Below are 137,750 nucleotides of genomic sequence, written 5' to 3'. Positions count from 1 at the left end.
GTCCACCCATTTTCTCCATCTGGCCTCAAGAATGTCCATTCACCAACTCTGCCCACTCACTGGGTTTACTCTGCTCGCTAGTGGCAGATCAATGTCACCACATTGATTCAGATGTGCACCCACATCTGAATATGACCAGCAGGCAGGGACCCTCCATTAGCACAAACAGAGGAGCAGGAGATGAAAGACCTGTAGAAATTTCCAACCTTGGTTTGCCTCCCTGGGGGCTGGGAAGAAGGTCCTGACTCCCAGCACAGATCTCCTGCTCACTCAGCGTCAGCCTCAATTCTTGGCTTTTGGCACCTCAGACTTAGTCTTTTCAGTCCCTTTTCTCTGACTTTTCCCTCTTGCTTCACCTCTAAGAAGCCCCTCTTATTGTCCTCCTGCCTCCAGACCCATTGCCAGGGGTGATTGTGATGTTCGTTCTTTTGTTTTTTGGGGGGGGTTTTGGGGTTTTTTTTTTGCGGTACGCGGGCCTCTCACCGTTGTGGTCTTTCCCGTTGCGGAGCACAGGCTCCGGACGCGCAGGCTCAGCGGCCACGGCTCACGGGCCCGGCCGCTCCGCGGCATGTGGGATCTTCCCGGACCGGGGCACGAACCCGCGCCCCCTGCATCGGCAGGCGGACTCTCAACAACTGCGCCACCAGGGAAGCCCCGTTCTTTTGTTTTTCAATTGCAAGATATATCGGATGCACAAAAGAGCACCTGAAACACATATGTGCCGCTTGAAGAATATTTACAAAGCAAACACCTATGTCATAACCTCAATGATCAAGAAATAGGACATTATCAACACCCCAGGACCTGCCGTATGCTTCTCCCAGATCTCATCTTCATCCATCCCCGCAAGAGATAACCACTATCCAGACTTTTGCGATAATCATTTTCTTGCTTTTCTTTATAGTTTTACCACCTACACATCCATCAATAAAAAATATAGTTTAGGGCTTCCCTGGTGGCGCAGTGGTTGAGAGTCCACCTGCCGATGCAGGGGACGCGGGTTCGAGCCCTGGTCCGGGAAGATCCCACATGCCGCGGAGCGGCCGGGCCCGTGAGTCATGGCCGCTGAGCCTGCACGTCCGGAGCCCCTGCTCCGCGGCGGGAGAGGCCACAACAGTGAGAGGCCCACGCACCGCAAAAACAAAAACAACAACAACAAAAATATATATATATAGTTTAATGGTGTTTAAACTTTGTAGAAACGGAGTCATACTATATGAATTCAGTTGCAATTTGCTTCTTTCAATATCATGTTAGGGAGATTCATTTTCGCAGTATACTATTCCAATGTATGTCTCTATCACAATTTATCTATTCTACCATTGAGGGTATTTTGTGCACCAGATAGGACCTAGTTAGAAAAATAGAAACCACACGATGTATTTGAAATAGAGGGGATTTGGTTACACAGGAGTGGGAAGACCAAAAGAGCAAAAAGTGAAAGAGAACATGGAGACAACATGGAAGTAGTGAAACTCGTAACTAAAGAAAGTAGCAAGGGCTAAGGGAACTCAAGGGAAGAGGTGGGAGCCCACGGGTGGAGCTCAGACTCAGCCAGAGCCACCAGTGGGCTGCCACTGGTGCCATCTACAAAGAGGAGCCATCTACAAAGCTGGTTCTCAGAATGCAGAAAAGAGCTGAAGGCTGGAGCCAACTGCCAAAGACAGGGTGACCCTAAACAAAACCCCCAAAGAGAATATCGGCCCTTCTCCTTTCCCTGCCTTCCATCTCCCTCTAGTGCTTTCTGTTAGTAGAACCTAACAGAAAGCCAGTTAGTAGTGGAGTCTGGGAAACAAGTTGGTAGAGTCCTCCCGACCCCTCAGCATCGGAGAGCAGAGAGACATGAAGAATGGATTTGGAGCAGAAAAGCAAGAAATAAGTAACTGGCACAGGAAAAGTGGGGACCTTTTGCTGCTCAGCATCCACACACATCTTTTCTGTACATATCTGAACAATAACAACTTCCTGCCTTTGCCTATTAAGATGCAGTTGTCTTTGGTACAAGTGAAGGTGCTATAGCGCCCTCCCCTGCAACGTTGAGTTGCAAAGTCTCTGCTGTAACAGTATCCATCTCTGGGTGATGTTAATACCTTTCTGAGTTCAGCCACATTTCCTCTAGAGGAACCTAAAGACTAAATAATAAAGCTCACTGCCAACAACAATCCTTCTATAAGATAATAAGGCAAAGGAAGGAAGGGGGAAATAATACTATACAGAGTATATAATATAAAGCAAGCGAGCAAGCAAGCAAATACCCATAGCATCTACGATTCTTATTTTTATTTTATTTTACTTTTAAATTTATTTATTTATTTTTGGCTGTGTTGGGTCTTCATTGCTGCTCGTGGGCTTTCTCTAGTTGCAGCGAGCAGGGGCTACTCTTCATTGTGATGCGCGGGCTTCTCATTTTGGTGGCTTGTCTTATTGCAGAGCACAGGCTCTAGGCGCGCGGGCTTCAGTAGTTGTGGCATGTGGGCTCAGTAGTTGTGGCTCGTGGGCTCTAGAGCGCAGGCTCAGTAGTCATGGCGCACGGGCTTAGTTGCTCCGCGGCATGTGGGATCTTCCCGGACCAGGGCTCGAACCCGTGTCCCCCGCATTGGCAGGTGGATTCTTAACCACTGCGCCACCAGGGAAGCCCCTATGATTCTTATTTTTGTAACTGGTCAAAGTTGACATTTATAATCTCCTCTTCCAACACTCATTTCATTTTCACTTTGCCCTTAGCCAGCACCCCAGTTGGCTGTTGTTGTTTTTTAAACCACGTCAGGTGACCACTTCATTCTTGAAGAATCTAAATCCTCAGAATTGGATTGCTACCCGTTTAGTGGAACCACTGTTGTCTCTAGTGAACGGATTCCTCCCTTGGGGTAGCACATGCTGTCAGTATCCCTCCCACATTCCCTAAGCGCTTGGGTACACTGAACGAACTTCCAACCGCCAGAAAAACTGCAACTCTACCTGAAGGCTCTCTCTGGCCACTGGAGCCTGCACTACTCGAACACTGGGCCTTCCCATCCTCAGCAAACCTCAGGCAATAAGTGATGAGGAATGGTGGGAAAATACCCCAGTTCTCTCAGCCATCAGGTGGGATAGTCCTGAGGCTCACATTATCACTGGCTCCCTGAGTCCCCAGCAGGACTAAGTTCCAGTTGTCCACACTCTTAATGGGGTTGATAGCACAGCCTTTATTAGCCTCCGTCCCTTCTCTGTGTCACCTTCCCATTCACTTGCAGGTAGTTCCTAGCATCATTTTTCAGATATCGGGAATTCCCTGGCAGTCCAGTGGTTAGGACTCCAAGCTTCCATTGCAGGGGGCATGGGTTCCATCCTGGTTGGGGAACGAAGATCCCACAAGCAGCGTGGCGTGGCCAAACAAACTAACCCCCCCCCCCCCCCAAAACAAACAAAAAACCCCCTCAAATATCAAATCCTCAACTGAGGTTTTATTCCTAGGGGGACCTCCCCTCCCCACAAAAAACCCAGTTGGTATCTGGAGTGGTCCTAGGAAGCAGATCCCCCAAATGGGATTCTGGAATTGGATGACTCACCATCCAAATGGCAACAAGGATTCCATTGCTGGGGTAAGTGCGGGTGCTGATACCCAGAGCACCAGCAAGATTACTAAAACTTTTACCCTGGTGAATCCAGGGATGCACTGCCTGTGCGTATCTCTAGTATTTGTGATATGGGAGGGAAATGGGAATTATAAAGGTTGTGGAGTTGGTCAGTTGTTGGTAAATGCCTTCAAATTGCTAAAAGGAAAAACTGACAAACTCACATCAGCTATCAACTCAGGGTACAGTGTAAAACCCAGAAGTCCTTTAGGGCAGCACTCAAGGAGACTCTTACCTGCAGCCTGTGCAGGGCTGACTGGGCTGAAAATCAATCCCATAGTGCTGTAAGAATAGCAAGATTATTTATTTAAAGCCCCACCAAGTCAGGGCCCCGATAAGGAAGGAGTAGGACACTGAGACCTGGTATGAAAACATCTGTTCTGGAATCCCCATATTATCCTGAACCCATTGGGCAAGGAGAAGTGGCCTCTCCCCCTTGATAGAAGAGCGCAGTTTCTCCTTGCCTGGATAACATGCAAAGTCCTCACCTGAGGCAGATGTCTCACAAGATGATACTTGCTCTCTTCAAGATCTGACCCTGACCCCACTCCATGATTCTAGACTATGGACGAGTCTCATCCTGGAACAAGTGGGGAAGTACTATCCCAGCTATAGGAAGAAAGGGATTGTTCACCAAAAATGCTGCAGCATCTGGCTAATGTAGCAGCAGAAACTGGGAGAACATGCTTGAGAACAGATCTTGAGGGTGCCGGACTGCGGTCAGGGAGTAGAATATAAGGCTGGATAGTGGAGAGTCTATATTGATCTGGGATACTCTACCATGACTAAGGATTTAACATTTTAAAGCCTTAGCAAGGACATCTGAAACCAGTTGCAATATGCTACTGAGATAGAGCTTCAAAGTTTGGAGGAAACCGTATGTTACAGCAAATGAGGTGGAGATGCTAGAATTTCCTTGGCTGAGTGCTGGGGAAGGGTCAAAAGGCTCAGGGAGATGAGCTCACCAGAATGAAATTATCATTGTATAAGACCTATTATTGGGCTTCCCTGGTGGCGCAGTGGTTGAGAATCTGCCTGCTAATGCAGGGGACACGGGTTCGAGCCCTGGTCTGGGAAGATCCCACATGCCGCGGAGCAACTAGGCCCGTGAGCCACAACTACTGAGCCTGCGCGTCTGGAGCCTGTGCTCCGCAACAAGAGAGGCCGCGACAGTGAGAGGCCCGCGCACCGCGATGAAGAGTGGCCCCCGCTCAGCCACAACTAGAGAAAGCCGTTGTGCAGAAACGAAGACCCAACACAGACAAAAATTAAATTAAAAATTAAAAAAAAAAAGACCTATTATTATTGTATAAGACCAGAGAACGCTCCAGCTTCCTGTGTTCCTCATGAGGACCCAGAGACACTCACTGAAATAGTGATAAGAAGCGGGCTAGTTGTCGGAGAGGCACCGACATCATTTGCAGTTCGGTAGGGGTTGTCCTCTGCAGGCCGCAGTTGATGGTAGTGGACATATCTATGGGACTGGGCTTTGTAAAGTCAGTGGGTATGACACGAACCCAGAACAGAGGCCAGGTGATGCCACTTAGTCATCAGCGTTAAAGTGGACGTAATTACCACAATGGGCAGAAAGACCAAAGTGGCAAGCTGGGATCTATTGTGATAGCCAATGGTCTTCAACGTGGAAGACCATGGTCTTCCTAGGTAGGTGGACAGCCAATGAGAGTATTTCTTGACTTATATAACCAAAAACAAACAAGCAAGAGTGTGAGTAGAAGTCTGATGTCGGCCACTGCAACGGAAAATCATGATTCATCACCCAATTTCCAGACCCCAACCATTTTTCAGCTACAGAACCCACTGATTAAAGCAGAGGCCAGTGGCCTTCGGGAAGAATCTTGCAATGCCACAGTAAACTTACATCGTAATAATTACTTCACTCCTCCAAAGTCATTTCTCAGAGCAACTAAGGAAAGGGGAATACTCAGATCTTTCAAGGCTTTTGGGTACAGGATTTAAGCTGACAGATATTAAGGGATCAAAATGCCACCATGGACATGTGTTAGAGTGGGGCATACAGAGGCCAAGTGATAAGAGGAGACCTGGCCAAGTCCATCCCACAGTGGGTCCAATAGGTCCACAGACCCACCTGGTGGTTATTTCCCTGGTCTCTAAATACATAATTGAAATAGATGTACTTAGCAGATAGCAGAACTCTCACATTGGTTTCCTGAAACAAGAGCCATCGGAGTAGGAAAGACCTAGTGGGAACTGCCCCCTACCCCTGCCAAGATATTAAATCAGAAGCAATACCTCATCCCAGGTGAAATGACAGCGATTATAGTCACCCACAAAGGATGCAGGAGTGGTGGTCCCTGTTACATCTCCATTTAACACATCAATCTTGCCCTTGCAAAAACCAGGTGAATAATTGTAGGTGATGAGAACGTAAGCAAGTGGTAGCCCCAATTTAGCTCCTGCGCCAGATGATCCGACAGATTATCCTAGAGCACATCAACATAGCCCCTGTTAGTTAGTGTGTGGCTACCAATTTGGTGAAGGAAAAGGGATTAGAACCTTATAAAAGTATACTTCCATTGCCTCTCTCCCTGACTTTGAATACCGTTGTTATACATTTTATTTTAGTTGGCATTTATTTCCAGGATTGTTAATGAGTTCAAGCATTTTTTCACATGCTTATTGGTCATCTGGGTTTTCTCTACTCTGAAGCTCCTGTTCCAAGTATTTTGCTCAATTTCTCTTGGATTATTTTTTCACTGCTTTGTAGTAGTTCTTTATCACCTCTAAATATGAATCTTTGGTCACTTATATGTACTACAAATATCTTCTCATATTCTGTGCCTTGTCCTTTAGTCCTCTTTATGGTATATTTTCATGAACAAAAATTCTTAATTGTAATTTAACCAAATATATCATTTTTTCTTTATGACAGGTGTTTTTTGTCTCTTAAGAAATCTTCCCTATCTTGAGGTTATGATGTTTTTTCTTACATTACCTTACAGCAGTGTCATATGGTAATTCTATGTTTAACATTTTGAGGAGCAGCCAAACTGTTTCCACGGTGGCTGAACCATTCTACGTTCCCACCTTAACTACGAGGGTTCCAATTTCTCCACAGCCTCACCAGTACTTACTGTCTTTCCCTTTTCATAATAGGTCTCCTAGTAGTTGTGAGGTGGTATCTCATTGTGGTTCTGATTTCCTTTCCCTAATGCCTAATGACGTTGAGTATTTTTTCATATGTTTATTGGCCATTTGTATACCTTCTTTGGAGAAATGTCTATTCAAGTCCTTTGACCATTTTTTAATTGGGTTGTTTGTCTTTGTGCGATTAATTTTTAAGTTGATTCTTTTAATTTATTAAACATTTCTATAAATTGAAATAATTTACTGTAGCAATTTACTTGCTACACCATTAAATTATTTGCAAATAACAGGGTTTTTTTTCCTCACCAAGTAACAAGCATCCTTGTCCTGTTTCTGACCTCAGGAGGAAAGATTTCAATATTAGGTGTGATGTTTTCTGTAGGCTTTTTTTATAGATATCCCTTATCAGGTTATAGAAGTTCACACCTATTCTTAATTTGCTCAAAGTGTTAATCATTAATGAGTGGCAAATTTTATCAAATGCTTTTTTCGTCTCTGAGATGCATATATGGTTTTCATTCTTTTCATGTTCATGTGGAGGATTACATTTAATTGATTTTTCTAATGTTACTAAACTCGATGTCTGGGATAGCCCAGTTTGGTCATGATGTATTACCTTTTTCTTTTATTACTGGTTTCAGTTTGCTAATGTTTTGTTTATTTAGGACTTTTGAATCTATGTTCATGAGCAAGATTGACATGTTATTTTTCTTCCTTGTACTATCCATGCCAGGTTTTGGTATTAAGATAATGCTACTAAGTGAGTGAACAAGTGCCTCCTCCTTTTCTGTAATCTGGAATAATTTGTGACTGTTTGGAAGTATTTCCTTCTTGATTATGTGATTGAATTTAATGATGAAGCTCTCTGGTCATGGAACTTGCTTTGTGGGAATATTTTTGACTGCTAATTCAATTTCTTTTATGATTGTAGACTATGTAGGTATTATATTCTTTTTTTTATTCCTAGAAGGTTTTTATTTTTATTTCGTCAATTAATTTCTCCATTAAAAAAGAAAACAACATTACTGAAGTATAATTTACACACAAGAAATGCACCCATGTTAATTGTACCAGTCAATGAGTTTTGACAAACATACACACCCACAATCAAGATAGGGGATATTTCCGTCACTGGAAAAGTTCTTTCGTGCCTCTTCCCAGTCAATCCTCTGCCCCAACCCCAGGCAACCATTTATCTACTTGCTGTCACTGTGAACTCGTCTTTTTTAGAATTTCATCTAAATGGAATCATATAGGATTTACTACATTGTGTCTGGCTTCTCATACTCAGCATAACATTTTGGAAACTCATTCCTGTTGTTGCAAGTGTTGTTAATTCATTACTTATCAGTGCTGTGTAATATTCCAGTGTATAAATGTACCACAATTTATTTGTCCATTCATTTGTTGATGGCATTTAGGATTATTTCAGTTCTTTTCACTAGTATGACTAAAGCTGCTAAAAATGGTATTGTATAAATTTTTTTGTAATGAAGCGTTTTCATTCCTGGTGGGTAAATACCTACAAGTAGAATTTCTGGATCATATGAGATGTATGTGTTTACAGTTGTAAGAAACCTCCAAACTTGCAAAGTGGTTGTACCATTTTACATCCCCATCATCAATGTATGAGAGGTCTAGTTGCTTCACATACTCACCAATATTCAGCATCTTTATTCCTTTTTTAAAATTTAGCTTATTGAAGTATAGTTGATTTACAATGTTATGTTAATTTCTGCTGTACAACAAAATGATTCAGTTATACATATATACATTCTTTTTCATATTCTTTTCCATTATGGTTTATCACAGGATATTGAATATAGTTCCCTGTGCTATACAGTAGGACCTTGTTGTTGATCCATTCTATTATTCTTTTTAATTGTAGTCACTCCAGTACCTCAGTGTGGTTCTTCATTATTGAGGTGTAATTTACATACATAGAGCAAAATGTTTTGATTTTAAGCACTGCCATTCAATAATTTAATAGATACATGCACTCAGGTATCCCACACACCTATTAGGACACAGAACATTTCCATCACCCCCAGGAAGTTCTCCTCTGCCTCTTCTCAGTCAATCCCCACCACCACCAAAACAACCACTGATCTGAACCATAGATCTGTTTTCCCTATTCTAGAACTTTCTACAAATAGAATCATACAATAAATATTCGTTGGCACTGGCTTTTTTCCTTCAGTGTAATGTTTTTGAGATTCATTAATGTTGTAGCCACGTATAAGTAATTTGTTTATTTTTATTGATGAGAAATAGACCACAGATGTCTATTCATTAACCTGTTGATAGACGTTTGAGCTGTTTCCAGTTTGGGCTACTCTGAAGAAAACTTTCATGAACATTCTCATTGAAGGTTTTAGTCGACAGGTGTTTCATTTCTCTTAGATAAATCTCTAGGAGCACATGAATGAATCATAGGATAAGTGTATAACTTTTACTGCCAAACTCTTTTCCAAAGTGGTTTTACCCCTTGTACAATGTACAAAAATGTAAGATTGCCAATGCTCCGTCTCCTTTCCAACACTTGGTGTTCTCAATCTCTCTCTCTTTTTGTTTTTTTTGGCCATGCCACGAGGCTTGCGGTATCTTAGTTCCCCGACCAGGGATTGAACCTGGGCCCACAGCAATAAAAGTTCTAACCACTGCACCTCCAGGGAAACCCCAGTCTTTTTGCATTTTAGCCATTGAGTGGGTATGTAGTGGTATCTCACTGTGGACTTAATTTGCACTTCTCTGATGACTAACGATGTTAAGTTTTTTCATGAGCTTATTAGTCCATTGTGTATTTCCTTTTGCAAAGTGTCCAAGTCTTTCATCAAAATTTTAACTGAATTGTTTGTTTTCATAATTGAGTTGCAGGAATTCTTTATATATTCTAGATACAAGGCTTTTGTCAGATAAATGTATTGCAAACATTTTTGCCCAGACTGTGACTCTCTCTAAGGATCAAGGTGCTGGATTTTGTTGCTTTCCAAAATGCTGGACTTTGTTCTAAGAGGCAATTCACAAATTTATTCATGATTAACTTAATTCATTTGAAGTTTATTTTTAAGGTATTAGGGAGGGTCTAAATTTGCCTACGGCTAAAACAGCCCTCATTAACTACTAAAGCGTTACCTTTCTGGGGTCTCTACTGAATGCCCTGGTTTTTTTAACAAGCGTTCTCCACTCTGGGTGGTCAGAACTTGACTATATCCTAGGCTTCTGTAAGCTCTGGGAATTCTGTAGCTCACAGCACGTCTGATCTCTCAGGTGTGTGGCGGTTCACCCTTACATGAGTGGCTTAGTATTCAGACTCTCTCAAGTATACTCTGATGCATATTGCTGGAGCTCTCTCTCTGCACAGCTCCCTTCTCTTTAGTATTCCACTTTGTAAATTCCAAGTGTTACAGCCTCCCGAAACTCTGATCTCTCATCCCAACCCAGCACATCCACTGCTTTGGGACCCCTTCCTGGCACTGTGGTCTAGAGAGTGCCTCCAGGCAGAAGCTAGGATAATCACAGGGCTTACTTGGCTCCCTTTCTCCTAGAGATCACAGACCTGCACTGCCTATCCAATGATTAAAACAGCTGTTTCATATATTTTCTAGTTGTCTTGTTGTTTACAGCTAGACAGCAATTCCAGTCCCTATAACTCCATCATGATGAGATAGAATTCTCTTATTTCTTCCTGAGTTGCTTTTGTGGTGTCATAATTTTCTAGGACATGGCCTATGTTATTGAAAATTTTAAATTCTTTGGCATAAAATAAGTGTATCTGTAATATCCTCTCATTTTAAAAAATGTCCTTAAATTTGGTAGTGAAACTCACCTTTTCATTTCTGATATTTGCAGTATGCGATCTTTTTTTCCCAGTGATAAATCTCACTAGAGATTTTTAACTTTTATTAATCTTCTTAAAGAACTACCTTTGTCTTTATTGATTCCCTTTATTGAAGCTTTATTTTGTATTTTATGTATTTTTATTATTAGTCATTTTTCTTCTTTCTTCTTTTAAGGGACTCATTTTGTTCTTCTACTAAATTACAGAAATGGGTAACTTAGGGAATTCCCTGGTGGTCCAGTGGTTAGGACTCTGCACCCCCCCCCCCCGCATTGCCGGGGGCATAGCTTCGAACCCTGGTCAGAGAACTAAGATCCCACAAAAAAAAAAGAAAAAAAGAAAAAAAAAGAAAAAAGAAACAGCAAGAAGAAGCCTGAGGATACAAGAAAGAGTACGCTGGCGTCTGGTTCCTCCAAAGGGATAATCCCAAATAAATATCTAAAATAATTTTTTAAAAACAGAAATGGGTAACTTAGATTGTTCATTATAAACTTTTATTCCAATATACACATTTAAGGCTGTAAATTTTTCTATGAGTATTGCTTTAGCCATATCCCACAAATATTTTTTTCATTCAATTCAAAACATTTTATAACTTCCATTATGGTTTCTTCTTAAACCCATGAAAACCAATAGGACAAATATGTAGAGACATATAGGTACAGATATATAAACATCTCTCTATATATTTATAGACATACATATATAAATATAGATATTTATATGCAGATATAAATATATTTGTGTATTTCTAGATATATTTATAGATAAATATTTACAGAGAGAGAGAAATTGATTTACTGTTTTATTGCCAAAGAATTGGCTTAGTCAATTGTGAGGGTTTGGTTAGACAAATCTGAAATCTGTAGGGCAGGCGCTGACACTGCAGTTCACAGGTAGAATTTCTTCTTCCTCAGGGAACCCTTAGTTTTGCTCTTAAGGCCTTTCAACTGATTGGATGAGGACCGTCCAGAATATCCTTTACTTAAAGTCAACAGATAGTAGATATTAATCCCATGTACAAAATACCTTCACAGCGACACCTAGATTAGTGTTTGATTGAATAACTGGGTACTGTGGACTAGCCAGGTTGACACATGGAACTAACCATCACACCACTGTCTGTCTGATGCTTCTCTCATGATTAGACTCAGGTAATGAGTTTTGGGGAGGAAGATCACAGAGTCCCATCTTCATCCCATCATCTCAAATGTATGTACTATCAACATAATGTGTGATTGAAGATGTTGATCCTGCTCGTTGGCTGAGCTAGTGTCTCTTCTGCTCCATTTATTAATCTATTCAATTACTTAAACATATCACTATGGACTCACGGATATTTGTTTTATACTTTGGGTTGTAATCCAATACTTTTTTATTTTGTTGTTCAAATTGTTCTAGCTTTGGCCACTGGAAACTGCATGCTATATATATTTCCCATCTTCTTACCTTTACCTTTCAGCATGCATGTTCAACAAACATTTATTGAGCACCTACTGTGTGCCTTGCCCTGTGCTAATCATATAGGATCTGCATGTAGTTTTAGTAATATAAGAGGAGAGAATGAAGAGGAAGAATGAAACTCAAGGTTAGACAGAGCTACAGGATTTGAACATTAGCATTCTTTTAACTTTTTATTTTATATTGGAGCATAGTTGATTAACAGTGTCATGTTAGTTTCAGGTGTACAGCAAAGTGATTCAGTTATACATATACATGTATCTATTCTTTTTCAAATTATTCTCCCATTTAGGTTGTTACATAATATTGAGCAGAGTTCCCTGTGCTATACAGTAAGTCCTTGCTGGTTATCCATTTTATCTTTAAAATTTTTTATTTATTTATTGTCTTTTATTTATTTTTTTATTTATTTTCTGGCTGCCTTGGTTCTTAGTTGCGGCACGCGGGGTCTTCGCTGAAGCGTGCGGGATCTTTCGTTGCGGCACGGGCTTCTCTCTAGTTGTGGCGTGCGGGCTTTCTCTCTCTAGTTGTGGCACGTGGGGTCCAGAGCACGTGGGCTCTGTAGTTTGTGACACACAGTCTCAGTAGTTGTGGCACGCAGGTTTTAGTTGCCCCGCGGCATGTGGGATCTTAGTTCCCCAACCAGGGATCGAACCCACGTCCCCTGCATTGGAAGGCAGATCCTTTACCACTGGACCACCAGGGAAGTCCCTGGTTATCCATTTTAAATACAGCAGTGTGTACATGTCAATCCCAAACTCCCTAACTATCCCTCCCCCCCTCCCCCCCGCCAACCATAAGTTCTGAACATTAGAATTTGAACATTACCACGGAGTGACAGGCTCCAATTTGGGCTTTAGAAAGGTCATCAGTTACAGGAAAGCCAATGGATGGTTCCTTGGTGATTGGCCAGATAAGGCGGAAGTTTTGCAGTCACTTCCAGGTTTCTGGCTTGAGCATTGGGTAGACTGGGGTGTCATTGGCTGAGACAGGGCACCTTGAATGAGGGCCGAGTCACAAGAGTATGCACCGTGGAGGTAAGATAGCTCAGGAAAGATGAACTTGGGGGAGCATCAACATGGGGGTGAGGTGATAGGAGGAAGATGAGCCAGCCAAGAAGATAGAGGAGAAACCATCAAATAGATAGGAGGGGAACTGAGAGCAGATACCTCCAAGATGGGAGGGGCTGCACATGTCAAATGGTACGGAGAAATCCACCTGGGGAGCTGGGTAGTGTTCATTAGACTTGGCAACTTATAGGTTATTAGTGGAAAGGGGAGATAGAGGAGAAGCTGAGCTGTCGGGCAGAGGAGGGAATGAGAGGTGAGAGAGAGAGAGTGTTAGGCATTGTGAAGGGGAGGAGAGCAACAGGGCAACCTCTCTAGCGTCAAGAGAAGCTTGTCTGGTTATTTCAGTGGATAGACTTGAGCTCTTTAGGGCTGTGGGGAAGGAGCGAGTGGAGAGAGAGAGGGAGAGTGGGGAGAATGGAGGGAGGAAGTCCAGAGTGGCCTGTGCCTCAGGGTGGGGGTGGAGTGCTCCAGAGAGGTAGGGTGTCCCATGGAGCAACCTGAGCCCCCTAGAGGACGGGTGCTATCACTACAGACAAGTTTACCGGAGTTGCGGGAGGAGAGGTTATTTATTAAATCCTTCAGCCTTCAAGGGTCTTTACTGATGGAGAGAAATCCTCACTACTACCTGAACTTGGTTTAATGTCCAGTTTATTTATTTTTTTATTTTTGACATCTTTATTGGAGTATAATTGCTTTACAATGGTGTGTTAGTTTCTGCTTTATAATAAAGTGAATCAGCTATACATATACATATATCCCCATATCTCCTCCCTCTTGCGTCTCCCTCCCACCCTCCCTATCCCACCCCTCTAGGTGGTCACAAAGCACCGAGCTGATCTCCCTGTGCTATGCGGCTGCTTCTCACTAGCTATTTTATATTTGGTAGTGTATCTATGTCCATGCCTCTCTCTCACTTCGTCCCAGCTTACCCTTCCCCCTCCCCTCATGTCCAGTTTATTAACCTTCTGAATCTACTGAATAATTGACATTACTTTAAACAATCAAAACAATTAAATAAATAAAATAAAATAAGTAAAATAAAAAAGGAAATTCTCTGGCGGTCCAGTGGTTAGGACTTGGCACCTTGACTGCCGTGGCCCCAGGGTTAAATCCCTGGTCAGGGAACTAATGTCCCGCAAGCCAAACAGCACGACCAAATAAATAGATAAAAATAAAATAAATAATAATAAACAATCAACATCTCTCTGATAATCACACGAGCACAAGTTAACACTTAGGAATTTGACAAATTAAATGTCTCCTAACATTTTAAACATGAATGACAATAATAATTGGTAACACTTAATATTAGCCTTTACTATATGCCCCAAGCACTGTTTGAAGTGCCTTACATGTATTACTTCATTAATACTAACAACAACCCTTCAAGGAAGGTGCTATGTTTATCACCTGGTTCCCATTTTGCAGCTGAGGCGACTGAAGCCCAGAGATGTGAAGTAACTTGCCCAAGGTCACACAGCTGGTAAGTGTTACACTTGGGATTTGTACTCAGTCACCTGGGCCATGGAGACTCTACTACAATTACACACTGTAATGAAAACATGGCTGATTTTTCTGAACACTTAAACAATTGGCAACACATACACAAATATGATTATTTCCAAAAGTATTATGTCTGGTTATCAGGCAAATTGAGGTTTCTCTTTGCAATGGTCATTTCCCAGTGATCTAAACTCTGTCTTTTGTGTTTTTCTTTGACCGCGTGGTGCAGCTTTGGGATCTTAGTTCCCCGACCAGGGATGGAACCCGTGTCCCCTGCAGTGGGAGCGCAGTCTTAACCACTGGACCGCCAGGGAAGTCCTTTAAACTCTGGTATTAAAGTACAAAATGAGGAGAGGGAACTTAAAGCCAGCGGGCAGAGACATCTCTTATGCGCTTACTAATTTTTTGCCTTCATTTTCTGCCCCCTTGAGCACATGGAGGGCCACTTCTCCTGCACTGGCCTGTCCACTGTCAGAAGCATGTTTTGACCATCGGGACATCCTGTCTGCAGTGCCTTGCTGCGTTTCACACCTGGCTTATTTCAGGTTAGCCTGATTATCCTTCTCCTTCTGATGCTGGCACTGTCCCTGCCCGACAGAAGGACTCCTCAGCACGGCCCCTTGACATCCTTGAAAGTTTTCTTGCTACCCCAGGATGAGGAAGCCACTATCATCCTGGGAATTGTATTTCCTTTGGTGGAAGAACTGATTCGAGAGGTAAATACGGGAGTCAGGCCATGTTTGGTTTGAGCAATGTCCTCCAGCAGCAGAATCCGGGGTGTGAGAGGACACCCCCTGGTCAGGCAAGGTTTTGGATCTGCTGGGCAGATGAGGCAGAAGGATGAGGGTGTCTATACATTGCAGATACTGGCAGTCCGTCTTTTTTTTTTTTTTAATAAATTTATTTAATTATTTTATTTATTTATTTTTGGCTGCGTTGGGTCTTTGTTGCTGTGTGTGGGCTTACTCTTCGTTGCAGTGCACAGCCTTCTCATTGCCGTGGCTTCTCTTGTTGTGGAGCACGGGCTCTAGGCGTGCAGGCTTCAGTAGTTGTGGCACGTGGGCTCAGTAGTTGTGGCTCGCGGGCTCTAGAGCTCAGGCTCAGTAGTTGTGGCGCATGGGCTTAGTTGCTCCGTGGCATGTGGGATTGAACCCATGTCCCCTGAACTGGCAGGCGGATTCTTAACCACTGCGCCACCAGGGAAGCCCTGGCAGTCCATCTTAGCGTCTGCCTTCCAAGGCTTCCCATCTGAGATGGAGAAGAGATGGCAGATCCACCAAGCTGTTGGCTCATTCCTTCACGGACACACTTGCTACACTGCTTTGAGCGCATCTGTTTACCTCTCTGCTAAACCACAAGAGGAAATCCCTGCTCCCTCCTGGTGTTTACCGGCCAAACTGATGTGTAACTTGGTGTACAGGAGGCTCCCATTGGTTCTGGGCTGCTGCCTCTCTCTGCACAGTCCCAGGACTGCAGTGTTTACTTTCCCTCAGACTCTGAGGCTCCCGGGCCCGTCCGCCTGGGTTTCTGCATCCCCAAGCACCTAGCAGGGTGCCTGACACATTAATAGATGCAAAATAAATGTTGTGGACCTATTCTTGGGTGAATAAATGAACTAACTTCCCCATCTTCTCAAAGCTGAGGCTTAGAAAACCCCATTTCCTCCAGTTATCTGAAGGTAAACTGAGGGACAGACTGGAAACCCTTCCCCCATCCTCCCCTCCCCTCGGATATGAGACCCAGTATTTTTTTCTCCCAGACAAGATGGGTTAATGTAGTCGCCTCCCAAATCTGCCAGCTGACAGCGCTGGATCCTGAGATAGGGGCCTGGGTGCTGAGACACCGCTCTCTACTCCCCACCCTGTCCCACCCAAGTCCCTTTAGCACCACTGGTCAAGCCCCATTTGAAATTAACCAGTGTAAGGGTAGAGCTGATGCTCTGGGTCCTGACTGGCTGCTCCAGGTCTATTCAGAAAGGAACAAGGAGGGGCGGATAAACTAGGAGTTTGGGATTAACATATACACACTACTATATATAAAATAGGTAACTAATAAGGACCTACTGTATAGCACAGGGAACTCTACTCAATATTCTGTAATAACCTATATGGGAAAAGAATCTGAAAAAGAATGGATACATGTATATGTATAACTGAATCACTATGCTGTACACCTGAAATCAACACAACATCATAAATCAACGATACCCTAATATAAAATAAAAATAAAAAATAAAGGGACTTCCCTGGCAGTTCAGTGGTTAAGACTCCTCACCTCCAATGCAGGGGGCGCAGGTTCCATCCCTGGTGGGGGAGCTAAGATCCCACATGCCCTGCGGTGTGGTCAAAAATAAATTAAATTGAAATAAAATAAAAATGTGCTACTTGAAAACAAAAAGAAACAAGAAGCAATTTGGACTTTGGGGCTCCCTGCCCTCCTCCAGGCTCCTGGAGAGACAGTTATTAAGCTGAGTCTTCTGGAGCCTGGTTGGCTTCCCCCCGAGGAAGACAGAGGCTCCTGAGAGGAATAGAGGTTTCTGAGGTTTCCCTCAGGAGGTCTTCCCAGAGCTCAACCTTCCTGCTGGGAGTCGGGGTGGGCATCTCAATGTCTCCTGATAGGGACAGTTCACGAAGGAGGAGAAGCTAGGGTCAGGGGCTTTGGGACCCAGAGGCCTTGCTTTTCCCCTTCCCCATCAGCCAGGTCTTTGGGTACGTACCCTCACCTGCCAGGATCATCAGACCTCAGGGTCCAACATATGGAGGGACCCTCGGGCTGACTGGGGTTTTCTCCTAACCATGGCAAAACCTACTATTTATCAAACTTTACTACGTGCCTGCAGCTGTGCTAAGGGCTTCCTGGACAGTATCTCATTCTACCTGCACAACCTCTCTGGGAGGCTGGATGTTATGGGTGAAGAATCTGAGACTTTGAAGACATCTGGAAACTTACTCAAGGTCACACAGCTAGTAAGAGGCCAGACCCAGTTGGTTTGACTCCAAAGCCACTGGTTTAACCACAACTCCTCCCCCCAACTCCCCACCCCCACCCCCCCCACACACACATACACAGTGGGGGACACACCCATAGGCCCAGGCCCTGAGACAGACTCTGCCATCAGCTGTCAGGCAGAGGCCCCACACATCTGGCTCAGCAGATAGGGAGGACCAAGAAGGGATGGAGCTGCTCCCCGAGGGAGGGGCAGTCCCTCAAGTCAGGCTGGGCTCTTTTTTGGAGGAGCCATCTGACCCCTCCTCCAGCAGGGATGGAGAGAGAAGAGGCTCTCTTGGGCTGAGAGGCGGGGGAGGGCCAGACTCACAGAGAGACCCACCTACCCCGGGAGGGGTGGGTCAGCCATGGAGAGAGATCCCAGGGGATGCAGTGAGAGACAAGCCAGGGACAAGACAGAGGGAGGGTGGAAGGGGATTTCCCCCACCCCTCGGGTCTACCAACAGCTGTCTTGCCACACAGAACTCACTAGTGAACACTGACATGGCAGGCACAAATACCACCGCGCCCCCAGCAAAGCGGCCCCTCCACAGCTCTGAGTATTTCAAAGGGTCAGGAAGGGAGGGAGGACAGAGGCAGCTTCCCAGTGGGTTCCACGGTCAGCCCCTGCCACACCTAGTTCTGAGCTCCCTCCTGGGTGCAGGCCTGCCCTGAAAGCAGAGGGTGACACTCACAAGGGGCCCCTCAGGAAGGGGAGGAGGTCCCGGCAGGAGGACTAGTGGTCATGCGTACTGGGCAGCTAGTCAACAGAGGCGGGTGTGGCTGGACTGGAGAAGGGACAGAGCTCAATTTTAACACTTAACCAGTTCAGAGGAGAGCACGGAAGCTAGGACCAGTAGGGCAGGACCTGGGATCAAGAGCAAGTTCACAGGCAGGAAGGCCAGGCCGGCAGGTGAGCAAAAATCGGGTCAGAAGGAAGAATTTGGACTTTATCCTGGGAAGCCAGGAGCAGCTGGCAGCAGGAGTGGTTAGAAGGGCAGGAGCGGGTTAGGTGGGCAGGATCAGTGGGCCCCTGGAGCACATGCAGACTCCCTACGTGCCCTACCCGCTTTGGGAAGGAAGAGGGAACTGCTTTCCATGGGTTTTCTCCACCCACTCGGGGCTCCCCAGGCCTGGATCCCCCCCCCCCCCCCCCAAGGCCCCCCCGGGCGGGGCCTCTTCCAACACAGTCCCCTCCCCGCCCCCCCCCCGCAGGTTCTCCCCCACCCTCAGGTTCTCTGCCGCTCCCTGCAGGTCCTTCAGGTGTAGAGCTCCCCAAGCAGGCCTGCGTCCAGGCCGCCTGGGCCCTAAGTGGGCAGAGCAGGGGTCTTGAGCCTCTCCCGCATAGTGGATCCAGGACAGGAATCGAGTGACTGTCCCCCACTGGCCAGCCCGCCCTCCAGGCCTGAGTCAGTCTAGTGGGCAGTGGTTTCCGGTCTGCTGCAGCCCCGCCCCAGCGCTGCTCCCTGGGCCTGGTCGGTGTGACCTTGAACTCTCACTGACCCAGAAGAGCCATTTCCTTGAGGGTTTTCCCTCCCTGACCCCAGCCCAAGCTTTAGACCCTGGCTGTCTCTGAGCACACCCTGCTCCAGCTGGCTGACTATGAGCTGGGTGACCCCTGGGAAGCTACATCACCTCTCTGTGCCCCACTTCCTTCAAGTATTGTGAGGATTAACCGAGAACAGGCTGTGAGTAAAGACAGCTTACCTTACGGAGGGTGGCCTTTGTGCCATGTGATCAAGTCTTTTTGTCTAGATGAGGAAGCAGAGGGTCAGGGGTTGCTACTTAATGGGGAAGAGATGAGGTGGAGGGGGCCTAGATTTCAGCATCCACTGTGGGCTGAGGCTTGTTCCAAGACTATTCCTCATTTTGAAGCCCTGTGGTCTCTGGGGACTTGTGAGCCATCCTAGAGCTACTGTCTCCACCTGTGGGCTGTGTTTTCACCCCCTGAGGACAGAGGCTAGATGGTGGGATTAGTGATGGATGAGATAGTACCGGGAAAGGGTGGGAAGATGCAGGCTAGTGCAGACCAGGTTGGAAAATGGCAGGGACCTCAGGGATCAACACAGCAAGGGACAGAGATAATACTGTCAAATGTTCTACACCAGAGGATTCCCCAACGCCCCCACCCCACCGCCCCGCCTCCGGCTTTCAAGGTGCCTCCTCCTTGGGAATTCCCTGGTGGTCCAGTGGTTAAGACTCCACACTTTCAATGATGAGGGCCCAGGTTCAATCCCTGGTGGGGGAACTGAGATCCCACAAGCCGCGCAGCACAGCCCCCAAAAAAGATGCCTCCTCCCTCCTCCTTGAAGCCTTCTCTGACCACTTCATTCTCTTACTGGAGAATTCCTGGGGCCTGAGAAGCTGCAGCTTAGCCTTGGCTAACTAAGTGTTCCCTGTTACTGCATGTGATAGGGGCCCACCATTTATTCATCACCGAGTCTTTTGTAAAGAGTTTTGCCAGGACTTCCCTGGTGGCGCGCAGTGGTTAAGACTCCACGCTCCCAATGTAGGGGGCCCGCGCTCGATTCCCGGTACGGGAACCAGTTGCATGCTGCAACTAAGAGTTTGCAAACCACAACTAAGGAGCCCATAAGCCGCAACTAAGGAGCCCACCTGCTGCAAATAAGACCCAACACAACCAAATAAATAAATATTTTTTTTAAAAAAAGAGCTTTCCCATGTATTAGCTCATTTAATCCTCCTAATAGCCCTGGGAGGGAAGGATGAAATGTGCTTACTTCCAGGAGGAATTTATCTCATGGATTCCAGTAACATCCTCACCCAGTGAGTAACAGAAAGGTTACACAAACTTGTCCCAACCATTTCTGATGTTAATCCCATTAAAGCCCAATATAAGTGAGAACTTGAGAATTTCACAGGGAAATGGCATTTACAGAATCCAGGTGATTGTGTCCTGACTTCTAACTAATCTAGGGTGGAGCTGAGAGATCAGAGAAGCCAGCGTGTGAGGTGAAAGTTGAAAGAACACTGGAGCCGCCGAGAGCAAGGTTCAAATTCTGGCCCTATTGCATACTGTGTGACCTTAGGCGGGTTACTTAATCTCTCTGAGACTCATTTTCACCATCGGTAAAATGGGAATGAGAATGCATCTCTCATACAGTTATTGTGGAGAATCATTCAATCATTCATTCAGTAAAAATTCAGAGCCTACCCTGTGCCAGGCACAGTGATGGACAAGCCTACTAAAGAACGGGTCTTCGACGAACTACTATGTATAAAATAAATAGGTCACAAGGACATATTGTACAGCACAGAGGATATAGCCAATATTTTATGATAACTATAAATGGAATATAATCTTTAAAAATTATGAATCAATATGTTGTACACCTGAAACTTATATCTTATTGTAAGTCAACTATACCTCAATAAAAAAAATTTTTTTAATATAAAAATAAAAAGAACTTGTCTTCATGGAGTTTATGGTCTAGTGGAGAGAGATAACAATAAACAATAAATAAAACAGGAAATTATCAGCTGATAGGAAAAAGCAGGTGATCCTGACTGAGATTACTGGGTGTCCTCTCATTTTCATTCTCTCTCTTTTTTTTGGGGGGGGGGGCTGTAAGATCTTAGTTCCCCAACCAGGGATTGAACCTGAGCCCTTGGCAGTGAAAGTGTGGAGTCCTAACCACTGGACCACCTGGGAATTCCCCTCCTTTTCTTCTTGTGTAACTCTGGACACATGGCTTCCCAGGCTCCCTTGAAGCTCAGCGTAGCCATGTGACTAAGTCCTGACTAAAGGGATATAAGCAGAAGCCACCTCTGGGAAATGTCCTTAGAGAAAGGGGCACATCTTTCTTTACCCCTTCCTCTTTCCTACCTGCTGGAATACAGAGGTGATGGCTGAAGCTCAAGCAGCCATATTTGACCAAGAGGAGAAAGCACCCACTGAAGATGCCACAGATAGAAGGTATGTGGGGGCTTCCCTGGTGGCGCAGTGGTTAAGAATCCGCCTGCCAACACAGGGGACACGTGTTCAAGCCCTGGTCCAGGAAGATCCCACATGCTGCAGAGCAACTAAGCCCGTGCGCCACAACTACTGAGCCTGCGTGCCTAGAAGTTGTGCTCCGCAACAAGGGAAGCCACAGCAATGAGAAGCCCGCGCACCACGATGAAGAGTAGCCCCACTCGCCGCAACTAGAGAAAGCCCTTGCACAGCAACAGAGACCCAACTCAGCCAAAAATTAATTAATTAATTTTAAAAAAAAAGAAGGTATGTGGGTGGGGTCCCTGACACCATGGAGGACCAGCCTGAGACTTCCTCCAGACTTTCACATCAAAGAGAAATAAACTTCTGTCTTGCTTAAGCCAATACGATTCGGGGTTTCTCTCATACACAGCCCACCCTGATTTTCCTGGACGTGATGGTAGAGTCGATGGGGTTATCTGTAAATGGATGATCAAAGATGCAGGGGTAACATTTGATCTGAAACCTGAACGGTGAGAAAGAACCAGCCAGGGGGAGATTGGGGAGGAGCACCCAGGCAGGATGGGGAGACACAGGCAGGAATGGCACTGGGGCCTTGGCAGAGCAGAAAAAGGGGGGTGAGCAGAGGGCAGGAGTAGCCCAGAGTAGGGAATGGGTGTGGGGAAGTCATGAAGGATTTTACACAGGGGAGTAATGTCTTCTGTTTTCTGTTTCTCAAAGGTGAGTCTGAGTGCTGGGTGGCCCCTGTATTGTGAAGTCAGGAGGCCAGGTGGGAGGCTCCTGGGGTGACGGAGGAGCAGGACGGTGGGCCTGGGGAGAAACAGTAGAGAGGGAGAGAAGAGGTTGGAAAAGTGGAGGTGGAGACAATAGAATGAGCCGTGGCTGGATGTGGAGCTAGGGGAAGAGAGGAATCAAGCCAGCAATTCGACTGGGGGCATGAGGAACCAATGGGTGAAGACTGGAGGAGGCCCAGAGTTTGTTCCTTTGCTTATTTGTGTTTAGGGGGAAAGGTCAGAATTAAACAAGACTGTTAACCTGTGTCACCCGTATTGCCTTTCTCAAATAGTAATTGCCTCATGCATGCTTTCAGCAGTGGGCTAGGGAACCGATTTTTGCATTGACGGCATTCACAGTCAACAAACACGTATGAACTATCAACTATGGACAGAGCTCTGGGCCAGGTTTAAGGGACTGAACAATGGTCCCTGTCCTTGAGGTTCGTGGTCTGTGGAGGAGAAAGGGCCATGGACCATCCCAGTAGAGCACAGACGGGCGATGACACAGGTGGGCTTGGGCTGAGCCGTTTCAGTCCTCCAGGGGTGGGGGAGCATGAGGGAAGGGAGGCTTCACAGAGTTGGGGATGCAAGAGCTGAACCCTGAAGCTTCATTTCAGCAGATATAGAAAGGAAGGGTGTCTCAGGACAAGGGAACAGCATGTCTAAAAACCCAGAAGCCCAGGGAGTTCCCTGGTGGCCTAGTGGTTAGGGTTGCGGGCTTTCACTGCCATGACCCGGGTTCAATCCCTGGTCAGGGAGCTGAGATCCTGCAAGCAGGACAGCGCAGCCAAAAAACAAACAAACAAACAAACAAACCAGAAGCCCAGAGAATACAGAACCTTCAGAGGAGAGCAAGTGTCAAAACTCTGAGAGAGGGACTTCCCTGGTGGTCCAGTGGTTAAGGACTCCATGCTCCCAATGCAGGGGGCCCAGGTTCTATCCCTGATCAGGTAACTAGAGCCGCAACTAAAGATCCCACGAGCAGCAGCTAAGACCCTGCGCAGCCAAACAAATAAATATTAAAAAAAAAAAGGGCTCCCCTGGTGGCACCGTGGTTGGGAATCTGCCTGCCAATGCAGGGGACACGGGTTCGAGCCCTGGTCCGGGAAGGTCCCACGTGCCACGGAGCAACTAAGCCTGTGCGCCACAACTACTGAGCCTGCGCTCTAGAGCCCACGAGCCACAACTACTGAGCCCACCTGCCACAACTACTGAGGCCCGCACGCCTAGAGCCTGTGCTCTGCAACAAGAGAAGCCACTGCAATGAGAAGCCCGTGCACCACAACGAAAAGTGGCCCCTGCTCCCCGCAACTAGAGAAAGCCTGAGCACAGCGCACAGCAACGAAGACCCAACGCAGCCAAAAATAAATAAATAAATTAATTAATTAATTAAAAAAAACAACCCTCTGGGAGAGCTCTCAGCCTTGCCTTGAGGCCCCTTGAGCAGATCCTACCTACCAGGGCACCCCACCTCCCTGCCCTCCCTGGAGAGCCAGGCTGACCTCACAGCTCTCCAAGGCTGCCTTTTGACCTCCCTCCTCCCCTTCTGGAGAAACCCCTGGAATGCTCCTCTCCCCCTCTTCTGTGAGCACCCAGTTCTCAGGGGATCCTGCCGACTCCCGGTTTGTATCTCGGAGTGACTTATCTTTGCAAGATCTGACCTTGCTGCCCCCAGACAGGCAGAAGCCTCCTTGCTCTCGGGATGCCGCCTGGGACCAGCCAAAGGTGCGGGGATGCGAGTCAAGGGGTACAGGATTCCAGGAGAGGAGGGCTGGACGGGCTCATCCCTGAATGCCCTTCCAGTTCCAATCCCTCGCCCTGCTTCCCTGTTCTCCCACCCCTCCCCCCTCCCCCCGCCATAAAGATGACTGGTCCATTCACAATGTAGATGAATTACTGCCCCAATTCCATTCACCCCAACTCTGCTCTGTCCCCAGCCCATGCTGTACCTTACACCTCTGGTGCCTCCACCTGGGAGGCCTTGCTCCCACTTCTCCTGATGGACTTTTCTAAGACTTGGCTCAGAGGACTCCCTGGAGACATCTTCACTTCCCAGATTACTCATCCCTCGGTCTCCCCATTCTTTGTTCACACCCCTTGCCGTCATCACACTCTGGTTATTATGTGCTGACACCTGCTATCTCCATTGGACATGAATTCCTTGAGGATGGATGCTGGGTGGCCCTCGTCACCTGAGACACAGGTGACCTTCAGTCTCCATGGTCTATGTCCCCATTCACGACTCAGTCCCTTACCTGCGTCCAGAGCAGATTATATTCTCAAACTCCTTTCCATCTGTCATCCCATTTGGTGCGTACATCGGCCCAGAGAGGAAAATCAACACCGGAGAGAGGATGTGGCCAGCTCAAGATCACCTAGCGAAGGGGAGAGCCACCTGCCCCAGCAGTTCACACTGAACCTAAATGCCCCAGCTGTGGCGCACGTGCCTTTAGTGCAAAATCCCAGTGGTTTGAGTCCCCAAACCAAGAGGGCACATGAAGCCACATCTTCACAAGGGATACCCATGGGTCTCTCCAGACCTGGCCAGACCCTGTCCCGTCTGCCAGCCTCCTGGCTCCCTTCGATGGGTCATCCCGTGCTATCTGGACCTCCACTCACCTTAGCTGCCACTGCACACTATGCCCTGAGCTTGGGCCCAGACCCTCCCTTCCGTTCCCACAAGGGAACTGTCCAGCAAGGCTTTGCTAGGGGTCTGGGGAGAGCAGCAGAGGCTCACTCACTGGGCACCAAAGAGTAGGTGTGAGACTACCAGATGGGTCTACCTTCAGTGGTCACCAGCCCACCTAACACTTCACTGTCAAGCCCATTGCAAGGGGCAACTCACCATGACCCCACCCCCCTCAGCTCCCTCAGGCCAAGCGAAGGAAGGCAGCCTCTTCCCTTTCAAGGTCTACTGCCAAATCCTCACTTCTCATCGAGGACTGACCGAGTCCCAGCCTGACTGAAAATACGAACGTCTCCTCCCTTCAGAAGAACTTCACACCCTGCCCACAGGGTCTCCCTCGGGGACAACCAGTCCCAACCCATGATCTGGGCCGTGTGGTCTGGAATAATATCAGATGGGGGTGCAATCAAATCCCAGTTCAGGGTGGGCTTCCGCAGGCCCAGCTCGGGGCTCCACCCTCGGCTCACCTTGTTCCTGCCGACATTTGAACTTGGCACCCAAACTTCTACAAGCATGAACTTGGACAGGGGCATCCGTGGACCTTGGAGAGGGGACCAGGTAGGTGCCTCCCTAGTGCTCTAGGAAATGGCGGGGTCTGGATGTCAAGAGGGGCTCTAAGTGAAGAGGATGAGGGGGTGGGGGGTGGCCCTGGAGGACCAATCAGGATACCCTCTCAGGGCATCCTGGGGCCCTGCTCAGTTCCCCCAAAGCCCAGGCTTTCTGACCATCTCCATCCAGCCCAGGGGCATGGCTAGGGGGAGGCAGGCCTCTCTCGTCTGATTTCCCCAGAGCCCAGCGCAGTGCGAGGCACTGGAGCCTTCAAATAAATTGAACTGACCCAAGTCCAAATTGGAATCAAATGAGTGAAAGGAGCCATCACTTCTTCTTGGAGAATCATTAACAAGCCAAGTGCGACGTCAGGTGGATTTGGGGAAACAGCCACGCCCAGTCAAGGTGACAAGAGTGACCAAGAGCACGTGGTGTGAGTAGAAGGACCAGAGGCCAGTCCACTCTGCTGCTGCTTGGGTGACTGGTGGGCTGGTCCCCGCAGGACAGCCGAACAGCTGGGTGCATTCTCCTTCTAAGCCAGACGTTCCCATTTGTCATCCCGCCTTCTCCCCGCCTCTCACCTAGCTGGCTGCCAGTCCCTTCTGGGCCCTGGGAGAGGTGCTGTGTTGCAGTCTCCTGCACTCAGCTGCCTCTCGGCAACTGGGACAGGCAGAGGGCAAGGTGCCTGGGACCTCCGGGCTGTGGTGGGAAGGCAGGGCCTGCATCTGGTACTCGCTGCCGCGACCTGCAGAAAACAGTCCAGTCTGGACCAGGGCCTGGAACAGAGGCCACCAGCTGGGAGACTGAACACCAAGGCGGAGCAGAGGAGGCATCCCCATCCCCCCTCGCCACGGCCACTCTGCTCCTGACTGGCATGAAGGCCAAGGGTGGCAGGAGGGAGCCCAGGGCTTGGCCTCAGACAGGGCACCAGCTGAGGGGAGTCACCTACCTCTCCACCCTCAGCTTTCTCACCTGTAAGAGGGAAAGAATAGTAAACAGCACCTTCCTCAGAGGGGCTTGCAGAGCTCAGAGAGATGATGCATGTGAAGCGCTGGGCACGGCACCAGCACAGAGCCGGTGCCCATTCATTGGTTATTCTTTTTACTGGGAAGCCACTTTACCTCTCTGTCGTGTTAGTTTCCTCCTCTGTAAAATGGGGAGGCTATAAGGATTAAGTGTGACCACCAGGTGAAGCCCCCAGTGCAGAGCCTTGAACAGACCCTCTGCAAACTGGAGGATTCCAGCTCCGGGTCTGAATGGATGGATGCCCTTTCTCTCTCTGTCGGGGCTCGGCACGTGCGGGCTTGGGGTGAGCCCCAGGAAATGGTTGTGGAATTACTGGATATGCCGCTCTCAGTCCTTGTCTCTGCGTTTCTATTGTTTGAGTCTGAAGCAGGAAATCCCCAAGCTGGCAGCCGCAGGACCGACACTCTCCCTTTACAGATGAGGTCACGGAAGCGCGAAGAAGGGCAAGCACTTGCCGTGCGTCCCGCAGCCAAGCAGGGTCGGAGCTGGGCTAGGACGGTTTCCTTCCTCCACGCAGTGTCCACAAAACCCCCTTTCTGTCCGCTTTCAAACCTCTGTTCACTCGTGCCCATCTGACCTCCTCTTTCAGTCTCTGCCTCTTTAGCAACCCGAGCCCAGGAACCGGTGACCAGCCCCAGTACCCGCCAAGAGCAGAGACTGCCCTGCTGGGGAGTGGCGGTGGGAGCTGAGAATGCCAGCTGCTCAGGCCCCGGGGCCTGGGTCGGCTGCCGACAGAAGAGCCAGTGTGCCCAGGCATTGGGGCTTTGTGAGCTCAGAGCTCCGTGTGGGGACGTTGTTTTTGTTGACCTGAGATTGTTTCAGGTTGACTGAAGGGCTGCGTCTTAGCGCCCAGGCGCCAGCTCTTTGGAGCTGGCTGGGGTCTTGAGGAGAGGATGGAGGGGGTGCCCTAGTCTGGGGCAAGAAAGGGCAGTGGCTGCCTGGGTGCCCCCCCTCCATGAACACCAGTCCCTGAGGGCAAGGCTACAGAGGAAGAGTGAGTGAGTCCCGAGGGACAGCACCAAGACAGGAGGGAGGAGAAAGCAAGCGCCCGTGCATCTTGGGACCTGAGCAGAGGGGCCTGGCCAGAATGAGGAGGGACAGAGGCAGGACAGGGGCATCCAGATGTTGGGACAGACCCGCTGGGAGGCTGGGAGCTCCAGGAACCCAGCCGTCGAATGTTAGTCCACGAAGGAAGACCCAGGAGAATCGTAGGGGACAGGAGGGCTTTGGGAGGCCTTGGAGGCTGGCCATCCGGGGTTGGGTGGGGTGGGCCAGACTCACAGCTGTCCAGATGTGGGTGAGAGATAACTCTGTTTACTGGGCATCCAGCGGGAGCGGGGCAGGGGGTGGACGGGGCTCCCAGGGCCCATGGGGCGGTCAGATTAGGAGGCGGGGGCATGAGTCAGGGGTTTGGGAGCTGCCCCAGGGGCACGGGAGCGAGGACCAAGTGCGGTTAGAGCGGGTGTGAGCTCAGCTGGTCGTAGAGGCCGCCGGCGGCTGCAGGAGTTCGCCGAGGGACCTGGAGGCTTGTGAGCAGGTGAGCAGGGCGGGGAGGGGCTGGGGTGATCCTGAGGTGCCTGTCCTGAGGGTTTCTGCAGGTGCCCAACCTGAATCTGTGCCCGTGGGCATGGATGCTGGACCTGCGAGAGGGGTGCTGGTGGGTGGAATGAGAACGTTACAATATGTGTTGTTGCCCCTAAGGGCACAGGCCCATTGGCCCCTGCGGCTGGGAAGAGTGGGGCGGCAGGTATTAGGAAGAAAAGGCTGGCACATGGCAGCAGCCGTGGGTGAGCTGGCTGGGTGAGTGCGTGTGGAGGGGCAAATCTGACTCCCCTCCAGGTGTGGGTCCTTGTCAGGTTCCTATTTACCAGCCCCTGAATCGAACAGGCTTGGGTCTCACCCCGCAGCCTCCTCTTTCCCCCGCGTATGGGCACCCCCAGGCCACCCCGTCTCCCTCCTAAGAGGAGAATTGTCAGCTGACACTGCTTCTCATTTTGAAACACTTCCAGGGAATCTAACCAGGGAGACCTGGCACTGTCCCCATCCCAGGGGGTGTTTGGAAGAAAAGGAGGATTCCCCCACCACCTGAGGATCTCAAAACACTTAGGTTAATTCCATGGGAATTGAAAGAAAATCAGAGGGGGATGAAGATAGCCAGTCTGTGCTTGATCCCTAGTAGCAGTGAGAACTATAGCAAACGTTTACATAGAGCTGTTTTGTGCCAGGCATTAGTCTAAGTGCTTTATATACGTGAACTTACTTAACGCTGCAACAGGCCTATGAGGTAGATGGCATTATGATTAGCCCCATGTTACAGATGAGAAAACTGAGGCACAGAGAGGTTGAGTCACTTGCCTAAGGTCACACAGTAAGTGGCAGGGCTGGGATTTGAAGCCAGGCAGCTGGATTGCAGGGTCCATGCTCTTAGTCACTGATACTAAACTAGCTAATAGCTATTTTCTCTTCTGGGAGACAACTCAGGGCAATGGTTAGAGGTGTAGCTGGAGTCAGATAGGGCAGGGTTTAATCCTGCCTCTGCTACCTACCTGCTAGGGCACCGAAGCAGTAAACCTCTCTGAACCTCAGCTTTCTCATCTGTAAAGCGAGGCTAATGACCTTACCCGCCTCACAGAGTGGTTTGGGGAGAGATAAAATGGCACAGCCATGTATGGTGTCGGGACGATTACACAAAGTTGGTGCTATGCCACCAGGGAGCCGTCCCCGCCTTGTGGTCCACGCCACCCCCACCAGCCTCTTCCAGCTGTGCTCTACTTCCGGGGCTCCAGATGCCCTGCTCCCCCTTATCTGCCTGGCCCTGGCTGGCGGGCTGGCCAGGTGTTTGGTGCGCTTCCAGGTGTTTGGTGCCATCAGGGTCCAGGCTCTTATCAGTGTCAGCAGAGCAAGGCCTGCAGCTGGGGGGCGGCTGGGCCTGGTGGCGGCTACAATCTGGGTCATGGGTGCACCCTCTGAGGCCCCAGCAGAGCTCGAGACACCTCTGTTCTCCCCTCTCCTCTCTCACTGAAGTCTCAGAACCCCAGCAGGAAGGCGTCCCATTGTACAGACAGGGTGACTGAGCCCTAGAGAGAGGCGGGGAGCTGCCAGTCAGTGGCAGAGAGGCAGCCTGGATGTCTGGGCTCTCGGGCTCCGAAGGGACCCTCTGACCCTCTCCCCTCTCAAATGGTAAACTGAGACCACAGTTCCAGCCCATAGGGCATTGTTGTGGGGGGGGGGCGTAGCGTATGTTTAGCACCTCAGGCAACAAGGCCAGAGAAGGGAGAAAGAATAAAAATGGGAGAAGAGGAAGGCAGGGGAACCTGGGGAGAAGGGGACACGGACGGACAGGAAAGGGAGAGAAAAAAGGTACATGACCAGACTCCTCAAAGGGCAAGTCCCCTGCAGTAGGAACACCCCATCCTCAGGCTTTGGAAACCGCCCCCCCAAGGCCATCACTTGCCCTACAACCCCCCAAGGCAGGGACCCCTGCGTTTCTCAGTGTAGGTCAGGGGCTCACGCACGCCCCTCTCTCTATCCCTAAGGACCTCAGGGCCAACCATTCCTCAGAATGGCTCTTTCCGTATATACTCCCTGCCCTGTTCCCTCCCACAGCGCCCAGCCCTGTCTCGCATGGTCCTCTCTCTGCATCTTGCCCACCATTCCTGGCACCCGGGCTAGCCCTCCCCACCTCTCAGCCCTGCACATCCCACCGGTGCTTCTGGACCCAGCACCAGTGTCCCCTCCACCAGAGACACTCCGCCTGCAGCCCCACCGCGAGTCCTACTTCCCCCTGCCACAGGCACCCTCAGCACCCAGCATGGTCTGCTCACTGCTTGTGTTTGTCTGGGGCACGTGTTTTCTCCTGAACGCCTTAGCCTGTCACGCGTCCCCAGCTTGCCTCCCCAGTCAGGGTTGCGAGCTTCTGGAGAGTAGAGCAGTGTCTTGTTCACCTCAGCTTCCCAGGCTCCATGCCAGGCACAGAGTGGGCACGTTTGTCAACCTGACCCAAATCCCTGCGGCTACAATGCGCTCTGCTGCTGTGGGTAAGGCGGAGGATGTCCCTCCACACCCAGCCTGGGGCCGCGCCAGGGCACCCCTGTGCTCTCCTTGGGCTGGTCCTCACATTCCTGCAGTGGGCATCCTTCCTCTCCACTAGAGACACAACTGAGAAAACGGAGGCGCAGGGCTCCACTGCCTCCTGGCTGGGTCTTAGTCATCCTGGCTCCCCAGCCCCAGAGCCCCAAGCCTGCAAGGGGGAGCCATTCTTACATTCTTTCAACACATATTTATTGAGTGCCTACTATGTGGCAACCACTCTGCTAGGAGTGGGAGATCCAGTGAGGATTGAGACGCGCAGGATCTTAGCACTCATGTGGCTTCCTTTCTAGAGGCGTCCTCAGACCATATATCCACAAATGAATTAAGAAACCAGAAAATGACAGATTGGGTTAGTGACTGTTAGGGTGGTCAAGAAGGGAATCTGAAGAGGTAGCCATATGAGCTGAGATGTGGGAAGGGCTGAAGTGTGGGAGTAGGGGCATCCAGGATGTGGCCAACTACATGTGCAAAGGCCCTGGGGCAGGAAAGGGCTTGGTAAGGAGGCCAATGGAATAGGTGGTGAGAGAGCAAGAGAGAGGGAGTTCAAGATGGAGTAGGGGAGAGAAGCAAGGCCATATCATCCAGGACCTGTGAGCCACTCCTAAGGATACTGCAGCCCCATGCCCAGGAAGAGGCAGCCATTTCTGTGAGAAGAGGGTATTCCGTGGAGACTCTCAGCTAAGCTCCCTGAAGGAGGGACACTACATGTTCTTGGAGTTGGTGATTCCTGGGGATGGGCAGAAAAGGAAGCCAGGTGAGGACTGGTGGATGGTGGAAGGAGTTGGATTGGAAGAACACCCCCCCATCCTCCCAAACATCCTTATGTTGGTGCCCGCTAAGTTTCCTCTTCCCTGCTCTGTCCTGTCTCTCCGACCCCTGCACACCTGCCCTCAGACCTACAAATCCAACCCCCTACTCACACTTCTTTCCTCTGACCCCATTGTCTCCCGACACCTGGGATCCCCCTTCACTCAAATACAGCCCCCTGTGGGGACGAATGGGAGACCCCAGGCTGCCCTGTGCCTCACTCAGCCTGCGCCTTTCCCCTGCAGGGACCTGCAGTGTGGGTTATGCTGGGGGCTCAGATCACTGCAGACAATTGAACAATCAGGACAGCGCCATGGGGGATTCACAGGTGAGTCTTGGGTGGCATCTGCAGGGCTCCTAACCCTGGACTCCTACCTTCACGGAGGTTTGTGGAGCCTCCTCCACAGCCCAGCCCTGATGGCAACTTCTCACAGGAGAATGAAGATAAGCTGGAGGAGTTTCTAGAGCAGAAGGAATATGAAGACCTTGGATTCCCCACGCTCCAGGTGGAGGAAGCAGAAGGTGAGCCCCATCTCCCTCTCTCCTGCTGGGATGAGCTGCTGAGCCCCATTAGACACAGGTGGGGAACTTGTCCTCCCCTTCTCCCCGCTCCCCACCGGCCCAGCCCCAGGGCCAGTTCTCCCACAATCCTGGCTGATTGAAGGATAAACAGAGTTTTGTTTGAAATGATCACAGGAGGTGACTGGGGGTGGGTGCTGGAGGCAGGACCAGTCACCCATCACTGTGCCCCTTAGATTTGTAAGAGGGCAGCCAGGCCTGTCGGGGACGAGGGCATGAGCCCGCATGCCACCCGTGCCTATCCAATGCCGGCTTCCAGGCCAGGCACTGGGCCTGTTCTGGGAACATTGTTCTGTTTGGGGGTCCAGGAGTCCTGAGAAATGGGGGGGCCGTAGAGACCCTCAGGGCGGAGAAACATCAGGAAACCTTCCTGGGCCTGGCCAAGGTCTCGGTTGGGGAGCCCCGGGAAGGGACCTGTTTACTGTCAACAGGACTTAAGTGCTAGCAATTGGTATTGGAGATAAGAGGCCCCTCTGGGAAATGAGGGCTGGGGGTGCAGGGGCCAATAATATAAGGGCAGACCACACGGGGCACCCAAGCTCCACTTGGAGGCAGCGAGAAGCTACTGGCTGGTGGGATCGTTGAGGCAGGTGGGAAGAAAGAAGGGAATCTGGCCCCAGAAGGTAGCAGGAGAGGGAAGAGAATTGCCACTCAGGACTCCCCAATCCCCTTGGAGATGACCCTCCTCGTCACCACTGAGGATGAGCCCCAGGGGTCCTCCACAGCGCTCAGATGGGGAGTGACAGTGCCAGGCTGGGCGGCCAAGAACACGCGTGGGGGGCCACAGCCCACTGAGCAGCAGGGGCAGGGTCCCAGCCAGGGGCAAGGGGAGGGAGAGCGGCATCATCCCTGTGGTGTCCAAGGCTCATGCTGGTGGTGCAGAAAAGTCTTGCGGGAATTGTCTGCGGCCAGCGCTAACCGGCTTCTTGATTTTCAGCTCAGCTCACTGAGCCGACAGCCACAGACTACCACACCGCGTCGCACCGCCCCCCAGACGTCCTCGAGGTGAGCACCCCAGCCTCCCCCGATTCTCTTTCCTGTGCAGCCCTTGGGATCCATCATTCTACCAGGGGAGGAGAGGAGCAGAGGGATAGCTACAGTTTCAGGATGGGGGAGAGAAGGCATGGGCCTCCTGGGAAATAGGTAAAGGACATCTACCAGTGAGGGGGAGACCTGGGGCCCCCTTCCACTGATGGGGGAGCTCCCTGGACAAAGATAAATGGACAGCTGGGAGGCCACCCAGGTCCGCTGGCCCGAGCTGGGCTGTCAGTTACTCCCCGGGGAAGCACAGAATTAAATACATGCTCTCCTCAGCCCAGTCCCCCAAGGCCCCCCACGTCCTTGCTGGACTCCAGACGGTCTAGCTGATTAGAAAATCGGGTCTGCCCTCAGCTAGGCCCCTGGGACTGGCCATCTGGCCCCAAGGAACCCCAAGGGCATGCTGAGCCCACACGACAATCTTGGAGGCAGGAGGCTGACCCAGTGACCCCAAAGGCTTCCCTCTTCTTTCCTCTCCTGCTCACTCTAGCAGCCCTTTTGGCCCAGAGTTTCTTCAAATGCCTCTGAAATGGGGTGAGGGGCCTGGTCAGGAGGTTGGGGAACAGAGCCAGAGGTGGGGGACCCCCAGTCATCTCCTCACATGTCACACCTCACTCTACACCCTGAGGATGTAGCTCCTGACGGTGCCTTCTGAGCTCAGGCTCTGCCCTCAGTGCTCCAGGACCCCTGGGCCTCTGATGGACATCTCTCAGAGCCTGCTGAGTGCCCACCGTGCCCTGGGCTTCCAGCCTCCCCATAGCCCTGCCCGGGGCCCGAGGGACTAATTCAGGCCTGTGGGGCTGCAGGTCGTCGTGGAGCTGCGGGAACTGGTGATGGATGAAAAGAACCAGGAGCTACAATGGATGGAGACAGCGCGCTGGGTGCAGCTAGAGGAGAACCTGGGGAAGGACGGGATCTGGGGCCGCCCACACCTGTCTTACCTCACCTTCTGGAGCCTCTTGGAGCTGCAGAAAGCCTTTGCCAAGGGTGAGTGGGCCCCTCTGTGCCCCTCTGCCTGTGGCCCCTGCATGTGAAGCTGCTAGGGAGGAGGAGGGCCAGGGCCAGCCAGCCCGTTCACCCCTCCCCTGCCTGCAGGTACTGTCCTCCTGGACCTGCCAGAGAAATCCCTGGCCGGGGTGGCCAGCCAGCTGCTGGACAGGTTTATCTTCGAGGGGCAGATCCAGCCTCAGGACCGAGAAAATCTGTTCCGGGTCCTGCTGCTCAAACACAGGTGCCCCTGACTGCTACGCCCTGGTTTCCACACCCACAGGGCCCATCTCCCCGGCCCGCCTGCCCCAAGCTCTCCCTGGGGGTCCAGATGGCCCCTCCCGACCAGGCTGGGTCCCACTTTTCTTCCACAATGTCTCCTGCTTCCGGCACCTCTCGAGCGGTAACCATGTCTCCACGCTCAGGGTTGGGGGCCGCTGGTCCCCAGGAGGGCGGACTCTCAAGGTCCCTCTCTCCATCCATTTTTCTGGCTCCACCTAGTCGTTCCAGACAGAGGTCACCCGCTTCCATCCACAGTGTCCTTCAGAGGAGGCTGACCCTCCTTCCGCCCCGGGCCTCTCTAGTCTGGTCACTGGCAAGTCCCACGTCCCTCCCGCCACGGGTCTCCACGTCCCTCCCACCACGGGTCTCCGCGTCCCTCCCGCCACGGGTCTCCGCGTCCCTCCCGCCACGGGTCTCCGCGTCCCTCCCGCCACGGGTCTCCGCGTCCCTCCCGCCACGGGTCTCCGCGTCCCTCCCGCCACGGGTCTCCACTCTGCTGACAGCCCAGGCTGCACAGCCTACTGAGCCCATGTCCCCTGTGTGTCGTCCTGCAGCCACGCCAGAGATGTGGAGGCCTTGGGGAGTGTGAAGCCTGCAGTCCTGACACGTTCTGGGGACCCTTCACAGCCTCTCCTCCCACAGCATCCCTCGCTGGAGACAGAGCTCTTCTGTGAACAGGTGAGGCTGTACCAGGGGCGTGTGAGGAGAGCCGGAAAGCTCCCAACCTGAACGTGGTTCGAAATGAGAGTGGGTAGGGCAGACGGGTTGGGCTACTCCAGTGTCCAGGGTCCAGAGTGGCCAGAGGACTCCCCTCACCACCCTCCTTCCGACAGGGAGAGGGGAGCGCGGAAGGGCACTCGTCATCTGGAATGCTGGGAAAGAGTCCCCAGGACCGGGAGGCCACCCTGGTGCTGGTGGGTAAGTGGGCAGAGCGTCCATACCTCACCCCTTCACGTCCCCTGCTCCTGCCTCCTGCCCTGGCCCAGCCTGCCTCTCCCTAAGCCTGGACCCCAGCAGCGTGCCCCCCTTGACCTGGCCCGACCACCTCACTTCGTCTGTCCCCAACAGGCTGTGCCAGGTTCCTGGAGCGGCCAGTGCTGGGGTTTGTGCGACTAAAGGAGCCTATGGAGACGGAGCAGAAGCCACAGGAGCCAGAGGGGCCGGCAGTCCCTGTGCGCTTCCTCATTGTGTTGCTGGGACCTGAGGCCCCCAACATTGACTACACCCAGCTGGGCCGGGCTGCTGCCACCCTCATGTCAGAGAGGGTGAGGAGGGGCCGGCGAGGGCTGGGGGAGCCCAGGGGGCTGGCTGGCAGCTGAAGCCTTGTCCCTGGCCCCGGTTACTTTAACTTCACTAGTTTGGCCCATTCAGTCTGATCTAGCTGCTTCCGTCCTGTCTGTCCAAGCCCGTGTAGTCTGGCCTAGCCCTGCCTGATCAGGCCTGGTCTAGTCTGGCCCACTCTGCCCTGGCTCTGTCTGGTTAGGTCTGGCCTGGTCCAGCCTGATCTGCTCTCGTTCCATCTGGTCTGCTATAAGCCACCTGGTTCGCTTTAGTTCTTTCTGCTTTCCCGACTCAGGGCCCTGTCTGCCTCCCCAAAGCCCTTTCAGAGCAGAAGGTGGAAGGCCAGGGGGGAAGGAAAAGCAGTTCCCAGCAAGCAGGGGCTGGGGGACAGGGGCCCCTAGGCCCTGGCTGTGGCCTCTTGGATCCTTTTGCTGAGCAGGTCCTTGTGGCTCTGACCTTCCTTCCTGCTCCCAGGTGTTCCGCACTGACGCATACTTGGCCCAGAACAAGGAGATGCTGGTGCATTCCTTAGAGGGCTTCCTAGACTGCAGTCTGGTGTTGCCGCCCACGGACGCGCCCTCTGAGGATGCCCTGCTCAGTCTGGTGCCCGTGCAGAAAGAGCTGCTGAAAAGACGCTACCTGCCCAGCTCTGCCAAGCCAGAGCCCAGCTTCCTCAAGGGCCTAGGTACCTGCCCCGCCCAGCCCTAGGCTTGCTGAGCCCCCAGACCTCCAGACAGCCCAGCACAGCCCTGTGAGCCCCTACCGCCCCTCTTCCCATTAAATCTCCCATGTCCCCTCTCCCTGTCCTCATGCCTCCCAGTATCCTGGACCACCCCATTCCCATCAGACAATCCCCTTCTCGATTCCCTTTTCCCCACATTTCCCCCTTCCATCCCCCGTGACCGTGGTCCTGCCCTTCACTACAGATTTGAATGGGGGTCTAGAGGACACCCAGGATGACCCTCTGCAGCGGACAGGCAGGCTCTTCGGGGGACTGGTACGTGACATCCGGCGCCGCTACCCCCGCTACTTGAGTGACATCACAGACGCATTGAACCCCCAGGTCCTGTCTGCCATCATCTTCATCTACTTTGCTGCCCTGTCACCCGCCATCACCTTCGGTGGCCTCCTGGGTCAGTGCCTCTGTGTGTCCCACTAACCCTCACCTCTGACCCTCTGGCCTCAGTATCAGCCCTGACTTTGCCCCGATCTGACACTCTGGACCCCTACATCATCTTGTCCATGAGATACTCTATCGGCCTCTGGAAATGACCTTGACCTTGACCGCACTGTCACTTCCATCCACAGGAGAAAAGACCCATAACCTGATGGGTGTGTCGGAACTGCTTATCTCCACCGCGGCACAGGGCATCCTCTTCTCCCTGCTGGGGGCTCAGCCCCTGCTCGTGGTGGGCTTCTCAGGACCCCTGCTCGTGTTTGAGGAAGCCTTCTTCTCGGTAGCTCTGTTCTGGCCCCACTGTCACCCTGTAACTGGCCCCTGGCCCAACCTGCTTCATGCACGGGGCCTGGGCCCATTTATCTGACCCCAGCTCCCTCTGACCACCCTACAGTTTTGCAAGAGTAACGGCCTGGAGTACATCGTGGGCCGTGTGTGGATTGGCTTCTGGCTCATCCTGCTGGTGGTGCTGGTGGTGGCCTTCGAGGGCAGCTTCCTGGTCCGCTTCATCTCCCGCTACACCCAGGAGATCTTCTCCTTCCTCATCTCCCTCATCTTCATCTATGAGACCTTCTCCAAGCTGGTCACGGTGAGGGCCATGGGAGTGTTAAGAGGCACGTGTGCGTGCATGTGTGTGCACGTGCGTGCATGTGTGTGTGTGTGTGACTGTGCACAAGCTGTGTGACTGTGGGTGTCATTGCACATGCGTCTGTACGGCATTTATGTGGCCGTGTTTTCACGGTATGTGACTGTGACCACATACATGTTGATGCCTGCTGTCTGTGGGCCGGTATCCTCACCATGGCTGTGCGGAGTGACGGTGCATGAGAGCTCCCCTCTGCCTGCACAGGCCCATGTGTATAACCACATGCAGTAACCAGTGGGCACGTGTGAGACTGAATGTGGGAAACTGCAGGCATGGTGGGGTAGCAGGGGTCCTGGAGACTCTGAAGTCCCCCACTCCTTCTCCTGCAGTTGCCCTTAGGAACTGCAGGGCCTGCCGAGGGCATGCCCCGCCTCCTCAGCTCTGTCACCTTAAACTATGCCTACCTCTGTGTCTGCATTTTACATGGAGGAAGGGTGGATGCTGTACATCTACCCGATTCTGTTGGTCGGTGGGTCTTTCTCTGGTTTCCAAGTGTCTGGAGCCTAAGTCTTTTTAGGAACCTCCTTGGCACTTGTTTCCTGCCCTCCAGCCTTCTCATGGCTCCCAGGCCCTGGATGCTCGTGTGCGCGTGCGCACACACACACACACACACACACACACTTTCATTTCCTCCATGGCCTGCCCCGCCCAAGCCTAGCCTGGTCCTCAGTCCTGAAAACCAAGCTGTGGAATCCCATTGCCTCTCTGTTACTATGTCAGTTGAGGAAGAAGAGAGGTAGATGGATGACGCATAGACAGATGGATGGATGAATGGATGATGAATAGAGAGAGAGAGATGCTGAACAGAGAGATGGATGATGGATGGGTGGACAATGGATAGATAGATGATACATGATGCATGTATCATGATGGCTGGAGGATGGCTGGATGGGAGGAAAGAGGATGCCTTGGTTTTCTGCTGCAGATCTTCCAGGACCACCCACTGCTGGAGAACTATGACCACAATGTGACAAGAATACCCAAACCTCAGGCGCCCCTGCCCAACACAGCCCTCCTCTCTCTTGTGCTCATGGCTGGCACCTTCTTGTTCGCCATGATGCTGCGCAAGTTCAAGAACAGCTCCTACTTCCCTGGCAAGGTCAGCACATCCCCCCACCTGTCCTTGCCTACACTGCCCTGTCCCAGTCTACAGCACTCCCCTCAGCTTTCCCAGTGCCATTAGTTCCCCTTCTTACCTTAGATTCCCATTTCCGATTCCAAGCCTCCCTCCCCCCTCATCATGCAGGATTTTACTCTTGAGACAAGCGCATCTCCCTTTCTCGGCATGTCCAGGCTGAGGACCCAGTGGGGAACCAAGGACAGTTCTTGGAAGGGAGTGGAGAAGCTGTGGGGCTGGGGGTGGGGCTGGGCCAGGTGAATAAGAAAGGAGGCAGGTATGTTGAGAAGCAGGACAGGGCATTAGATGTTCCCCCTGGGGAGAGTGGGACCCCCTGGTGAAGACGGGGCAGGGGTGGGGGCAAGTGGCAGGTGAGAGGTGGGAAGCAACTGGGCACTGACCATTGGTCCCTTCACCTGCCCTCAGCTGCGACGAGTCATTGGGGACTTTGGGGTTCCCATCTCTATCCTGATCATGGTCACGGTGGATGCCCTCATCCAGGACACCTACACCCAGGTGACCCTCTCCCCCACCCTTATTTCTTTCCCCCAGCATGCACCCTCCCCCAAACTGCCTCCCCAAACCTGAAACCAGCTAGAACTACCCCTTCCCCAGTCCTGTCTCTCCAAGCAGCCCCATGTTCTTCCCACAGCCCTTCAGGACCCCTCTGGCTGAAGAAAGGGCCTGGGTCAGTTTGCCCCCTTTCACTCCTTAATCCAGGGCAGTAGGAAAGAATCCGCTTTGAAGCCAGGTTGATCTGAGTATGAATCTCAGTTTTGCTACCAAATAGCCGTGCAATGCAGAGCCAGCTACATAACTTCCCTGATCCTGTTTCCTCATCTATAAAGTAGGGAATGAGAAAATGTATGTAAAGGGCTTAGTGCAGTGACTGAGTACAAAGTAGATGCTCAATATAAGTAAGTTCCCAAGTGCCCAGGACCCTGGTTCTCCCTGTCCCCACCCTTCCCCGTCCCCCTGCCCCCAGGTGTTCTCACCAGCACCCCCCTCCCACAGAAACTCAGTGTACCTAAAGGGCTCACCGTATCCAACACCTCGGCCCGAGGCTGGCTCATCCACCCGCTGGGCTTATATAAGCCATTTCCCATCTGGATGATGTTTGCCTCCGCCCTGCCTGCCCTGCTGGTCTTCATCCTCATCTTCCTTGAGTCCCAGATCACCACGTAAGAGCCAGGGTGGGACTGGGCCTGGGAGGGTCCGAGGCAGAGAAAGGGACAGGCTCCAGGCAGGCAGGACACCAGGGACCGCATGCTAGTAGGAAGGATGGACGGGAAGGAGGTCCAGGTTTTGTGGGACATGACGTGGTACTATTTAGGGAGCCCTTTTTAATAAAAAGAATATAAAATGAGAACCATAAAATTAGGTGCTAGATCTTGGAAAGGGCCTGTGCCCGTGAGGTTCCCCGAAGCTTATTCTTCTTTAGCTTCAGCGCAGATCTGCCGGTGGGTGTTCTAGGTGATGACGAAAACACTTCTGCTCTTAGAGTCTCGATTTCTCAAGATGGTGCAGGAGGGAGGGGAGAAGGGAAGTCTAAGGGAGACGGGCAAAGAAGGATAAACTAAAGTACAGAGGGACCCAAGCCTAGGGGAGGGAAGAGAGGGTAAAGGGGGTTGGGGAGAAGGAGAGCCCTGCTTACTCCTGACCTTCCACACCCGCAGTCTGATCATCAGCAAACCAGAGCGCAAGGTGGCCAAGGGCTCTGGCTTCCACCTGGACCTGCTGCTGGTCATGGGAATGGGCGGGGTGGCCACCCTCTTTGGGATGCCCTGGCTCAGTGCCACCACTGTGCGCTCCGTCACCCACGCCAATGCCCTTACGGTCATGGGCAAGGCCAGCACCCCGGGGGCTGCAGCGCAGATTCAGGAAGTCAAGGAGCAGCGGATCAGCGGGCTCCTGGTCTCTGTGCTCGTGGGTGAGTGAGGACTGGCCACACTTTCCAGCACCCTCAGCCCCTGCCCCTTAGGATCCAGTGCCCCTCCAGCCCTGCCCACCCTGCAGCCAGGTCTCCCCAGACACCCACTGCCCACATCTCCCCAGTGTCAGTTATTCACATGAAGGAATTCTGGAGGAAATACCCAAGGCACTGAAATGGGATCTGAGGGGGATGGGGGGACACTCCATTACTGGAAGCTTCTCTAGACAAGACCCTGTACTCTGAGCTTCTCCAACAGTGCAGTGAACCGTGGGTTCCAGCCCTGCCCCGCTGCTGACTAGGTATCCCACCTTGTCTCTGGACCTCAAGTTTCCCTCTCTGCACCATTAGAGGGTTCATTAGATGCCTGAGCTCTCTCTAGCTCAGCTGCTCTGTGACTCATACAAAGGGCAGTGCTCCTAGGTGGGGGTGGGAGGTGAAGACAGAGGGTCACTGATCTGAGTTCCAGAGCAGCTGAGAGTCCAGTTGGGCTTGGTGTGGGCAGCGCCACGGGATGCAGAGGCCAGGGAAGTTTCCTAAAGGAGGCGAAGCTGATGCTAGCTGGAGGAGGGCTGGGATTTGGGTAGGTGGAGGGTGATGGAGGCATTCTGGACCGGGGTAAGAGGAAAGGTGGGCTTCTCTGCCCTCTGTGACTCCCTAGGTTAAAGGAGTAGGCTTTGAAGTCAGGCAGGCAAGAGTCTGACTCCCTGCTCTGCCACTTACTAGCTGTGTGGCCTTAGGTTAGTTGCTTCACCTCTCTGAGCCTACTCCCTCATCTGCAAAGTGGGGGTAATGCCTCTTAAGAGGATCCAGGGACTTCCCTGGTGGTCCAGTGGTTAAGACTTGGTGCTTGCAATGCTGTGGGCCCGGGCTCCATCCCTGGTTGGGGAAATAAGATCCCAGAAGATTCTTGGCGCGGCCAGAAAAAAAAAAAAAGAGGATCCACAAAAAGGGTTCCATATAGTCCCTGTGACATCATTCCCCAGCCTCTGCTTGTGCCGATCCTCTGGGGCAGCTGGGGCTAAGACTGCGTGGATCTCCCCACAGGCCTGTCCATCCTCATGGGGCCCATCCTGTCCCACATCCCCTTGGCTGTGCTGTTTGGCATCTTCCTCTACATGGGGGTCACATCCCTCAGTGGCATCCAGCTTTTTGACCGCATCTTGCTTCTGTTCAAGCCGCGCAAGTACCACCCGGATGTGCCCTACGCCAAGCGGGTACGGGGCCCTCCCGGCTGCCCAGGTCAGGGGCGGGGGTGGGTGGGGGGCTGGGTGCCTGGGCAGGGCAGGCCATGACCCCAGCCTCCGCCCGCAGGTGAGAACCTGGCGAATGCACTTGTTCACGGGCACTCAGATCATCTGCCTGGTAGTGCTGTGGGTGGTGAGAAGCATCAAAACCATCTCGCTGGCCCTGCCATTCATCCTCATCCTCACGGTGCCCCTACGCCGCTTCCTGCTGCCACTCATCTTCCAGAACCTGGAGCTCCAGTGTGTGAGTTGCTTCTCCCACCACCCAGCCCGCGCCCCTCCCCCCCATTTCCTATGGCCAGAGGGCACAACTCCAGAGCAGAGGGCAGCAAGGGGACATCAGCGGGGCTCAGCGAATGTGAGAAGTGTGTCTGGGAACTAAGGAAGGCAGAAGAGCATCGTGATTAAGGTCTAGGTTGGGGCCTGCGTCCAAATCCCGGCACTGCCACATCCCAGTGTGTGACCTGGAGCTAGCGGCCTCATTTCTCTGTACCTCAGGTTTCCTCACCTGTAAAGAGAGGAATAATGACAGGGCTGGTGAGAGGACTGAGAGGCTCACGAGATGCGTTCCACTTGGGTGGTCCCCACCACTGAGCGGCTAGTCCTGTGGTCTTATAAACCATCCAGAGAGTGGCTCTTCCAGTAGAATTCTTCCACGATGTGACACAGGTCACTGTGGCGCTGCCCCGGTGAAGGGGTCTCCTGCCTGCCCTCTGGAAGCCCTCCCCTACCAGGGCACCAGATTCCTGGAGGCTCCCCACCCTGAGGAAACCTCTCATCTAGACCAACCCTAGGAGATGCAGGGACAGGACAAGACTTGTCCAAGGTTCAAAGAGAGACAGGCTCTCCTGACCCCAGAGGTGCCTCAGCGCTGGGGGGGAGGGCTCACCTGGGCCCTCAGCCACTCACCCTATGTCCTTCCTGCCTCCCCGCAGCTGGATGCTGACAATGCCAAGCCGAACTTCGATGAGGAGAACGGTCAGGATGAATATGATGAGGTGGCCATGCCTGTGTGAGGGGAGGGCCCAGGCCCCAGAGCCCCCTCCATCATTCCACTTCCCCACTCTCCCAGGAAAAGCAGAAGTTCATGGGTACCCTATGGACTCCCAGGTCCCTCCTGGGGCAGCAGTCGAGGCCCTGGGGCCACGGGTGGGGGAAGGAAAGGGTGTCTAGGAAACCTTGTATGAAGGGTAGACTGGCTTTTCTGGATAGAAAAGGCCAGTGGGGCCCACAGTAGGGGGATTCGCTGTGCAGTCCCTCCTGTGGCCACACTGCCACCTGGGGGTCCCACCCTGGAAGACTTAGATTCAAGCCCTACCTCCTCATGACACAGACACGGGAAGTAAAGAGGATGGGTGTTGGGTGGGTGGGGGGGGGATTCAAATTCCTGCTTTCTGTGTGACCTTGGGCAAGTCCCTGGATCTCTCCAGCCTCTGCTTCCTCATCTGTAAAATGGGTCTATTGATAATCACACCCACATTACAGGATGGTTTCTGAGGACCAAAGTTAATGTGAAAAAAGGGCTTCGTAAAATCTGAAAGGACTATTATACAGTAGTCATCCTTCTTCAAGCCTGCCCAAAGTCACATAGCTCCTGAGCCATACAGCTGGGATTTGACCTCTGAGGCCAGAATCTACTTCAGTCACCCACCTTTCCATGCTTAGAGATGCCCCTGCTGGCCCCTCTCTTCCCCCTCTCTGCTCCCACTGGGGACCCTCTTCTCTGGGGCAGAGGAAGGTGTCCTGGTGAGGGCAAGGTGCAGGTGAGGACAAAATCAGGGCTGGGACTCAGGACTCCTAAGTGCTGCTCCCTCCCCCACGCTCTCATTCATTCACTCATCCATTCATTCCACAAACATTTATCTAAGGTCCTGGGCCCCCGTGGACACAGAAGTGACTGAGACAAGACCTTGCCTTGGGGTTGGGAGTGGGGGGCAGTGTACAGTCCATTCTTGATTTGGATGGGGGGTGGGGGAGGGTGGGAAGATAGGGAGGAGATGGGGGGGGGGGGGGAGGGAGGTTTGTAATTTATACCTTGTGTATCCTCAGAGCTTTCATTGTACTTCAGCTACACACAGGCACACTCGCGCATGCGAGCCCCAATTAGAGACACACCGTCCTCAGCTCCACTTGAACCAAATCTTGGGGAGAACCCAGATTCGACCAATTGGGGTAGGAGACAGTGGGAGCTGCAGAATATGGGCAAAATCTATTTTTTTACAAAAGAAAAATATAAAAAGAGTTGAAAGAACTGGAAGTGGTGAGAGATGGTTGAAACTGAGAATCAGGGTGTGACAGAAAAAAAGGAGGCTGAGAGAGGGCTCTCAGGTACCTCCTGAAGGCTCACAGCTGCTTCCCACCACTTCACTGTCCTATGCCTCAGTTTCCTCATCTGTAAAATGGGGACGATAATGGTACCTACTTCGTAGGTTTGTTATAAGGATTAAAGGAGACATTTGCCTATAAAGTGATTGCTTAGCACAGCGCCTGGCCTCAGACCCCATCAGAAGAGTTCAGTAAAGTTAGCTGCTGGTATTGTTATTCTGACTGGGATGCCCCTGCCCCTTCCTACCCTCTGCTCCTTGAACACTGCCAAGTGGAAAAAGTCACTCACCCTGCTAGCACCCTTCCCCTTGATGCTTGGGAATAGGTTTTACTAATAAATGCATCTGTGGTGGAGTGAGTGCCATGCTGGAATTCCCTTCCCAGGGTCGGGGGTCCAAGGGGTCTGGGCTGGACCAGGTGGAGAAGGAATGTATGGTGTGGAGCTGGTGCAGGGCTGTGGCCCTAGGGGGCAGGAAGGGCCAGGCTGGGGGAGGGGTGTGGCACTAGAGTTGGGGGAGAGGCAGGGCTGGTAGGCCAGAGCCCTAGGGTGGAGAGGGCCAGCACCCAGTGAGGGGGTGGGAGAGCAAGGGAAGACAAGTTTATGCCCCCGACATCCCTCCTCTCCAAAATAAGCAAGACCCATGGAGGTGGGGAGAGGGGCGCCCCCTGCCCCTTGCACAGTGAACCCCACATCCCTTAGGACCAGTTAGCCCCTTAGCCTGGACACATCAGGCTGGGCAGCACCGCTAACAGAAATTGTCAGAGAGAAAATGCGATTTGCCATCAGTCACACAGGAACAGCATCTCTTGACCAGCTTTCCACCAGCCCCCACTGTGATGCCCTTGGAGGCCCTGCCCCCCACTCCCACCCCCAGCCACTTCCAGCAACTCTTGGGGACTGCTGGGCCAGGTGTCACCCACCCCTGGTGAGGAAGGTGTCAGGACATCACCCCTCACCACCCCAACCTTCCAAAGAGAGGTCAGTGCAGTGTTGGGCCGCCTGGCTTCCTTCCCTGGATCTATATTTACATACTGCCTATCCCCAGCTGACCCCTCCCAGGCTGGCCAGGGCGGCCGCCAAAGGGCCAGAGAGCTACTCTGGCCCCAGGATAGTAGTCTCAGCCACTCACCTCCCACACACGGCAGCGTCATGTCCCACAGAGTTGTCCCAGTCCCCAGGGCTTGACAGAGGGACACCCTAAGTCAGCAGGGAAGGCATTAAGGAAATGTGAAGACCACAAAAAATCCATCGGGATCCAGCTTCCTGCCTGGCCCGAGACCTTACTCTCCCGACATTTCCTGCCCCCTCTCCTCGCAGATGCCCTGCCCCCCACGTCCACATTTCCTCTCAGGAAAACTACCTCACCGTGAATTAACTGCCATGAGGAACACCCTTTCGTGTGAACACAGAGTAACCTAAGCCTAACCCACTCCTGGCAAGGGAATAACTCAACAGAGTTGAAAATCTCTGTACCTGAAACTATTCTTTGCGGGACTGTCTATGAAAGCAAAAAGCTAGAAAGAGTCCAAATACTCAGCAACAGGAGAGCTGTTAGTAAATTACAGTGAATTACCCGACACCAATATAATGGACCATTAGGCAGGCCCTAAAAATAACCATGATGATGAAGAAGTGATTGGATCAGCTTGGTGCAATCACGTGATCCTGGGCATCTGAGGCCGAGATATTTGAAATTCCAGCTAAGAACCACATTCCTGAGCTCAGTTTTCTGCATCTGTACAATGGAGGTCAGGACACGGTACTTACCTCATAATGTTACTGAGAGGATGAGTTGAGATCACACACCAGTGGGTCCTAGCCCAGTGCTGGCACTGAGTAAGCAAAAGTGCATTCCTAGGATTTCCCTCGTGGCGCAGTGGTTAAGAATCCGCCTGGCAATGCAGGGGACACGGGTTTGATCCCTGGTCCGGGAAGATCCCACATGCCGCAGAGCAACTAAGCCCGTGCGCCACAACTACTGAGCCTGCATGTCACAACTACTGAAGCCTGCACACCTAGAGCCCGTGCTCCGCAACGAGAGAAGCCACCGCAATGAGAAGCCTGGGCATCACAGTGAAGAGTAGCCCCTGCTTGCCGCAACTAGAAAGACTTTGCGCAGCAACGGGACCCAACACAGCCCCCCAAAAAATTTAAAAATTAATTAATTAAAAAAGAAAAAGCACATTCCTATTCCTAGGGGAAGCACGCAGTGATGTGACTGTCATGGTGACAGCCTTGTGGAAAAGTACGGTGGGCACAGGAATGAAGGTTAGAGGCTTAGATGGAAAAAATTAAAATGCCACGGTGGTAGAGGTATAGGGGATATCAATTTCTTTCCTCCTTCTTTTGGACTTTAGGTGCAAAGGGTTAAGTTAATCATCCTCCCAGAGTGGATTTTCGTTGACCGTTATTTCCTTCCTTCTGTCCTTCCTTCCCCTTTGTCCTCATTTTCTATTCCCTCCTATTTTCTTTCCCCTCCATAGGCGGTCACTCTCACATGTTTAATGTGTATCTTTTTGTGTGAACATAGTCTTGAAAATATGTATCATTGATATTGTTTTAAGTTTTATTATGAATTTTAATACATACACAAAAGTAGAGACAATAGTACAACAAACCACCATATACTCATCTCCCAGACGCAGAACTTATCAAGATTTTGCCTTAAAATCTTGCTTAAATCTTTGCCTAAAATACACTTTCTCTTTTTTCCCTCTGCTGAACTAAATACTTGAAAGTAAATTTCATACGTCATGCCATTTCACCCTTATACCTTTCAGCTATGCGTCCCCCCCAGCACTGATCATTTTTGAGCCCAACTGCAGTGCCATTGTCACACCCAACAAAATTAGCAAAAAATTAGCATTCAATCCATAACTAAATTTCTCAGAATGTCTCTTTTTGGTTGGTTTCAGGGGGTATGTGTGTGTTGGGCTGTACCCCACAGGCCTACAAGCCCTGTGCTTGCCCAGCTTCGAGACCGAAGAAAGAGCCCAGAGTCAGCAATAGACACATCGATGGTTTAATGGATGGGGGAGCTTACATGTGTGAAGCAAGGTCCTGGAGCGACACCTCACCATGTACGGCAGACAGGACGTGGTGGCAGTCTTCGCTCCCTAAGGGAACGGGAGACTGCCACATATAGGGGGAACTGACATCAGGTTGGCTCATTAGTTACCAGGGAAAGCAGCAGAGAGGCATGCCCCTCACCACCCTTTGATAAGCTATCACTAGCTGGGCCTGGGGCAAGTACATAGGAAGGTCAGTCATGTGCGTAGGGTATAGGTGAAGCAGGCACTGGTTGGGCAGGGGATGTACACAGAGCAAGAGAACAGCCATCTTGAATGGCCTGACCATACAGTGTGTATTTCTATAAATTACCAGCACTGTGTTCTAGGCCTTGCTCTGTTCGTCCTCTTTGCACCCAGCACTGTGGCTTTAAGATCCAGCCAGGTTGCCCTGAGTTGGATCCAGCCAGGAACAGAGTTGTTTTAATTGCTGTGGGGTGCTCCATGGGGGCATTCCCCACCTTTGGCCTCTTCACTCTCCCAGGGAGGGACATCTGACTGCACCCAACTCCCCTCCAGTAAGCAATGCTGCAATGCACATCCTCAGCCTTGTCCTCTTATGGATCTAGTGAGAATCTCTCTGAGTTATAAATGTAGAAGCCAGGAGTGGACTTGCTAGGTCATAGGGTATAAATACATCTGCCTTCATTTGACTAAGTACAGCCATATTTTTCTCTGCAATGTCTGCACCAGGCCACACTCCCACAAACAGAGCAGGAGGTTCCTATATTCCCATATGATTGATATTATCCAGCTGTCTGATTTTTCCTACCCCGACTGAGGTATTATCTCACTGTTTTTTGGGGTTTTTTTTTTGCGGTACGCGGGCCTCTCACTGTTGTGGCCTCTCCCATTGCGGAGCACAGGCTCCGGACGCGCAGGCTCAGCGACCATGGCTCACAGGCCTAGCCGCTCCGCGGCATGTGGTATCTTCCTGGGCCGGGGCACGAACCTGTGTCCACTGCATCGGCAGGCGGACTCTCAATCACTGAGCCACCAGGGAAGCCCCCTCACTGTTGTTTTATTTGCATTTGTCTGATCACCAAAGAGTTTGAGCATCTTTGCACTTGGTGATTAGTCTTTAACGTTTCCTCTTACATAAAGTCTTTTTACATCATTGGATCATATTTCTATTGATGCCTTTTTGGAGGTTGATTTGCAAGAGATCTGGAAGAATCTATGTTGGTTTTGGACGTTGCAAAAATATTCTCCCATTTTGTCATCTCTCTCTTAACTTTGTCCACCTCATTGAACAGAAATCTTTAATGTTGATGTAATTAAATATACACAAGAGGAAGAGTTTGGGTTTGATTCAATAGGCACCAGCAAGTCACTGCAGGTTCTAGAACTGGGGATGACATGATGAAAGTGATTCACCTGGGAGCTATATACAGGAGAGGTTGGCTGCAAAGAGGCAAATTGGGAATCCTTCCATGTAAGTGAGTCAATAGCAGAGACAGGTGGACGTAGCCCCAATTCTCATAGGACTTCCAGTCTGCGTGGGAGCCAGGCGTTCAACAAGAATGATGCGTAATTCTGCAGGGAGTGCTGGGAGCAGAGGCCGGCTGAGGTTTGGCAAGGATTCCTGGAGACATTTACTCTGATTCCTGAGGGAAAAGTAAGAGCTGGCCCAGTGATGAGAAAGGGGGGATATCTTGAGAGAATAAGAGTCTGGAAAATGGAAAACATTGAGAAATAATCTGAAGATGAAGTGGGTGAAATTTGCTCAGCAAAGCCAAGTCACATGGTGGAAAGCCTGCTGGGTTGGCAGGCCACATGGTGACCTCAAAAAATTGTTTCTTTCCCAGGCACCTGGGCCCAAAGCCAGATGACAGGAAGTGAGGAAGGAAGGGCTGGTAAGCAAGCAGAAGCAGGAGGTAGAAGCCATGGTCTGGGAGCTTGGCAGGAATGGCACAGAGAGCACCCAGCTGACTTTTTTCCAAGATAGCCCAGGCTAGGAGGACACATTTGCAGCCATGCAATCATCTTTCTCTTTCCCTTAAAACATGTCTGTATATTTTCAAATTTCAAAAATAATACATGTATACTATAAAACATTTAAAATTACAGAACTATTTAACATAGAGAATAAAAGCCTCCAATACCCCACCTCCACCCCAGTAACCATTGTTAATAATTTAGAGTGTTTTCCTCCAGATATATTTATATGTGAACACTCATTTCCACATATATAGTTTTTTAATGGAGCATATATAATTTTTTTTTTTTTATAATTTTTTAACAGAGCTTCAAATACATGAAGCAAAAACTGATGGGACTGAAAGGAGAAACAGATAAATCCACAGTTACAGTAGGAAACTACAACTACTCTCTCGATAATCCATAGAACAGGTAGAGAGGAAATTATTAAGGATACAGAACCCCTGAAGAGCACCATCAACTTACTTGACCTAGGTTACAGTTGTAGAACATTCCAAGCAACAATAGCAAAATACACATTCCCTTCAACTGCACATGGATCACTCACCAAAACAGACCATATTCTAGGCCACAAAAAAACCTTAACAAATGTAAAAGAACTGAAATCATACAGAGTATAACTTATGTCCATAACAGAATTAAATGACTCGTATATCAAAGATGAAGTGTACAGTATAATGATCTGACTTACATGCATCATGAAATGATTACCACAATAAATTTAGTGAGCATCCATCATATAGTATAGATATAAAGTAAAAGGGACTTCCCTGGTGGCACAGTGGTTAAGAATCCACCTGCCAATGCAAAGGACATGGGTTCGAGCCCTGGTCCAGGAAGATCCCACATGCCGTGGAGCAACTAAGCCCATGCGCCACAACTACCGAGCCTGCGCTCTAGAGCCCTTGAGCCACAACTACTGAGCCCGCGTGCCACAACTACTGAAGCCTGCACGCCTAGAGCCTGTGCTCCGCAACAAGAGAAGCCTGCACACCGCAACAAAGAGTAGTCCCCACTCACCACAACTAGAAAAAGCCCTTGCACAGCAACAAAGACCCAATGCAGCCAAAAATAAACAAATAAATAAATAAATAAATTTATAATAAAAAAAAAAAACGAAATCATACAATGTCTTCCCTCAGAACACAATGGAATTAAAGTAAAAGTCAACAACAGAAAGATAGCTTGAAAATCCCAAAATACTTGGAGATAAAGCAGCACACTTCTAAATAACACATGGGTCAAAGAAGAAATTTCAAGAGAAATTTAAAAATATTTTGAAATAAATGAAAACAAAAATACTACTTATCAAAATTTGTAAGATGTAGCAAAAACATTGCTTGCAGGGAAATTTATATCACCACGTGCCTATAGTATCAGAAAGAAGAAAGACCCAAAATCAATACTCTAAACTTCCACTTTAGGAAACAAGAACAAAAAGAGCAAATTAAATGCAAATTAAACAGAAGAAAAGAAATCATAAAAATCAGAGCTGAAATCAATGAAGTTGAAAACAGGAAATCAATAGAGAAAATCAACAAAACCAAAAGCGGGTTCTTAGAAAAGATCAACAAAATTGATAAGCTTCTAGCCAGGGTAATTAAGAAAAAGAGAGAAGACACAAATTGCTAATATCAGAAATGAAAGAGGGGACGTCACTATAGCTCTCATATACATTAAAAGGATAATACAGAAATATTAAAAACAGCTCTATGCCTACAAATTTGATAACCTAGATGAAATGGACCGATTCCTTAAAAAATACAATCTGCCAAAATCCACACAAGAAGAAATCTGAATGGGTCTTTATCTACTAAAGAAATTGAATTAATAATTAGTAACCTCCTAAAACAAGCAGCACCAGGCCCAGATGGGTCACTGGTGATTTCTATCAAACATTTAAGAAAGGGCTTCCCTGGTGGCGCAGTGGTTGAGAGTCCGCCTGCCGACGCAGGGGACACGGGTTCGTGCCCCGGTCCGGGAAGATCCCACATGCCGCGGAGCGGCTGGGCCCGTGAGCCATGGCCGCTGAGCCTGCGCGTCCGGAGCCTGTGCTCCACAACGGGAGAGGCCACAACAGTGAGAGGCCCACGTAACGCAAAAACAAAACAAAACTTAAGAAAGAAATTATAACAATTCTCTACAGTCTCTTCCAGAAGATAGAAGCAGTCAACTCTTTGTATCCTCAGGTTCCACATCTGCAGATTCAACTAACTGTGGATTCAAAATATTCCAAAAAAATTTTTTCCAGAAAGCTCCCAAAACCAAAACTTGCATTTGCTGTGTGCTGGCAAGTATCTATGTAGCATTTACATTGTATTTTCAACTATTTACATAGCGGCTACATTGTATTAGGTATTATAAGTAATCTAGAGGTGATTTAAAGTATATGGGAGGATGTTCATAGGATATATGCAAGTACTAAGCCATTTTATATAAGGGACTTGAGTATCTGTGGATTTTGGTATCTGCAGGGGTCTTGGAACCAAGCCCTTGTGGTTACCAAGGGATAACTGTACTTCCTAACTAATTCTACGAGGCCAGCATTACCCTAATACCAAAACCAAAGACATTACAAGAAAAAAAACAAAAAACTACAGATCAATATCTCTCATGAATAGAGATGCAAGAATTCTCAACAAAATATTAGCTAATCAAATTCAACAATGTATAAAAAGAACTATACACCACAACCAAGTAGGATTTATTCCAGATATGCAGAGCTGGTTCAATAGTTGAAAATCAATTAATGTAATCCATCACATCAACTGGCTAAAGAAGAAAACTCACACGGTTATATCAATCGAGGCAGAAAAAGCATTTGACAAAATTCAATACCCATTCATCATAAAAAACTCTCAGCATGCTAGGAATAGAGTATGCTCCTCAGTTTGATAAAGAAGATCAACAAACAAGGTACAGCGAACATACTTAATGGTGCGTATCTTGACGCTTTCCCACTAAGATCAGGAACATGGTAGGTATGTTCTCTCTCACCACTGCTTTTCAACCTCGTACTGGAAATCCTAGCTAATGCAATAAGGAGAAAAGAAAGGAAAAGAAAAGGAAAGTTTAGGAAGAAAGAAGCACAGATTAGGAGGAAAGAAATAAGGCTGTCTTTTTTTGCAGAGGACGCACTCATCTATGTAGAAAATCTGAAAGAATCAACCAAAAAACACTCCTGGAATTAATAAATGATTATAGCAAGGTTACAGGACACAAGGTTAATGTACAAAAGTCAATTGCTTTCCTATATATCAGCAATGAACAAGAGGAATTTGAAATTAAAAAACTGTTATTTACATTAGCACTCAAAAAAAAAAAAGAAAAGAAATACTTAAGTATAAATCTAACAAAATATGTATAAGAACTATATGAGAAACATTACAAAACTCTGATGAAAAATATCAAAGAAGAACTAAATAAATGGAGAAATGTCCATGTTCATGAATAGGAAAACTTAATATTTTCAAGCCATTAGTTCTGGACTTCCCTGGTGGTGCAGTGGTTAAGAATCCACCTGCCAATGCAGGGGACACGGGTTCGATCCCTGGGCCAGGAAGACCCCACATGCCAAGGAGCAACTGAGCCTGCATGCCACACCTACCGAAGCCCGCACGCCTAGAGCCCGTGCTCCGCAACAAGAGAAGCCACCGCAATGAGAAGCCCGCGCACCGCTCGCCACAACTAGAGAAAGCCCACGTGTAGCAATGGAGACCCAATGCAGCCAAAAAAAAAGACATCAGTTCTTGTCATTTTGATCTACAGATTCAAAGCAATCCCAATCAAAATTCCATCAAGTTATTTTGTGGACATCAACAAACTGATTCTAAAGTTTACGTGGAGAGGCAAAAGACCCAGAATAGGCAATGCAATATTGAAGGAGAAGAACAAAGTTCAAGGAATGACACTACTCAACTTCAAGATGTGTATAAAGCTACAGTAATCAAGACAGTGTGGTATGGGTGAAAGAATAGACAAATAGATCAATGGAATATAATAGAGAGCCCAGAAATAGATCCACATACATATAATCAACTGATCTTCGACAAAGGAGCAAAGGCAATACAATGTGGCAAAGATAGTCTTTTCAACAAATGGTGCTGGGGAATTCCCTAGTGGTCCAGTGGTTAAGACTGGGCACCTTCTCTGCCATGGGCCCAGGTTCAATGCCTGGTCGGGGGAACTAAGGTCCCACAAGCTGCGTGGCACAGCCAAAAAAAAAAAAAAAAAAGTTGCTGGAACAACTGGACATCCACATGCAAAAAATTTAAAAATCAATCTAGATATAGATCTTATATCCTTCACAAAAAATTAACCCCAAATGGATCATATACCTAAATCTAAATCACAAAACTATAAAACTCCCAGAAGATAACACAGGAAGAAACCTAGGTGACCTTGGGTATGGTGGTGGCTTTTTAGATAGAACACCAAAGGCATGAAAGACATCACTGATAAACTGGAATTTATTAAAATAAAAAACTTCTGCTCTGAGAAAGACAAAGTCAAGAGGATGAGAAGACAAGCCACAAACTGGGAGAAAATATTTGCAAAAGACACCTCTGATAAAGGACTGTTAGCCAAAATATACAAAGAACTCTTAAAACCCAACAATAAGAAAACAAACAAAGTCAGGACTTCCCTGGCAGTTCAATCCCTGGTCGGGGAACTAAGGTCCCACATGCTGCATGGCAAGCCAAAAAAAAAAAGAAAACAACCTGATTGAAAAACTGGGCAAAAGATCTGAACAGACATCTCACCAAAAAAGATATATGGATGGCAACTAAGCATATGAGAAGATATCCAACATCATATGCCATTAAGGAATTGCAAATTAAAACAATGAGATATCACCACACACTTATTAGAATGACCAAAATCCAAAAACACTGACAACACTACTTGGCAGTATCAAATAATGTCCAATATATTTATAGCCTATGATATAGGAATCCACTCCTAGAAATACACCCAGGAGGAATGAATGCATATATCCACCAAAATATAGGCACAAAAAGGTTTGAAGCTGTTTTATTCATAGTAGTCAAAAACTGGAAACAACCCATATGCCCATTAGAAGTAGAAAGAATAAATTGTGGTATATTTATACAGTGGAATACTACATAGCAATGAAAAGGCATGAACCAGTATTACGTGCAACATCATAAATTAATCTTAGACATAATGTTGAGTGAAAGAGGTTAGATGTAAAAGAATACAGACTGAATGATTCCATGCATATGAACTCCAAAAACAGGCAAAACTTATGGCAATAGCTCCGAATACTGGTGACATTTGGAGGGGAATATTGACTTTGAGTGAGCTTGCTCAATGCTAGAAATATTCAATATCTTGATCAGGGTGGTAGTTGCATTATACATGTATGTATATGTATGCATGAATATATATACATACATATATGTAACATGTAAACTATGTATACATAGGTAAAAATGCATCAAGCTGTACTCTTAAGATGTGTACGCTTCATTATCTGTAAGTTACACCTCAATAAAAAAGAAAAAAAATAAATGAGGGACAGTAGCTCCCCCCAAAAAAGAAGCAGGTTTATGTCACTATCTTAAATTTTAAAAAAAAATGCATTTCCAAATACGCAATATAATACATAACTTTGAAAACAATATATTCATCTGTACACTATCTAAAATTACTCCATGTACACTAGGAATTAGTGCCACACTTTGGTTAATGCATTCCAGGCACAGTAAGGGTTTTATATGAGCTAGTGCTGGGATACTGGCAACCCAAGGAAAGGCTGGGGCCAAGTGGAGAATGAGTAACTAGGATTATGCCTTGTCACCAGCCTGGCTGGGGTTGTGGAATGCTGAGGCTCTGCTTCAAGGCACAGGGCAGAAAACTGGGAGGGAGGGGGGAGTGAATTGGGAGAGGCGGCATATAAAAAAGACCAAGGGTAGGTTCCCTCATAGCCCAAGTCCTAGACTCCTGACCTCACCAGAGACACAATAGATGTAAAACAAGCCAATTGGTTTCCAAGTGGGAAAAGTGCCAGCTATGGTTTTTGCTGCCCAAGAAATGAAAAATCAATAATTATCATTCTTGGGCTTCCCTGGTGGTGCAGTGGTTAAGAATCCGCCTGCCAATGCAGGGGACACGGGTTCGTGCCCCGGTCTGGGAAGATCCCACATGGCGGGGAGCAACTAAGCCCATGGGCCACAACTACAGAGACTGCGCTCTAGAGCCCGCGAGCCACAACTACTGAGCCCGCATGCCACAACTAATGAAGCCCGCGCGCCTAGAGCCTGTGCTCTGCACGCAACAAGAGAAGCCACTGCAATGAGAAGCCCACGCAACCCAATGAAGAGTAGCCCCCACTCACCGCAACTAGAGAAAGCCCCACGCACAGCAACGAACACCCAATGCAGCCAAAATAAATTAATTAAAAATAATAATTATTATTATCATTCTTATGATTCATGTTCATCCTGTTTTATTCCAAAGCCCTTTACCGAAAGGCCCCTTGGCCCAGCCAAGAAGTTCAGGGCCAGGAGCCAGGACACCTGGACTCCAGATCTGTGTGTGGAAGACTTGGAACTTTCTTGGGGTCTAAGTCTCATTGTAAACATCGCAAGTGACATTGTGGAGTATTTTACAGTTTTACATATATCATCTCACTCGACCCTCCAGCCCCTGGCGAGGAAAGCAGAGAACATAGGATTGCTATTTTAATTTTACAGACAAGGAAACTGGGATCAGATGAGGTTAAGAGATTCAATCAAACTCACACTGTTAAGAAGGTTGGGAAGCCGAGAAGCTCGGAAGCTGGGACTTCTGACTCCAAACCCTTTGCTGTTTCCCAGTCAAAACAAGAAAGTCAGTCCCTGCAGGCTCGAAGTGCAGTGTGAGATGTCTTGGTCCTACACAAAATGCACTCTGTAGGTTCCAAGGGCAGAGCTGGGTTTGTGGGGCTAAAACTTGTACAATTGGAGGGGAGGGGGAGACTCAAAAATAATACCAAATGATGAATCAAAATTAAGGACAGGGCCTTCAACAGGCCCTGCGATGAGGAGCCCTGAAGCGTAAGCTTCAATAGCGTCAAGGTAAATCGGCCCCTCCTACATGCCCTACCCACTGAAATATCCAGACACACCAGACCTTGACAGGATTTTCCTCCTTGTTTGTGAAACGTGGCAGATGTGGGCTATGGAAGTCCTGTGAAAGGAATCTCATTTCTCCCAGGAGACAAGAGGAATTACAGCAGCAGCGAGGCTGTTGTGTGAGGACGGAGAAGGCTGTGTGCCAGGGGAGAGTCCAAAGGGGCCGGTGATCCAGCTGGTCGAGACGTGGGCCGTAGCAGTGTTGGTGTGGTAGATGGCATTCCGGGACCCGGGAGCAATGGCTCTGCCCCCGGAGCGATGGCCCAAGCCGTAGGCTCGCCGATTGGAAGCAGGCGTTCTTCAGACTGTCTTCTGGCTTCCTGCGTCCAGATGAACCTTCCTCGGAGGAGGAGAGGCAGAGACAGACAACCACAGCCGACGGCAATGGGAGGGTAGATGGTGGTCCCGCCCAGGCCTTTCGATCCCCGCCCAGGGCCTAAAATCCCTGGCCCTCAGGATGGTGGAGAGCGGAAACCTACGAGGAGGCTGCCCCGCTGCGGCTCGGGCGGCGATGCCGGGGTGCAAGGCTCCCCTCGCGGCTCCCTGCCGCCGCCGCCGTGCGGGGGGCGGGGGGTAAGGTTGGGGGGGCAGTGCCCGCGGCCTGTTTTCCCAGGGCTGGCCGAGCCTTTTTGACAAGCTGATTGCGTGGCGGGGATTGGCTAGTCCGGGCGTGACGCCGGTTAACAACAAAGGTGGAGTTGAAAGAAATTAGATTAAAGGCGAGGGGGCAAAAAAAAAAAAAAAAAAAAAAAAAAATTAAACGGGGAGCAGGCAGGGGACAGGCGGCAGAGACCGAAGGGGAGATGCTCGAAGCGCGGTCTCGCGGCTCCGACTTTGCCCCGGAATCCTCTTCGCCTAAACCAACCAGGATTTTTGCTCTCAACCCGGACTCCGGCCCAGCTACCGAAGCTGGGGTGGGAGGGATGGTTTTGCTTCTTGAGAAATGCCCCCAACTCTCACCCTGACACCCCCTTGCTACGGCCCAGGGGGAGAATTATTTGCTCGGACTCCTCGGACCCTAAACCCGAAGGAGGTGAGGGGCATTGAGAATAGCGTGAGGCTCGCTCTAAAACCCGGAAGGCCCTCGCGGGGCTCCGATATCGGACGAGGCGGGGTACTCCCCCGGTTTTCCAATGTGTTACAAACCTAAGAGCTTCTTGCTTGCTTTTTTTTTCTTTTTGGTAACACCCCCCCTTTCTATCCCCCCCCACTTGGCTCCAGGGTTGCAAAAGCAAAGAGCAATAAAAAAAAAAAAAAAGCGCGCACACACTCAGACACACACCAGTGGCGACAGGGGAGAGTTGGAAAGACGCAGGAGAGAAGCAGGAGGCAGGAGGTAGCGGGGAGGGAGCAATGGGACCGGGAAGCCGCAGGTTCCCTCGCAAATCCCCCTCCGTCCCCACGTCGTCTCGCCGGCCGCGGCAGGGGAGCGAGGAGCCGGGCGAGCAGATGGAGGAGTGGAGCTCGCTCTAGGCTTCGGGCTTGGCCGGAGAATGGAGGAGCCGCCAAGCGATCGGCTGATTGGAAGAGAAACGCAGAGCGATGGAGGCGGGGGTAGGAGGACGATTTCTCTGCGGGGACTGGCGGCGGCGTATACGCCCGGGTCGGGCGCTGCAGAGCTTGGCTAGCTTTCAACCCGCGCTTGCCGGCTCCAGCCCCGCGCGCCCCCACCCCCAGCCCTCCCGGCGGCTCCGCAGGTGAGTGCGAGCTGGGGGCAAAAAGATCCGAAAGTCTCAACACGCCCGCCCTACCAAAGGAAAAAAAAAAAAAAAGCATTTTTCCTTTTCTTTTTTTTTATTTTCGTGCAGCCCCCAGCGCGGTGGGAGGGAAGGGGTGAGGCTAAGCCGCCCGGAGGAGGCGGAGGGGCCAGGCGAGGCCCGGGTGGCCCGGGAGGCGGCGGCGGCGCCGAGGCGGCTCTGACGGGCGAGCGCTCGGAGCGGCGCTGCGCTGCGCCGAGGCGGGCGGGCGGGCGGGCGGAGCGGGGCGGGCGGAGCGCGGCGCGTGGGGCTCGCCATTAGCCGTCGCTCCGCTTCGCCATCTCGGGCTTTGTCTGGCGACTTGCTGCCCCGGCGTCGGCTGCGGCGGAGTTGCGGCTCAGCTCTTCGGCCCGCCGCACCCCTAAGGTGCCCCTGGCCCGCGCTCCCATTCACACGCTCGGTAAGTGAGCCCCGGCGCCGCCGATTTCGGGGGAGAGGGGTTGCTGAGAGTGGCGGCGGCGCCGATCTCCATGCGCCCGGGCAGGCCTGGGGAGCCATGCCGGGCTGGATTGAACCAGCTCCCAGAGAGGCTCCTCCGCCGGAGCCCGTCGCCCCCTCGCCCTTTGCGGGGTTTAAGGAGCAAAGGAGATTTTTTTTTTTAATTAGGAAAGAGAATATTTTGTAGGGATAATTTTTTTGAAAGTTTCGTGTGTGTGCTGCTCGGCAGCTAGACGACCGCGAGGCAGGCGCCGAAGCCTGGCGCCGCAATCGGCGTGCGTGCGCCCCGAGCCGGTGGCTACGCTCCGGGGGTAAGGGTGGGCGCGGACCGCCCGCTCAGCGAGGCGGGCGAAGGGAGCGTATGAGGGCTGTAGTGGAAGCCCGAATCTGAGCTGGAAAGACTGGGGAGAGAGCTCCGGAGCAGAGCTGCAGCCGACCCCTGAGCCTCCACGACCGCCTGGGGGCCCTCCGGGCACCCTCTCTGCGGCCGCACCTCGCGCCCGCCCTCCCGCGCCGGCCGAGCCTGCTACTTCCCCCGCGGGTCTGGCGAGGTCGCTCTCGGCGCCCGCCCGCCCGCCCCCCACCGACCCGAGCCCCGCCGCCCCCCGGGGGGCTGCGCCCCCCCCCCCCCCCCCCCCCCCCTCCCCGGCGGCAGCCGCCGCCGCCGCCGCCGCCACTACTACCACCACCACCACCACCACCACCACCACTACCACCACCACCACCACCACCACCACCCCCCTCCCCTCCTTCCTTCCCTCCGCCTCGGCCGCCCGGGTCCCCCCAGTTCCCGCCCCTCCTCCCAGCTGCCCCCCGCGGAGCCCGCCCGGGCAGGCTGTGGGAGGGAGCGGAGCCGGCGAGGCGGGCGGGCTGGCGCTCGCTCCCCGGGGGTCGGTGAGCGCTCTACGGGGAAGGACGCGCTCGCTGCCCCGCTTCTCCCGCCCCCCCCCCTCCCGCTCCTCCTCCTTTCTCCCTCCTCCTCCCCGCTCCGGCGGCGGAGGTTGCGGCGGCGGCGGGGGGTGTGCGAGCTGAGGCCGGGGCCGGCGGGCGGGCGGCGGGCGGGCTGCCTGCAGGCGGAGGGCGCTGTGCTTTGTGCTTTTCGCCGCGAGGAGCAGCAGGCAGCAGCCACAGCCGCCGCCGCCACAGCAGCAGCAGCAGCCGCCGCCCCAGCGCCGCCGCCGCCGCCGCGCCCGGAGGAGGAGCCGCTGCCGCCGCGGGAGGGAGCTGCGACTGTGCCCGGTCGAGCGGGGGAGGGCGCCGCCGCTCAGAGCCGGGGAGGGAGCCGCCGGAGCGGGAAGCCCGGAGGCCGCGCTGCGCCGGGTAACCGAGGCGGCTGAGGACGCGCGCCGGGGTCGGGGCCGGGCGGCGGGGAGCGAGCCGTGGGTGCGGTGGACACCCGGAGGAGACCCGGGCGACTTCCGGGCAGGGGACTGGGCGAGAGAGGACCAGGGCACTGGAGAGGACGCCGAGAACCGGGGGAGGGGAGGGCAGGAAGCGAGGCCCGAGCCGAGACCCGGTCGCAGGCGGAGGAGCCCGCGCTTCTCCGAGCCGGCAGGCGCAGTTCTCTCCGGCCGCCGGAGGGGGCGGCGGGGCCGGTGAGCGCTGCTCCCCCGCCTCCCGGCCGCCGTCCTCCCGCCCTCTCCTTGGCTCGGCTCCCCGGAGGCCGGGGCGGGGGCGCCGGCGGGGCTGGGCCGCAGGCTCGGGGGAGGAGGCGGCGGTTCCCGCCGTGGTCGCGCCTCTGCGCCGGGCTCCTCCGTGAGCGTCGGGGTGGCTGGGCGGTGGCGGCGCCTCTGGCCGGGGTGGGTGGCTCGGGGGCGGGGGCAGGCCAGGCCGCTTCTCTCCGGCTGCTCGCCCGCCCAGGCGGGCGGGGACGGCGTCGGGAGCCCGAGGGGGAGGGCGGCGGGAATCCGGATCCGGTCCCCGGGGGCGATGCGGCCGCTGCGCTCCGGGGCCGGCGGCGGCTGCGCTGCGTCCGGGTCCCCGCCGGGTTGCGGAGGCGGGGGGAACCGGCCGGGGGGGAGCGGGAGGAGGAGACTACAGCGCGTGCCCGCTTCCGCGGCCGCGCGCGCCCTTTACCCGCCCTTCCTCCTCCCCCGCCCTCCAGCCTGGGGCCTCCCCGGGGCGGGGCGCACAGGAGAGGAGGAGTTTTTTGTTTTTTTTTTTTTTTGGCCGGGGTGGGGGAAGGAGGGCGGAGGGCGGGTGCTATAGCTGCACGCGGGAGCTGGGAGCAGTCTCTCGCGTGGGCAGGGGAGGGCGCACGCCGAGGAGCGGGGCTGTAGGAGCTGTGGGGCGGGGGGCTGTGTGGTTAGGAGGTAGAGGAGGAGCGCACTCCCACCCCCACCAACTCATTAAGCCTCCTAGAGTCTTGGCTGGGTTTCTCTGAGAGTGTGGGCTTATGTCCCCCTCCCCTTTGGGGGAGGGAGGGATAGACAGTCCCGCACCTCTCAGCCCGCCTGAATGGGGACTGGTGTCTCTTCTAAAGGGTGAGGTGGCTTTGACCCCGGCTTGCCTGGCCAGCACGACCGAGGAGGTGGCTGGACGGCTGGAGAATGAACGGAGAAGCCGACTGCCCCACAGACCTGGAAATGGCCGCCCCCAAAGGCCAAGGTAGGAGCCCCGACCCTCAGGCCTCTTTAACTTAAATCCTCTTTTCTCACGTAGGTCTGCAAGGCCCACTCCCCTTCTAAAGGTTTTCTCCAGTCTGCATTCTCTGAAATGATATGGAAGGGAGCGGCTTGAGTGTCAAACATCCCTTACACTGGGGGTTTGGCTAAACCCAAATTATTTGGCCTTGAACCTATAAACTGTATTTTTCACACTCCATTACCCCCACGTCAGAGGGGGAGAAGGAAGCATATGCAAGTCTTCCTTCTGGGGTTCCCAGTCAGCTCTAGTGTGTCCCCAACAGTGTCCTGGAACGGGAGGGAAGATGAGGAATGTGGAGGAAGGGGGAGATGAGAGGGATTGGGGAGGCTTTTCAGGTTCTTTATTGTTATTAAGAGGACAGTTTTTGGTGAGGCAGGTTGGAGAGAAAGGGTGTTTTGATGGCTTGAGGCCTCAAAGATAAATAACTACACCCTACCCCACCCAGTGGGGATCCAGTGTGTAGGGTGGCAGGGGGTAGGATGAATCTGAGCATCTGTCAATGCCTGTCGGACATTGAGAAGAGAGAGGATTATGGGTTCATGTGACCCATCTGTGGAAACCCTGGCCCAGGTTACCAGATGTAAATACAAGAGCCCTTTTGACTCCTAGCCTTGGATAGCTGTCCTCCCAGCTCACTTTCCAGGGTAGCCACCCTCCAGAGAGGCCTCACTGGAGCTACCTTTCAGTGGCTGGAAATAGCTGGTCCAGACTCCGTTTTTTGCCTGCATGGGGAGTTGGGCTGAGAAGACAACTCAGAATTCTAGGGGAGGGAGCAGAGGGGTGGTGTCTCCCTGGAGCAGGGCCCTGGGAGCGTTTGCCCACCTGCCTGCCTTGCCTCACAGCTGCCCTATATGGTTCTACCATTGTTTTATTTACCCCAAATTCTCCTTTGGTTCTCTTTGAGAGGAGGAGTAGGATGGTGGAATACTCATGCCTCTAATGCTAGTTTCTAGCTGTGCTGGAGAGAAACAACAGCATGGGTTCTCCTTACTGCCCACACCCCTTCCTCAGTCTGCACATTTAGGGTAGCCACCTAGAACTTGGATTGAATTTAGCTTCACGTTTAGATGTGTTGCCTCCCTCCTTCCCTTCCTTCTCCGATAAGCTAGCTGTTCTCCAGCAGTGTCCCAAATCACTGTAGCGTCCTTTCCCCCCACTTCGCTACAGTAAACTGTAACCCATGTCAGGCTGGCATGTTAGAAATGATAATAGCTTTGAAGTTAGCCAGACTTGAGTCCACGTCTGGGTTTCTAGGCCTGATGCTGTCTGGACTGGAGTCCCCACTCTAATCCGTATGGCCATGGCTTTTCCTTAAGGCCAGGCCATGTCTTGTGTATGCCTTCAGATGGGAAATAATCAGGGTCTGGGATGCTCTGGGAAGGAAGGGTTGAGTGCTTAAGGACCAGGGAGCAGATGGGGGCTGGCATGAGCTAGGCGTGATGGCTTTTCTTACCCTTCCCCAGACCGCTGGTCCCAGGAAGACATGCTTACTTTGCTGGAATGCATGAAGAACAACCTTCCATCCAATGACAGCTCCAAGTTCAAAACCACCGAGTCACATATGGACTGGGAAAAAGTAGCATTTAAAGACTTTTCTGGAGACATGTGCAAGCTCAAATGGGTGGAGATTTCTAACGAGGTAACGGATCCCCCCCACATGCTTCCTGACACATTCGAACACACATCTACACTTACCCTTGCCTCAACCTTCCTGGTGGAGGAGATGGAACAGAAGTCTATAAACAGGAAGGAAAGAGACTAGGCGAGGTGCTCTTGTGGTCGCCCTTGTGCATTTCGGGAGGTGGCACGGTTGACAGCACTGGCCAAGACTTCTCAGTTCTGCCACTTTCTAGCTGTGTGGCCTTGAATACTTACCGTCTTAGAGCGTCTGTTGCCTGAGCTGTTTGAATGAGGTGCTGACATGAACAACCATTTCGAGGTCAGGCGGTCGCCTTGTTGCTGTCCTGTGCTGTGTACTGACTGCCTGGGCCTCTGCAGGGTGTCTGCCTGGGTGTCAGGGCTGCCTGAGTTGTGTCACTGTCGGCCCCTGCCCTCCTCCTTTGATAACTTCAGTCTAGTGGAAAGTAAAGAAGGCCTGTTGGGGAACAAGGCTTCGTTCCTGGGTGGTGTCCCCCTCTTCGGAACTTCCCCTTCCACTCACCTCCCTTCTTCCTCCAGGTGAGGAAGTTCCGTACGTTGACAGAATTGATCCTCGATGCTCAGGAACATGTTAAAAACCCTTACAAAGGCAAAAAACTCAAGGTGAGTTTCCAGGAGAAGGAGCACAAAGGTTTGGAGGGGCAAAGTCCAAAGAACGGCCGGTGTCTCACCTTGACCATGTCCTTGTCCCTCCTTCCAGAAACACCCGGACTTCCCAAAGAAGCCCCTGACCCCTTATTTCCGCTTTTTCATGGAGAAGCGGGCCAAGTACGCAAAACTCCACCCCGAGATGAGCAACCTGGACCTGACCAAGATTCTGTCCAAGAAATACAAAGAGTTGCCAGAGAAGAAGAAGGTGGGGGGAGGGGGACCAAGGTGGGGGGAGGGGGACCAAGGTGCGGGGAGGGAAAAGGCTGGGAGTAGCTGGTATGGTGTAGGTCATCTGTCGGGGGTGGTGAGGACTTAGACCAAGGGACCTGGCATCAGGGGCGTGGGTGGGTCAGCTGAGCAGGGTAGGGCCTTGGGCAGCCACACCTGATCACCCTCTCCCAGGCCCACACACTGTCCGGCGTGGGCACTGCTGCAGGTGTAACCCTGACGGAGGCAGGCAAAACCCGTAGTGTTCTTTCACACACACGTCCTCACTGTTAGGCCTGCAGAGCTGTTCACTTCTGCTCTTTCCCCACGTGGTCTCGTTTGATGCTTGTAGAGGTAACGCCGGGAGACTGGGTTATCCTGATTTTGTGGGCAATGAACGGGGGTGCAGGAGGGTATCGTGTCCCAGGACTCCAGTTTAGTGTTCAGGTTCCCTGCCTAGTGCTTTTCCCACTGCCACGTCCACAGGTTACATGGGCAAGCTTCCCCTTGCACACATTGTCCCTCGTGGCCTCACGCTCTCCCAGACCCTCAAGCCCGTTAACCTTGGGCAGGGGCTGCCCAGCCTCCCAGGCAGGGGTGGACACAGCACAGTGAGATCATGCGGTACCTTGCAGAGATAGCAAAGCACTGCAGCTGGGACACGAGTGAGGTGGGGTGGGGAGAGAGACCCAGACACAGAGGAGATGCTACATGGTAAGATGGAGCCAGGGAGAGATGTTGGCAAGGGGCAGCAGGAGAGACAAGAGGGCACATTTATTTGCTGGGAGAGGACACAGAGTTGCAGGCAGCCAGCTTTCGGGAGGGCACCAGCGCTGGGAGTAGCCCTCTTCCTGGTCTGCACACCCTGGCTTTGGGCTCACGTGGCCTGGTTCTGTACCCAGAAAAGGAGCTAGCTTGGCTGGGTAGATCCGGCTGTCTGCAACTACCGCTTGAGCCAAGCCGGAGTATGAATCGCTGGAGCCATTCTTGACCCCCATGATGGGGCCGTCACAGAACTGACTGTACACATAACACCGAGACATTTCCGCGGGGTGGGAGGGAGAGGCAGAGGGTCTCAGGTTCAGGGAGGGATAGAAGAAACTCCGTGGAGTGGACAGAGTGCCGGCCCAGGGGACACAGGTCTTGAGCCTGTTCTCCTGGCTACCGCTGAATCGCTGTGTATGTGCCCTTCGGTAAGTTACTTCAGTCCTTCGGGCCTGATCTTGATCTGAGGTGTGGAGAGGGAGCCTGATCTGGGTGGTGCGTTCCGGCTGTAAAAGCTGCTGTCTTGTGTGAGGAGGGCTGCGACTGGGGCTGAGCAGGCTGGGTTCTGCTCCCGGTTTTCTGCGGGACCCTCGGAGGGAAGTGGAGCTACCTCGCTTCTTGAGCCTGATGAGAGGCAGGGGTTGCGCTCAGTGAGTTTGAGACCCTGGCCTCCTCCAGTGCGAACTCATTTGTGAATCTGGGAAGAAGAGGGATAAAGGAAAGATGGACATTGAGTGGGAGCCAGGACAGGATGTAGATGAGGAAGGGAAAGAGACAGGCTGGAAAGGAAGTCAGAGTGAGGGGTGTGGAGAGGCAGGAAGGATACCGGGCTGGAGGTGGGATGGTGGGAAGGGAGGACCAGGCTGATAGAAGCCGGTGCAGGCGAAGGAAGGGAAGCCAAACAGCAAAGGAGAATGATGGGGCTGGGGGAGGGAGGGCTCAAGGAGCCAAAGAGCCAGGAGCCTGGAAGAAGGGATCAGAGGCAGGGAAGGTGGCAATGACTGAGGAAGGGGGTGGGGGTGGGGATGGTGTCAGGATCGCCAAGGACAGCCAGGGACCCAAAGGTAGCAGATGGGGGGAAAAATCCAGATAACAGGAATTCACTCTGGGTTCCCTTCAGTGCGATCTCCCTTTGGAGCAGGACTCAGCCTGCCACTTGCCCTGTGGGCCGCCTCTGAGGGGGTGGATTAGTATCAGCTGCCAGGGACACGGGAGGAGAGCGCGACAGGAGCGAGACCTACATCTCCTGACTCTCCCTGGGAGTGTCCTGGCGTTGGGGAAAGGCAGAGGGGTAGTGTTGCGGGGAGTCCCAGCCCTGTCGCTGCTTACTGTGTGACTGGATAATGCCATGTCCCTTTCCTGGGATTCTTTCCCTTTCTTAAAGGGAGGGGACAGGATGTAGGATGTGTTCTGGGAGACCCCTGTAGCTCCCGCTGTCTGGGCTACGGTAGAGTTCCCCATCCTCAGCCCGCTGGAAGGCAGGCCGCCATCCCTTTCCTGCTCACGACATCCTCTGTATACATCACCAACTGGGAGGCAGAAGAGCTAGCAAGGAGGACTTAGTGGGTTTTGTAGCTCAGGCCTTGGGTTGTGGATGACCCCGTCACCTCCTCCCCCCAGATGAAATATATTCAGGACTTCCAGAGGGAGAAACAGGAGTTTGAGCGAAACCTCGCCCGATTCAGGTAAGGCAGTGGAGCCCAGAGGAGGGCCACAGGGCGCTGGGTGCGGCAGGAGAGGGTAGCAATGACCAGAGCCTGGCACTTGAGGCACGGGAGGTGGATGGGTCACCTGTAGACCCTAGTGGCTTAAGGCTCAAGGGCAGGGACCTGCAGGCACCCGCTGTCCCGCTAGGCCCCAGCTGATAGGCCAAGGAGCCTTGGTGGGTGGGGCAGCTAGCTTGGGTCTGCCCTGGCAGGATCCCCCTCCCCCCATTGACTGTTGCTCCCCGTGACCTGGCTAGGGAGGATCACCCAGACCTAATCCAGAATGCCAAGAAGTCGGACATCCCTGAGAAGCCCAAAACCCCCCAGCAGCTGTGGTACACCCACGAGAAGAAGGTGTACCTCAAAGTGCGGCCAGACGTGAGTGTCCGGCCAAGGGGTGGCAGGGAGGGCGCACGGTAGTGGCAAGGGGGAGCCGCGCCAGATCGGCCGGGCACGGTGCAGGGGAGCAGGAGAGGAGGCCCCTCCCCAGGGGTGGGCTGCATGGACAGGGCCTGGGCCAGCTGGCGTGCGAGTGTGTGCATGTGTGCGTGTGTGAGCCTGTCCCCTTGCACCCAGGCGGGACCCCCCGCCCCACCCCACCCCACCCCCGCCGCCTCTCTGCCTTCCCCTCCTGGCCTGTGGGGGACACTCTCGTGACCTCCTGTGGCCTGAGGGGGCGGGGGCCTCTGTGTCCCCCTCCCCTGCCCCTCCCCCCTTGCCCCTGGCTGCCTGTGTGTGTCTGACGGCTTTTGGTTTGCAGGCCACTACGAAGGAGGTGAAGGACTCCCTGGGGAAGCAGTGGTCTCAGCTCTCGGACAAAAAGAGGCTGAAATGGATTCATAAGGCCCTGGAGCAGCGGAAGGAGTACGAGGTTAGGCTTCCGCTGCGCTCCTCCCCGCCCGGCTCTTCACGAGCCTCTGCCCTCTGACTCTGCGGCCTCCGCACTCTGCGGCAGGCAGTCTCTCCCCGTCCTACCGCTGAGGGAGGGGCCTTCGGGCCCCTCACCTCTGCCCCTACCTTCCCCGCCCCGCCCCCCCATGAGATCTCAGGCTAGGGCAGGGCAGGGCACCACGTCTCGTGTGACACAGCAGACACGCGGCCACCCCCCAGCTTTGCTCCCTGCCTCCCCTTCCCAGCGGCTCTCCCCCACCCCCCCGGCCCCAGCTAACCCCACACCCCGTTGCCCTCCATCCCCCCCACCTCACTCTGCAGGAGATTATGCGAGACTATATCCAGAAACACCCCGAGCTCAACATCAGTGAGGAGGGCATCACCAAGTCCACCCTCACCAAGGCCGAACGCCAGCTCAAGGACAAGTTTGACGGGCGACCCACCAAGCCACCTCCGTGAGCGCTGCCCTGGGGCGGGTGGGCGAGTGGGCAGCTAGGGAGCCGGGTTGGGGAAGGGCCTCAGCCCAGGCTCTGGAAGTGAGGGGGCTGCCGCCCTGGGCCTCCCAGGTCGCTCACAGGGCCGTTCCTCCCTTGCTGCCGGTTGTGACAGGAACAGCTACTCCCTGTACTGCGCAGAGCTGATGGCCAACATGAAGGACGTGCCCAGTACAGAGCGCATGGTGCTGTGCAGCCAGCAGTGGAAGCTGCTCTCCCAGAAGGAGAAGGATGCCTACCACAAGAAGTGCGACCAGGTGAGCTGTGGCAGGAGCCAGCCCTGGAGAGGGAGGACTCCTGGAGAGCCTTGGGGGTTTGAAGCATGAGGTCTGACTCCTGGGCACCTGCTTCAGACATGGTGTTGTGCTAGGTTTAGCATCTGGGCTGATCCAGGCAGATTCTTGGGCCTCGCGCCTGCCATCTATGGAGGGAGACTAGGCCCTGTCCAGGCTCTGGAAGGTCTGCTGAGGGCTACTGTTTGTCCCCTGAGCATGGGAGGGTCTCCCGTGAGGCTGCCCCCGTACTGACCCTGACTCCCTTTCCTTCCCCAGAAAAAGAAAGATTATGAGGTGGAACTGCTCCGTTTTCTAGAGGTGAGTGTTCCTTTCGGGAGGGCAGCGGGCAGAGAGAGGCCGGGGAATTGGTGAGCAGCGCCCTTAAGACAACCAGGAAGCAGCCTGGGGACCAGACATTCAGCCCCGTGGCGCCCCTTCTCCCCAAGCAGAGCCTGCCTGAGGAGGAGCAGCAGCGGGTCCTGGGGGAGGAGAAGATGTTAAACATCAACAAGAAGCAAGCCACCAGCCCAGCCTCCAAGAAACCCTCCCAGGAAGGGGGCAAGGTGGGCAGGGGGCACGACCAAGCAGGTCCTGGGGGAGGGGGGGGGGGCGGGGCTCCCCGTGAGCACCCCGTGGACCCCGACCCTCTTTGCACATCTACAAGGGTGGCTCGGAGAAGCCCAAGAGGCCCGTGTCAGCCATGTTCATCTTCTCGGAAGAAAAGCGGCGGCAGCTGCAGGAAGAGCGGCCTGAGCTTTCAGAGAGCGAGCTGACCCGCCTGCTGGCCCGCATGTGGAACGACCTGTCAGAGAAGAAAAAGGTCAGGCTTGCAAGACCGGAGGGGCTGCCGGGCAGAGTCTGGGCTGCTTCTCCCCTGGGGGCTAGCTGTACTTCCTCACCCTGCCCCAGGTGTGTGTGGGGTGTGAGCCGCAAGGGTGCCTGGGCGCAGATGGTGGGGCTGGGAACCCAGCAAGCCGGAAGGCGGGAAGCTGTCAGCTGTGGGCTGTGAGCTCCCTGGGGAGCAGGGCCGCTGGGCGGCTTGTGCCCCTGGCCGGAGACATCTGCACCGGCCCACGCCTCTGCTCACCCCACCCTTGCCGGCGGCCGGGAGAGCCTTCAACTGCTGGACGAGCCACGTGCGCCCCCTGGGGGTGGCCGGAAGGCTGACGCCTCTGCCGCCCCTCCGCAGGCCAAGTACAAGGCCCGGGAGGCCGCACTGAAGGCCCAGTCGGAGAGGAAGCCGGGCAAGCTGCCAGAGTCGCCCAAAAGAGCTGAGGAGATCTGGCAACAGAGCGTCATCGGCGACTACCTGGCCCGCTTCAAGGTGGCAGGCAGTGGGAAAGGGGTTGTTCGGGGTTTTTTCTTTTCTCTCTTTTCTTTTTCTTTCTTTTGGTGTGTGTGTGTGTGTGTGTGTGTGTGTGTGTGTGTGTGTGTGTGGTTGTTGTTGTTGCTTTTCTGTTTTCTTTTCCCGTTTTCTTTTTCTTTCTCTTTTTTTTCTGGATAAGTAGTTGCTTTATTATTAATTTCATAGGAAAGGGGTTGTTCTGCCACCGCCCATGCAGACCCGCTCCAGCCCTAGGTGACCCTTCCCACAGCTGACACCCCTGTCTGTCCCCAGAACGACCGGGAGAAGGCCTTGAAAGCCATGGAGATGACTTGGAACAACATGGAAAAGAAGGAGAAACTAATGTGGATTAAGAAGGCGGCCGAAGACCAAAAGCGATATGAGGTAGAAAGAGGGCTTCTGGTTAGCGCGGTGGGGCAGGATGGAGCTGGGGCCACCTCTCTCCACTTAAAACTCAGGAGCACCCTCCTGGGTGGGCGGCTTTCCTCACTGCGTGGGACTTGGAGCCAGAAGTCCCAGCTTGGGTTGTGTGACCCTAAGTAAGTCTCTTAACTTCCTTCTGGGAGCCTCAGTGATGCATCACTAAAACGAGGGCAGTGATACTAGTCGTGTGAGTGCAATTATGAAAGCACTTTTAGACGGCAGTGCCTGTCTGACACAGGTGTGAGCTGTTAGGAAGTTGCTCCTTGGCTGTGCCTCAGTTTCTCCTCCTTCCTGGTACATAAAAGGAGAGTCAGATGGCATGGGGCAGGTGGGAGGATGAGTGTGACCTTTCCGGGTGTCCCCATAGAGAGAGCTGAGTGAGAGGCGGGCACCCCCGGCTGCTGCAAACTCATCCAAGAAGATGAAGTTCCAGGGAGAACCCAAGAAGCCTCCCATGTGAGTCTGGGGACTGGAGTTCACCCTAGGGATGGGGAGGGTCAGGGCAGGACGGCTGCTTGGTTGGTCTCCTGACCTTCCCTGCAACACCCCCGCCTCCCAGGAACGGTTACCAGAAGTTCTCCCAGGAGCTTCTGTCCAACGGGCAGCTGAACCACCTGCCACTGAAGGAGCGCATGGTGGAGATTGGCAGCCGCTGGCAGCGCATCTCCCAGAGCCAGAAGGAGCACTACAAAAAGCAGGCCGAGGAGCAGCAGAAGCAGTACAAAGTGCACCTGGACCTCTGGGTCAAGGTGAGAGGGCCGGGGGACCCTAGGAAGGAAGACGGAAGCATCGTGGTGGCTGGTCTGCATTCATGATTTCATTCAGTGTCCCAGCAGTCCTTCAGGGTAATGATTACTGTCAAAGATAAGGAAACCAAGGCTCATAGAGGTTAAGTAACTTAGCCAAGGTCACACAGCTAGTGAGTGGGAAAATCCAAATCAGACTGCCTTTTCCTCCCTGCAGCTGGGACCAGGGGACCTCTCCTAGACTCTGGCTCAGCCCCTAGCCTCTGAGCTTCCTTTCTGTGCCTTGCTTGAGCAGTCAGATCTGTAAAGCGGGGAGAGTCACTGATGTCCTCCCCGGCCACCCAGGCAGGTTGGCCAAGAACCCAGGGAATTAGCAGGGTTTAAGTGTTTCAGAAGTTTGGTGAGCCCCACTGCGTTGGCAGTGGCTCTGGACTTGGCTTCTGGGGAGGAGTGTTGCAGCCAGGCTATGGAAGTCATCGTATGGGGCTTCTCTGAGTTGAGGAAGACCCTGAATCTGGAGCCTCCATTTGGGTAGAGTAACAGGACAGACATGAAAACCAACAGTCCTAGGACAGGGTAGCTTAGAAAAGGCTTCAGGGCATCTTAAGCAGAAACACTGAGCTGTGTTCTCAGGTCCCTGGGGTTCTCTGCAGAGACCCAAGGTACGGGGAGACTGGGACGGGCGAAGGTGGGATGGCGGGCAGTGCTCAGCCCACTGCCTGGCACTTGGCCAGCATGCTCAGTCAGCAGTGGTTTGGGTCGTGTTTCAACCCTCCCCTCTTCTCTGTCTCCCCCAGAGTCTGTCTCCCCAGGACCGTGCAGCATATAAAGAGTACATCTCGAATGTGAGTCTAGGAGCGGGCTGGTGTTGGGATAAGGAGGGAAGTTGGGCGGGAGGATGTTTGGAACTCACGGCTGCTCCCTTTGCCCACGTCCCCATCCTCTCCTACAGAAACGTAAGAGCATGACCAAGCTGCGAGGCCCGAACCCCAAGTCCAGCCGGACGGCCCTGCAGTCTAAGTCGGTAAGGAGCCCCTCTCAGAAGGGGGACCGGGAGCGGGGGGTCCGCGGGGCCTGGAGTGGTGTGGCAGGGACCACTGATGCGCTTCCGTCTCTCCCAGGAGTCTGAGGATGACGATGAAGAGGATGAAGAGGAGGAGGAGGAGGACGAGGACGAGGAGGATGATGAGAACGGGGACTCCTCTGAGGACGGGGGGGACTCTTCCGAATCCAGCAGCGAGGATGAGAGCGAGGAGGGGGATGAGGTGGGATGGACGGGGCCCGGTGGGAGGGGAGAGTGGGGTCCCGCCAGGACGGCCACCTGGTGACTGCACACTCCTTGCCTCGCAGAATGAGGAGGATGATGACGATGAGGACGACGACGAGGACGACGACGAGGATGAGGACAACGAGTCCGAGGGCAGCAGCTCCAGCTCCTCCTCCTCGGGGGACTCCTCGGACTCTGACTCCAACTGAGGCTCAGCCCCACCCGGGGCTCCCCTCCCCGACTGACCACCTTTGTTTCTCCCCCATGTTCTGTCCCCTGCCCCTTGGCCTCCCCCACTTTCTTTCTTTCCTTTTTTTTTTTTTTTTTTTTAAAAAAAAAAAACAAAATACGGTGGGGGGAGGCACTGGAGGCGCCCAGGCCAGAACTCTTCGGCCTCAGAGACATCAGCCCTGGGGGGCCCTCCAGGGAGCACAACCATCAGACTGAGCCACCACTGGACCGGCCCAGCCCACCCCCGTCTGCACTTGCGGTTCCGGCATGGACAATGGACCTGGGAGTGGGATGGGGGGGGTGGGTCCCAAAGAGTTCAGTGAGGCCCCCTACACCTGCAGCCCAACCCAAGGGAGGGTGGAAGCTTGGGGAAGACCCCTTTCTTTCCAGAGGGGCTTGCAGCCTGGACCCCTACGTTGGAACTGGAGGCAGGGAACATGGGAGAGGAGGGCGGGCGCCTATGGGAAAATAGGCACTGCCCCATGGCCCTCTCCTGCCCCCTGCGGGAAGGAGCTGCCTGGACCCACTCGCGGCGGGGAGGGGGCAGAAGTGTTTTTTATATATGTGTATATATTTTTTTTTTTTAAGCTCTGAGCTGTCAACGAGACGTTTCCTACCGACCTCGGCTGCCGTCTCTGTTGTCATTTCTGGGAGAGGGAGGGTTTAGGGGGTAGGTTTGGGACTTTTTTAAAACGGTCTTGATGCGTATGGAAAAGTGTATGTGCGCGTGTGTGTGTGCGCGTGCGTGTGCGTGTGTGGCCTATACACAGCATGGGTGCACCTGTGGATGTGTGCAAAGGCACATGTGCATTTGTGCGTGTAAGAGAGAAGGGGGCGCCCACCTCAGTGTGTGAAACTGGTAAAAGGGTTGGTGAGGGCCAGGGAGACATTGATCCTGGTGGGGATAGGCCGCGGTGGCCCCTTTCTCCATATCTTCTGCTTTGCTTGATCTCTAATTCAATTTGGGGGGTGTACTGAAGCCACTCTGATGTTTCCTATACTGGTTTCCCTCTGTCAGGGTCATTGGAGCTACTGCTAGTCTCCAGTACCCAGCAGGACTGTGGGGAGGGGGAACGGACCAGGTGAAGCTTAAAGCTTTGATTTGGTGGGAAAGGCCCCTGCCGCTCATCTGAGGGGTCACCCAGCCACCCTGGGCCCTGAACCTGGCCTTCAAGAAATGTGTTGGAAGCTCTTAACTTACACATCCCTCCTGTCTTTCCCCCCGCATATCCTCCAGCTACCCCACGCCTGTTTCCTTTGATTTCTCAGGTGTGTTCCCTTCCCCGCCCCACCTCCCCAAATCCACAGCTTTGGGAAGAGGTCTGCAAAAGCTGCTTTTGCAAGCTGTCCTCCTAAACCTTCCCAGCCATCCCCCTCATTTTGGTACCCTGATTCCTAGATTCTTCGTAAGCCAAGCCACCTTGCCTCTGTGGGTTTAATTTTTGTTGGTTTGATTTTTATTAAATTTTGGCTTCTCTCTTTTCTAAAAAAAACAATCACATCAGTGACCTATTTAATTGGGGCTTTGTGCATTTCCACCTTCCCCTCCGAATGGAAGCCAAGGGATGGGGAAGAATGGGAACTCTACCTAGGAGGTGGGATGGGAAAGGTAGGTCCCCTTCCCAGAGGAAGGCAGACCATCTGCTTTGCCTTACCCATGGTGCTGTGGGGGGGGAGGGGGTGGCTAGGGAGGGACACTCCCCACTCCTACTCCCATTTGTCCGGATCCTGGAATTAGGTACAGGGTAAGGTTCTATTTCTTCCCAAGAGCCCCTGCAAAGAACCCCATTACCCTGAGTGCCCCTGCGCTGTTGTGTTTTAGCGGAATGTGTTTTCATTTAAAAACAACTTTGAATGGGGCACTTTTTTTTTTTCCTGTTTTAAAATTTGAAAAATTCTTACAGTACGAACAGGGCTGTGGGGGGGGGGAGTTAGTGCTGTGAGAGGTGACTCGGTGCATTTTGGCACTGGGATGGGACGGCTGGGGTGGGAGGACCCTCACTCCCACCCCACCTTCCGGTTTTTTTCTAATATTTAAGAAGTGTTTTTGTAGGTTTCAACAACTGCAACTTGAATTTGCATCATGGGAGGTGGGAGGGAATGGCTTAGAGGTGTCTGCCTAAGCTGAAGGCCAACTGTGGAAGTTTTGTTTTCCCTTTTTTTGTACAATAAAGTAAAAAACAAACATTTGACTGCTGTCTGATCACTGGACTCAATGAAGGGCGAGTAGAGACAGGGGCGACCGGACAGTCTCAATGTGGAAAGACCCTTGAAGCCAGCTTGTTTGCCCCTTCTTTCTAGAACCATCTTCCTCATTCCGTAGGCAGCCTGCCTTCACATTGTTTCGTGCTACTGTTCTTGCACTTTCTCAATTCAGTTTGTTCACCTCGGGTTGTCAGACCACTAAGGCCTGAGAATTTGGGAAACAGATACATTATTTTCTCCCGGAATGCACTGCCTTGAAAAACGGAGGTGATGAATGAACCATTAGGGTCAGGGGTGTTCACCATGGTCATGCAAGGGCTTATCTTTGGGAGTTGGGGTAACCCTCCCACCTTGAGCCCTCAGCCTCACCAGGGTTAGGAATGACTTTCCTAATGACCCAGACCTCTGATGGGAAGTGGGCTGGGCTGAGATGACTTGCTCTCTGATGTTAAGGAGGACAGCCTTCCCTCCACAAGCCTTGGCTGGGTTCCTGCAACCACCAAGGGCTAACGACCCAGGGCCATCTAAGACCTCTCCCTTCACCCCACACCCCTCTCTCATGCTTGGCCAAACTTCTGAAAAGCTCCTTGCCCCTCATGGTCTCCCATTTCCTCACCTCCCACCCACTATTCCCCTGAGGTGACTCGCTGAGGTCACCAACAAGTTCATCAGTTACACCCAGTGGACACTTGTCTGTCTCTCTTTTTTTAAAATTAATTTGGCTGCTCTGGGTCTTAGTTGCGGCACAAGGGATCTTTTAGTTGTGGCATGTGGATTCTTAGTTGCGGCATGTGGGATCTACTTCCCTGACCAGGGATTGAACCTGGGCCCCATGCATTGGGAGTGTGGAGTCTTAACCACTGGACCACCGGGGAAGTCCCACTTGCCTGTCTCTTGACTTCTTGGTCTACTCTGCTGGCATCCACTCCTTCTCATTCTTTTTTTTTTTTTTTTTTAAATAAATAAGGGATTGATTTTATTTCTTTTTTTAATATTTATTTTATTTACTTATTTGGTTGTGTGGGGTCTTAGCTGCGGCAGGTGGGCTCCTTAGTTGCAGCACATGGGCTCCTGAGTTGTGACACGTGGGCTCCTTAGTTGAGGCATGCGAACGTTTAGTTGCAGCATGCATGTGGGATCTAGTTCCCTGACCAGGGATCGAACCCAGGCCCCCTGCATTGGGAGCATGGAGTCTTATCCACTGTGCCACCAGGGGAAGTCCCACCTCCTCCTCATTCTATCCTAGGTGTTCAAGTCACTCTATGAACCCCCAGTTATCACCCATAGTAACCATTCCAAAAGGTGGTCTCTATAGAGACCGCTCTTCCAAGCTGCAGACCCGTACAGACTTCAGTGTATCCTTCGGGATATCTTGCAGGCACCTCATACCTCAAGACCCCAGATGGTCACTAACTATCTGGTCATTCAATCTAGAAATCAGTGTATCATCCTTAAGTCCTCGCTCCCTATTTCATCTCTTAGTGAAAGGAGGTGAAATTCGCTCACCTAGACCCGTCCGTTCCATTTCCCGTATCTCTCTCAAATCTGTCTACCTGCTTCCATCCCCATCCTCTTCAGGCCATCACCATTGCTCAACTTCTGCAAAGACCTAAAACTGGTCTTCCTGCTTGCTCTCTTGCCCCCTACAGTCCATTCTGCACACAGCAACCAAAACTATCTTTTTAAAACAAATCTGATGACCTTACACTTACAACTCCTTGTCTTACAATGACCCTAAAAGGCCTAACCCTTGTTTCCCCTCTCCCTTCTCTCACTCCACTCTTCCTAATCACTCACAAGGATCGAGCCAAGGGATCTGTCTTTTGTTCCTCAAGCATGCCTACCACAGGACCTTTGCACTTGTTTTCTCTACCCAAAATGCCATTCCTCCAACACTACAGATAGCTTGTTTTTCCCATCCTTCAGACTTAAGCTCAAATGTCACCTCACAGGCCTTCCCTGACCACCCTCTCTAGAGAGGCCTTCTTCTACATCTCCTTGTTTCTGTATCTGTTTACTTGTTCATTGTCTATCTCTCCAAGTAGAAGGCAACGTATCTGTTCATTCATTACAGTAATCCCAGCACCTAAAAGTGCCTGGCATACATTTTACAGTCAAGAATTATTTGTTGAGGGACTTGCCCGGCGGTCCAGTGGTTAAGATTCTGTGCTTGCACTGCAGGAGACGCAGGTTCGATCTCTGGTCAGGGAACTAAGATCCCACATGCTGTGCAATGCAGCCAAAAGAAAAAAAAAAAAAAAAGGAAATATTTGTTAAATGAGGGAATAAATAGGGCCCACAACGCCCTGGGGGATCTGGTGCCCTTGCTGGCCTCTCTGCCCAACTCCAGCTACACAAGCCATCCAAGATTCAAACACACCACACTCTCTTCCCACATTCTGCCTGTGCACATAACCATTCCCTCTGCCTAGAATGTTCCTCTTCACCTCTCTTCCTAGTTAATTCAGGGCTCCACTTAAAAGACCACTTCCTCCAGGGAGCCTCCCCTGACCCCCTGACTAAAAGATCTCTATGCATTTGTTTCTTCAGCAGCCTGGATGCCTTCACATTCAATCTTTCTTCCACTTCAGGCTTTGCTGGGCTGTAAGCCCCACTAGGACAAGGTCTGTGTGTCTCTCTGGCTCACTGCACTTCGCCCAGAGCCTGGACCAGTGTAGTCCTTAGTGTTTATTGACTGGTGCTAACTGTGGAGACCGGGCATGTGCCCAAAGAGGTCACCACCACAGACTGCTCAGGCCAAGTGCCAAATGAATAGTACAATCCAGTTTTAAAGGAGTTTCTTGTGAGGGTGGCCAGGGGTGAAGTGAGGAAGGATTTAGGTAAACAGGGAGGAGATAGGAAGGCTTCCTGGGCATGTGTAAATTCCTCAGGGCAGGATGTATTGCACATATTCCGAGACTAAGAAACAGATCAGGGTCATCGGAGTGGAGAATTCCTGATTCACACTGTGGAGACACCTGAAGTCCTGGCCTCACTACTTTGCTCTAGACTCAAGTTCAAACACCTTCTGAGAGTCTCCACCAGCTGATTCCACAGTAACTCCAACATATCTCAAACTGAACTTGTCATTGTCCTGTATCCTCACATCTCCTCCTCAGAGTTCCCCATCTTGGTTAATGATGTATTCAGGGTCTCTCTCTCCTTTACCCCACACATCTCAAGCTATAACGAAAACCTACTACTTCTAAGCTATCCAGACTCCACATTCCAGAGTGATCTACTTAAGATGCAAGTCAAACAGTTCCCCTTGAGGACTCCTCACAGCCTGTAGGGTTAAAGCCCGCAGACTCCTCAGAACACCCTTAGTCCTGCATGGTCTGCCCTGCTTACTTCTTGCTATTTCCCCATATATTCCTATGTTCCAGCCAGTGCCCAGACTCCTGGGCACTTCACTTTTTTTTTTTTTTAATAAATTTATTTATTTTTGGATGTGTTGGGTCTTCGTTGCTGCACGCAGGCTTTCTCTAGTTGCAGCATGCAGGCTTTCTCTAGCTGCAGTGAGCGGGGGCTACTCTTCATTGTGGTGCGCGGGCTTCTCATTGCTGTGGCTTCTCTTGTTGCGGAGCACGGGCTGTAGGCGGGCGGGCTTCAGTAGTTGTGGCTCGCGGGCTCTAGAGCACAGGCTCAGTAGTTGTGGCGCACGGGCTTAGTTGCTCCGCAGCATGTGGAATCTTCCCGGACCGGGGCTCGAACCCGTGTCCCCTGCATCGGCAAGCGGATTCTTAACCACTGCGCCACCAGGCAAGTCCCTGGGCACTTCACTTCTGAAACTTCTGTGTGAGATATCTAGTGCCTTCTTGGCCTGCCTTGACCTGGCTCCTCTCCCACTAAAAGCAGCCTTTCCTGACCAACGCTTTTACATCATTTGATTCCTTCACCTGGCCACCTCTGTCCCCTATGGTCAGCTCCAACCACCGGTGGAACCCGTGCCCCCTGCAGTGGAAGCGCAGAGTCTTAACCACTGGGCCACCAGGGAAGTCCCGAGCTCTCTTATTCTTATTACACTGGCAATTATTTTCCTACAGATCTGTTTACCCCACAAATTGTGAACTTCTTGAGGAAGTATAACTGTCTTATTTTATTTTTGCATCCCAGCACGGATGCACCATAAGAATTCTTAACAGCGCACCGTAAGAGTAACAGCTAAGATTTATTTATCAAACACACTGAGCCGAGTTTCTCCGGCACTGACTTGTCAATCCCCACAACAACCTAATGAGATAGGTACTATCATTATACCCGGTGACAACAGTGTAAACTGGGGCAACAGAGAGCTCGTTTGCTCAAGTTCGTTTGTCAAGTCCACAGATTTAAATTCAGATGATTCCTGGTCTTAACCACTTAGGACTACTGCCTCTATAAATGCTTGCTGAAGACTAAAGGATCAGTGATGGTCCCGAAGTATATGATTTAAGACTTTCCTCATTTAATCTCATCTTCTGAAGGAAGAGGGCCGTCATATACCCGTTTTAGGACTCCAGACACAGAGAGTAACTGAGATGGAAGCGCCAGTCTAAGCATCTACTGCGGCTGGGAAAGGCCCTTTGCTCCAGAAGAGGGACTGTGAGAGCGCGCGGATATGGGCACACACTGGGGAGTAAGTAGAACTGGGTCGGAGTAAGGGTCTGGCCACTGACTGGCAAGCTGTGGAGAGGAGAGGTGGGGTGGGGGGCGGTCCGGCGTGGGTTCCGGAAGCAGGAAAGGCGAGCAGGTGTGGGATCTAAATTAGGATGACGGCGGGGAGGGCGCTCCGCTCAGACTGGCACAGCTCGGCCTCTGCCCTCAGCGGAGGACCCTCAACTCGGGCGTCTGTTGGTTCTCAGGCCTGGAGTGGGCTGAGACCCGCCCAGGAACACGGGGAACCGAGGCTCGGACGAGCCCCCTTCAGGTTTTCTGGCCTGAGTTGCTGCGTCCCACTTCAACTCTGGCCTCTTCACAGAAGCGACTGCACGCTTCGGGGTGAACTCCGGGGTGGGGGCGCTGGGGGGAAAAAGAGCCGGGAGCCCGGAGGGAAGGGCGGGGGAGCCTGGGCCGGAAGGCGTCCCAGGCTCGGCTGGGAGCCGGCGCTCTCTTTCGACGCCACCCGCTGCCCCCGCCCCGGAGCCGGCCGGGACGGCACAACGTCTCCGCCCCCAGCGCACCGCGCACCTCACCTTGAACGCCGCTCCACCCACCGCCATCCTATTGGGCCGGCCGGGCCGGGGCGAGACGGCAATTGGCCGAGGTGGCTCCCGAAGGCCCCGCCCATCTCCCCGCCCCCGTCCCTGTCCGCCGGTACTTTGGACGGCGGCGTGGCGCCCCTCCTCCCCGCCCGGTCCCCGCCCCCTGGAGCAAATGCTGCCGAGCTGCGGCCGCGGGGCAGATGCACGCGCTCGGGCCCTCCTAGCAGGCGCGAGCAGTCGCTGGGCGCGCGAAAGCGAAAGAAGGAAGAGGAAGGGAGGGCGGGGGCGGGGTGTTGAGGAGGGGCGGGAGGAGGAAGAGGAGGAGGTTGGAGCGCGCTCGCGCTTGGCCTCGCGCCCGCGCGAAGGGAGGGGGGAGAGGGGCGCGCGCGCGCACGCTCGCGTTCTCGCTCGCTCCATCCATCCATCCTCCGGTCGCGGCACGCGCGCGCGCTCCGGGCTCGCGCCGCACCCCCCGCCCGGGAGAGGCGGGCTGGAGTGGGGGGCGGGGGGAGGGGCGCGCGGACGGCGCGCGGACTGCGCGCGGGCGGGGTGAGGTGAGGAGGAGGAGGCGGCGACGGGACGAGAAGGGAGGGGAAGGGGCCATGGCCGCCCGGTGAGGCGGCGAGGCGGGGGGGCGGCCCGACCCCCCGGCCCCGGGCCCTGGGCCCCGGGGAGAGGCGAGGACGGACCGACGGACATGGGGCTCCGGAGCAGCCGCCGCCGCCGCCGCCGCCGGAGGACGCGGCCCTGAGAGGCCGCCGGGCCCCGGCGCGGCCCCCCGGGCGGGGTGAGTACGGGACGGAGACGGGGACGGGGGAGGGGCCTGCGGGGGGCGGGGGGCGGGGCCCGAGGCGGGGCTTGGGCCCCCTCCCCCCAGGTCTGGGTCAGCGCCCCTTCCCCTCCCCCCGGGCCGCCGCGGAAACGCCCGGCTTCCCCCGGCTTCCCGGCCCGGCCGGGGCCCCCCGCTCTCCCCCTGTCTGGGTCCCCCCTGGGCGGGGCAGGGCCGGCCGGGGAGGGGGCGCGGGGCCTTTGTTAGGGAGCCAGGCCCCAGCCCCCGGGACAATAGAGACACCCTCCCGGACTCCTCTCCCCGGCCGGCCGGGGCTGTCGGCGGGCGGGGAGGAAGAGGGGCCGGGACGCGTCCCACTCTGCCCACTCTCTAAGGGTCGGTCTGTCCCGGACCGGCGCCGGCCTCCGGCGGCTCGGCTCTCCTCCCCCCAGTTGGTATGATGCAGCAGCAGTGCCGCAGGGACGGGGGAAGAGCCGAGGCCCGGCCTCCTACCCTCCCCAGTGCCCCCGGCTCATTTGTCAGTCCCCACCCCACTCTAGGCCGGCAGCTCCTTAAACTCGTACCCACCGTTCAGAGGGGCCCCGGACTGTGGGCGCTGTTTCTGAATCCTTTGGTGGGGATTCCTGGACTTTGGGGCTCTTGGAGAGACTTCCGGGCTGGTCCTGAGGGAGGGAGGGTGGTTATCTAAAAGAAGAACAGGTAAGGGGAGTGCCCACTCTTGGCCTGCCATTCCACCGGACTCTACCTTCTCTTGCTCATGGTGGCTAGAAATGCCCCTTTAGCTCTAGATTTCTGTGGGCTCTGCTCCCCTTCTGTAGTGGCAGGCTTATTGCAAGGGAAGATAGAGTGGGGTGAAGGTTGTAGGGTCCTAGGGCCATTCCTACTTCTGGTAGCAGTACCCCCCCAAGTGGACATCCTGGCTGAAAGCAGAGGTGGCTCTGAGGAGAGCCTAGCGAAGGGAGGGGAGTGTATTTAGGAGTCTGTGCAGTTCTTTGCCACACCCTGTGGGTTTGCTTTGAGGCCTTAGAGTTCCTTCTCCTCCCCCTGCTGCATTGCACCATGGGTATCGAAGAGGGGTTTGAGTTTTGGGGACCTGGGGGGAGCTGCTGCCTCCTGTAGACCCAGACTCTGATTGGCAGTAGAGTCCAGGGCCTGAGTTCAGGCTTGGGAAGGACTAGGCCACCCTTGGGTTTCAGGCCCTGAAGGACCATCCAGACTTAGTGAGCCTAGGCTTTAGGGAGAGGTAGATCCCGATGCCACCATTGAGCTCTGGGCAGCGAGATGCGGAGGGGAGGTGGCAGTCATCAGAGGTGTCTTGGACTCACACCAACACCCCCACCCCCATGTGTGCAGCCGTGTTGCCGCCCGCTGTGCTATGAGCAGTCAGAGCGCCGTCTCCACAAGAGTTTACAAATGAAAATGGAGGAAATGTCTTTGTCTGGCCTGGATAACAGCAAACTAGAGGTGAGGGCTCCCCCACGTGTGCCTCCAGTTCTTTCTCTTGATGTTTCTTCGTCACTTTATCTGGCATCCGCACCAGAGAGGAATTTGGGTAGTCAGCCTTGTTCCTTAAAGGGAATAGCCAGCTAAGAAGGCCCGAGGATCCAGAAGAAGAAAGAACTCGAAGTCAAGATGGGGAAGATGGCAAAGAAAGCATTATTTTTGACCAGGGCGAATTGGCAGGAGATTTGGTTGGTGAGAGTTGCTCTCAGTCCATGGGACTATGACTCTTGTGACCCTGGATGTTCTCCCCTGGGCCCAGGCCATCGCTCAGGAGATATACGCGGACCTGGTCGAGGATTCTTGTTTGGGATTCTGCTTTGAGGTACACCGGGCTGTCAAGTGTGGCTATTTCTTCCTGGACGACACGGACCCTGATAGCATGAAGGATTTTGGTGAGCTTCAGGGTTGAAGGAGAGCAGTCTAGCCCTGTCCTGGGAGTGCTTGGAGGGTCCTTCTCTGGCAGCCACACCACATGTAGAACGTGGAGCTCCTGTGAGCTTAGGCAGGGGCTTTGAAGAGGCCATGGGGCCATGGGTGGGAACGAGAGGTGAGGGTCCCCTGCCCGCCCTGATCGACACGCCTCTCCTGTCCCCAGAGATCGTGGACCAGCCGGGGTTGGACATCTTTGGACAGGTTTTCAACCAGTGGAAGAGCAAGGAGTGTGTTTGCCCCAATTGCAGCCGCAGCATTGCCGCCTCCCGTTTTGCTCCCCATCTGGAGAAGTGCCTGGGAATGGGTCGGAACAGCAGTCGAATCGCCAACCGCCGGTGAGGGCTTCTCCCCCTGCTAGAACCAGAGCGGCTCACCTTTTGCAGCCCGTCCCATGGTGTAGCCCTCCAGGGGCATTTGTAGGGCACAGAGGGTGGGTCATGCTTGGCCCCAGATGCTCCACTCTACCTGTGAAGTCGGGGGCAGAGAGGTGGCAGCCTTGACCCTTCCTCTTCCCTACCCTTGGCAGGATTGCCAATAGCAACAACATGAACAAGTCTGAGAGTGACCAAGAGGATAACGATGACATCAATGACAACGACTGGTCCTATGGCTCAGAGAAGAAAGGTGTTTGGGGATCTGGGGAATTTGGGGGCCATTGGGGTGAGGCGGGCTCGCAGGAATTGGGTATGTAACGGTCACAAGTTGTTATCCTGAATGAGGGGGGAGAGTGTAGCTTTGTACTTTGCTGTAGGTGCCCTTAGATTGGGAACTTAAAGTGACCCTACCTTTTATCCTTTTGTCCTACACAGCCAAGAAGAGGAAATCAGACAAGGTGAGAGCTGGGGCAAGCATGAGGGAGATTTGGGCGAAGGACACATACCCTCCCCTTTGGGTAGGGAGTCCTCGGGTGTCTTGACTCAAGTCTGAGGTCGCTGGGTACCTCTCTGGGTTCTGGGATGAGGGTGTCTGGTGGGCAGGAGGGCAGCAGAGGCCTTGGGGGAAGGTGGGAGGAGGGAGTCTGGGTAGACGGGCCTCTTACTGATGGGGAAGAGTAGGGATTTGAGGATGCTTCTTTGTCAAATCTTTTTTCCTTCCCTGGGTTCTCGGCTCCCCCTTATCGTTACCCTTTCCCCAAAGCTATGGTATCTCCCATTCCAGAACCCCAATTCCCCTCGAAGATCCAAGTCTTTAAAACACAAAAATGGTAAGTGGGGCTGGAACAACGGGAGTGATTCTAGCTGTGTCTTCTGGGACTCATTGCTGGAGGGCAGAGGGGGGCGCGGGGGGCGGGCCGGGGTATCGAGGGAGGGCCTGTGATCCTTCTGTCACCCCCACTTCCTCTCTGGTTATTTTCAGGGTTCTCTGTCTGTACCTCTGCATCAAACACCCTTCCCCTTCTTTTTTCTTCTTCAGGGGAACTTAGCAATTCGGATCCTTTTAAGGTGAGTAGGGGCTGCCCCTTGTAGGTTCCCTCTCATTGTCCTTGTTGTGAGTTGCGTGGGATTGGACAAGTGGGGATCAGAATGCTGACAGCCAGAAGCACTAGATGGGGTATTTAGGTCTTGCATATGTATGTTCTCTGTAGGTCCCAACCCCTTACCCCTGTGCAGGTGGGATGGAAGGGATTGTTGGAAAACTGCTGGGCAGTCTTAAGGCCTTCTCACTTAGGAAGGGATGAGAGGGACTGATTCTGCAACCTCCCCCCCCAGCCCCGCAACCTCCCTTGTTTGGCTGCCCCTTCTCTAACCTTTAACTCTGGTTCTTGCCCAGTATAACAACTCAACTGGGATCAGCTACGAGACCCTGGGGCCGGAGGAGCTGCGTAGCCTGCTCACCACGGTGAGGGACCAGGGAAGGGGAGGCCCTCGGGAGCGAGCTGAGCCACAGGCAGTGGTTGAGGCCCTGAAAGAGGCTGCTGACATGGCAGTGAGGGCACCTAGGTCTCTCTCTGGAATTAGGCTTCCTGGCCATTGGTGGTCTGGGGCCGTCTGCCGTGGACACCCTGGGGCCATTTCTGCTTACAGTCTAGCATGTGTACAGAAGAGAATGCCTAGTGTCTAGAGTAGGCTTTCCTCCATCCCTCCTTTCAGCTTATATTCCTCTTCCAGCAATGTGGGGTGATTTCTGAACACACCAAGAAGATGTGCACAAGGTGAGCTCAGAACCTAGGAACAGGGCCAGGGGGCCCTCCTGCACACTCACCCTGGGCACACGGGTCGGGAGTACCCCTGGACTTGAGCAGCGGGACTCCCACCCTTCCCCTCCCCTCTTCTAATGGTCAGGCCTTAGGCCACAATCTGGGGGCTCTCCGTTCATCCCTTCCCTGCCTGTGTCCGTCCCTCCCACCTCTGCTGAGGGGAGGGGCTTCACCTGTATTCCTCAGACCCTTCCTGCCTTGTCAGGGTCTGATAATTCTCTCCCCACCAGGTCCCTGCGCTGCCCCCAGCACACGGATGAGCAGCGGCGAGCCGTGCGGATTTATTTCCTTGGACCCTCGGCGTGAGTGATCCTCCAGGAAAGGTGGTGGGTTGTGGAGATTAAGGATGACGATTGGTATCCCTGAAGCCCTTCTCTGGCCTCTTCCCTTTCCAGCGTCCTTCCAGAGGTCGAGAGTTCCCTGGATAATGACAGCTTTGACATGACTGACAGCCAGGCCCTGATCAGCCGGCTTCAGTGGGATGGCTCCTCCGATCTCTCACCCTCTGATTCAGGTTCCTCCAAGACGAGTGAGAATCAGGGATGGGGTCTAGGTAGGTGATACAGATGGGCCCCAGGGGCTCTCTGCCCGAAGCCAAAGACGGGGAGCACCTTGCGTTCCCCTGCCACAACCCTCCCCTCAACCCTCGCGCCTCCTTCTCTTCAGGTACCAACAGCTCCGAGTCACGGAAAACCAAGAAAAAGAAATCCCATCTGAGCCTGGTAGGGACTGCCTCTGGCCTGGGCTCCAACAAGAAGAAAAAGCCAAAGCCTCCGGCACCCCCGACGCCCAGCATCTACGATGACATCAACTGACTTGGGTGCAAGGGATAGCCTTTGGCTGAGCAGAGCCCTCCCTCCCGACCCCCACCCAGGTGGCATAGCCTGGCAAATGGACGGCTGCTGGGGGTTTGGGCTTGGGAAGTTTGGTGGGCCAGGCAGGCAGAGGATCCAATTATGCACCCCTGGGGGGTGTCAGGGTCTTCTGCGATGGAGCACGAGCCCTCGGCGTGCAGGACTCAGACCTGGACATATTATGCCTTGGACATAAGTTCGGTGGGGAGGCGGTTTTCCTATTTATTCTGTGAGTTACTGGATGTCCAGCTAGGCCAGGGGCCTGACCTGGGCACTGTGCCAGGGCACTGCCGCCCCCCCACCCCAGGAACTGGACTAAGCCCTGCCGAGGAGCATCGTGGCTACCCGGGAGGCGGTGGGTTGGAAGCTGAGCCTGGAGGGGGGCCTCCCCCAGCTGCCCTCAGCAATGTGAATGGGTCCGGTGCTTGCAGCTGAGGAGCAGGGCTGGGCGTGTCCTGTCTGTGTGCAGAAGAAGCCTATCAAACGCCCCCATCCCAGGGGTAGGCAGGCACAGCGAGCTGTCTGCTGAGGTAGGCGTCCAGAACTGCCGCCGCCTTCCCTGCCCCTCACAGGGGCAGCCCTTTCCCCTCAGTCCCCATGGGCCTCCTTGGCAGCAGGAGCTGTCCTTTTGTTGTTGGGTGCCAGGAAAGGGCCTCCAGCCTCTACAGCTTCAAGGGCAGGGGGAGGGTAGGAAGAGGGAGCTGTGTATCAAAATGACTCCCCCCCTACCTCTCCTCCCTGACCCAGGGCTGGCGAGGAGTGGGGCCCCAAGGTGAGAGGGAACGGTGCTGCTTTATTTGAAATGTTTTCTTACCTCATTCCCTGCCCCAGGAAGGGGCCCAGCCTCACCCTCCTGGGGTGGCCCCATGTTCCTCCTGCCTACCCTGCCCCACTGCCCTACCAGGGCAGCCCAAGTTCCCAACTGCTGCTTGCCACCCCCTCTTTAACCTTGACCAGCTCCAGTTCCTCTCTCGATGCTCCTGCCTCTGAAGCCTGCCCTGTTTCCCCTTCCTTAGCCGCTTTTAAGTTATTTATTCTGTACTTGTGGTTTGGGGCTCTGAGGAAAATCCTGATCTTTTACTTCTCCCCCCTTGCTAGGAGTGGGGCAGGAAGAGAGGGTGGTCTCTGTGCTCTGGGCTGTCAGCGGAGGGGGAAGGGGTGCCATGCCTAGACAGTGCCCCTCTGTGGGACTGTGGTGCCAGTGTGCCCACCTGCCTGGTCTACATCCTGAAGAGATGTATCGTCCCACCTCCACGCGGGCACCATGGCTCTCAGGAGCCGAGCTGGAGGCCTGCAGTCTGGGCGGGGAGCAGAGCTGACTGACACAGGCATGGAGTTGACCCTGAGCCATGTTCTCTGGCACTTGCAGGACGTGTCCCCTGTCCTCCTCCCAGGAGGAGCCATCCCACATTTGGGTAGCTAGTACCCAGGACTGGTTGGACTGATTTGGGTTAGGGACCCTAGAGGGTTAAGGGAACAAGTGATAGGGCTGTAGTACCCTGTCTGGAACCCCAATCTCCCCCTGGGGTGGCTCTGATTGTGGCTGACGCCTGGTTACAAACTGGTTTTTAACCCAAGAATTGTTGATTATTTTTTAAAAAGCCAAATTTTGGCAGGAGTTAGAATAAATCCTGGGGCCTGGGCTCCTCTGTTCTCGCTCTTCCACAGCCTTCTCCCTCTAAGGGAAGCCAGAGGGAAAGGAGGATCTCAGCCAGCCTCCAGCCTGCTCCCAAATGAAGACTTGGGAGTAGGTTGAAGGTGAAGGGAGGAAGGCCGCGGGCCACTCTTCCTTCTGAGAGGCAGCTGCAGCTCAGGCCCTAATAAGTACACCCTTTCACCTCTGGCCTCTCCCTTTCCCCCTTCTGGTTGGAGGAGGGAGAAGTGGGAAGTAGTTTGGGAACTGGTTTGTCCACATCCACTTCCCCATTGTTCCCTGGCCCGCCCTCAGGGCAGAGCCCCCTGCCCAGGCTGGGTAAGAGATGGGCTTGGTCCAGCAGAGACCCTGAGGGAGCAAACCCCTTTCCTTCCGGGGAGAGTGTGCCCCCCCTACCATGTAGTTGAACAGGGGCTAGGAGCTCCCCACTCCCTTCCCTCTAACAGCAGGCTGTGTGGGTTTCAATTCCCATCCTTCCCACCCCGGCTAGGTGTCGTCCACCCTGTATTCTATCATGTGTCTGAGTGTGTGTGGGGGGGTTCTGTACTAATTTCCATGGCCGGTGGCTTTTCCTTCCATGCATCACTCCCCCCCGCATGCCCAGGGGCCACCCGCCTGGCATTACCGCATGCTGGGGTCATTGGGGGAGGGGGGTGGGGCTCACGCTGTCCTGTGGTCTTGAGATTTTTATTTTTGCATATGTAATCCATCCTGTACAGGTAGCTAACTTTGTAAACGCTGTGTATTCCCCCTGCCCCCATGGCTGCTGGTGTAAATAAACTGCATCTCCCGTTGGTAGCCCGGCCTACCCACCCTCATTCCCGTGTTGCTGCGGGCAGAGCAACAGCATTCTCTTAATGTCACAGGAGACTCCACGGCCACAAAATGGAACTTTATTCAGTCACAGATACGGCCCTCCATCCAAGAGCCCCAGAGGCAAGGGCCTGGGGCCCAGTGCTCCATCCCAGAGCTCGTCCTTGGAGCTGGGCAGAGTAGGACGCTGGCTGAGGGCCAGAGCTGCCTCTTGCTTACAGCCTTAGGCCTAGGGTAGCAGCAGCTGTGGCCCGGCCTCTCCCAATGCTGGGGGCTTGGCTTTGTGCCCCAATCCCCTTCCTGACTGAGCTCTATAAGGGACTATTTTTTAAAAAAAGAATATAAGCAAAGTGCTTTGAAAAGAAAAAGAACACTGGAAACCATCCAGAACACAGAGAACACCCTATTCCTGCTACGGGGTGGAGGGAGAAGGTGGAGGTGGCCAGGTGCCTACAGGGAAGGCTGACACAAACTTCACTCCTGCCCATGTGATTTCAGTCTCAAAAGATGGATATTCCACTAGGGAACTGAAAGATACTCCAGGCTCCCTCTAGAAGTATGCTGGGGCCATGCTGAACTGCCCTGACAGGCAGCCCTGGGGGCTGAGGAGCAGACATGCAGGATAATGGAAAGAGCTAGGGCCACGGCTGGGAGGGAATCCTCAGAGCCCAGGCTCCCCATTGAGCTGGAATACCAGCCCACCTCTGAACTTCAGGACCTTAAAAGTGAAGGAAGATGACATTCTCATTTCTACCTGAGTTGTGCTTGCACAGAGGGGATGTCTGTACCCTCGTGGACGTGAAGGGGAGGCCCCGTGCCTGCCTCCTGGGTCCTATGGAGGGGGACCCACCACATCCTTTCCACCCTTCCCTCCCAGGCCCTTGGGCCCAGCTCTGGCCAGGAAAGGGGGGAGGCCATAAAGGAGGAAGACCACGCCTTTCATTTTCTCCCTACGGTCCTTATCGTCCATACATCCCAAATACTAGGAAGCTGAAGAAGACGGTGACCCCCACCAGGGACACAGTGGCAGGTGCTGTGAAGAACTGACGGTAATTGATACGGAAGTACCAGACCACACCCAACAGCACCACAAACACAGGCACCATGAGGCTGCCCACACTGACGCCGAGGCTGGGCGGCTCAGTGGCTGAAGAGGGGGCCAGGGAGGCCGAGGGGCCTGGAACAGCTGACCCAAGGGGTGAGTGGTGACAGTGAATCACACAGTTGTCGGTAATGTTTAGGGAACGCAGTGTGCGGCCTGGGTCCTGCAGCAGGCGGCCCTGGTAGATCAGTTTCATCTGGCTTTCTTGTCCAGGGAAGTATTTACTGTAAGGATGAGACAGACAGAAGGACAGACAGAGGGCAAGGAATGAGAAGGCCGAAAGGCCTGGACCAACAAAGCAAGGCACTGGGGGGAAATTGCACGGTGGCTTTCTAAGGAAGTACTCCCCCACCCGCCCTGTAAGGGCCGCACCTGACGCTTCCCTGCTGCTCCCACGTCTGTATCAGCCTCCTCCGAGAAGACCAAGGGCTGGGGGCATGGGGTACAAGCAGCCTCCCACTTCCCAGCCCACCTACCTCTTCAGAGCACCCACAGTATCCTCTGGCCTGGCCACAGCCAGCTCCTCGGTGTCATTGAGGAATTTGAGCCGCACGTGGATGAGGCAGGCGCTGTCCTCAGCTCTCTGGGGCACCGCTGGGCCGCTGCTCCCCGTGCCCACGTGTCTTTTGGGCAGGCCTTGGATGTCAAGCAGATGCTCAAGGCTGGGCTCAATACCGCCCCCAGCTCCGGGTTCCCCTGTGCAGTCTCCCCCACCGTCGCCAGCCTCTTCAGCCTTCTCATCATTACCCTCTGATGGATGTGGGAGTTCGGTTGGCTCTGCGGTGACTTGGCCCGCCACCAGATGGTCCACATGCCCCAGGTGGAGGACGGATGTGTCGCCAGCTGACACAACAGTGCCCAGGAGCTGGTTGCTACCGCTGTCGGCTACGTAGGTAGAGAGCCAAGCTAGGACCAAGGCTAGAATCAGCACCGCCACACCTGCCACCACAGTCACCTCATTACCCACACCCTCAATAAGGGTGACATCAGAGAGCTCCATGGCCTGGCTGCTGACTGGGTCCACACTGCGGGAACGAAGGGGGACAGCATCAGCAGGGCATGAGGGCTCGCAAGCAGGTTTCCTGTTTGTTTAGGCTCTAACTGACCCAGCCCCGAAAGAAAATGGAGTTCAGTGTCCTGTAGAGACACAGACCTTCCGAACTCTGGACCCCCAATCTACAGCTAAGGGCTTACCCCTTGCCTCTAACCTGAAACGCTGGCTTTCAGGTTCCACGCCCTTCCTCTCTCACATTCCCACCCCCCGAGTAAGCACGGATCATCAGGAAAACCTTACAGCTTTGCTGCTGCTGCTGCTGCTGTTACTGTTCGTTGCTTTTTTGGCAGGTGGGGAAAACATTTGCTTCTGTGAGCCCTGAGTTTCTCTAGGATTTTTATCTATTGGTAAAGCAACTATGCCCCCCCTGAGATGCCTCTAAGGTGGCTTCAGAGAAACCAAAAAAGCCCGGAATATTTTATTTGGGGCCCCTTTGGAGGCATAGCGCAGCCACTCTTGCCAGATTGTGTCATTTGAACTCAGTCTCACTCATAGTCACGGATCTAGGTCCAGATGTCAAGAGCCAAAGAAAATTAATTTATCAAAAGCAAAGTCAGACCAACCCAAAGGGACAGCTCAGTAGGGGCCATCAACAGACACTATGCAGCGGACATTGTGTCTGCCTCCTCCGAAATTCTTCGGGCAGCAAAGCAGAACAGACACCAGAAGCACCACCCTCCTGGGTCACTGTAGGCTCACAAATGCAAAACCACTACCTGCATGGAACTGATTCGGACAAGATTCCAAAATGGCTCTCACAATCCATATCGCAATCTCCCCTCTTGTCCTGTGTTCTCCCTCGGCAGTTTCTTAGAAAGGTAGGAAGGATATCTGCTTGCTCCTTGGAGTACCTACGCTTTCCCTTGGAGAATCTGCTGCTTTCAAAGCTGTCCCTGGGCAAATCCAGTCTGATGATTATCATTACCAGGCTATTCTCACAGCACCTATAAAACTTCATTATACTTAGCTACCAGTCCATCTCTCTACTAGACCCCTGGAAGACAAGGTTCACATGTATTTCTCTATGTACCGTAGTGCCCAGCATAACCCCACAGTAGCTGCTCAAAGAACACTGCGGAACATATCAACATTTGAATACTTTTCACATCCTTATTTAGTACATGGGCCCTGGGATCAGGAAAAAAAACAAACAAAAAAGACCCCAAACTAACTATAACCCCCTTTGCCTCTTACTAGCTCTGTAACCTCAAACAATTTTCTCAGAGACTCAGCTTTCTCATCAGTAAAATGGGGTTAAAAATAGTACCTACCTCATAAGGTTGTTTGGAAGATGACGGGAAATCATCGAAGCAAAATACTTAGCACAGTGCCTGGCACATTGCAACTGTTCAGTAAACAAACAGTAGCAGTTATTTATCACTCCCACAACTAATCCCTAATGGTAAGAAGGTTAACGGCATTAACCCTGATTTAAAGAAAAGGAAACTGCGGCGAACAGAGGCAAAAACGACTGGCACAGGCACAGGGAACTTTCGAGGGGAGGGACTGGGCAGGACCCCAGGTCTCCCTCCTCAGAGGCCTTTGCTCGCTCCTCAACCTGTGAGCGACCCTGACGGCGCGGTGAGGAGGGGTCCCCGATCCTGCCTTTTCTGACGCGAAGGCTCCGCGTTTGGGCGGTCCTATTCCCGCGGCGCTGGAGAGGAGTCCGTGGGTCCACCCACCTCCGGCCGCCGTGGCCAAACCCGCTTCTCCCAGCCCAAGACGGGTAGAGTCAGGTGAGGGGTTCACAAACCATCCACACCCCTCACACTTCGGGGCGGGGCCGGGAGACTGGGGGCGGGGCTTGAGTACGCGGGGGAACATGGGAAATTAAAGGGGATCTGGACCGGTACTGTGCCTGGATAAGGAAGGAGATCCTCACCTGAAGCGGCCAGACTAAGTGTTTTGACTTCGCCAAGACGGCCCGTGGACTCACCTTTCTGTGGGGGCCGGGGGAGGGGCTGGCTAGCCCTGATTCTGTCCAGGGTCCGGTCTCTTCCGGCTTCTCCCGGAAGCTGTTAGAACCAGAGACAGGAAGTTCCGCCTCCGCGCCTTGCACTGATGACGACAAGCTACGTAAAGCGGGGTGACGTAAACGTATTCTTTAAATAAAAGGGACAGGTTTCTCAGCGGAAGGAGGGGCGGAGTTATTGTTGGCGGGATCCTGGCCCTCCCGGGGCAAGGCCACGCCTGGTGGGCGGGGCCTAAGGAGCCCATGGATGAGGGGCGGGGCCAGGAGGGAGTTACGGGAGGTGCTTGGGCAAGGGGTGTGACTTCGCATCTGGATGTCCGAGCGGGCTGGCACCGCTGGGCACAGCAGAGCGGCGCTTTCCTCTTCGCAGCCTTTTTCTTCCGGCCTTGCTCCCAGCCTCCCGGGCTGATTGGATTTATTACTGCTCTGCAGCGCGCACTGAGCTCCGGGTTAGCGGAATCAGCCGGGACTGGTCTTTCTGATCTCAAAGAGTCCAACTCAGGGCTAGTCGAGATGACAGACAAGGAGACAATTTAGTCACCAGCCGGTGCTCCGAGAATGCGGCCCCAGGTAGTGTGGAACCTTGGTAAATAAGGCAAGAAAGCATTTCAAAAGAAGGCACAGATTCATTGCAGGCTTAGGACACAGGAAAAGCAGGAGCCCCGAGAAAGACAGGGAAAAAAAGGTTCAGCTTACAAGAATTTACAAGAATTTATCCGGATTTTTGAAATTAAAATTTGTTCTAAAGACGTTTTGGGGTTTTTGCTGTTGTTTTCCGGTGAACTATTGATTGAAGTGTAAATAATGCTGATGGGAAAACTCAAAAGCGAAGAGCTCGTTAGTTTTCACCAACTGAACACATCGGTGGAAACAGGACTCAGATCAAGAAATAGAAAATGAGGGCTTCCCTGGTGGTACAATGGTTAAGAATCCTCCTGCCAATGCAGTCGACACGGATTCGAGCCCTGGTCCAGGAAGATGCCTCTTGCCGCGGAGCAACTAAGCCCGTGCGCCACAACTACTGAGCCTGTGCTCTAGAGCCCACGAGCGACAACTACTGAGCCCACGTGCCACAACTACTGAGCCCGCGTGCCACAACTACAGAAGCTCGTGCGCCTAGAGCCCGTGCTCCCCAACAAGAGAAATCACTGCAATGAGAAGCCCGCGCACCGCAACGAAGAGTAGCCCCCGCTCGCCACAACTAGAGAAAGCCCGTGCACAGCAACAAAGACCCAAGGCAGCCAAAAATAAAGAAAGAAAGAAATAGAAAATGACCCCAGAACTGCCCTTCAGGCCTCTTCGCCACTAACTTGCAAAGAGTAGTCACTACTATGATTTCTGTCACCATAGTTTTCTGTTTTTGTATTTTGTATAAGTGGAATCAAACAGTATGTACTCTTTGGTGTCCGGCTTCTTTTTTTCTTTTTCAGTCTTTTCTTATTGTGGTAAAATATACATGAAATTTACCATTTTAACCTTTTTTTTTTTTTTTTTTCAGTACGCGGGCCTCTCCCGCCGCAGAGCATAGGCTCCGGACGTGCAGGCCCAGCGGCCATGGCTTACGGGCCCAGCCGCTCCGCGGCATGCGGGATCCTCCCGGACCGGGGCACGAACCCGTATCCCCTACATCAGCAGGCGGACTCTCAACCACTGCGCCACCAGGGAAGTCCATTTTAACCATTTGTAAGTGGCTAATTCAGTGACATTAATTCACAATGTTGTGCACCCATCATCACTATCCATTTCCTTTATTTATCCCTTTCCTTTCCCTCCTCCCCCCTTTATTTCTACTTTCTGTCTCTATGAATTTGCCTAGTCTAGCTATCTCATGTAAGTGGGATCATACAATATTTGTCCTTTTTTGTCTGGTATATTTCACTTAGCATGTTTTCAAGGATCATCCACGTTATAGACCATATCATTTCATTCCTTTTTAAGGCTGAGTAATATTCCATTGTATGTATATACCACATTTTCTTTATCCATTTATCTATCAGTGGACATTTGTGTTGTTTCCACCTTTGGGGTATTATAAATAATGTTGCTGTGAGCACTGATGTACAAGTATCTGTTTGAGTTCCTGCTTTCAATTCTTTTGTCTGACTTCTTTTGATCAACTTTATGTTTGTGAGATAAAAGGTACTGTTTCGATTTCTGCATAAATGTACGTTTTGGATTTAAAGTTTAGTGTTTTTATTGTGATGAACACAGGAGAAGGCAGGGCATCATAGTACAATTAAAGAAAATTTTGAAGAATGAGTACAGATCTACCAAGTGAAGTTCCAAATAGAGAGAACAGCAGGCTCGAGGGCTCTCAATAAATATTTGAGGGGATGAAAAAGCACTGAGTTGAACCACTGTTAATGCTTTTGAGAGTTTATTATATGCCAGGTACTGTGCTAAGCACTTCACATACATTATCTCATGGAGCCCTATCAAGTACCTCAAGTTGTATCCACTTTACAGATTTGGAAACTGAGGCTCAGAGAGACTAAATAATTGTCCAAGTTATGCAGTTAGTGGTATAGCTAAAGTTATCCAGTTCTCCCTCCCTCTCTCTCTCCTCCTCTCTATGTATGTGTGTGTATGTATTATATATATATATATATATAATATATAAAATATAATCTTATTGTCAATATTTGGTCCCTTACTATTTTCACTTAGCTATTACCATAAAGCATTTCACATGTTGGTGAATATTTTTGTAGCATCAGAGCACAGTTTTAAATAGCTGCTCAACAGTATTACCTTCCACGTTGCACTATACTTTTTAAAATTAATCATCTCACTTGGATAGACATTTAGATTGTTTTCAGTATTTTGTTTTTAAACCACATTTTAATAAACATTTTTATGACAGTTATTTGTACACATCCATGATTTTTTTTCCCCTAGGGTAAATTCCAGGAAGTGGAATTACTGGGTCAAAGGATGTTCACATTTTTAAGATTTTTGATACACGGTGCCACATTGTCCTCTAGAATGTTGTACCTATTTTCATTCCCATCAGCAGTGTGAAGAGCACCCCTTACTGTTCTCTTCCCAAAAAACAGGGTAGAGGCTAGAGAGGAACAGGGAATATTGGCGGGGGTGGGGGGTGGGGGCCTGCGGCTTGAGAGATGTGAGACTCCTGAAGATGTTTATAAGCCAAGAGGAAAGAGCAGAGGAGAAGGGGAGAAGTGAAGATAAATGCAATCTGAGAAGGGAATAAATGACTGAGCAGAGTGGCCTCTGGAGCCAGGGAGGGCTGGGCCGATATCTGGGCTTGCCCTGCAGAGGATGTGGGAAATCTGGCTTGCCCCCTGCCCCAGGTACCCAATCCATCCATCTGGGGTTAGGAACATACACTCTGTGTTCCCAAGGCTCCATGGGTTGGCTTCTACCATAACATTTACCACATTACACGTCATTTTTCATTCTTCTGTCTTACCAAATTCTTTGAAGGCAGGAACTGTGTTTTGTTTGTTTTTATTCCAGTATTCCCAAAGTCTATCCAATGCCTGCATGCAACGAGTACTTGATAAAAATTTATTAAATGAATGATAGATGCATTCAGAGAAGTTGGGGGAAGAGATAGGGAATTTGAGAGAGTTGTCTTCTGGCCAAAAGTGAAGTCTTTTTTTTTTTTTTTTAAGTTGAGATATAGCTGATTTACAATATTATATGTTTCAGGTGTACAACATAGTGACTCACAATTTTTATTTTATTATTTTTTTTATTTTTGGCTGCTTTAGGTCTTCATTGCTGCACGCAGGCTTTGTCTAGTTGCAGTGAGCGGGGGCTACACTTTGTTGCAGTGCACAGGCTTCTCAGTGCAGTGGCTTCTCTTGCTGCGGAGCACGAGCTTTAGGTGTGCAGGCTTCAGTAGTTGCAGCACGCAGGCTCAGTAGTTGTGGCATGCAGGCTCAGTAGTTGTGGCTCACAGGTGCTCTAGAGCACAGGCTAAGTAGCTGTGGCTCGCAGGCTCTAGAGCGCAGGCTCAGTAGTTGTGGCGCACGGGCTTAGTTGCTCCGCAGCATGTGGGATCTTCCAGACCAGGGCTCGAACCCATGTCCCCTGCATTGGCAGGCAGATTCTTAACAACTGCGCCAGCAGGGAAGCCCCATTTCACAGTTTTTAAAGGTTATATTCCATTTATAGTTACTATAAAATATTGGCTATATCCCTGTGCTGTTCAATGTATACTTGTAGCTTTTTTATTTTATACCCAGAAGTTTGTACGTCTTAATCCCCTGCCCCTATCTCCCCCCCTCCCCCTCCCCTCTTCCCACTGGTAACCACTAGTTTGTTCTCTATATCTGTGAGTCTGTTTCTTTTTTGCTATATTCACTAGTTTGTTTTATTTTTTAGATTCCACATATAAATGATATCGTACAGTATTTGTCTTTTTCTGTCTGACTTATTTCACTAAGCATAATACCCTCCAAGTCCATCCATGTTACTGCAAATGACAAAATTTCATCCTTTTTTACAGCTGAATAGTATTCAATTGTACACATGTACAATTGAATATATATCTGTACAACTGAATATTCAATTGTGTATATATACGATTGAATGTATGTATACACAATCGAATACTATATATATATATATATATATATATATATCACATTTTCTTTATCCATTCATCTATTGATGGACACAGGTTGCTTCCGTATCTCGGCTATTGTAAATAATATTGCTATGAACACTGGGGTGCATGTATCCTCTTGAATTAGTGTTTTCATTTTCTTTGGATATATACCCAGGAGTGTAATTGCTGGATCATGTGGCAGTTCTATATTTAATTTTGAGGACCCTCCATACTGTTTCCCACAGCGGCAGCACCAATTTACATTCCCACCAACAGTGCACAAGGGTTCCCTTTTCTCCACACCCTCAGCAACATTTATTATTTTGATCTTTTTGATGATGGCCATTCTGACAGGTGTGAGGTGATACCTCACTGTAGTTTTGATTCACATTTCTCTGATTATTAATGATGTTGAGCATCTTTTCCTGTGCCTGTTGGCCATCTCTATGTCTTCTTTGGAAAAATGTCTATTCAGGTCTCCTGCCCATTTTTTAATCAGGCTGTTTCTTTTTCTTTTTTTTTGATGTTGAGTTGTATGAGCTGTTTATATATTTTGGGTATTAACTCCTTATCGGTCGTAATCATTTGCAAATATTTTCTCCCATTCAGTAGCTTGTCTTTTCGTTTTGTCAATGGTTTCCTTTTCTGTGCAAAAGCTTTTAAGTTTAGTTAGCTCACCAGAGGTGAAGTCTTAAGATAGCCATGGCGGTGAGGAAAATGGATAGAAGGGAAGAAGGAAGAATTGGCTGGGGATGCGGATATGCTTGGAATATCCTTGGAATGCTCAGCAGCTGGGATGAAGGGGTGGGAAAAGTGGAGGTTGAGTCTGACAAGGATGCGTTTTGTGAGTGTGTACAGCAAAGGACAGGATGCAGTTGAGTTAAGGGTGTTTTGAAAGAGGGACTTTCAGGGTTAGGTTTTTGAAGGTGGAGGAATTATGAGAGGAAAAGAGAGGAAAGAAAGAAGCCTGCAGTTGGGACTCTATCACTGCCCAAAGCTGGTCTCTCACATATAATAATAATCTAAAATTAACAGAGGATTTTAAGGGATCTTAGCTCCCTATCTGTTTATTTTTCCTAAACTATTGAACTTGGGTATTTTTATACCTTTATGCGCAATTATGATGGCTATAGAACGGTGAATGTATCTGTAAATCCTGGATGGTGCCTTAACTAAATGTTTATAGTAAATCCGTCCTGTAAAAAATCAAAAAGTGCTCCTTCCCTAACCGCTAGATGCTACTTGTTTCGTGTTTGCCTATTTGCTAGGCAAAAAGGTGTCTGTTCCTTTAATTTGCATTCATTGGATTACTAGTGAGTTTTTGCACATCTGTCATGTTCCGTCAACCACCTTGTAAATTAATAGTTTAGGTCTTATGCCTTTTCTTCCCTTCAATTTTTTTTTTTTAATTTCACAAGGATCCATGGGGACACCCCTTTGTAAAAAATTCAAATGCAGACCATAAAAAGCCCCACTGGCACAGTCCCTCTCCCCTCCCCAGAGGGAAATATTTGGGAACCTGCCTTCCAGGCCTTTTTCTATTCATCTCTAATCATGGGGCTTGGTTTTGTTTGCTGTACATGTTGTATTCCAACCTTGGTAACAGTCTTGGTAATCTTTCCAAGGCAGTACGTATGCTGGTCACTTGGAATCCCTCCCCAGTTTTCTCCTGCTGTGGGTACTACCCTTTGTAAGGACTGAATTGTATTCCATAGTGTGGATTTGTTTACCATTTCCCACATGTTGAGTTGTTGCTAGCAAGGCTGGGATGAATATTCCTGTGTGTACCAGCCTTTTGTATAACTGGGGAGCAATTTAAGGGCACTGCTCTTGCCCACTGAAGAGGCAATTTCCTTTCTGACCCACAGGATAAGCAAGAACTTATGTCTCCATATCTTCACAGGCACTGCATATTATCAATCTTTAAAATGTCCCCTGGGAATTCCCTGGCAGTCCAGTGGTTAGGACTTGGTGCTTTCACTGCAGTGGCCCGGGTTCAGTCCCTGGTCAGGGAACTAAGATCCTGCAAGCCACCAAAAAGTCCCTCAATCTAGTAGGAGAATTATATCTTACTGTTGTTTTAATTTGCATTTCCCTAATTACTGGTGAGGTTGAGCATGACCATTCACTGCCTTGACAGATATTTGAGTGTCCACTCTCTGCAAGGCATTGTACAAGCACCAAGTCAGCAATGGTGAATAAAACAGATGTCATTCCTGCCCTTACAAATCAAGGAAATGAAATCTTTTAGTGGCAGTTACTTTTTCAATATTTTGCCTTTTACTTGTGTTTTTGATTCGGTGCTTTTATAACTAAATTTAAATTTTTTCTGTATCCAGACCGATGAGTCTTTTCTTTTATGCTTTTATCCTGGAAAATCTTCTCTTACCCCCAAATCATATACATAATCACATGCATCTTTTGGGTTTTCTTTAAGCAGGTATTTGTCATTGTAAATATAACAGAAAAGGCCATGCTCGCTAGGGTCTGCCTGCTGTAAAAGGGGAGACAGCTCGACATCCTCCCCTGAGAGTGAGGCTCCTGGCGTGGCCCCAGGACTAGAGAGGATTTCCCTCTCTTCTCTCGGGCTTTTTGGATCTGTGAAATTAAAGCAAAAATTTCACCTAGAAAGGAGATGGTGCTGCTCTGCATAACGAGGTAAAAGACTGTCTTCATGTTGGTGAAAGGAAATACCCGCAGATACAACTTTCCACGGAGGAGGGGAGGCTGGGCAACAACTGCAGGAGGCCGACCCAGGACTCCTGATACATCTCTGCCATGTGACTCCAAGTGGTAATTACAGTGGAGAGCCCAGGGTCCCTCACCTCAGCAAAGGGACAGGAGAACAGCCACCTCCTCCAGGGGGTACTACAAGCTCAGGGTCTGGGAGAGTTCCTGTGTTGTTCTTATACTCTTTCTCCTATCACAAGAGTGACAACTGCTCAGTGCAGAAAACCTGGGAACCACAGAAGAGTACAAAGAGGAGGAATAAACATGGAGCGATAGGTCTCTCAGCCACATTTCAACCTAACAGTCACACTTTTGTTCTGTGCACAAATCATTTATTTGCATTCATAAAAACTGGCTTTGGGCTTCCCTGGTGGCGCAGCGGTTGAGAGTCCGCCTGCCGAGGCAGGGGACACGAGTTCGTGTCCCGGTCCGGGAAGATCCCACATGCCGCGGAGCGGCTGGGCCCGTGAGCCATGGCCGCTGAGCCTGCGCGTCCGGAGCCTGTGCTCCGCAACGGGAGAGGCCACGACAGTGAGAGGCCCGTGTACCGCAAAACAAAAACAAAAACAAAACAAAACAAAAAAAAACGAAAACTGGCTTGGCGTAAAAAGCTTCCTCTTAAAGATGAATGGTGGTACTTTTGACTCTGGGACCAGAGGAGGAAGTGAGAGGGAAAGAAGGGAAAGCTGGTGGCTGGTCCTCCTGTCACAGACCCTCAAAGACCATGAGTGTGGTGACCACAGTTTAAGATACTGTGCATCACTGAGGGGTGAGGAAAACCACCCAGTGCAACCACCCAGAAGGCTCTGCAGAAAGAGGGCTATTAGGCCAAGTCTTGGGGATCAAATCAGCTTCAACCAGGGCAAAAAAATGTGGGAAGGGTAGACCAAGCAAAGGGAACAGCATGCAGATGCCTGGAAGCAAAGGGGAGCAAGTCATATCCAGCAACCGGTAAGTAGTTTGCTAAGGCTGAGTTACAGGCATCTTAGAAGGGAGAAGGCGGATCACGAGGCCAGGGAGCTTGGCGGAGGCAGGGGCTAGAAGGTTTGTCTGCCTTGTTAAGTTTTTATTTTAGCCTGAAGGTGGTGTGGAGCCACTGAAGGGCATCATCAGAGTTCTGATTCCCAAAGATCGTCCCAACATCCTTGCACGGCATGGGTTTCAAGTCCAGTCAGTGAAGTCCTCCCTTGAAGTGACAAAAGCAGGACGGGCATTGGCAGTACTGCTAGAGGCAGAGCCTGTCACTCTTTAGGAGTCTGAACAGGTACATGGGTAGCAGGTCTCGGGACAACAAGGATCACTTCCTCCTGGCTTGGGGCCTGCCTGGATGGAGGGGCCATCATCCACTTAGGCGAAGGAGGAAGATGCGGACAAAGGCTGAGGCTGCAGACCTTCCCATGGGAGAGAGGAGCTGAAGTTCAGGTCGAGCTGGAGGTCAGCGGGTGGCTCAAGAAGCCAGTAGAGGGATGAGCTGGCCCCAGCGGACATGCAGAGTGTGGATAAGAAGCCAGGGACTGGTCCTCCAGGGTTGCAGGGGACAACTGACGGAGGGGGCAGGACAAGCTCTGGGAGCAGCTGGGCCCCGGGCTCACTGGATACACCCCTCCACACGCAGCAGCAGGTAGTCCCTGAGCAGCGGGGGCAGGGGGAGGCGGGCGGCAGCCTGTCGGCAGCGGCTACCCAGCTGAGCACGTATGGCCAGCCGGGCCAGGTGCTGTAGCCGCCTCGGCTGATTCACCATGCACAGGGCCGAGCTGTAGAAGGCTTCGTGCTCCTAGATGGGGAGTGGAACAGGGTCAGATGGCCCAACGCCCTGACTTTGCCCTTCCATCTGGGGGTGACCTAGTGGTGGGGCCCTGGGATTTTGCAACCTGCACCCACCTGGGCGTTTGGCTCATCTTGAAGGACTCAGATTCAGAAGCAAAGGCCCTGCAGGGGTCATGGGAGCTGGGACCACACTGCAGAGCAGGGTCTCAGCCATGTCTGCACCTACCCCCACTCCAAAGATACTGGCACAGTGCCCACTCAGTCAGAGATGCCTGATAAATGTCTATACTGATGCAGGTAAGAGAAAGGCTAGAGAGTTGTGTGCAGTTGAAGGTTGTCCTGAGCTTCCGGGGGCAGGGGTACCCTGGAACCCAGAGGTTTCACTCTGCCCATCCTCCTCCCACCCAGGGTCCCTCTTGCTCCTGCCTCCAGGAAGCCCACCCTGGAGGGACGGGCCTGGGGCTCATCCTTCCTCTCCATCTCCCCCAGAGCCCAGGAAGGAGCTGTGCTCATGGGGCGGACTTACCTGCCACAGCTCTGGAAGCACTGCCTCAACCCAGGTATCACAGGATGGAACACAAGGGTAGGCATTAAGCAGGACTTCCAGGGCTCGAGGGAAGTTGGCACAGTGTCTCAGCATCTAGAAATCAAAAGAGAGTCTCAGGGCTTTCCTGGTGGTGCAAGTGGTTGAGAGTCCGCCTGCCAATGCAGGGGACACAGGTTCGTGCCCCGGTCCAGGAAGATCCCACATGCCGCGGAGAGGCTGGGCTCGTGAGCCATGGCCGCTGAGCCTGCGTATCCAGAGCCTGTGCTCCACAACGGGAGAGGCCACAACAGTGAGAGGCCCGCGTACCACAAAAAAAAAAAAAAGGGAGTCTCAGACTAGAAAACAAAAGAGGGTCTCAGGGGTACCATGCCTCTACCAACCAGTCTGGGCCAAAGCCCCACTCACATCCAAATCTGTTCTTTTTTTGCCTGCCCACGTGCCATGCAGGATCTTAGTTCCCCGACCAGGAATCGAATCCGTGACCCCTGCAGTGGAAGCGCAGCGGCTTAACCACTGGACTCCCAGGGAAGTCTCACATCCAAATTTGAGAGGCCAAGATCTGAGTCCCTCCTCATCCTTTTCTAGCCTCAGTTTACCCTACCTTCAAGTGTGCTCCAACCTCCTGGCCCCAGCCAGTTTCCTTGGGGGCTGTTTTTCTCCCTTAGACACCCTCTCCCATAGCCCTCACTGGTCCTTCCCAAGAGGGGGACAGATCTCTGGCCCAGAGAGCGGGCTCTCTGTCTCTTAGCCTCTCTCCCTGGAGGCTGGGCAATTCCAGCTCCAGGCATCCCCCGCCCGTCAGGAGTCTTCTTTCACAGGCCCTCCCTGCGCACCTCAGGGCGTGCAGGCTGGGCCCCGTAGTCCAGCAGGGCAGCAAAGAGGATCTCGGGCTCCCAGTTGGGGGCGTCCTGGACGGCCTGCAGCGCGCAGTCCATGGGCGTTTCGCCCGCCCCATTGGGAACTGCAGCGCAGGCCCCGTGGTGCAGCAGCAGCTCAGCCAGGCCCCCGCAGCCGTTGGCACAGGCATTGTGCAGCGGCGTGTGGCGTTTGCGGCCTGCCGCCCGGGCATCTGACCCGGCTTCCAGGAGCCGGCGCACGGCGGCCTGGTGCTGCCGACTGCTGCCCGGGCCCTCGGCCCCCGCGCACGCGGCGTTCAGGGCCGTCTCGCCCTGGCTGGTGCGCAGGTTCACGTCGGCGCCGTGCTCCAGGTAGAGAGCCACGTGCTGCTCCAGGCCTCGTGCCGCCGCCACGTGCAGGGGCGTCACCTCGCTGTCCTGCACCGCCAAGTTCACGGTTGCTCCCGCCTCCAGCAGCTGCTTGGCGCACCTGGAGGCGGGGTACAAGGCCCTTGAGGCAAATCCTGAGGGACCAGGCCTGGCCTGGGACCCCCTCAGCCTGCTGTCATCCCTGACCCCTTCTTCCCACCTCTCTTGGCTCAAGCGAGCCTGGCGCCCACCGCCAGACTCACAGAAACCCCATGACAGAGAGCAGAGCTGGAAGGCCCATCCAAGTCACTGGGAGCGTTTCAGTTTTCAGCCCAGAAAAGTTGTGGTGCAGCCCAGGACATACAGCAAGTTAGTGACTGCGGAGGAATTAATACTGCCTCAGACCGTCCCTCCCAGAGTCTAACCTGACTCCCCCATCAGATGGGGACCCCAAGGCCTTCTTCTGAATCACTTGTCAGTGCTCTCCTAACGTTTTTTTTTTTATTAGCCCTATTTTATTTTATTTTATTTATTTATTTATTTTTGCGGTACGCGGGCCTCTCACTGCCGTGGCCCCTCCCGCCGCGGAGCATAGGCTCCGGACGCGCAGGCCCTGCGGCCATGGCCCACGGGCCCAGCCGCTCCGCGGCATGTGGGATCCCCCCGGACCGGGGCGCGAACCTGCGTCCCCCGCATCACCAGGCGGACTCCCAACCACTGCGCCACCAGGGAAGCCCTTCTCCTAACATTTTGAAAGCACAAAAAGTTTTGAAAACCCACTAATGCGTACACTGTGAAGCATAGAAAATTAAGGAGTATGACCCCCAAAGAAAACAGAAATAGAAGTCCTAATTAGTAAAAAAAAAAAAAAAAGTAATTAGTATTTTCTTCCTGTCTCCAAACGTGAAGACCACCTTTCTCAGCCAGCCACACCCACTCCAGCAAAGGAAGGCACTTGGGTCCCGCTTACTTCACTTTCCCCTGGAGAAAACAAACAAAACCAAACAACAAAAACCAGATTTTAGGGAGCACGTGTTTCACAGGTGTTTCATAGGTCAGAACACTGTTGAGGCAAATATGCATCATTAACCACCTCGGGGTAAACCAAACATGCTGCAAACTAAATTAATGATGGCACTAAACTAACAGTAATTTAAAAAGCCAGAACGGTAGCCACTGGAAACTCAGGAGCAGATCCATCGACCCCATCGAAACCCTGATGAAAAAGTATCCTTCCCCCAAATGGCCAGCATTCCAGCTCCCTTCAGTGCGCATGTCCGGTAGGCACTTTGCTCAGTGGCCAAGCTCTGAGTAGCAGCCAGCCAGCCACAAACTACTTAATTTATTACCTCGGTGACTTCTAATCATAGACTCATTTCTGTTTCTATATACTAAATTTAAATAACTCCAAGAAGCTCGCTCAGTAGGGTTCCAGTAAGTGAAACCATTCTCAGTTCACTTCAAAGGATCAAGTGTGCTGGAAGGTGCACCACATGCCCATAAGACCTCAAGAAAGGACTGGGTCCATCACTGATCTAGATCTACATGGGTAGATTCCAGCACGTGGGCTGTGGAATGCCTTTCAGGAGCCCTTGATTCCTCGCCCCCGCCAGCCTTGTCAGTGGACCTGACTTGTCAAAGTGCAAATACCTTCATGTAGGGTGTGGCCAAGAAACTGTTGACCTTAAAAAGGTGGGAAGAGGAAGCGTTCTTCACACTAAGATTGGGAAACACTGGGCTAGATCTTTCCTGATGCCTAACCTCAAAATAGCTAGGAATGTGGCTGCAGAGGGTTCCCAGGGAATAGGAGACTGCAGTTGGGACAGGGTTTTTCCAAAAAGCAACAGGGCTTCTGCCTACTGGGCTTAGCTGATGTGACCTTGGACAAATCACTAAACCTTTCTGAGTCTCAGTTTTTTCACCATAGAATGAGACCTGTCTCAGGATAGAAAGCCCAGAGATAAACCCATGTACCTATGGTCAACTAATCTATGACAAAGAAGGCAAGGATATATAATGGAGAAAAGACAGTCTCTTCAATAAGTGGTGCTGGGAAAACTGGACAGCTACATGTAAAAGAATGAAATTAGAACACTCCCTAACACCATACACAAAAATAAACTCAAAATGGATTAGAGACCTAAATGTAAGACTGGACCCTATAAAACTCTTAGAGGAAAACACAGGAAGAACACTCTGACATAAATCACAGCAAGGTCTTTTTTAATCCACCTCCTAGAGTAATGGAAATAAAAACAAAAATAAACAAATGGGACCTAATGAAACTTAGAAGCTTTTGCAAAGCAAAGGAAGCTACAAGACAAAAAGACAACCCTCAGAATGGGAGAAAATATTTGCAAACAAATCAATGCACAAAGGATTAATCTCCAAAATATAAAAACAGCTCATGCAGCTCAATATTAAAAAAACAAACAACCCAATCCAAAAATAGGCAGAAGACCTAAATAAACATTTCTCCAGAGAAGACATACAGATGGCCAAGAAGCACATGAAAACCTGCTCAGCAACACGAATTATTAGAGAAATGCAAATCAAAACTACAATGAGGTATCACCTCACACCAGTTAGAATGGGCATCATCAGAAAATGTACAAACAACAAATGCTGGAGAGGGTGTGGAGAAAAGGGAACCCTCTTGCACTGTTAGTGGGAATGTAAATTGATACAGCCACTATGGAGAACAGTATGGAGGTTCCTCAACTAACTGAAAATAGAATAACCATGTGACCCAGCAATCCCACTACTGGGCATATACTCTAAGAAAACCATAATTCAAAAAGATGGGGCTTCCCTGGTGGCGCAGTGGCTGAGAGTCCGCCTGCCGATGCAGGGGACGCGGGTTCGTGCCCCAGTCCGGGAGGATCCCACGTGCCGCAGAGCGGCTAGGCCCGTGAGCCATGGCCGCTGAGCCTGCGTGTCCGGAGCCTGTGCTCCGCAACTTGAGAGGCCACAGCAGTGAGAGGCCCGCGTACCGCAAAAAAAAAAAAAAAAAAAAGACACATGCACCCCAACGTTCATTGCAGCTCTATGTACAATAGCCAGGTCATGGAAGCAACCTAAATGCCCATCAACAGACGAATGGATAAAGATGTGGTACATATATACAATGGAATATTACTCAGCCATGAAAAGGAACGAAATTGGGTCATTTGTAGAGACGTGGATGCATCTAGAGACTGTCATACAGAGTGAAGTAAGTCAGAAAGAGAAGAACAAATATCGTATATTAACGCATATATGTGGAACCTGGAAAAATGGTACAGATGAACTGGTCTGCAGGGCAGAAATAGAGACACAGATGTAGAGAACAAACGTACGGACACCAAGGGGGGAAAGTGGCTGGGAGGGGGGTGGTGGTGGTGGTATGAATTGGGAGATTGGGATTGACATGTATACACTAATACATATAAAATAGATAACTAATAGGAACCTGCTGTATAAAAAAATAACTAAAATAAAATTCAAAGAAAAAAAAAAAGAATGAGACCTGTCTCCCATGATGTTGTGAGGACATGTGTTTCTGGCATGTGAGCTGGAGACACACACACATACCCACACACCCCCTCCCGAAACCGTCTCAGCCCCTGGGCACCTACTGTAAGGACTCAGGGATTGTGCAGAGGTGCAAGGGTGTCGTGCCTTCCTCAGACAACACATTGACCTTGGCGCCGAAGGTCAGCAGCAAATGCACACAGTCGGACTGGGCCCGGGCACAGGCCTCGTGCAAGGCAGCCCGGCCCCCAACCCGGGCGTCCAACTCAGCTCCCCGCCGGATCAGGTAGCGGGCGCAGTCGGTGTGGCCTCGGGCAGCAGCGATGGTGAGGGGTGTCGTATGCTTGGCTTTGGGGGTCAGCACCCAGAACCCTGGGGGGAGCAGGCAGTGTTAAGGGGAGTGGGTATGAGGCTGGCAGGCAGGGCAGGCTGTCATGTACAACTGACGCTGCCCTGCCCTCTGTACGCCTGGCTGAGCACAAACCCTGTGCTGTCTGTACCTGTGGAGAGGGGCTTGCTCAAGCCCCCAGCTGAGAGTGTAAATTGGAACAGCCTTTTAGAACAGTTTGTCAGTCTATAACAAAACGTAACACGTGGGTCATAGGAAAAACATTTAATTGCTCTTTTTTTCTCTTCTTTTTTTGGCCACACTGAGAGGCTTGTGGGATCTTAGTTCCTCGACCAGGGAACGAACGCTGGCCCCGGCAGTGAGAGCACCGAGTCCTAGCCACTGGACTGCCAGGGAATTCCCTTAATTGCTCTTTAAAACCACAAGGGCAGCTAAGGAGGGTGAATCCTGTTAGGGAAACCTCTGGGTCTTTGAGCTGCTGGTGGAGTCCTTGGCTCTTTTAACTTGGGCGCTCTGGTGTTGGGGAGGGGAGGGAGTTACACACAGGAGGGCCTGGAACTGACTCAGGGAGTGGCCAGAGCAGAGCTGAAGAAGTCCTAGGATGCTCCTGGGGTGGGGAGGGTGGCATGGAAATGGGGGGAAGGGCGGAGAGGGAGGATAAGAGATGGAGGTAGAGAAAAGAAGAGTGGGAAGAGGGGTCGATCACGGGACTGGTGTTGAATCCGAATTGTAGAAATCGCCAAGGTCTTGTTCGAAAGACACAGATGGCTAATATCCTGCTGTCAGTTGTTTGCATTGTAGCGAAGTAAATCCCTGGGTTTCCTAAATCTTGGGTAAAGCATGTTTTGTTTTTTATTAGGATTGAAATTAAGGCCAAGTTCCATTTGGGAGATGGAGATGGTGGACATGCTGGAAGAGGAGACCAGGGTGCCCTGGGTGGGGTCACATCTCTAACAGTTGAAGGAATTTGGCCTGGTGGTGACCGTGAGAGCATAAGCTCTCCAAGGATTTTGAACCCCCATATCCATGGGTGGGGTGTGAGGCAATCTCCTGTCAATCTTTTTTTTTTGCGGGGGTGGTTTCTTTTCTCCTGCTAAGAACAGGGCAATCATTTGGTTTACACGGACAAACCTTCTGGTCAGAATAGATCCTAAGGAAGATCATCGAACAAGTACACAAAAATGTTGGTCATACTGTTATTTAAAATAGTTTTTTTTAAAAAGGAAACCTAGGGACTTCCCTGGTGGTCCAGGGGGTAAGACTCCATGCTCCCAATGCAGGGGGCCTGGGTTCGATCCCTCGTTGGGGAACTAGATCCTGCACGCATGCCGCAACTAAGAGTTCGGATGCCTCAGCTAAGAAGTCTGCGTGCCACAACTAAGACCAGGTGCAGCCGAAATAGATAAATAATAAATAAATATTTTTAGCAATAAATAAATAAAACAAAAAAGAAGCCTAATTTAACCAATCTATTTGGGGGCTAGTTATATAAATCATGGCACACCCATACAATAGAATTTATGCACCTATTTAAATTATTACGTGGGGAATTCCCTGGCAGTTCAGTGGTTAGGACCCTGAGCGTCCAGTACCGAGGGCCCAGGTTCAATCCCTGGTTGGGGAACTAAGATCCCGCAAGCTGCACGGCATGGCCAAAAAAAAAAAAAAATTATGTGGACTTATGGTTATTGACATAGAAAGATGTTACATGAAAAAAAACAGGCTATAAATAGCATCTGGAGTATAATTTCATTCTATGAAAGAAAAAATATTCACGCGTGGAGATACATCCAGAGAAACGATTGCATTCGAATACAACTGTGTTCCTGTGTAAGTCATATAACATGTTACTATAACTTGAAATCTGAAAAGACATACAAATCACTAAGTATGCCTCATCTCTGTTTAGGAGGGAGCTGGAATCGGCAGTGGGAAGGGATGGTCTAGTCTATGGTCTGGAGGGGGGCGATGGGGCCCAGGCTCCCCCCCCCCCCCTCCTCCCTCTCCCTCCTCTTCTGCCCCCACCGGGTGCTCCCTACCCTGTTCAGCTGACCAGGCCAGCTGGTTGCTCACTGTCTCCACAATCATGTTGGCAGCGCCTTCATCTTGGAACAGGGCTTGGATCTGTTGCAGGTCACCGGAGAACAGGGCATTGTGCACAGCTGGGTCCCGGCAGGAGCGGCGCGGCCTAGTGAGTTGGGCCCGGGAACTCGCGGGGCACCTTTGACTCTGGTACTGCTGGGCTGCAGCCCGCCGCCGGTCCTCCCATTCCAGCCACTCCCGCTTCAGGCGGAGAGAGCGCAGGGTGGAGGAGGTGAAGGGGAAGGTCTCCCCTGCCATGGGGAGGGATCCAGGGGTCTGGGCAGCGGCAGCTGGGCAGAGCAGGTTCCCTCGGCCCGACTGCCACCCTTGCTCTGAGGAGCCACCCTGCCCCCAACCCGTGACCCAGAGAAAGGAGCAGCTGAGGCTATAAATAGGCCCTTTGCTGTTCTGGTAAACACAGTTTGCACAGTCATGATCTTGGTGCAGAGAAAGTGTTGGGTCAACCCCCAGCCCGCGGCTAGGGACAGCCCCTGCCCCTGCAGATACCCTCCAGCTGGGGAGCCGGCCCTCAGCTGAGCTCCAGGTCCACACCTCCCACTTCTCTGGAGTGAGCATCTTGGGTTGGCAGGGTCCGAGGTGAGTGAAACAGTCAACCAGGGAAATGGACGGGACAGGGTCTCTCTGATGTTGGCTGGAGGGCAGACCCCTGCCCAGGAAATAAGGGCAGGTGAAGTCAGAGTTTGAACACCTCTTCTTGGCATCTGCACATACATGCACAGGGCTTAACAGTACTGAAATCACTTTTATATCCATCTTCACTCAGGTGACCATACATATTTTCTGGCTTGCCCGGGTAAACAGCAAGCTTGATTTTGACAATAAATTATATGATCGGGCTGACTATCACAGTTTGAACGCCTCTGAGGTGGGTGGTCTTATTTCTGTTTTACTGAAGAGGAACTTAAGGCTTAGCAAGGTGAAACCACTTGCTCAAGGTCACAGCTCGTGACGGGGGAGCCAGACTAGGACCACAGTGGGTCTGACTCTGTAGATGGTGCACTTTGGTGAGAGAGCCTCTCCCCACCTTCCAAGCAGGACAGAATGGTCCCTAACACTGCCTTTAATGCGTCTCAGTTAGGGTTTTTTTTTTTTTCCCCCCGCAGCTCCTAAAAGGGCTTGCATGCCTGCCTGAGGAGGACCAAGGGCTTGACCTCCCAACTCTGGGGACCAAGGAGACCTTCAAGCCACAAACCCACTCAAAGTGGCTGTGCTTCCACGAGCCTCTAGGGGGAAGAATGAGGCCGTGAAACAGCACTAGGTGCTGGCCGCCGAGCAGTGAAGGGGAGGGCAGGAGGGAGGTCAGCCCTGGCCCCAGAAGCTCTCCTCAGCCAGTGGGTGGTGGGGCAGCCCCTTGGCCCCTCAGGGTCCGCCTGTCCCCATCCCGCCCTGGCTGCAGGCCATGGCTGCCCCTTTCCAGCTCCCATTCTCCCATTTTCAGTTACCATCTCAAGGCCTTTAACCCGGACCAGCCCTGCCTCCTACCTGGTGTTCCCTCCTCTGGCCACAACCCCTCTGCTCCACTGCCCAAAGGGAAGGATCTATCTAAACAGTTCATTTCCTAGCTTGAAAACGTCTGCTGACTTCCAAGCCCTGCCCTTTCCCACTAAGCCCCATGCCCTGGTTTGGCCTCACATCAGGCAGCTGTCCCCTCACGGATCCTCACCTTTCCCTGCCGTTCCCTCTGCTTGGAATTCCCTCCTGACTCATCCCTCAAAGTCCACCTCAAAGGTCACCTGCGGTGGGAGACACCTGCTCAGGTCGCCCACCCCTGCGGTTCCAGCCACGCCCCAATCCGTGCTCCTGGAGGACCTTCCGTGTGCTTTGTCAAGCCCCTGTCCCCAGGTACCGTGGACCACAGCCTGCTGCGCTGGATACGGGCTCCAGAGCAGGACCTGAACGGATTCAGTTGGGGTTCTGGTACCCAGCAGGGCCTGGCGCACAGTAGATCTTGTCGTGGTGCTGAGGAGCCCTTGGCTTGTCGTGGGCCGGCCTCTCACGTGTAGCGCGTTGACCGAGGGACCCCGTTCTCCGCCGGAGCAGACACTCATCTGCCTGCCCAAGTGGGTGGCAGCAGCCTGGGCTGTTTCCAGCTCTGCCCTTACCCTGCTGTTCACCCACTCTGGCCCCAGCCTCTTCGTGGTATTCCAGGGTGGGGGATCCCAGAGGAGGAATGAGATCATGCCCAGCGAGGGCTTGGAGATCCTCAGAGAATGGCGCCCGTTCGATATTTTAACTGCCCTGCCAACAGCCCAGCTGAGCATCCGGAGCTGGACTCCCAGGGTTGGGAGCTGGCAAAATGCGATGGGGCCAAGAGGGGCCTTCTCCCGAGGCTCACGGTAGTCATGGTCAGTGGGGCCTGAGGCTGTTCTGACCTCCCCAGCCTCTCTGCAGCCTCTTGTCACAGGCCTGAAGGTGCTCTGACTACAGATCAGTCCTCAGAGGTACCATACGTTCAGTCCCCCATCCTTAGCCTTAACTTCCTGAGGCCTTTACTTCAACCCACACGTGAACCCACAGGGAGCCCAGTTTTACTGGTATAACAGTGCCAGGCAACTGGATACCCAGCCTGCCTTCTGGGAGCTCAGAGCCTGTGGGGGGGAATGAAGCACACAAGAAACCAGGGCATCTGTCAGGATCGTGAGCAGTAGAGACCAGAGCTCAAGGGGGCTGAGTGCGGGTGGGCACCGCGGGCCAGGGGCATGGCTGATTTAGGTGCAGGAAGACCACCCGGCATGGATGGGCGGCTCCGGCCCAGATCTAAGCTACAGAGGTGGAGCTGGGGAGTTAGCAGCACGGGGAAGAGAAAGAAGTGCGTGGTGTGCTCAGGTAGGAAGACCCAGTGAGAGTGTGAAAGGGGTGCTGGTGAATTAGCCCCTTCTTGTTCCTGGGCTTGGGCCACAAAAGCCTTCTAGAACAGAGCCCCACTGCCACCAGGAGCCAGCTGAACATGGAGTTCTTAAAGCACTTGTTCACTTCAGCTTTGAGACTGGGATCCGTGGGATCAGCTTTTCTTTGGAAAAAGGGAGACTAACACCTTCTCGCAGAGCCGTACCAAGCCCATTGGAGGTCCTGACTCACAGCTGCCTGGTGAAGGCTGAGGCAGAGGCAGGTGAGGCTGGCTGTCAAATTGGGGTCTTTAACCCACACCCCCTCAACCACGTGTTGAGAGAATCTTCCTTTCCTCCCTTCATTCCAGAAAGGAAAACAAGGTTGGTTGGCAACTTGGTATAATTAGACCTTTTACACCCCACCCATGACCCTCGTCCAATTCTTGCCTGAAAAGCGGTACAGAGAAGCTACAGTGGTGAAGAGTTGCTTGGCAACAAAATAAATAAAGTAGTAGTGGACTCTAACCCAAAGTATAAAATAAATATCCATGAGTCCATACTGATATAAATGGGTGGTTGAACAAAAGATAAGGGAAAACAGACCAATCTCCCATGCAGAAGAATTCCAAATAATCCATGTAGATATTCTGCCCTTAAGAAGGCAGAACATAACTCCTCATTCCTTAAGTGTGGGCAGCAGAGTGAATTCCTTCCAAAGGGTATCGTGCGTAAAGGGAGAAAAAGAGTAACTTGACAGTGGAGAAATCTGGCCAATCTGACAAACCCTACTTCAGCCAGGTGATCAAGGTCAACACCAACCCTTGATATGATGTGATGAGACAAGCACCTTACCTCTGAGGTCTTCCTCCCCCAAAACACATAACCCCCGTCTAATCATGAAGGCACACCAGACAAATTCCCATAGAGGGACATCCGACAACATGCTGGACCTGCGCTCCTCGAAGCTGTCAAGGTCATTAAGAAACAAGGAGAGTTGGAGAAACTACCACAGCCAAGGGACACGATGGCTAAATGTAACGTGAGATCCTGGAAGAGAAAAAGGACATCAGGGGAAAACTGAGTAATGTGAATAAAGTATGGAATTCAGTGAATAATAATGTATCAATACTGGTTCTTTAGTTGCAACAAATCTACCATACTAACGTAAGATGGCAGCAATACGGGAGACTGGGTGTGGGGTATATGAGAACTCCCTGTAACATCTTTGCAATAATTCTATAAATCTAAAACTGTCTACAAGAAAAAGTTTATAGTTAAAAAAAAAAGGAGAGAGACAGAGAGAGAGAAAACGAGTGGCTTGGCTCTGCTCTGGCCAGCAGGGCAGACAGAACAAGGAGCAGCGAGGCTGGAAACGAGAGGGAGGGGGGTGAAGCAGGCGGCTGCTTTATTTCAGAATGAGGCACCTCAGCCGTACTCCTGCCCCCGCTCCTGGGAGCCCTGGGCACAGGTGAGCTGGCCAGCTACAGGCCTCAAGAGACGACGCAGAGGGAAGTCTGAGCGTTCCTTCCTTGTCCAGAGGGACAGGTCGCCACTGCTGTGGTGCGGCTCCTCTTAGCTCCTCAGCTGCCCGCGGACTAGGGAGTAAAGGGACCAGGCCCAGCATCCTCTAAATTCAAGCTGAGGTGGGAGAATGGCACACCTTCCCTGTTGGAGGAGGAGAAGGAATATGCACCCGAGGGCTTGGAGGACAGTAGAGCTGGAGAGTTGATCCTGGGCAGAGTTCCGGTTGCCAAAGGAAGACCCAAAGTGACGGCACTGCAGAACCCGAGGGACGAGGGTGTTCTCAGGGTAAGTGTCCAGGGTGGGAGCAGCCAGAGAAGTCCCGGAACTTTGTTTTCCAATTGTGTTGGTCTTCCTCTCTCCTGGGTGCTGAGAGGCTGCCGGCTCATGGGGGGTGCCCTGACTTGGGGGAGTCCCAACTGCTGGTGCCACGGAAGAAGTCCTCAGGGAGCTCACTCAGGAGTCCATCTAGGTCATCTGCGGGGGGGGAGGAAAGAGAGGACGGGGAGACTTAGTGATAATATTAGGGCTCCACGTGACTCAGAGCCAAGGCTTCCGCCCCTCGGGAGGGCTGTCAGGAAGGTGGCTCGCCCAGCTGCCAGCACCCACACTGACGGGCCTGAGGCTGGCCCGCCTTCCACCTCCCCTCTGCCCCCCACATACCCACACACAACAAAGGCAGAGGCAAAACGCCCGGGGCCACTTTGCTAAGAAAGAGGCTCCCCTCGGGCCTTCATGGCTCCTCTTTCCATCCAGAGGTACAGTGCCTGAGCAGAGGTCCCCTAGTGCAACCTCTGCGTTGGACAGAGGGAGAAAGAAGGCCAGGAAGAGTCACTAGATGTGTTCAGAATCACACAGTTCATTAACCTGGTTTCTCATTTGCAGAGTGGGAGACATCATCGTCCCCTCCCCTAAAGTGCCTCGTAGGCAGAGGGGACAAAAGTAACTGTCCCCGACTACAGTTCTTGGATGGGGTGCTTCTGTCTGAGAACTTGGAAACAGAGCTGACCTCAGTAAGCCCTACTGCTACTCTGACTGTTAACAAGGGCGGCTAACATGTACCGGGGGCACGCTGGGTGCCAGCACAGGGCTGCCCACGTTATACTCATCACTTCATTTCGGTCTCACAGGGCCCCTTTAGAGGGCATCTCGTGGTAGTTCATGTTATAATCCCCACTTTACCTGAGAGAACAGGGTTTAAAGAGGTCAACAACTTCCCCAAGTAGCATCCCTTTGACACCAGAGCCCTAGCTTCCAACTAGAAAACTTGCGCTGAATGGACGGGATCAGGCAGCCCTAGAGTCAGTCAGGCTGGAAACTACACCTGCAGAGGCCAGCTCCCAGTCTGGCACAGAGCACTCGATAAACACTGCTGCTGGAAGGACAGAAGTCAGTTTTGGGGCATTCAAACTTAATGAGGGTGACCAGCACTGTACTCAGGGAAGCAGGACTGCAATTTGATTATAACAAAAAAAGTTGCCCCTCACTAGCTACACTGTGACCATCTGAAGAAACACTAGGTTAAATGAAGGGGAGTGAGCCAGCCAGTGTGAGCCTAGGAAAATGGGAATCATAGTAGGAATCCGCATTTGTGTCTCCTAGCGCTGCCCGGCCACCACCAGCAGCTGCCTGGCCGGCAGGTCTGTCCCTACGGTGGAGATGTGACACCAACCACACATTCTACAGGCAACTCGCCTCACTCTTATACTATGACCACCAGCAACCTTCTGACGATGGTTCGGCTTGTCATCAAGCTGACAAACAAGGAGACGGTGCAAGATTCTAGAGAAGATTCCAGCATACAGGGTAGATACTTTTTCATACAATATAAAGAAATGGGCTTTGTGGTTTATCCATTGCTCTACTGTGAAATTTGGTTAACGTCGAGACACCTATCCATAATCCCACAAACTTTGGGGCCAAACAGGGTTGAATCAAAGAGCTAAGGACCAGACCTGGACTGTGTTAGCTTCACCTGGGTAAGGCTCCCTCCTGAGGAACAAGTTGGCCCTCCCCTCAAAGGTCTGTATTTGGGCCTCTCAGGTCTGTATCCTGGTCCCACCCTAACCTCATGGATGTTTGACCCCTCAGCACCACCTGGAGGGCCTTGGAGCTTAGTCACTATGGGGAAATCTGCCTCTGAGGTCTGGCCATCAGTCCACAGAAGACTCAAGGATGGTGCCAGTCTATCTCCCCCTGTGGCTAACAGCACATGGCCTGGAAACTGGGGCGCTTCGGTTCACATTCTTTGTGTTAATTAGTTTGTGGCCTGCAGCCTCGCCAGAGAACACACCACATCGGATTTCTGTTAAGATTCTGTAAGATCCAAAGACTCACAGGAGGAGGAACAATCTGGCTGAGCTATTCAAGAGGAAATAGAAGGAGAACCTCTTTTGTCCTGGGTGGGCTGACGGCCTTACCTGCTTCTGGGAGTAGTTCTTTCTCAGGTGATGCCCCTGCCTCTGGGTTCTGTGCTATTCTGAGGCCTTTCCCAGGCTTCTCGGTCTCATGCTGGAGGCGTTCATGGAAGCTTCCTGGATCCTGGGGACAGAGGATCTGGTTACCAATACCTGTGCCCCTGAAATCCCTCTGGACAGTTCTGCCCAAACAACCTCAAAGGAATAGGTGGGGGCTCAGGAAAGACAGGAGAGAGGAACGTGGCAGCGGCCAGTCACCCAGGCCCATGCTGTGGGGAGGGGGCTGAAACGCCAAACACACCAAACAGCAGACAGTTAAAAAAATAAAAGAAAAACAGAAAACTTTTGGCCGATTTTCTTTTCTAACTCTGCTGGTATCTGATGTTTTAGGGAATCTCTATAACTGGAGCAGAGAGTAAAGACGCCATTCAGAATTATGCTGAGGAGTTCGCCTGGAATTAAAAATGAGCTGTTAACAATCCCCAAACTAGCTAATATATGAACAGGTAATTAACATTAGTCATTAAACCTGTTAACCATGGTTAGCCCTAGGGAATGGAAGTAGAGAAGGGTCAGTTTCACATTGCTTTATTCTGTACAATTTTTTTCAGCAAGTATGGATGACTTGAAATTTTTTTTTTTTGGCCACACCTTGCAGTGAGGGGGATCTTAGTTCCCTGGCCAGGGATCGAACCCGTGCCCCCTGCAGTGGAAGCACACAGTCCTAACCACTGGACCACCAGGGAATTCCTGGGGTGACTTGAAATTTAAAAGGAAATCAAGATGGGACTTCCCTGGTGGCACAGTGGTTAAGAATCCACCTGCCAATGCAGGGGACACAGGTTCGAGCCCCGGTTCGCAAAGATCCCACATGTCGTGGAGCAACTAAGCCCGTGCGCCACAACTACTGAGCCTGTGCTCTAGAGCCCGCGAGCCACAACTACTGAGCCCATGCGCTGCAACTACTGAAGCCCGTGCGCCCTAGAGCCTGCGCTCCGCAACTAGAAGCCACTGCAATGAGAAGCCTGCGCACTGCAGTGAAGAGTAGCCCCCGCTCGCGGCAACTAGAGAAAGCCACGCGCAGCAACAAAGATGCAACGCAGCCAAAAAAATAATTGAAAAAAAAAATGGAAATCAAGATGCTATTTTTAGAAGTGGGGTGATATTGAGAGAATGAAGGTGGTTAGGGAGAAAGATGAGAAGCAGCAAGTTAGAACTAAACATGTAACTTGACTAGATGTCATCTAGTCTAACCCACTCATTTTATAGACAAAGCAACAGCAGGGGAGGGGACAGGACTTGCCCAAGGTTATGTCACAAATTTCCAGCAGAGCAGGGCCATGACCTAGGTCTCCTGACCCCCAGGCCAGGTCATGACGACAACCCAGGATCCCAGGAAGGTGGGGGTGGCCACAGACGGGACACTGTGTGTCAAGTCAAGGCCGGGCCCTGCACACTCACCCTGGAGTGGAGCTGCCTGGAACCCAGCCTCCCTTGGCTCCCAAAGGAGTTCTGGGCCGGCGCCCCCTCACCTAGCAGAGGTGGAAACCAGGAGGGAAGATGCAGAGCAAGTGCTGGCTCACCTGACAGACCATCTGCAGCTGTCTGTTCTCTGCATTGCCACCTGCAGCAAATCCAACCCTCAGTCACTCACTGAGGGCCCCGCCCCATCGTGGACCCTCAACTCGCTTAGTTCTCAAGTGACTCCCATGCTCTCCAATGTTCAGGTCTGCCATCAGACACTCAGGGATCCACCCAGAAGCCAGCTGCTCCTCTAGGTCCTGTTACTGTGCCATCTGGCAGGTGGCTGGACCAGGGACAGGAGGAGATGGCCCTGTCCCCAAAGGGCATCTTTTCACTTCAGGGCAACTGTCCACTTCACATCCCTGCTCCCCAGGATAGAGGAGGGGAAGAAATCAGAAGACCCAGGCGGAAAGCGGCTCTACCCATCCCCACTCCATCTTGCTCCTCTTACCTTGGGGAAGGGCTGAGATGGCTTGAGGAAGTTCCCATCCCCAGAATCTGGGCTATAAACGTGGACCAGGTTGTTGGGCGTCACGTTGAGGTAGTGATTTCGGAGTGAAGGAGAGAACACTCCGATCTGGAGTAGAGAAAGGGGGGGAAGGTGTCCAATGTCCTGACAGAGCGCTAGGTGCTGCCGGACGGCCACCCAGTCCCGCCTGCACCAGGGTCACAGAAATCACTCCTGCCACATTCCTGCTGCCAGAGTAGAACTGCGCACCCCACCCCGGCCCCTGCAGCACGGCCTCCACCCCCACCTGCCCCCTGAAGGATGGCAGTCAGGCCTTCACTCGGCTCCAGTGAGCCTAGGTCTTGCACTAGGGCAGCCACTCTGCCTGGGCCCTGGGAGGGCAGGGAGCCAGAGAGACAACCCGGGGCTTCCTCCAGGGCGGGAGGCGGGAGAGCAGGTCCCCACCTGGAGCTCCCGTACCTGCTTTAACAGCAGCACTGAGCCAGGCTTCAGCTCATTCTGGCGTGTCTCCAGCAGCAACCTGTGCACCGTGCCCTGCATCTCTCCTGCAAACACCACACTGCCCATCAGTATCAGGGCCAAGGGCAGCACAGTGACTGGCTTGGGTCCCGGAGGGGAAGGGGGCTGGACACTGCCTCAATTTTCCTAACTGAAAATGGAGAGGGTGGCTCCTCCTCACCTCCTGACCTCAATGCGGCCACTCGTCAGACACTCCCAGGACTTAACTCCTCACCCGTGGGGTCCTTGAAAACCGCACTGGCGTCCACTGTGCTCCGAGTCAGGGACTTGATCATCACTGCCATGTTGGGGACTTTGTTCCTGGGCAGCTGCTTCAGGGCTGCCTGGTTACAAAGAGAGGCATTTGCTGAGCCAGCCACGTCCCACCTGTAAGGTTCCCAAGTGTGCCAGGGCAACCCAGGGAGGGGGGTGGGGTGGGAGGGGGGCAGAGCACTGGTGTGGTGATGGTCTTCCTTTTCAGAGGGCCAAGGGGCAGTCTACAGGGCTCATCCCATCTCCCTCTGGCAGACCTGAAGCTGGTGGGCCTTTCATTTGTCTGCCCTGCCTCCTTTCTTTTGTGTGTTTATGTGTATGTATTCATATAGAGCTCCATCTCACAGGCCACAGGCAGGAATACATCAGCACATGTACTAACGTGAGTCTGCACGTGACCTTTGACCTCTGGGGAGCTCTAGGGGTAGCAGTGTGTTTACCCTACCCCATTCAGGGCCCAGATGTGCAGAGACATGCCCATAACCCACCTCCACCTATGCCAGATACTGTGAAAAGGCAGGTGAGTGGAAGACACAACCAAAGGGGCTTCATGTTGCCACTCAGAGACAGGCCTGGGGTAGCAGGGAGCAAACAGAGAGCCCCTTTCCTAAGGTGGAGCAGGGCAGGAGGTTGGTGAAAGGGATAAAAATGGTCTTCCCTTTGGGTCTCAGCACCCAGGACCCTTACCTTCCGCAGCACCATGATGATGCTGTAGGTACAGAGAAAACAGGTAGGGTCTCTCTCATCCAGGCCCAGAGCAGATTTCATGGTCAGCCAGGGCCCTCGCCCAAAGTCCTCCTCCACCGATGCCTGGGAACTAGTAACAATCTGGCACAACAGAGCAGAAGGGGAGCCTGCATTAACAGGTCCGCTTTGCTAGAGGCCTTGACTGAGCTGGGATAGAGGGGTGGGAGAGCAAGGGTGAATTCCCTGCAGCACGGTGGCCACACTCTCTCTCTTCGTGTATCTCCAAGTTCAGAAAATGGTGTGTGAAACCTTGTGGCATATCACATCTTTCACTGAGAAGCAATAGCAAAGGTACACTAGCAAAAGTACTTTCACTGAGGCATTTGTTTACTTTAAATCAGGCCCTGACTTTAATTACATTAATGCAAAAGGCTATCTATGCTTGTCTCTTACAACGGACTTGCCAAGTCTTAGGGCTAGGGAGCTCCCACATATATTTATAGGCTTCCAGGCAATTTTGAAACCAATTATATTTTATCTGGGATGCCTCTGGCTTTAACTATTCACCTTATTATATTAAAAAATGCTTTGGGGCCCGTGAGCCATGGCCGCTGGGCCTGTGCATCCGGAGCCTGTGCTCCGCAACAGGAGAGGCCACAATGGTGAGAGGCCCGCGTACCGCAAAAAAAAAAAAAAAAAAAATGCTTTGAATCCAGGTGAGTATTTATTGCTTTGGAGCTGAAATGGACTGGTGGATCTGCAGAGCTACAGCAAAGAGAAAAACTTCTAGAGAGAATTAAAAGCAAAAGTGGGTCTGGGAATGGAGCAGGTCAACCAGAATCCCAGGGAGGAGGGAGGCTGGGTCTCACCCACCAAGAGGGAACCCACCAGAGGCAAGATGAAGCCAGATCCTTCCCAGCTTGATTCCCAGAAACCTGAAAGGCAGGGGTCCTGAGATACAATTTCGACAGCTATTACACTCTCCTCCTCTGAGGGAAGATGGAGTTAGCTGGGCCTTTCTTTCTTAGCTGGGAAAGAAGGCTGGACTCATGGTATCGGTTCACACCCCTCTGGCATCAGGATAGGCTTCAGTTTATGCCAGGAAAATTGCCACCTCCCCAAATGCCCTGTGGTGTGTGACCCCAGGGAACAGGCCGAGCAGCACAGACTCTGATCCTCAGCTACTGAAACATGTAGGGATGTCCCTCACTCTTAAACGATCCCCAGGAAGTTAACATTTGCATGGAATTAGTTACCTCTGTCCGGAATTTAGCCAGAGCACCATGAGTCGGAGTCTGGGGCGTGGAAACCATGATGTCGTCCAGATTTTTCCCACTGTGCTACAAGGGGACAGAGGAGGGGAAGGCGAGAGCAAGCTCAGCAGCTGTTATTTACAAGTACAGCTTCTTGTCTGGGTTACATAATGAGTTCAGGAAACTACCAGGGACAATTAACACATAGTACATCTCTCCTAAGGAAGTCTCAGGAGCCTCGTTGGCAGCTCAAAAAAGATGCTTTGGGGATCGTTTTGGGAGTGTGAGGAAGCTAGAGCTGGCCCAGGAACAAACCCCAGGGCTTCCTGAAGGGGGCGACGACTTGAATAGAGAGGCCTGAGATGAGTAAAAGGGCAGCTTTCCCCACACCCCTTCTCAGGGATCTCATCCTTCCCTACAGAGATCCATCCCAGGTCTCCTTGGATTTCTCTTAAAAGTGCCAGGGAAGAGCAAGTTAACAGGTAGGAATCTTTTCAAACACCCTTCAAATGTGAGGAAAGGGGGTAACCTATCACAACCAGACCAGATCCTCGGAGTCCAATTATCTGGGATCTGATCCAAGAGTAGTTTGATGGACCCTGTCTCTCCACTGCTGCCGAAATCTACACACGCAGCTCAGCCCCAACTCCCCCACGTTGACCCCACACCAGCTATGAGTGATTCTGTGGATCTCCCAGAGCATCTGTGCCTTTGCACATGCTCTCCCGTCTTTCCACTGCTGAAATGTCCTCCAAGACACAGCCTTCTGACACACACCTCCGTAAACCTCCTACTCATCCCTCCAGAGCCCACGCAGCAAGCCCAAGGAGCCCAGTGTCTCCCCAGCACCCAGGGAATGACCTCTACTCTCCCTGTGCCTTTTATGTGTAATCGTTTGTGTCTGCTTCTTCCACTCTCCTGGAAGCTCCTTAGGACGGGAATTATTTCTATGTTAATCTCTGTATTCTCAGGTCCAAGCAAAGTGCCCAACACATACCAGTCTTTAGCAAATAGAAGTGAATGAATCTTTCTGCCCTGGTGCTAGGAAACAGTAGATGTTCAACAAACGTATGGAAATTGTGACATTCTCAAGCCTTGAGCATCTCACATGTGGGTTTTCAAGCATTCAATTCTTCCCACTTCTTCTGACTTCCTCCACAGCTTTGGAAACGCTCCCTCTCTGCACTTCCTTCCTCCCCTCCCTGGGGGGCGTGAAGATCCTCTGGGACTCTGCTGCTCTCCTGGGCCCCCAGCAGCCTGGGGAGCTCAGGCTCTGGCCAGAGAGAAGCTGTCACTCACCTGGTGAGGCAGGAGCCCTGCTGGGCCGGGGAAGCGGCGCGTTTTGGCGCGGGTGGAAGTGCAGGTGGGCTGCTGGGGTGTCCGGTTGGCAGCAGTGACCAGCCGCACCAGGTGGTTCGTGACGATGGGCGTCTGCAGAGCAGCTTGAGGGACTGGGGAAGGACGGGGGCCCTTCAGGGTGCTGACAGGAGACTTGACAGAAGATGCTGGAGCTCGGGGCTGGAAGGGCCCCCGAGGAAATAATCCAGAGATAGTCCTTGAGGGAGTAGCACAGCTTGAGTTGGGAGTTTGTGGTGTAAGAAAATGAGGTTTGCCAGTTAAGCAGGCATTTGGAGACTGGAATGGCTGACCAGGGAAATGATTTTGAGGGCTGCTCTGAATGAGCCTGCCAGCAGCTTGGAGAGGCTGGGGTGCTTGAGGAGGGGGACCACCGGGAGAGACTTCCCAATGGGGCTGCTGACCGCGAACCACTGAGGCAGTTGGGACAGGAAGGTTACCCGTGGCACCAGGCCTCAAGTGGGACTGTGGAGTCCCACAGCGGACAACAGGATACGGGGGCACATCCCGAGCTGACGGGATACCAGTTATGTGGGTTGCAGGCATGGGCCCCTTTTGGCAAGGTCTGCTCAGATCAGCTGCCCGGGCCTTTTTAGCCAATGTTGAGCCCTCCCGCCGCCAGGTGGGCAGGATTCCTGTGGCCTCGGCCTCACGGTTAACTCCAAGTTCCAGCTCCATGACGGGGCCCTCCAGCTCCACGCTTGCCAGGACCTTATCAAATTCATCTTGTTCAGGCCCCTCAAAGCCACCAATCACCTGCTGTTTGCTCTTGAAGGTGAGCTGGGGGTGGGAGACTGAGGACTGGGGTCTTACTGGGGTCTCACTGAGCACTTCTGTCAGTGTCACTCTTCCCTGATTGCCAGTCCAGCTGCTGGACATTGAGACAGGCCTTAGGGGAGCTGTTCCTGTGGAAGGTGGACCTCCAACGGCCCTGGGCATGCCGGAGGTAGAAAGGCGGAGTCCCAGGGCTGGCAGGCCCGCAGCCTCTGAAGGAGCAGTGGGGCATGGCAGTAGCTGGGCCTCCTGTGGCCGGGAAGAGACAGGTCTCAAGCACCCAGCATTCACAGGCCGCGAGCCAACAAACTGGTTCTCTGCATCCTCCACAGCCGACAAGAAATCCTACAAAGAAGCAGAGACAGCAGGTCTTGGCATCTGGAAATCAAGAAACACTCTGCTTTTACTGCTTCGGGCACGTCGTGTGTCTGTGTGTACAGATACTCGCAAACAAGAAACCAAGGTGTGAAAGGCAGTGGTGGACTCTCTCACCACCTTTGACCTTGCCCAGGAGCCCACAACGAGGCTTCTACCAGACGCATTCTAAGGCTAAGTCTTCAGGTAGCTTCTCTCTTTCTTCAGTCTCAGGTGGGGGGTGGGGAGGGGTGGTGGCGGCAGTTGGGGGAGCAGTAGGAGAAGCAAAGGAACCAGGTCAGCCAGGAGTCAAACAAATCATCCAAGGTCACACACCCATCTCAAGGAAACTAGCTTCGTGGTGTCGAGCCTGTACACTAGGCATCTATCCATCTGGTCCTGCTGCCTGTCCTCCACCCACTCCTCACCCCCACCACACACACGCACACGCACACGCACATGCACACACACGCACACGCTTAGTCTTCAGTAAGCCAGAGAGTCCTTGGAGCCTGCAAATAGATAGAAGTTAAATATAGCTTTTCAGGCAGGTAAATGAAGTATGGATTCCGGTTGGGAAGCAAGGGGAGATTGACACCTTCAAGAGCAACAGACCTGTTCCGAAGGTGTCAGAACTGCTGATTTAACTGACAGGAAGGTCCCCTCCACCCCCACCCCCCGCTGCTGCACTGGACTGTCCAGGCTAGAGAAAGGATCTTTCTTGCTTCGTGTATTGTCAGGAGAGTAGCATACTCTAGCAGGACTGCCTTAGGACTTAGTAATAATAATATTATAATTACAGCAGCAATAAAATCCTGATGACCCTGGGAGTTGATGCAGCCCTTTTCCGCTGAAGAGCTCACTCAGACATGATGTCATCTGTCTTGGGAAGGGGGAAAGGGACTGGTCATGGAACAGAAACTTGAGCTGTCAGAGTCCTTCACTCTTAATTCCATTACTAGCCTAGCAGTCCTACCATGACCTGGTAAGACCCAGGAGGGTCATTTTTTTCAGCCCGTAATTACACATCTCCAAAGCTGAAAGACAAAGACAAGGACGCATATCTCCTTGACAAACCTGGCAGTTTTGAATTATTTGTAAAAACAAAAATCAAGTCCCCAAGTGATAACAAAACATCTAACATTTGAAAAACCTCACTGGGTGCCAGGTACCATGTAAACATTTTATCAGAATTCTCTCCATGAGTTCTCATGATGACTCTATGAATAGGTACTATTATTGTCCCTGTTTTATGGATACAGAAACGGAGACTCAGAGAGGTTAAGTAACTTCACAGAACCAGGACTGGAACCCATAAGTACCTTTGTCACTATGTCTTGGGGCCTCAATGAATGAGACAAGCCAGAGATGGAATTTTAAGAGGTCCGAGGAAGGTCTGTTTTTCCCTTCAAACCTCGGGTTCCAAAAGCCTCAAAGGAAGGGAAGCATGGGACTGTGGCTGCCAGAAGGGTCCCTGGTGCACCATTCACCATCTCACTAGGCACCAATTAGGCATCCGGACAAATTCTAAACGTGATTTTTAAAGCAAATCACTGGGAGACAAAAAGGTAGGTTTGAATGGCTTGTCATTGATAAAACTAGAGCAACTCTAGTCTATAAATGTAGTTTAATAGTTTCCATGTACATTAGACTGGAGTCAGGAGGCCATCCTGGCTGTTGGTGTCGTATTCTTTCTTTTTCATCTATTTATTTATTTATTTGGCTGCGTTCAGTCTCTGTTGCCGCACACGGGCTTTCTCTGGTTGCATCGAGCAGGGGCTGCTCTTCGTTGCAGTGCGCGGGCTTCTCATTGCAGTGGTTTCTCTTGTTGTGGAGCTCGGGCTTTAGGCACGTGGGCTTCAATATTTGTGGCACGCGGGCTCAGTAGTTGTGGCTCGTGGGCTCCAGAGAGCAGGCTCAGTAGTTGTGGTGCACGGGCTTAGTTGCTCTGCGGCATGTGGGATCTTCCTGGACCAGGGATGGAACTGGTGTCCCCTGCATTGGCAGGCGGGTTCTTAACCACTGCGCCACCCGGGAAGTCCCTGGTGCTGTATTCTTAAGCAATTTAATTCACCTTTTGGAGATTTACTCATTTAAATCCTGTTTCTTTCTGAAAAGGATTTGAGATAGCAATTTTGGGCCTCCTAGATGAAACTATATCTGTTAGATCTGAGTGGGAAGACAGCTGGGCAGATCACTAGTTCAGTGGTCTCTGGCTGCACCCAGAGATTAGGAATACCCCTGCCTGCGCCCATTCCCAGAAATTCTGATGTAACTGGTGTGTGGTAGGGCCTCGGCAGAGGTGATTCTAACATGCCAGCTTCATATCTAGTCTAACGTGTCATCTTCTGAGGAGAGAGGGGGAAGGGAAGAATGTTTATGGCAGAAGAACGGCCATCATGTGTGATAGGAAAGAAAATGGAAGGCCACAGAATGCAGTACTTTGCCCTGGCTCAGGTAGCCAGTTGGTGACCCCAGGCCTCCTGCTGTCCAGTAACTGTGCTGTCTCTGACTCTCCCTAAATTTTCTTCCCACATCAAGTACGTCATCGTGGGGCTTCCCTGGTGGCTCAGTGGTTAAGAATCCGCCTGCCAATGCAGGGGACACGGGTTCGAGCCCTGGTCCAGGAAGATCCCACATGCAGCGGAGCAACTAAGCCCATGTGTCACAACTACTGAGCCTGCGTTCTAGAGCCCGCGAGCCACCACTACTGAGCCCACATGCCTAGAGCCTGTGCTCCACAACAAAGAGAAGCAACCGCAATGAGAAGCCCACGCACCCCAACCAAGAGTAGCCCCCGCTCGCCGCAACTAGAGAAAGCCTGCCTGCGGCAACGAAGACCCAACGCAACCAAAAAATAAATGAATAAATAAATAAATTTATAGTAAAAAAAAGTATGTCATCGTGAAGGTGAATCCAATCATCCACGTGACACAGCTTCCAGGCAAGGGCCCTTATAATTTAAAGGTATGACAATTAAGCAGCTCATCTTTCTGGTTTTTCATTTGTTTCTAAGACAGTTAAGTGGGTTGTTTACATTTCTCATCATTTCTCAGCCTCTCACAGACAAAAAAAGATATACATGTCAAGTAAAAGGAAACTTGGGCTCTGGGCCTGGGTGTTTACATCTTAAGACCTTCTCTGCCATCTCTGTTCACCAACACTTCTTTACCTCATCTTCAAACTCCTCTTCCACAGCAAACAGCTTCTGCAGACTGCATGCCTGAAAGGAAAACAGCAATTGAGGTTGGAACACCAGTTCCATCCCTGGTCCAGGAAGATCCCACATGCCGCAGAGCAACTAAGCCCGTGCACCACAACTACTGAGCCATTTGCAAGTACATTCTGTCCTCACTCTGCTTTTTCCCAATTCTAACAAGACCATCAGGTTTACTGTTTTCTGTTTGTTTGTTTTTCTGCTAGTGTTGGGGGGAGGAATAAGGGATGAGGAGAGAAGAGATGGGATTTACTTAAAGACTGAGATGACTTAGAATCCTTTCTTGTAAAATAATTCACTCAGGTCCATTTGCATTAATCTTTTTCTTTAAGATTTATTTATTTGGTGGTGGTTGTTGTTTTTTTTTTTGGCTGTGTTGGGTCTTCGTTGCTGCGCACGGGCTTTCTCTAGTTGCGGCGAGCAGGGGCTACTCTTCGTTGCAGTGCGCAGGCTTCTCATTGTGGTGGCTTCTCTTGTTGCAGAGCATGGGCTCTAGGCACGCGGGCTTCAGTAGTTGTGACACGTGGGCTCAGCAGTTGTGGCGCACGGGCTTAGTTGCTCCACGGCATGTGGGATCTTACCAGACCAGGGCTCGAACCCGTGTCCCCTGCATTGGCAGGCGGATTCCTAACCACTGCGCCATCAGGGAAGCCCTGCATTAATCTTGTAATAAGAGGGAGGAAGCAAAGAGAAGACTGCCCACGGGAGCCTGCGTCATTCTTTAGACCCAGCACTGTGCAGTGGGCCTAAGGATTTTGCAACATCCCAAAGGTTTGGCGTTTGGAACCTTTGTCAAACATAAGGGACACTCCCATAAATCCAAGCATGCCCAGCCTAGTGGCCTTGATTCTGAGAGTCAAGCCAGTAGTTTTTATCTAATCCAACACCCAAAAGCTAGGGTCCCAGGAGGGTGGGATGCCTCCCAGTCCACACACAGTTCAGTTCCTTCTTTCTGGGCAGCAGGGCTGCTGTGGCCAACATTAAAAGTGTGTCACTCCTAGAGTCAAGGGCTGTGCCTAACCTCAGACGCCAGAGCAGCAAGAGCTATAGTTAGGGAGACCTATCCCGGAATGTCAAGGATCAGACTGGAAGGGTTAGGGGGAGAAGGAGGGCCCAAGAGGCGTGACGTTTGAGCACACCGGGAAGGATGAACAGGAGTTCTCCAAGATGAAATGGAAGGCAAGAGGCAGGAAACTGAGGCCCAGAGGGAGGTGAGTGGAGAGGCCTTCCCTGAGGGTCCGGGCGTGTCCATGTCGAGCCCTGACTAGGGCCCAGGCCTCCCGATCCCACCGAGCTCTCTCCTAAACCCTAACCCGGCCCGGCAGCTCGCACGGGGGAGGGGCTGGAACCCGGAAGGCAGGTCCTTGCGGCCAGGAGACCGGGCGGCCGGGTGGTCCCAGGAAGGGCATTACCATGGCGACGGCCGGTAGTCTCCGGCCGCGGCTTGGCCGGGTAGACCCCGACTCTAGGGGTCACCGGGGCCTCGGCCTTGGTCCAGGTGGCAGGGTCAGAGTCCGGGCGACAGAGTCTCTGGGGCGAGCTCGGAGAGAGGCGTCTTTGCAGCCCAGGTGGAGGCCGAAGGTGGGTGGTCGGGAAGCTGCGGCTGGCGTCCTAGGCCGCTTTCGAAGCCGCCGCCACTCAGCGTCTCCGCCCTCTTAAAGGGGCAGGTCTATTTCTATCCCGCCGACACAAAGGCCCTTCACCGCAGCCTTCCACCCCGGCCTTAAAGGGAAACGAATGAGCTCTCGGTCGCCCCCCAGCGGCCCCTAGGGCCCAATCCGCTTGTTCAATGCGCGCTCAGGTGAGAGCAAGGTTGGGAATTTAGGGTCCATTGCATCCCATCCAGCCCACCCTCCTCTCTTGTGTTAAGCATACTAGGGACTGAGTACTACAGCGTGACTCTCATTCACACCAGAATCTACCCTGTTGGTTTGTCTGTCTGTTCATCTCTCCATCCATCCATCCATCTATTCTTGCCACGCGTATATTAAGCAAGGTATTCTCCGTCGGGCTCTTTTCATCCTTCATGTTTCAGCTTAGATCTCAGATCTTCCCTGTCACCTTATCTCTCAAGTAACATCCCTCCCCCCATCACAACGCTTAATTTCCTTCACAGCATTTTTCATTATTTATAATTGTCATGGTTTACATCTTTTAAAAAATATTTATTTATTTATTTATTTTTGTGTGTGTGGTACGTGAGCCTCTCACTGCTGTGGCCTCTCCCATTGCAGAGCACAGGCTCTGGACGCGCAGGCTCAGCGGCCATGGCTCACGGGCCCAGCCGCTCCGCGGCATGTGGGATCTTCCCAGACCGGGGCACGAACCCGTGTCCCCTGCATCGGCAGGCGGATTCTCAACCACTGCGCCACCAGGGAAGCCCAAAAATATTTATTTATTCATTTTTGGCTGCATTGAGTCTTAGTTGCGGCACCCGGGATCTTTCGTTGTGGCTCAATGGGCTCTTCATTGCGTCGCACGGGCTTCTCTCTCTAGTTGTGGCGCAGGCTCAGTAGTTGCCGCGCACAAGCTTAGTTGCCCCGCGGCATGTGGAATCTTAGTTCCCCAACCAGGGATAGAAGCGGCGTCCCTGCATTGCAGGGCAGATTCTTAACCCCTGGACCACCAGGGAAGTCCCATGATTTACATCTTTACTGTCTGTCTTCCTCACTAGAATATGAGCCCCATGAGTGTAGGGACCTTGTCTGGCTTGTTCAACTTTGTATCCCAGCACTTAGAACAATGACCCATAGAGTTATTGAATGAGTGACACAGCGACTACTATTTAACAGGCACAGTGCTTGACACTGGAGATGAAGAAATGAATGACTCCTTGTGCTCTCAAGTTCATGAACAAGTCAGGGAGGGAATTCCCTGGTGGTCCAGTGGTTAGGACTATGTGCTTTCACTGCCATGGACATGGGTTCAGTCCCTGGTTCGGGAGCTAAGATCCCACAAGCCGCATGGTGGCCAAAAAATATATAAAATAAATAAATTAAATATGAACAAGTCAGGGAGATACAGATCAAAAGATAGAGTCCAGGAGAGCTGTGCAGACAGATGGGCAGGGGCCCAGAGATCTGCGAAGGCCAGCTCTTATCACTAAAGCCTACTGTGGTTACTGATTCAGCCCAACCTCAGTTTCCCTTTTTGCTTGTCACAAGAGAGATAGTGAGAGAGACAAGAGTTGCATGGTTTTGAGGACTCAAAAGGCAGAAGGAAGGTAGCTGACTCGAGTTCTTAACAATCTGATCTGAACCAGCCATGGATCTTCCCTAGGGTAGCCTGCTTGGTCTGGCCTGACCACTGGGCAGCCTATGGCTTCCATCATTACTCCATGTGGACCAGCTAACCTGTCATATGTCAGAATAGAGGCCAGAATGGTGATAAGAGAGGAAACCTGGACTTCTAATTCTCATTCAAGTTAGGAATTCCTTCAAGGTCTCTGTGCTTCTGAGCTAGAGAACAAAACCCCAACCCTCCCATTTACAGGCCCCCTCTCCTCCCAGGAATCCCAGGCACAGCTCACCCTGGATCTGGGCTCTGTCAGCTAAAGTTGAAGGGACACCACAGAGCCCAAAAAGCCAAAAGGAATAATATCAACTCCTACCCACACCGTAATTTCCGTCTTCCAATTTTATTTTATTTATTTATTTATTTTAATTAATTTATTTTTGGCTGCGTTGGGTCTCCATTGCTGCGCGGGCTTTCTCTAGTTGTGGCGAGTGGGGGCTACTCTTCGTTGTGGTGTGCGGGCTTCTCATTGCAGTGGCTTCTCTTGTTGCGGGGCATGGGCTCTAGGCACGCGGGCTTCAGTAGTCATGGCATGTGGTCTCAGTAGTTGTGGCTCGTGGGCTCTAGAGTGCAGCCTCAGTAGTTGTGGCGCATGAACTTTGTTGCTCTGCAGCATGTAGGATCTTCCTGGACCAGGGCTGGAACCCGTGTCCCCTGCATTGGCAGGTGGATTCTTAACCGCTGCTCCACCAGGGAAGCCCCTGATTTTATTTTTATTTATTTGTTTGGCTGCACTGGATCTTAGTTGCAGCACGCGGGATCTTTGCTGCGACATGTGCAATCTTTTGTTGCCGCGCAGGGGCTTCTCTAGTTGTGGCCCACAGGCTCTAGAGCACACAGGCTCAGTAGTTGCAGTGCGTGGGCTAAGTTGCCCTGAGGCATGTGGGATCTTATTTCCCCCACCAGAGATGAACCCGCATCCCCTGCACAGGAAGGCGGATTCTTTACCACTGGGCCACCAGGGAAGTCCCCATTATGTTGTTTTGCCTTTTAGAATTCCAACGAACTAGGTTCTTAACCTGGGGATTTAGGGAATATGAATCCCTTATAATTGCCCAAAACATCATGCGCCTATGCGCATATGCCTTATTCTGAAAGAAAATCATGGCTTTTATTACATTTTCATGGGTCAGAAGGCTTTGCCTTGCACTGTCTCAGGACCAGGATACACCCTAACCCCTCATCCCCCTCCATCCCTTATCTTGTCTGGATGCCTTACCATCTCCTGCCTGGGCTATCGCCATCCATAGCCTCCTGCATGGTCTCCCTAGTCCAAACTCTCCTCCTTTCTGTCCACTCTTTGAACATGCAAATGGCATACTATTTTTCCACTGTAAAAATTCTTCAATCCCTCCCCGTCACCTGAGGATGACATATAAAATCCCCAGGGACTGCAATGCCCTGGCATCTGATCCCCTGCCCTATCTCATCTCTCAACCAATATCCCAGTCAATACCAATCCCTTTCCACCCCACTCATTCTTTTTTTTTTTTTTCCACCCCACTCAGTCTTCATGCCTCATGTCACATGCTGCCTCCTCCAAGAAGCCTTCCTTGACTGCCCCAGGCAGACCCAGGTTTCCTTCTTGGTTCCTTGCACTTGGGGGCTACCTCCATGATAGCTTAGGCCCCTTGTATGCCTTGTATTGCCTTCAAATTTCCCTGACACCTCCCTGCTGGCCTTTGAACTCTTTCAGGGCAATTGACCGTAGGGTTTCACTTTTGTGAGCCAGCACTTGGCATGGGACCTGGCACACAGAAGACACTCAGTAAGCGTTTGTTGAATGACCTAATGCCCTTTGTCAGAAGGGAGTGCAAAGGAGTCTAGGTAAATCCATGCTCACTTCCCTGTACAGTACCTGTACTTATTGGAAGCGGAGCCTCACCTTCTTAGACACAAGAGAGAGAACACCTGTATTTGTGTGTGTGTGGTGTGTGTGTGTGTGTGTGTGTTTGGAGACAGCATGCTGCACTGCCTATGGAGTTAGGCAAATGTTGGTTCGTATTTGACCCTGCTGCTAACTGGCTGTGTGACCTTGACTAAGTTGCTTTCCCTCTCTGAACCTTAGTTGTCCCCTCTATGAAAATGGAATAATGCATCTTCCTCACAGGGTTGCTGTGAGATTAAAGGAATTAATGCATTGAAATGGCTAACTCCATGCCTGGCACATTGGCAGGGGCTAAACAATGTGGGTTCCCTTCCCCCTCTACTTGAGTTTGCAAACCTGTGCTGAGATTTGTTATGGGAACCACAAGGCTTGAGTTTGTATCTATTTCAGCATATTTGCAAGTGTATTTCTTCCTAATTTGTATTTTGATCGTATGAACAGTTGTATGCAATTCAGGGTGATGATGCGTGTTTATGTGTTTACGTTTGTCTTGGTATGGATAGTGGCATACACTGGAAGTGTGTACACACACTGAGAGTTTTGTGTGGCTGTGTTGGTGAGTGGGTGTTGCATGTTGAATGAGCGTGTGGAATGTGTGTGGAATTAAGTGTGTGTTGTGTGCTACCTACGAGGGTGGGGGTCTGAGTGTATGGGGGTGGGGGAAGGGCTGGTCTGTTTGTGTGGCATTATGTGTGTGAAGGCTGTGTAGACCAGCACCGTCGCATAGAACTTTCTGCCTTGTCCAATAGAGTAGCTATTAATAAGAGCACATGTGGCTATTGAACACTTGAAGTGTGGCTGGTGAGATTGAGGAACTGAAGCTTTAATTGGATTTAATTTTAATCAACTTAAATGTAAATAGTCACAGGTAGACTATTGACAGAAACCTCAAACTTGTTCTCCCCAGACCAAGTGATGTGCTTCTCCCTCCCTCTTATCATGGAAACCCATCCATCGCGTCCCGACCCCAGCAGGGAAATAGACCCGCTGGAGCCCCGCCCGCGCGTGTATGCGCGTGTGCGCGCGTGTGAGACGTACAGAGGGGGCTGCTACCGCCTCCCCCCAACCAGCTCCCCCCTCCACTCCCCGCAAGTCCCCAGGCGAGCAGTGAATCAGCCTGACAATGAGGTGAGTCATTCATGAACTGCTCTGGCCGACCCAGCAGGCGGGAAGCTAACGTCAGCCAGCCTCCCAGTCCTACCCCCCAACCCCCCGGTGGGATCGCTCAACCCCACGCACAGCAGATGTTGAAGAAACTGACGCGGGCGGATCAAGGCACTAAAGCTCATCTCCTTGGCCCCTCCCTTTGGTTTGCAATCCATTCATCCTCCAGCCCCTTTCTCCCCTCCGGTGGCATGTGAATCATCACAAGATCTACGCCTCCAGTCCAACACCCACCTCCCCCAAGCCTCTCGCAGATGGTCTTCTTCCAAGGTTGGGAGGTGGGGGCAAGGAGGCTGGACACCTGGTGGGACGCCAAGGTCTGGCTTTGGACGGGAGGCTGACTCTCTCCGAACCGTGGGGGTGGGCGGGGCTCAGGGCAGGCTGCAGCCGGCTGGGTCTCTGCGAGCTGACATCCAGCTTGCCTGGAGCACCAAGACCAACAGGGGTCAGCAGGGAAGGAGTTGGTGAAGCTTGCTGCCTGGAGCACCTGTGGCTGGTGGTGAGGAGGGGATGGGGCAGGGGCAGCAGCATTCCTCTGGTTTCCAGGGAGGTCCCACATAGTGTCTCCCCAGTACCTGATAATCTTCAGAACCTGGTAGATGCTCTCATCTGCCCTCCTCTACCTGTTTCCCCAAGCCCCAGCCTGAACCCCACCACCCAGCATCAATCAGCCTTCTTCTCTTGGGCTGAATGTCACCTGGGCTTGGACAACTTGGTCCCACGGTGGTGTCCCTTACAGGGTTGGAAATAAATCATCAAACACCTTAAAAATGTGTAGACCCTTTGACAAAACAGCTCTACCTCTAAGAATTTATCCTAAGAAAATAAAAACTGATGTGTGCAAGGATTTAGCTACAAGAGGGTGCATCACATCATTATTTAAAATGGTGAAAAATTTGAAACAACCCAAATTTCCATCAAAAAGGGATTGAATAAAGAAACTGGTAAAAACAACACAATGGAATGCTGTGCAACCTTTAAAAATGATGTTGTGGAAGAAGATTTGACGCCATGGGAATATTTTCATGATGTATTACATTAAAAAATTAGATAGTAAGATATTGTATACTGTGTGATACAATTTTTCTTTTTTTAAAAATTTATTTATTTACTTTATTTATTTATTTTTGGCTGTGTTGGCTCTTCGTTGCTGTGCGCGGGCTTTCTGTAGTTGCGGCGAGCGGGGGCTACTCTTCGTTGCGGTGCGCAGGCTTCTCATTGTGGTGGCTTCTCTTGTTGCGGAGCACGGGCTCTAGGCACGCGGACTTCAGTAGTTGTGGCTCACGGGCTCTAGAGGGCAGGCTCAGTAGTTGTGGTGCACGGGCTTAGTTGCTTGGCGGCATGTGGGATCTTCTCGAACTCATGTCCCCTGCATTGGCAGGTGGATTCTTAACCACTGCGCCACCAGGGAAGCCCATTTCTTGAAAAAATATGAACATAGGAAAAAGATTAGAAAAGCATTTACCCAATTACTAATAATTGTTCTCATTGAATTATGCACTTAGGAGTGATTTTATTTTCTTCTTTGTACTTCTCTAATCTCCCTCTACATTAAGAGTTTGTGATTTTTGGGACCTCCCTGGCGGTCCCGTGGTTAAGACTCTGCGCTTCCACTGCAAGGGGACATGGGTTCGATCCCTGGTCGGGGAACTAAGATCCTGCATGCTGCTCCACGTGGCCAAAAAAAAAAAAAAAAAAAATTAAATAAGAAAAAAAGAGTTTGTGACATTTTACAACAGAAAAAAATAATTATTAAATATTTTAGAAAGCCATTTGTGAGGGTGGTAATGGGAATTAACTGTAAATGGGCATTTTATTGGGTGATGAAAATGTTTTAAAATTGGATTATGTGATGGTTGTACAAATTGGTAAATTTACTAAAAAAATGTTGAATTGTATCCTTAAAGTGGGTAACTTTTTGTTTAAAAACTCTTAACTCTTAACAAAAGCCATTTGCTGGGCTGTCTTCCAACCTGAACTTGAGGTCTAGGAGTAGGGATGCCAGATAAAATATAGGACACCCACTTAAATTTGAGTTTCAGATAAGGAATAATTTTAAAATATAAGTATAAAAATAAATAAGTTTAAAAAAGTCAGGAGCTCTTTATGTAAGTATACAAAATTATTCCTTGTTCATCTGAAATGTAAATTTAACTGGGAATCCTCCCCACCACCACCCCGCCCCGCCCCCCAATTCTGGCAACCTTAATCTGGAATCCTTGTTCCTACAGCATCCCTGGGGCAGAGAAACAGACCTGGGGGTGGACATCTGGGCTTGCACCTCCACCCACCCCTAGGGCAATTCTATAGATACTAAGTCTGGGAGAGTGGGATGGGGATCTCAGGAGTTGGAAACGGCAAGGTGAGAGAGGGTGGGGCAGAGATCATTTCCAGTGTAGAAGGTGAGTTCCTTGCTCAGGGAATGGGAGTGGCCGGAGCATTACAGCTGGCCCTGAACCAAGGGGTGGTAACACCAAGGCTGGAGGTGAGGGTCGGGCTTACCCTTTGCCATGCCCTGTGCTAGCTCTTCACACAGGTACCCCACATCCTGCTCTAGCAACCCAGGGAGGAGGAGGTCATTGTCCTTTCTTATGAGTGAGGAAATTCTAAAAGATAAAGTAAATTTCCAAGTTCACATAGCTGGTAAGTGGCAGAGCGTCAGTTCAGGTCTAGGTCTTTACCCTTTCATTGGGGCTGGGTCCAGTGGTTAAACTGATCGCGCTCTGGGCTCTGATAACCTGGGGTCAGATCCCTGTATCCTTACTTACTGAGTCTGCTGCTTTTGGCAATTTCCTTATGTCTCCTGAGCCTCAGATCCTTCATCTTTAAAGTGGGGGCAATAATAATAACAACAACAATAATAATAATAGCAACAGGACACTCATCTTGTGGAGTTGGGAGGATGAAGTGAAATGGTGCAGGTAAAGTCTGTTGTCTGCTGCTCCGTCTGTCTGCTGGGCAGGACGAGTCCTCAGTGGGTGTGCTAGAGAGGCCCTACTGCTTGAGGATGATGGAATGTCCTTTCCAGACATGTAAATCAAGGCCTTCTCATTGGGGGGTCCTGGGTCCGCAAGGAGTTCCCAGAAGAAAGATGACACCGCGATGTCTCTGCGTATTCGGGGGAGACCCTTCAAACCTGGGGAGACCTCATCTGGCACTGTACCCACAGAGTCTGGGTTCTGCCCTGGTCCTGACACTTACTGATTGCTTAACCTCACTGGGCCTCTGTCTCCTTATCTATAAGATGGAATAGCATCTACCTTGTAGAATTGTGAGAATGGTAATACATGTGACAGGGCCTTTCAAAAGGAAGTTGCTCAATAAATGTTTAGCAGAAAGGGGGCAAAATGTATGTCAGGACTTCCCTGGTGGCTCAGTGGTTAAGAATCCGCCTGCCAATGCAGGGGACACAGGTTCGATCCCTGGTCCGGGAAGATCCCACGTGCCGCGGAGCAATTTAGCCTGCGTGCCCCAACTCCTGAGCCTGCACTGTAGAGCCCACGTGCCACAACTACTGAAGCCTGCGTACCTAGAGCCCGTGATCCGCAACAAGAGAAGCCACCTCAATGAGAAGCCCGTGCACCACAACGAAGAGTAGCCCCTGTTCACCGCAACTAGAGAAGGCCCGTGTGCAGCACAAAGACCCAGTGCAGCCAACAAAACAAAACAAAATTTTGTCAACCAAAGACGACTTGCTGGAGGGACACAAATTGGGCCAGTTTGGTGTGGCTGTGGCCCATGCCCCTCCGTGTAGCATCAGTCCATTGTGTCTTGTTCTCTATGGCTTCATGACCTCAGGGCCAAGAGGGCCTTCCAGAATCACAGTGTCCAATCCTCTGATCACAGAGGGGAAACTGAGGCTCAGAGAGGGCAAATGATTTGCCTGAGCTTCTATAGGCAGAGCTGGCCTGTGTCTCCCAGGTTCCCTCCTTCACCACTGCTTCACTCAGCTTCTTGGGGCTCTGTTGTTTCCACAGGATCATAAGCTCCCAGAGGGCAGGCACATTTGCACCCTCTGTCCCCTCCCCGACATGCACACCCCGCCCAGAGAAGATGCCCTGGAGGGACCTGCAGACATTTGGAATGTGACTGGCCATAACCGCCCTTGCACTGTTGTGCTCATGTGGCCTTGACTCCTGAGTGGGCAGACAGGAACCCCGTAAAGTCCAGGAAATCCTGGGCCTCACTTCCAGGTCCCAGCAGGGCGGTGGGGGAGAGGGTAGGTTTCCTTTTCAGCTACAGTCCCCTGGGCCTCCTGCTCTTCTTGCTGCTAGAGGGGTAAGAAGCCTCCATGTGGGTCACTCTGGGTCCTGGCGGGTAGCGGGGGTGGAGTTAGGCTGAGAAGCTTTTTCCCACCTCTGTCCCAGGCCTCCTGGTCACCTGCTGTCCTTTAGCAGGTAGCTAGCTGCTATGCGAGGCTCTTGGTCGATATACTGGCAGCTTTTTTCTGCTTTCTCTCTCTACATAACATATATATTAAAGGTACCATGACAAATGGTGGTAGCTGCACCCAGAATTGTCTTTATTTTTAAACAAATTCACAGCTTATTCCAGAAGCCACAGCGCTGGCTTTCTCAAGGCTCGGCCATTGCCGAGTGAAGAGACAGTGACCTGCTTCCAATCTCTGGGCCAGGAAGGTAGGAGGTAGGAGGCCTGGGAAAGGACAGAAAGTGTCGAGGGCTAGGTAAGGCTTTCAAGTGAGAAATGACTGAGGCCCTCACCTCTAGCCACTTGTTTTGGTTTTGGTGTTTTAGAGCTACAGCTGTAGAATTGTTAGCTCGCAGAGCTGGAAAAATCCTCAGAAGTCATCCGTTCAATTATACCATTTTACAGATGAGCAAAGTGAGGTCCAGGGGGTAGCAGCCTTCCCAGGCACCTGTATGTTGCTCTTCTTCCAAACATCTCAAATAGTCAAGCGTGACTGTATCCTGGATGCTGGCCTGAAACAGGTTTCCTTCTGCCCCAAGCCTGGACGAGGGGGTCCTGGGAGGAAGGCAGGAGAGGGAGGGGAGGAGGAAACTGTTTTTCCATCTTTCCTTTTCAACTTCACCTGTTGGACCCTCCAGAAATGTCTCCAGCTGGAAGGAAGAAAATCCAGTCCAACCCTCTCATCCTACAGGTAAAGAAACAGAGGCCCACGGAGAGGAAGGGACTTGTCCAGGGTCACGCTGGGAGGCCTGGGCCAAACTCAGGCATCCTGGGGGCAGTTTTCATTACACTCTGCATAGCTCAGTCCTCAGTGACACTCCTTTGCTTTGTGCCTTGGGGCACATGAATTGTTTGCCCTGAAATAAACTCTCTTGACTCTTGAATGTATTGTAAACCGCCCATGGGCAGGACTGAACCTTAAAGCATGCTGAAGGAATGAAAGTCCGGCCTAAACTTCGAAGCCTAGCACTACGTTGGATGTTGTCATCACATCTAATTTGGGATTCTCAGAGGGTCAGGACTGAAAGGAACCTTGGAGAACAGAAGTCCAGTCCTGTTCCCCAGATAAGGACACCAAGGCCCAGATGGACTCATCCAATAGCACACCCGGATGGAGCTGATCCTAGGACCTAGGTTTTCTCATCTCCTGTCCTGTTTTCTTATTTATTTATTTATTTTTGCAGTCCCCAAAGTACCTAGTATTGTGCTAGCCTGATAATTTTTCAATGAGCTCAATAAATTCTTGCTGAATGGACTAGAAACAACATGCCTCTATGTACAAGTTGCCCTTGGTAATTGATAAAAGCTTTAAAGAATGCGTATTTCCTTTGATAAATATCCAGTAAATCCGTGTTGCATGAGTTTATCAGCTCAGTTCTTCCTTGTTCTATATTAAATATTTTCCACCCGAGGCTGTATTTAGGCACAGCTGGACTATTTCCACACCAGGCACCCTTTGGAGGCCGGCAGGGCCACCTAAAAAGTGCTGCTCCACCGGGGACC

At 52.1% G+C, this 137,750-nt stretch overlaps 6 protein-coding genes across 16 annotated transcripts; 3 read left to right on the top strand and 3 right to left on the bottom strand.

The window, feature by feature from the left end:
• Positions 1-31,955: 31,955 nt before the first annotated feature.
• On the top strand, positions 31,956-43,119 carry SLC4A1 (solute carrier family 4 member 1 (Diego blood group)). 2 transcript variants are annotated; one of them, XM_029211977.1, is made up of 18 exons: positions 31,956-32,013; positions 33,008-33,075; positions 33,915-34,095; positions 34,204-34,339; positions 34,932-35,055; positions 35,211-35,295; positions 35,446-35,642; positions 36,133-36,343; positions 36,585-36,791; positions 36,967-37,115; positions 37,230-37,424; positions 38,407-38,580; positions 39,025-39,114; positions 39,613-39,779; positions 40,275-40,528; positions 41,576-41,745; positions 41,843-42,019; positions 42,711-43,119. In XM_029211977.1, the coding sequence occupies exons 3-18, from the start codon at positions 33,942-33,944 to the stop codon at positions 42,789-42,791; spliced, it is 2,571 nt and encodes an 856-aa protein (XP_029067810.1). In that variant the 5' UTR covers positions 31,956-32,013; positions 33,008-33,075; positions 33,915-33,941; the 3' UTR covers positions 42,792-43,119. The 2 variants fall into 2 exon arrangements, with proteins under 2 accessions (XP_029067810.1, XP_029067809.1); XM_029211976.1 differs by lacking the exon at positions 31,956-32,013 and adding an exon at positions 32,567-32,660.
• Positions 43,120-57,013: 13,894 nt separating this feature from the next.
• Positions 57,014-73,942, top strand: UBTF (upstream binding transcription factor). 4 transcript variants are annotated; one of them, XM_029212003.1, is made up of 21 exons: positions 57,014-57,946; positions 60,927-61,051; positions 62,554-62,729; positions 63,269-63,352; positions 63,450-63,605; positions 65,993-66,057; positions 66,336-66,456; positions 66,839-66,949; positions 67,291-67,424; positions 67,579-67,720; positions 68,015-68,056; positions 68,188-68,301; positions 68,403-68,558; positions 68,928-69,062; positions 69,357-69,467; positions 69,874-69,962; positions 70,066-70,255; positions 71,050-71,097; positions 71,205-71,276; positions 71,374-71,517; positions 71,603-73,942. In XM_029212003.1, the coding sequence occupies exons 2-21, from the start codon at positions 60,994-60,996 to the stop codon at positions 71,726-71,728; spliced, it is 2,274 nt and encodes a 757-aa protein (XP_029067836.1). In that variant the 5' UTR covers positions 57,014-57,946; positions 60,927-60,993; the 3' UTR covers positions 71,729-73,942. The 4 variants fall into 4 exon arrangements, with proteins under 4 accessions (XP_029067836.1, XP_029067837.1, XP_029067835.1 ...); XM_029212004.1 differs by lacking the exon at positions 57,014-57,946 and adding an exon at positions 58,214-58,406 and having other exon boundaries at positions 71,603-72,370; XM_029212002.1 differs by lacking the exon at positions 57,014-57,946 and adding an exon at positions 59,537-59,764 and having other exon boundaries at positions 71,603-73,937.
• Positions 73,943-79,714: 5,772 nt separating this feature from the next.
• On the top strand, positions 79,715-87,707 carry ATXN7L3 (ataxin 7 like 3). 6 transcript variants are annotated; one of them, XM_029212457.1, is made up of 13 exons: positions 79,715-79,925; positions 81,282-81,392; positions 81,691-81,823; positions 82,027-82,198; positions 82,390-82,487; positions 82,673-82,695; positions 83,022-83,067; positions 83,277-83,305; positions 83,634-83,702; positions 83,972-84,015; positions 84,291-84,362; positions 84,456-84,613; positions 84,727-87,707. In XM_029212457.1, the coding sequence occupies exons 2-13, from the start codon at positions 81,342-81,344 to the stop codon at positions 84,873-84,875; spliced, it is 1,044 nt and encodes a 347-aa protein (XP_029068290.1). In that variant the 5' UTR covers positions 79,715-79,925; positions 81,282-81,341; the 3' UTR covers positions 84,876-87,707. The 6 variants fall into 6 exon arrangements, with proteins under 6 accessions (XP_029068290.1, XP_029068288.1, XP_029068285.1 ...); XM_029212455.1 differs by having other exon boundaries at positions 79,884-79,925; positions 83,001-83,067; positions 83,220-83,305; positions 84,727-87,366; XM_029212452.1 differs by lacking the exon at positions 79,715-79,925 and having other exon boundaries at positions 80,184-81,392; positions 83,001-83,067; positions 83,220-83,305; positions 84,727-87,366.
• TMUB2 (transmembrane and ubiquitin like domain containing 2) lies at positions 87,242-91,514 on the bottom strand. 2 transcript variants are annotated; one of them, XM_029212459.1, is made up of 4 exons: positions 91,474-91,514; positions 90,809-90,882; positions 88,960-89,508; positions 87,242-88,707 (listed from the first exon to the last, which is right to left on the bottom strand). In XM_029212459.1, the coding sequence occupies exons 2-4, from the start codon at positions 90,841-90,843 to the stop codon at positions 88,341-88,343; spliced, it is 951 nt and encodes a 316-aa protein (XP_029068292.1). In that variant the 5' UTR covers positions 90,844-90,882; positions 91,474-91,514; the 3' UTR covers positions 87,242-88,340. The 2 variants fall into 2 exon arrangements, with proteins under 2 accessions (XP_029068292.1, XP_029068293.1); XM_029212460.1 differs by lacking the exon at positions 90,809-90,882 and having other exon boundaries at positions 91,474-91,509.
• Positions 91,515-99,141: 7,627 nt separating this feature from the next.
• On the bottom strand, positions 99,142-108,617 carry ASB16 (ankyrin repeat and SOCS box containing 16). The gene is made up of 5 exons (XM_029210717.1): positions 108,239-108,617; positions 105,955-106,222; positions 101,966-102,458; positions 101,112-101,225; positions 99,142-100,592 (listed from the first exon to the last, which is right to left on the bottom strand). The coding sequence occupies exons 1-5, from the start codon at positions 108,537-108,539 to the stop codon at positions 100,407-100,409; spliced, it is 1,362 nt and encodes a 453-aa protein (XP_029066550.1). The 5' UTR covers positions 108,540-108,617; the 3' UTR covers positions 99,142-100,406.
• A 4,419-nt stretch (positions 108,618-113,036) lies between these two features.
• CUNH17orf53 (chromosome unknown C17orf53 homolog) lies at positions 113,037-126,910 on the bottom strand. Its single transcript, XM_029212554.1, has 10 exons — positions 126,886-126,910; positions 125,429-125,479; positions 121,072-122,247; positions 119,776-119,859; positions 118,520-118,660; positions 117,795-117,903; positions 117,521-117,606; positions 117,044-117,169; positions 115,072-115,192; positions 113,037-113,128 (listed from the first exon to the last, which is right to left on the bottom strand). The coding sequence occupies exons 1-10, from the start codon at positions 126,886-126,888 to the stop codon at positions 113,037-113,039; spliced, it is 1,989 nt and encodes a 662-aa protein (XP_029068387.1). The 5' UTR covers positions 126,889-126,910.
• Between the last annotated feature and the right edge of the window lie 10,840 nt (positions 126,911-137,750).

The sequence above is a fragment of the Monodon monoceros genome, unplaced genomic scaffold (assembly GCF_005190385.1).
Source record: "Monodon monoceros isolate NGI ecotype Baffin Bay Population unplaced genomic scaffold, NGI_Narwhal_1 Super_Scaffold_9, whole genome shotgun sequence".
NCBI classification, from domain to species: Eukaryota; Metazoa; Chordata; class Mammalia; order Artiodactyla; family Monodontidae; genus Monodon; species Monodon monoceros.
The sequence above is the reverse complement of the archived record's forward strand: the minus strand, read 5'-3'. Positions and strand labels throughout refer to the sequence as shown.

Coding starts and splice junctions, on each gene's coding strand:
- SLC4A1 (XM_029211977.1), top strand. CDS start 33,942: ATGGATGAAAAGAACCAGGAGCTACAATGGATGGAGACAGCGCGCTGG. Junction 35,643..36,132: donor CCACCCTCATGTCAGAGAGG/GTGAGGAGGGGC, acceptor TCCTGCTCCCAG/GTGTTCCGCACTGACGCATA. Junction 37,425..38,406: donor CCTTCTCCAAGCTGGTCACG/GTGAGGGCCATG, acceptor TTTCTGCTGCAG/ATCTTCCAGGACCACCCACT.
- UBTF (XM_029212003.1), top strand. CDS start 60,994: ATGAACGGAGAAGCCGACTGCCCCACAGACCTGGAAATGGCCGCCCCC. Junction 68,302..68,402: donor CCTCCCAGGAAGGGGGCAAG/GTGGGCAGGGGG, acceptor CACATCTACAAG/GGTGGCTCGGAGAAGCCCAA. Junction 71,098..71,204: donor ATAAAGAGTACATCTCGAAT/GTGAGTCTAGGA, acceptor CCTCTCCTACAG/AAACGTAAGAGCATGACCAA.
- ATXN7L3 (XM_029212452.1), top strand. CDS start 81,210: ATGCGGAGGGGAGGTGGCAGTCATCAGAGGTGTCTTGGACTCACACCA. Junction 81,393..81,690: donor TGGATAACAGCAAACTAGAG/GTGAGGGCTCCC, acceptor CCCTGGGCCCAG/GCCATCGCTCAGGAGATATA. Junction 81,824..82,026: donor TGATAGCATGAAGGATTTTG/GTGAGCTTCAGG, acceptor TCCTGTCCCCAG/AGATCGTGGACCAGCCGGGG.
- TMUB2 (XM_029212459.1), bottom strand. CDS start 90,843: ATGATTTCCCGTCATCTTCCAAACAACCTTATGAG. Junction 89,509..90,808: donor CTTCCAAACAACCTTATGAG/GTAGGTACTATT, acceptor TCGTTCCCGCAG/TGTGGACCCAGTCAGCAGCC. Junction 88,708..88,959: donor ACTGTGGGTGCTCTGAAGAG/GTAGGTGGGCTG, acceptor TCATCCTTACAG/TAAATACTTCCCTGGACAAG.
- ASB16 (XM_029210717.1), bottom strand. CDS start 108,539: ATGGCAGGGGAGACCTTCCCCTTCACCTCCTCCACCCTGCGCTCTCTC. Junction 102,459..105,954: donor ACAATCCCTGAGTCCTTACA/GTAGGTGCCCAG, acceptor CCCCGCCTCCAG/GTGCGCCAAGCAGCTGCTGG. Junction 101,226..101,965: donor CCCAGCCTGCACGCCCTGAG/GTGCGCAGGGAG, acceptor TTTGATTTCTAG/ATGCTGAGACACTGTGCCAA.
- CUNH17orf53 (XM_029212554.1), bottom strand. Junction 119,860..121,071: donor CAGGGCTCCTGCCTCACCAG/GTGAGTGACAGC, acceptor GTCCCCTTGTAG/CACAGTGGGAAAAATCTGGA. Junction 117,607..117,794: donor GGTTTTCAAGGACCCCACGG/GTGAGGAGTTAA, acceptor TGGTGTTTGCAG/GAGAGATGCAGGGCACGGTG.